Source organism: Scaptodrosophila lebanonensis, unplaced genomic scaffold, assembly GCF_003285725.1.
Source record: "Scaptodrosophila lebanonensis strain 11010-0011.00,11010-0021.00 unplaced genomic scaffold, SlebRS2 tig00000131-arrow-arrow-pilon, whole genome shotgun sequence".
Taxonomy (NCBI): Eukaryota; Metazoa; Arthropoda; class Insecta; order Diptera; family Drosophilidae; genus Scaptodrosophila; species Scaptodrosophila lebanonensis.
In genome coordinates this window covers 709,540-849,446 of record NW_022060584.1, presented here as the reverse complement: position 1 = coordinate 849,446, position 139,907 = coordinate 709,540, and the positions used below count along the sequence as shown (strand labels likewise).

Here is a 139,907-nt window from a genome sequence, read left to right as displayed (position 1 = left end):
AAGCCAAAGGCATAAACAACGCGCACGAAACGCGAGCGCGACTTTAGTCGCGACACGTTCCTCAGTTACTTTGCTCATTGCCTGAACGGTAACTACAGTTATACGAACAAATATATATCTATATACATACAAGTATGTGTATTTGTGTGCCACTTAAGGCACAAATATTGCACAATCAGCGGATTATAATGAAAATAAAAAGGAAAATCCGCAGGGTAGCCATTTCGACGACGACAACAGCGCTGCCGACTTTTTCAATAATGAAACAAAGTTACTGTTTTTGTTTTTCACCAAAACAGCAACAAATTAAACGGCAGAGAGTCAGCCAGACAGACAGACAGACGGACACAACATATTGCGGGCAAAAAAAGTGCAACAATGGCAAATTGTTTAATGGAGCATGACGAAATGAGGAGGGCAGATTGTTTGACGCTCTGGAAAAAGGGTGCATAAAAATGCTTTATAACATTGGTAGGAACCAGACACAGTGACGGACGGTCTGCCAAAGTTAGAAGGGACGAAGTCTACGAAGCGAGCAGAAACTCGAACAAACAATTTATTGCAGAAGAAATGTTGTCAATCAGAATTCAAATACAATCTACACAGAATGGATAATGAAAAGATAGACATTAGATATGAACTTCAAAAACGCAATATTAAGATTTAGAAAGTAATCGGAATTTAAAAACAGAACTGATCCGAGGTTAGAAAACAGTTGAAAACAATTAGAAAACAGAGATTAAATCATAAAGAGTTTATAAAAGACCATATTGAAGTCTGCACAACTCAAAGTTAGGCTTACAAATAGAGAAGAAAATGTAAGAAACTGCTATTTTAGATATTATTTCAAAACTAGACTAGACTTGGATTAAGATGATTTTCTTTGTCTATAAAGCTTCTAATGTGATTAGTTGCCAGAAATAAATACCAACAAGTCCTTTTTTTATGGCTATCTGAAACGAGATCGCATTTATTTATAAAGCCAACCTTAAAAACCATATCGTTTTAGAAAGGCTATGAAACTCATTTCTAGAAACTTAGTTACAAACTTAATATAGTTATTGTATTATGGCATTTCGAAGGCTTTTTCATAGAGACTTGCAGAACTATTTTAGATCTATCTATAGAACAATAATTCTGTTTATTTTCTTAGATCTTTATTGTTCTATTTAATAAAACGAAATTTGAAATTTGTCTAAATCAGCCATAACAGTACTGGTTAGGTACATAGAAAAAGACTTTAATATTATCTTTAAAGGTAGATAGGTATTACAAAGATAGTGGATAGATAGAACAAACATTATCTAATCTTTTAGATTACTAATCAGACTACTTTGGTAAACCTTTTGCTAACTTCTCAACTGAATTATTAAAGTACTTTTGACATTCAGTTTCGCGGGAACTAATAAAATTGTAATTGAAAAATAAAAGGATATTAGATATTAGACAAATTATACTATTTTAGTAAACCTCTTGCTTGTTTCTAAATACGTCTTCCATTAACTGAAAAGCCATTTAATAATAAATTGCTTTAGTTTCAAGGAAGCTTTGATGACAATTAAAAACATTTAGATGTGTGATATTTTTAGATATATATGATATGATATATATATGATATGTGTGTATCTATTTATCTATATGTATCTCGTATTTTTTCATAAACTATAATAAGCATTCAATTCTTTCTCTAATCTTCAAGAAACCAAACCAAACCGCTTTGGTATACTATTGTTTGCATTTATTGCTCAACATTTATGGTCTTGTGGCTATTCTGAGGCGTTTTATTGAACACACAGTATGCCTATGCAACATGGTTAGAACCTACCCCTCGTTGTCCTTCTGAGGCACGCCACTGGAACCCACTGTGCCATCACTTTGGCAGACAGTAGCGCAAAATTACATGCTCCGAGGGTACAGAAACGAAAATCGCAGGTCCATTGTGCCATTGTCTCCAGTCTCGGGCATTCATGGGATGTGAAGTTGCTTTGTCAATTGAAAGTTGTTTCGATGCCGTCGAACAACTCAACAATGTACCCACACTGCACTCCACTCCAGCCCAGTCCACTCCACTCCACTCGACATGCTGGGGCTTCCTTCTGCCAAATTCTGCTGTCGTTCGATTAGCTGCCATTTAGATGCCTAATGTCTATGACAGTTCAATATATCATGGAAATCCCTCCATAGAGAGGCAGACAAATGCGCTAAATAATCAAATTAGAGTCGACTGTACGCAAAAATTCCCAGCATTCGGGTAGAATTCGTAGTGAGTCAGAATATCAGTTCCGAGTCAGTCACATGTGTGTGTCTGTGTGTCGGGCAGCTGTCTGTCTATCTGTCGGTCTCTCTACCTAAATGGAGGTGTTCCTCACCCTCATGTCGCAAGCCTCACCCTAGTCTGTGTGTTCTGTGTGCGAGTTTCTGTTTCTGGTGTTGCGTGCTGATCAATTAAATAAAAATTTTAGTGTCACTTTCCCAGGCCACCCTCCTCCACACTGGTGCGCGCTCTTCCTGTGCCGCCCTCAGGAGCCAGGCATCCTGTTGTGTCTTTTCTCCCTTTATATTCTCGCCTTTGTTTTACTTTTCGGCTGTTAAATATTTGTAATAAATTCTTATTAGAGTTGCGCTGAGCATACCAAATGCCACTCAGTTGGCAGCTTGCTAAGATTTATGCGTTGCGTGCACTTTTTGTACCCTCCAGAACATTGGAGTATTTCGGTTTTAGGAGCTATATGGATACAATTATAACTGCATTATTAATCCAGCAATTGAAGCTGTAGTGCGCTGCTTGTGCGTCTGTAAAGTCTAGAGTTAATTAACTCTTTATGTTAAATATAACCGAAAGCTATTAAAATATAGTAATATAGTAACATGTATTGCATTTTAATTCTTCTGCAAACAAGAAGTTGTTAGGGGAATATTAAAAAATAAAAATTAATAATATAATAATGTTTATATTACTTTTACGTAGTTTTAGTTATAAATGCTGCTACTCCTCTCACCAGCTCTTCATTGCTATAGATGCCTATATTATGGAGTCATCTTTTTCTTTATCATTTGTTTTCCTTCTCAGATCATAAAAGAATAAATTTAAAACTGTGTCCTAGTGACAGATATGTTTTTCAAATTCAAAAAGGGATTTAATTCCAAAATAACATCAATCAATAACCGGGGAAACAAAGCCTTGAAATCATGTCTCGATGTATCTAAAATTTGCATTGGATGTATAAATGGAACTATTTTCATGCAATTTTATAATGCTGGTTCTCCAGGATGACGTTTTATATTGCAATACATATAATATTAAATTAGTTTCAGGCCTCATCTGATACTTTTTCTATATTTAAGAATTCCATTCGATAATTTTTTAGGAATCATTAATTTGGCTCCAACGAAGATTTTTGCCAACGATCACAACGATTTTGTTGGATTTTTGCTTACAATTTTGTTATTTTTGATGTATCGATCCTATTTTATTTTATTTTTTATATTTTCGTCTGTTTAAAAGATTCTTTTCATAATTCAAATCACAAATAATTCAGAGCTATTCCATAATCAAGTATGCTTAACTTTCCAGCTTTTAAGTTTTCCTGAAGTTTTAAATAATTTACGTATATAGGAGTAGGTGGGCTTGAGTTACATTTTCAAGTGCAGACTGTCATTAAAACTTTGCTGCTGTTGTTGTTGCCTTGGAAGACATTTCAATTGAAAAACGAAGCCGCGCTCCTCGAAAATGGCAATTAATTATGAAGACAAGCTCATTAAAATCTAAAAAAAAAAACAATATTTATGCGCTGCACAGTTTTTCTTTGAACTGCAATTTCGTGGCTCCGCAGAGTGATGAAGATTGATTTTTGTAATATGTTTTGCTTTTCACTCTGCATAAATTTTCATGCGCCGCTAATCAAAATTTTCCATGCTCGGAGTGGCAATTGATGGAAAACACACCCATTTGAGTGTGTGTGTTTAAAATTAGTTTTTAATTTAAATTTTTGGCACAGAGGCGTCAGTTTCTCTTCGTTTGAAGTCTTTCAACAACTTTTTGCAATATTTTATTTGCACTTGTTTTTCCAAATGAAAAGCGACAGGCAAATGCTTTGAGAAAACTTCAGAACTAATTGAAAAGAAGTGCGGAGTATTTCAATTATTTTTGAAAAACCTGCAACTGCATTAGATTTGTTTGACAATTTCCGCTGAAGAAAATATATATGGGAAGTTGTGGCAATTTTTGCAAAAACACTTGGCCACGTTTTCCTGTGACTTTGCCGCTGCCAATTTCGTTTGGGCTTCAATTTCATGGGCTTGCCATTGATGGGTTTGAGTTCACAAAAATGCAGTCAGGCAGCAAGTCTGTCAACTGTATTTACACAATGTCTGCGGCTATTTGTTTACTGTAAAAGGAATTGTTGTTCATGTTGTTGTGGTTGTTGTTGTTATTGAGAGTGAGAAATAAAAACGTGTCAAATGGTTTAAGTGCCTCCACAACAACAACAACAACAACAACAACGACAGCAACAAAAACAACTGCAGCAGACGCCGCCAAATAGTCTGTCAGCTGCCACTGCCGCTGCCGCTCTGCTTTTACAACTTTGCCGTTGCAAGGCGTTCTGCATTTTCATTTCCATTTCCAACTCCACTTTGTTTGTGTTTTATGCAAATGTGCTAAGTAAATGTTTTGTCAGCCTAACACCCAGCAAACAACATACTCGTACATACCAATAATTACATACATACATTTGTATTACTACGCACATACATACACACAATCGAGTGCACTTAGAGAAATCAAGGCTCCTGCTACCTACCTACATTGCTATAGAAATCTAAAATTCTGCTTTTACTCGTGCGAATGGCAACATTTTTAAATCTGACGCTTTAAATTCTGACAACATACTCGTACATACCATTAATTACATACATACATTTGTATTATACACACATACATACACACAATCGAGAAATAAAGGCTCCTGCTACCCACCTACATTGCTATAGAAATCTAAAATTCTGCTTTTACTCGTGCGAATGGCAACATTTTTAAATCTGACGCTTTAAATTCTGACAACATACTCGTACATACCATTAATTACATACATACATTTGTATTATACACACATACATACACACAATCGAGAAATAAAGGCTCCTGCTACCCACCTACATTGCTATAGAAATCTAAAATTCTGCTTTTACTCGTGCGAATGGCAACATTTTTAAATCTGACGCTTTAAATTCTGACGCAATTCGACTGCTCTTAAAGAGAACATTCGCAAACCCTCTCTCTCTCTATCTCTCGTAAAATTTCCGTGAACCTACCTATAAATCTATAATTATTTAAATAATGTTAAGTTGCTAGTAATGAAATACCAAAATAATCCCATAATTTGCTTCGATCTCAATTCATTCTTTCGCTGAGTGTATGCTACGAGTATTTGCTTTCCCAACAAAAAAAATGCTGGCCCAGGTTCTAAGCGGCACGCCATGCACTTAATTAATAGGCAAATTTTATGAGACTGAATTGTTTTCGGGCAAAGAGACTTTGTGCCCCTGACGCCGTCCCGACCCCTCCCCGAACCAAAGACCCGCATTTAGTGTTCGCTACTGTGCGCGGGGCTAATGACCCGTGAATATCGACAAATCCCAGGCGCATGGCCGGCATGCTTAAAGGTTTCCATTCGTTTATTGGGTTTTCCCAACAACAGCCAAGCCAAGCTGCTGGCCAGCCAGCTACCTGTTGTAGCAAAGGGTTGGCCGGCGCTGGTGGGCCTAAGCCCTGGGAAAACGGTGAAATGGGAAACTTAGCTGCCTAGCATCTTGAACTGTGTTTAATTAGCGGAAAAGCGGCGACAAGGCGGCGTTTTGTCAGTAATAAGTGGACAAGGGCCTCAACAAAAGGCCGAAAGGAAATGACAATTAACAGTTGGTTGAGCAGCCAAAGCAGTAAGTATTGGGTAGTAGGTGTCACAAAATGTACTCAAGAAGGAAAAGATCAGGAAAGAGGACAAAAGAAAGCCTTGCAAGTAGCAGAGGAAAGGAGAGCAAGTATCAGAGTACATTTTATAAGGACAACTGACGGTGCTTGAGTAAATTATATATTTATAAAATGTGAGACATAAAGACGAAGAAATAATTGTTATTAGATAAAAGGGAAGTCAAAAGAAAAAGCAGAATTACAAAGAGTAGAAGTTTCTACAAATAAATTTTTTATGGTATACTGAGAAAATGTCTCTATAATTATGTTATAGATATACATTTTTACTCAGGCCTTCGAAGAATTTCTTCCTTTTCCAGAGAATACAGAATAGTAGCTACAAAATAGTAGTGAAATGGCAGAAGAATAGCTGAAGGTGAAAGGTCATTTTAAAAAGCATGAAATGATTATCATTCACTATATAGTTGGAAAGAATATAGAATAGTGTCATAGAATCGAATTCGCAGCATCAGAATTAAATTATTCATAATTATTAAAATCCGTTTGCTCGAAAGGAAACCCTAACTAAAAAAAATTGAGAAGATAGAGCTGGTTCCTTACTTAAGAGTGCGAAAACCGATAATATATAACAGTATGTCGTAGAATCAAATGAGCAGCAATACAGTTAGCTAAAGGAAGGTTTCCCAGCCCATTGCTAAGTCAGCTTTAAGTGCTTCAGATACATAGTTTTCATGACTTACTCGTGTAATCGATTAATTATGAGAATATAATGTGGTTACAAAAACTAATGAGCACAGTAGCTCGCTTTCCGTGCTTATAGGAAGTATCTGCAATTATGCTCATATCATCATTATATCGGACCTTCTGCACACGCTAATTGCCACGACACTTTTCAAGGTTGTTGCCTCACCTTGTCGAATGCCTTACCCTTCATGTCGTCTAATTGGGTTGGTCCCTAGCTCGCCCTTTTCCTATCCCTATCCTTGTGCCTTGTGCCTCTATCAACATGTTGCAGTTGCTGTTGCAGCTGCCATTGTTGCCGCACGCGCAGCCACAGACTGCAGCCGTCGCACAGTAGTTCAGCATATAATAAACATTGGATGCAAATATGAAAATTATATTTATTAGATATCTTAATCGTAAACATTTGCTCAGAAAGCCATCAAATAAATGTAAGAAGTTTTTGTAAATTAAATATAAGAAGTTTTTATGAATTAAATGTAAGAAGTTTTTAGATATTGAAAGATTTGTAGAAATGTTGAGTTGAAAGTTATTTTGATAAATAAATTCCTATACTGTAATCAAAAAGTTTGGTTGGAGAAAAGTGTTGCTTGCACAAATTAGACAAGAAATAATAATTTTATTAATTTTAAAATTCATTTGATTGAAAAAATATTCCTTCTAAATATTTCTATATTGTAATTCATTGAACACTTTTGTCTGTTAAAACTCTTTGAAGCCTATTTGCAATTCCGAATTCGATCAAATTATGTGAAACCGGGGTTTTTTTGATAAGCTTTTCTTTGATCCAAGTTCTACATAGATTTTTGAAAACGGGCTAAAAATGCTTTCAAAAAACTCAATTTTTTCAGAAATATTTTTCCAAAAAAAAGCCATTACCCAAAATATTTAGACTATTTATCTAAATTTTAGGTTACGTTGATTGCAATTTTCTAAAAGCACGCAAGTTTTTTTTTGTTGATGAGTCAGTTTTGAAATCCAACAATTCGAATTGAATTTGGACAGACCTGGTAGAGTTTTTCCCGGGAAATATTGTTCCTAATGCACTGTGCATTGCCAGCGTCAATGTCGCCGTCGCACTTCATAAAATACCATTTTCGATTCCATTTTTCCTTATTGTTCCTCACTATATAAGTAGATTAAACAGCCAGCATTGGGTCGCACCTTTAAAAAAGGCAGAATCGAAAAAAACAGCCAAGCACTCAACGTTGGCAGCTGATTGCTGAGCAAAGCAGCTCTTACAATCATTTGCTGCTCTCGGAATCGCTGGCCTGTAACAAATCATTAATCAGCTGCAACTAATATTGTGGCATCATTGTTGTTACTTGCCGCAATTAAGGTGCACGGCGTTCGCTTATCAAAGGGAAGAGCGCGACGCCTCTTGCTATGTTGTTGTTGTTGTTGCTGTTGCTGCTGCTGCCGAGCAGGCATTGTCCTGCAACAGCAACATGGGCGCAGCTGCCTCTTCGCCGGCATTGTTGCTGCTGTCTGGCCATCGCATTTAATACTCTACTCGCATTGTAGTACACTTAAGCATTCTAATGACTGTTTTGTGCGCCTTTAAGCTGACGTCGCTTAGTTACTTGAAGTTGTTGCTGTTGCCGCTGCTGTTACTGCATGTTGCTGCTGATTGTTGCGCTCAGCTGCTGCTGCTGCTGCTGCTCATTTGCTTTGACAAGACAAGACAGACAGGCAGACAGACACACAGACAGTGAGACAGGCAGAGAAGCGAGCTGCTTGTCGCATCTTTCAACCCATTTAGATTGCTCGTCTTGTTACCCACACCAGTGGCTTCCCTCTTCTTGGAAAGCACTCCACTCATCGTCTAAGTCTTCTGCTTCTTATTCTTCTTCTTCCACATCACTCTTATCTCTACGCTGGGCGTGTTCCATTTATCTACGAGCCGCATGCCCCCTTAGTTCTGTGGAAGAAGTCGCGCCTCTAACTGGCAGCTCCGTTGCGTTTCAAAATTTAATTATCATTATGCCACATTTTGTGCTGCTGCTTCTTCCACTTGTTTAACACATGTACGCAGTTGTTGTTGTCGTTTTTGTTGTAATTATTGTTACTTTTGTTGCTGTCGTATCTATGATTAGTTTTTAAAATCATAGGCAGGCTGGAAAATTGAGCTGGTTGGGTCGCCAAGCTTTTGGGGGCAAGGGTTAAGGTTCCTAATGTCAGAGCTCTTTATTATTTTCCAGCTAATGCAATGGATAATGTTTAGAGCTCTAGAACTCTATTTGATTATTTAGAAAGTAACTTGATAGGTGAGACCGTTGTAGAACCTTTTAAATACTACATACAAGTAGTTCATGCATAACTTACTTCTATTACGTACAATCAAAGAAACTGTTGACAACACTTTCGCGTTTATTTTCCCATAGCCCTCCAAGTCCAGTTAATATGTTTCATGGGTTAATTTTGACTGTCAGCCCCGCATTCTGTGCACGAAACGTGTCATTCTTAAACAGCTGTTGGCTGAAGTGCATGTTTAACGAACATAAATAGAGACTCAACGCCTTGAACCCACAACACCATGATGATGATCATCATAATAAACGAATACGCCAAGCACTTACCAAAATGCATGGCCGCAAAACTTTTTCATTATTATTATTACCCATGTTGTTGTTGTTGTTGTTATTTTTCCTGGCGATGGGAAGCTGATAAAAAAAAATAGCGCCCTCCCAAAAAAAAGAGTATAAAAATGAAAATAAAAACGAAATGCAACGAAGTTGCGCGACCCAAAAACTCATCAACATAATCAACAAAAGCGACGGCGTTGTTGCATGCAACATGCACACGAGAAGACAGCAACAACAACAGCAGTCGAGTGATTGTTGCCTGACAGGCTGCAGCGGCGCCTTCAGCGGGTTGGGGGCACATATCATTGTTCTCTGCTCCTACAAGTATATGACCATTAAGTGGCAAGCCAGGCAGCTTCTGCTTTGATGAGCCAAATGAGTCTGAATATATACACTCAGAGAAAATGGTAGCAATTAACGAAAATATATAGTTTCCAATTCTGGGAAAATCTCCATTATGTAAATATGTGCCCGTTTTGTTAGCCCAACGAGCAGGCTGGCATTCTTCTTTATTTAAATTTATTTATTACACATTATTTAGATATTGACTTACAAAGCATTTTAATGACTGATCGGGGATTGACGATTATATGAATAGGATAAATAATACTCTTTTATGTAAATATAATCCGAGTATTCTTGGAAAGAAAGGAATTCAATGTGTGATCTTAAATACTAATTACAGATCTCGATTAAGATTTCCTAAAAGGATTTAAAATAGCTTTTTATATAATAATCGTTTTTAATTTCTGTTCAGTGTTTGAAGATTAAACAAGATTAATGACCGAAAGAAGAAGAACAGGAATTTCATGAAATAAATATGATCAAGAGAGGAAAAGAGACGAATTCAATAGGAATTCAATTAGGATACATATCCCTCGTACGATTTTGAATAGTTTAATCGTACTATATAGTAATCGTATTTGAAATCATTTGTAGTACTTAACGTTCATATAAAATAGGTTCTTAAGTAGAATACATTTCTTCAGAATGATGAATAGCTATTTATATACAAATCGTATTAAAGATAATACATTTCTAGAAGAAAAGCAAAAGAATTTGAATTGTTTAACATTTCTAAACATGTTATTTAGTTATTATTTCTGATGTTGAGAATCAATGATTTACGGAAAACTGCCTAAGTTCTCAACAATTAGACTATTAATTAAATGTAATTTTTGAATTTAATCCTAGATGGGTTTTTTTTTCGGGAGGAGTAGGGGAAATACTAGATGGTGACATCTTATAAAGTGTACCTACATATATACGTGTATATAACATAGGAACAATATATTTAAAAGTTCTGAAAATTTTGTTGCATTGGATGTAAGCATTCCATTGGTGTTTTATTGTCGAATGCTTTTCCTTCTGTGTATTTCTCTGATTGGGCCTTTGGATGGAGTTGAATCCGAGCAGTTTTAATTAATGTCCGCACACTGGCCTGGCAGGGGGTCTTAAGTGAGTTGCTCGATCCCCTCCCGATGCTTCCTGTGCTCATTGAACTCTTACTCTCAATATGCTGCACTCGTTTTTATTTTGTATTTTTGCTCGATTGAGGCACATGTGTATGCTTATCAGCCTGCCAACCAATAAATTTCCAATTGCATTCATTATCTTGAGCATTTCAACCTACGCAACGAATCGGCGTATCCCCCTCCCACACAGACGTTACTCTTCTAGGTAGACACACTATACTATAGAGTTCAAAACTCTGCTTCGGCATTGTGCCGTCCATTTGATAAATTGTTTGTTGACGTGATTTGTGTACAAACACACACACACGCACACATTCAGAGACATTTGAGAGACCTACAGAAGTAGAGCTCTGTATTGATTTGATTAGGTTTTTGCATTTGCTGTTGTTGTTGTTGCCGATTAGCATTTAAAACTGTGACAACAATTTGAGCGCTCAGCTATTTTCTGACTTTATATGCAAATTTATTTTGTCTTTAAATGAAAGCGTTGAGTCTGAGGCATGGCCAGACATGTATAAATTGTTATGCTTATAAATAAAAGCGAGTCTTTGATGCTTTCTAGGCGATAAATGCATCGGATGTGACAGATTGATTGAAACGGTTCGGGGCAGGGAGACTCTGCGATTGACTCAGTCGATATGAATCGGGTTTGTTGATCGATAGTACGTGCCTAAGCTATGGCGTGGAATCGGATCAAATTTATAAAATGTTGATCTAAAACATCATATAATTCATAGCTATGCTGTGTTCTGTTTTAACATGGAAGGGATATCAGTTGGAGAGAATAAATAATTATAATCGACTTAGAGCTGAAAAGTGTGAGCGTCAAAATACTTGTATAATGAGAAATAATAAGCAAATCCATCAATTAATAACTTTATATTTTTAATAAAAAATAGAACAATGGACCTATATATATAATTGATTTTACCGATTAATACAGACTAATAAAATAAACTGGAATACTCTCTTCCTTTTACTCTTCATAGCTCCATTGCTACTATGTTTCCCTCTCCAATTGAAGTTCACTTTCATCTTAAAGCTAATTGATATGTCCGTTGCTTAAGTAGCCATCCTTTTTAGTGCCGCTGCTCGTTCTCTGTGACCTTTCCTTCTATTAACTATTAAGTATTAAATAGGCGCAACTAGTGGATGCGTTTGTAAGCTTTAAGTAACATTTCCTACACTCGAGCTACTCGCATTCGCAAAGGCCCTTTTACATCGCTTACAACATCTTGCGGCAAGTCAGCGTCAGCGTCAGCGTCAGCTTTTAATTGAATGCATTAATGCTGCACATATGTACATGTAGTGTACGAGTATATGTATATATGAACACATATATTTATGTATTCAGATGCCAAGACTGACGCAGTAGAAAATAAAAGTCGCATTCAGTCCAAGCCATTCACTCACTGCACGCGAACAACGAGCGCTCTCGAGTTACAATCCACGGCTAATGTTGTTACACACAATACCATACATATGTACATATATAGTATGTATGTATGTATGTATATATTCTCATATATGGAAGCTCTAAACTTAAATTAGCTCAATTGTTTATAATTTTGTTTCGCTCGCTGCTGCTGCCTGACTTGGCTTGGCTCGGCTCGGCTCGGCTTGTCAAGTGCGTCAGTCGGTCAGGCACTTGAGGAAGTTGCCCCACTCTGCACGACGGGTTATTAAGAAAACTTGTCGGATCGCGTCATAAAAAAAGAGAAATAAATAAACAAAAAATTGAAGAAATAACCCACCCGCTAAAAATGTGCGCACAAAATTCACAGAAAAACGGCCTTTCGACTTAAAGCCAATTCTCAATGACTTCGCAGCTCGCGATGTCGCACAGCAGGTTATCTCGTGCCTAATTAATGCAGTTCGATAAATGCCGCTTTTTGAACCGAAATGGCTTGAGTGGTTAGCCTGCTCCACACCGAAACTATATACACTGCTCAATTTTATTAGACAAATATGAGCTGATAAGTGGCGCGGTTATGAAGGAAGCATAAATGTAAGACCCTCATAAAATGAGAGTTGTTTTCATGCTGATCGTACAAGGACGATCTCTCGTGATAAAGTATTTCAGGATTTGCTTGAATTTCTCTCAAAAAAAGCATACTTGTGTCCTCATATATCAGCGACTTCTTTCTTCAATAACTGTTCTATTTCCAAAAACTCATTCATCTTCATTAAACGGCGTCCAACAGCTTCTGTTTCTATTCCCACACACTCTTATTCATAGCTGCTGCAGCAAATAGAGCCTAGTTTAATTTCATTTTAAGAAACATGTATATTAGATAGCATTTCCCCAAAAAAAAATCAAATTTTTACCCACTTAGCGGTTGAATTTTGTTAGCTTGCGTCCACATTTCGACTCATTCTCCCTCCAATGCCCCATTCTGTTAAGTGATTAGCAAGCCGGCCAGAACATCCCATTTTATTGGCTAAATGTATATGCATACCCTACTCTTTAAAGAGTATACAAATACTACAAATCTTGTTCGGTTGCCTGCGGCCAAGCTTTGTTCAGCGGTTGCTGTCTTGGCTGTTTGCTTGGCGCGCCCTTTTAAAATTTTCTTTCGGCTTTTTATTCACTAGTTTTTTTCGTGGCTTTGGCTTGCCAGTTGCTTTTTTCAGCCTTTAGCCGCATATATAGCATATTTTTGCATAAATACATAAATTTATTAATTTTACGAGTGGCGCTGTCAACCAATTTTTTTTATGTTTTGTTGAAACGATAAGCCACAGCTGATAAGCCGCAGCCATTTTTAGTGGAAATAATAGATTGTTTACTTCTATAGCCACATGGGATTTGGCGCCGTCAACGAATTTAACGCAAATTTAAAATAAATACAAATAAATAATAAAAAGCGTTTTATGAAAATTTCATAGCTTAGTTTCGGCTCACAGTCAAAGGCACAGGCAAGTGGCTTTGAAGTGATGTCATATCAAAAATTGTTTCTACCGCACCTCGAAATTGTGGGTATTATTATTTTTTGCGCAGCTTCACGCCAACAATATTTGGCACTTCTTCAGCAGCCAACAACGCTACCATAAAGAAAGAAAAAGTGACGGCATGTATAGTAAATTGAAATAACAACTCGACCCAATTAAGCCTACAAGATGTCTCTAATGGTGCCTCAGAAAAAGCAGATTAAGAGACAAGCTGCGACAGGCAGTTAACAGACTCCGATTATACGAGTTGCCAAAAGCAGCCTTGAATTTTTACAGTGGCTCTAAAACTGACGCGTTGTAAACGTGTGATTTGTGATGGAAACGCAATTAAAAGTTGCTCCAAAAGCAGTTTTTCATTGAGAAAAATTGGCATCAATGAAAATTGTGGCTTTTAGAAACAACTTTTCTAATATTTCTCCAACTCCTCTTGCCCATTTCTTTTGTTAAAAATGTCGAGTTTGTGCGGAGGGCTCCATTAATAAATGGATTATTTTTGTTTAATTTACTTTTGATATATCAATGGGAAAAATATTACTTTTCCATAGTTATTTAGTATAGCCGATATTTAATACTAATTAATATCGATCAGGCACTTTAAATAAACAATAAATTGTCGTGTTTAAAAATATTTAAACTTGCAACTGTCCTATCTTATTCGGAAATCGTATATCATTAAGAAGGGGAAATAAATCTATGAGCTTAAAATTATGTTAATGGAATAATGTAGCTGGTTCGAAATAAATTTCAGTCTTATAAACATTTTATTTCATATTTAATATATGCAATTTTAAATAAATATTGCGCTTCAAGCAATAAATTGATTTGATTGACGTAGTTTCAGCTTTTAATTCAGTAAATATTTCACTTCAATGCCTTTTTTTTGGAACATAAAAATTATTTCAATATTTCTTAATATCTTCTTCATTCTTATAGCCTTTTAATCAGCATTAGTGTGTTTATACACATTTTTTTCTCAGTCCACCAGCCAATCAATTAATTAAGTGAATGCAGTGTTGTTTTGACAAGCATTCAAAAATATTTAGCTGCGGCTAAGCCTGTCTCTGCAACCTCCAATTCCTCCATTAAAGCTGCCCACTCGGGACGACATTGACAAAGTTGGTTAACGGCTCAGTGGCTGCCAAACTGCCACCCAAACACGTCAAATCATTTGCTATATTTTCAGCTATTTTGCGCATTTGTTTTGCAACCAGTTTTTGACAGTATACGGGCAGTATTCGAATTCAGATGGTGTGACACTGTAGTTGACAAAATTGTATTTCAACGGTTCTTAGGTTGGGATTAGTGCATGGCCGATGAGATGAGCTCCTGTGAACATCATTTGAGAATAACACAAAAAAAAAACAATAGTTGCTCAATCGCAAATGCTAGAAAACTGCCATAAAAATAACACCACATGCTCGCCTTGCCTTGACTGCTAATGTCGATGTGTCTTAATCACATAAGACACACATTTTTTGTTTAAATAATTCATTTAATTTCCGAATCGCATTAATCAAAAGCGCTCCCCTCAGTCTGTCTGTCTATCTGTCTAACTATCTGGCGCGTTGATGCTCGCTGAGTTGCTGTTGAGGCAGCCAGCAATTTTCGTTTCTTTGCAACATTTTTATTTGGTTTTTTCTAAATTATAGCAATTTCCTTTTAAAGATCTCCACTCCGCTGATAAGCCGCGCAGAGAGTGTCAGAGAGAGAGAGAGAGCTCGGACCCAGTCTAGACAGCAGGGCAGCTGCTGGTGGGCTGTGTGTGACAACAGGAAAAAGCAAAAACCTAGACAGGCGTCAGCGATAAGCGGCCAACTCAGACATACAGACAGACAGACAGTGGGGCAGTGGGAGCCAAGCGCCCATGGAAAGTGGCTGCCAAACTGTAACTCGTTAGCAGGCAATATTTTTAACGGCGAAAGCAACACGCCTGCGCAGGAAATGCAATTTCTATAGACAGCTTAGAAATTGAGTGGAGTGGGGTGGAGTGGATTGGAGTGGATTGGAGTGGAGTGAGTGTTGTTGCCAATTTTCACATTTCCATACAATGGAATGCCACTGGGCCGCCAGTCCGCCCATTTATAAGTTCAACTGCCTGCTTGGCATTTGGCAACAAAAGTTCAAGCTTTGCATAACAATGGAAAATTGAAATTGCAATCAAAGAAATACAAATAAACCCACCAAATGGCATGCAGTTGACGCGCATAAATTTCAATAAGCAATCAATACAAAAATAATACTTTAATAAACAATAAAAATACAAAACAATAATGGACACCCACCTACAGACCTACAGAGGTGCACAAAATGTCGCTTTCAAATATATTTATTTCCAACTCTTTTGGCTTATTGAACTCGGATTTGTGGGGCAGACTGCGAAATTACGTTTATTTGCCTTGAAACGGCCTGTGGGTGCACAATTATTGACAGGCCGTCTAATTTGCTTTGTGGGCAGCGAAGCAAGACAGTTTTTCAAATCCATATCTTTTTATTGCATTTAACACTTTAAGAGTTCTTTAAATCAGTCAGTGATTTATAAATGGGTTCGACTTTTCAAGTGGAACTTTTTATATGTCTGAGAGAGAGCTAGAATTATTATATTTAGAAGAAGAGTCTGAATTGAATTGAAGTTTTTTCATTGATCATATGCATAAGCTATTTACATTTATTTAAATGCATTGTGCATTATTCAATAAAAATTTTAATTTTTTGCCCTCCTGCCAACGCACTTGGCTCCACCATTGGAGTCTTACCTTGCTTTTCCTTTGTTTATTTTTCCAAAGCCTGCAATGCATTCTGTTCTGCTTAAGTGATTTGAAATTTTGTGTAGAATCCATATTAAAATATTAATCGCTACGAATTCTGCTTCATGTTGTAGAATTGCCAACGTATTTCTGTCTTCAACAAGTATTCAGAACCATTCCAATAACTATTCAGAGCCGTTTCAGGACCAGCATCAATAATAAACTATTCATAATGCCCTGCGAGAAGCAATGCTCGTACCAACAATGCCTCTTATCTGCCAATTCCTTCTAGAGCTGTTAGACTGCCATCGAAACTATTGCACGTATTTGCACAATGCAGCCAAAACTGCGGTGTATATAGCCCCCAGGGTTTGTTGCACGAACCGTACTGAAATGAAATGAACTGCGGCGGCTGCTGCTGTCGCTACGTGCGTGTGGCAGCTTAGCTGACTCATGCAACACACTGCGGCAAGGCATTCATGCTAGCACACTACTTGGCTATGTTTAGTTGTTTTTTTCTTTTCTTTAATTCGCAATAAGCCATAAATTTTGCTGCTTTCAACTTTTGTGGCGCATAGTGTAGCAAAAAATACGCACAATGGCTGCCAAACTGCCATTTTGTGAGTCAGAGCTTTATGGAATTGCGATTATTTGGTGACATTGTGGCTTTGACACTTGCAATTAATATTGATTGATAGCTCGATGGCGCAAGCTGCAGCGCGATTCTGACTTATTTGAACAGCCAACCATTGAAATGGAAGCTTAGAAAGAAGCTGAATTTGATTGTCGATCCTGATGGTTTCCCCTTGTGCTGTTTACTTGTAGACTCGAAAAAGGCATACATTAAGTAAAATTATATAATGTTAGCATTAGGTTGCTACCACTAACATGGTAACATGGTTGTTTCTAGCCATGTTGGGGCATTCAGCACAATTTCATTTGATATTCTTGGGAAACGATCTATATGTTTCCTAGGATTTGAGCTGAAGGAGATGGGAAATTGGAAATGTGGTTGGAAAGGAATAGGCATGCACCTAAAAATATTGGTTTTCCTTTTGCTTAAAACATTTAAAAGACTATAAATTCATAAAATGTTTATCTAAGAACTTATTTTAGCAGTATTTATTAATGGCTTGAAATGAAGATGTGAACGTGCTGTAAATCGTTAACAAATCTCTAAAAGCTATATATATGATGTGTTTTTTTCAAAAGCCTTCAGATTTTTCACCTCTTAGTGCAGTACTAGTAGGTATAGCTGTCTGGAATTGAAGATTTGATCCCTTGTTCAGTCACCTGTGTGATATTTCACACTTGAAGGTTTGAATGCTAAAACTCAAAACACTGCCGATGTCGAAGCAGGAAAGAGAACTTCTTCAGTTGCTCGCTTCAGTTTTATTTCAGCTTGCCAACTTTATGAGTTTTACTTTTTATCAGCTTTTTGACACTCGACTGCCACACCAAACACTCAAAACATATCTACATAAGCACATGCACGTATGTATATATATAGTATGTGTGTATGTCTATATATACGAGTAGAGCAGTAAAGCAGCACTTCATCTGCTGTCAATTGTGGTTGCACAGTCGTTGACACTTGCCTCGTTCTTGGGGTCCGAGCTTCGTTTCGTAGTCATTGGAGGAGCCAAATGAAAAAGTTTCTGGCTGCTGACTTGGCAAAGACGACGACTTGGGACTGTTAAATGACGTGCTGACTCTATTTTGCAACAACACCGCTTGACTCATGTTGTTCTACAACAACAACAACAACAACAACAGAGACTAGGAAATGCAATAAATAACAATTTTCTAATGTCATCATCAACGTGCGTTGCGGCTTTTATTTGCTTCTGCTGCGACGAAGTGTTCAACTGGGTGGGTTGGGGAGTACACTTTGTTAATAGGTATACTTTAGACATCGGATTGCTGCTACATGTGGTCATAGTTTCAGTTGTTGTTGTTGATGTTGTTGTTGTTGTTTTAACGCTTGTCACGACTATTGCGTGAATTGATCGTAATTGTTTTGATTGCAATTCATGGCGAACTCTACAGTGTTTAGTGCATAGTAGATGCTCCTCACTCTACATAGCCAGCGCATTTTAATTGCTGCTCCAGTGCTTCCACAACTGTAATTAGTCATGCAAATGTGAACACGTTTTGCATATGACTTGCTACCTCATTTACGATGTTATCAAAATTTGCCACTCATGTTGAAAAAAGCGTGATCGCTTCTCTGTTCTATCGGCAGCCATTGCCATCAATTGTTCACGATACTATATATCCAAAAGTATTTATAGAATACAATTTTGCAATTCTTCAACAATATGAGAGATTTGATTGGAAGACTTTTGTTTTCAAATCCGTAAAGCAATCAATTATTTTCATGCTTCATTAAATAGGCATATTTTTCGTTATAATAATAACAAACTTTTAATTTTTAATTTAAAAAATTACATTCTAAAGAAGACAAATATTTTATTATTAAACAAATTACCTATTTCCAATATTTTTTTAAATTTATGGGCATGAAGTAATTTTTTAAAAAGAAATGTGGTTTCTTTGCAAAAGATATTGAACAGAATCGCTTGCCATATTGAGGAGTTAATCCACTAATTTGAAAGCACGGTTTCATATCATGATTGCTAAAAATTTTTATTTATTCCGATCCGCCAATGTTTGGATCTATCTTTAGTTTAGAAGTAGGATTTTATATCATGACTGCCAAAGGTTATTCAATACTTTTTTTGTTATTCAATTCTATGCTTTGATGCCTGCGTGATATCATGGTTTCAAAATTTATTCAAATAGTTGTTGTCTGTACTGGTACTGGTACTAGTACTGATGTCTTAGACAAATTTCTATTTATTTTTTCATAGCTTATCTAAGAAATAAATATCAACTAGAAATGCGATAACAATAGATATATTCTGTTATTTCTAAATTTTGCTCATAACGTAGGTTCTTTGGGCCTTCTAAAATGTTCCACTTCCCACCGATTATTTATATTTTAAAAGTAAATCGTGTTTAACTTGAGTTCAACTATCACCTAATGGCGTCACTTAACAACATATTTTGACTAAACTTGTCTGGGTTTCTTTAAAAGCTTACATCTGTTTTTCGTTGTTTGTTATGTTAGTTCTCTGTCGAATAGGAATATATACGATATATATACAAACTTATAATCAGCTGACAGACACACGACTTATTGTTTTCTTCACGGTCTACAAAACGGGGTCTCAAACACGCACAGTCTACAATAAACGCTGCATTTACGTGAGGTGCTTGATAAATATTCGTGTTTAGACTAGAAATTACGGTTTTTATAAAGCATTCCATTGGAAATATATTTGGCATAAAATATTAAATTTGTCAATGCAATCTTTTGAATACGTTTACAAAAATAGCGCAGCTTAGTTACTAATTTATTTCTTTAAAAATAATAAGAAATTTTTTTGTAAATATTACTCTGAATGTACATTTTTGAAACTTATGCATCCGTTATGCCTTTCCGCTATCCATTTAAAGATCTATAGTTCTTCTGTTCCAAAGTTTGGCTCTACAGCCCTTAAAGGGATTCTTCAATCGAGTTTTTTTAACTTATAGATTTAGTTTTAAGATTCGAGCTCTCAAACAGCCCCCCTACTGTTGACAATTTGAGGAGCCAGCAATGTCAGAGTCTCTAAAGAGTGTTAAATTCGGCAGGTCGTACACTTCACCTACCCGTATACTCGTACATCACACGTGCTCGACTTGACATTGAAATAAAGCAACAATGAGAAATACGCAAGCTAATCCATTAGAGTGCGCCATTGTAATGCTACATCGAGGTTTCATTTACGGCCGCTGACACCGTCAATCAAAGCCTACGGCCAAACAAACCAAATCATAGTCATAGACACAGATATGGATTCATGTGAAATGAGCGCTAATTATGCGTTAATGAGTCGATTTTATTTGAAAGACTGAGTGAGACTGACAGACTGCGTAACTGACTTTAAAATGCGGACAGACAGACAGACAGACATCGACCGGAGGAGGTCTTTGAACGCAAACGGCACCACAACTTTAATTTAGCTTCAATTAAAAATGATTGATGCAGATTTAGTTCGTAAAGCATAATCAAAGAAATGAGCCAAGTAACTGGACCCTCGACCACCCGTCGTTCATTTATAAATGATATAATTCCCTCCACAACTCCAATGCAGCAACAATTAATCAACGTTTAAAGTAAACTATAATAATACCAATAACAAAGAGAAAGAGCATGAAAGAAGGCATCATGAAAACTTTTTGAAAAATGAAGCCTCTCCAAAAGTGAGTGAAAGAAAAAAAAAACACCAGTTCTTGAACCTAAGTGCGCGAACAACAAATGTCTGCGAGCACCAGCAGTCGTCCGCCAGTGGCGCCCACAACGCCCATCTACGATGGCTATGCCACGATACGAGCTCGAGGACTCACGCGCTCCCGTTCCATACGCGCCGCCGAAGCCACCGAAGCAGCGGCATCCGCTCAGCCCCACGAGCTGCTGCGCCCGCCACATGCGGAGCGCAAACGAACGCTCTCCCTTATGAGCAACTACAGCCAAAGCTCGACGGGTTCGGGATCCGGGTCGTTGTCTGGCAATGGCAAGCACAGACAACGGCGAGTGAGCGGTCACAGTGGGAATGAGGAGATCTATGCTCGAGCCAAGCCCGTGCGCACCCCCACCATAGGTCTGGAGCTGGAGCCCATCTATGCCAGCACTGCGGCCAACTTCCGCCCGCTGTCGGATGCCTCCAGCTCCTCCGGAGGCGGCAGCATGCCCTGCGACTATCAGAGCGTGAAGAAGAACTCACGCTTCTCGCTGGACTCCCTGCAGAGCAGTGCGACGCCCAAAACGCCCGACTATAATACGGCCGGCGAAGAGGAGCCCATCTTTCTGTATACCGCTCCGGACAGCCCTAAACGGCGCTTGGACAGCGGTCTGCGCAGCTCCTACGACAGCTCGGAGCGCGGCTGCTACTCACCGGTGCCCAAGCCAGCGCTCTCTTTTGATATGCAGGAACAGTCGCCGGCCAAGACCCGACGCACCCCGGTGCGGCACAGCTCCGTCAGCTCCACGGGCAGCTGCGCGCAATATCAGCGCGCACAGTCGCTGGGCGAGGGCCGAGAGGGTCGTCGTCCACTCACGCTCTTGGGGCTGAACTCCAGCTATCAGCGCAGCGAGAGTGAGAGTCCCACCTATGCCGGCAGAGTGCCACTGTCGCCCAGCTTGCCACCACCGGCGCCGGTGCGTCGCGAGAGTCTCTATGCCAAGCCAAAGATGTGCGGCTCCTCACCCACACGACCACCGCAGCCGCGGCTCAATCTCTACGAGCTGCCTGTGGTGCAACCGCAGCCGCAACGCAGCAGCAGCGCCGAAATCTTGGAACGCTCCTATACAAGCCAAAGTCTGGCCACCATCGACCAAGATGAAATACTCGTAGTGCCCAGTGCCATGCCCATGTTGCCCGCCTCCGTGGATCGTCGCTATCACACCCTCGGCCACATGCGGGTGAAAAGCTTGGGAGCTGGCCTGCATCGCAGTCTCGATGTGCCAATGGGTTCGTTGCTGGACATGCCGCACAACGGCTACTACATGCAGTCCACCTGGCATCCAAATAATCGGTCTGCTGGCAACATATATGCCTCGGCCGAGGCGGCCGTCTCCGATCTGAATCGCATGGCCCCCGAATACATGGATCCCCTGGACTTCAAGATCGGCTGTCAGACAACGCTGAGGAGTAAGCCACTCATACCCTGGTACGAGTTGGCCATACGCCGAGACTTTAAGCGGCAGTCGTGTCCACCCATGAGCGGAGGACTGTGCCTGGCGCAGCAGCATCAACTGGACACCAGTCCAATGGAGGAACAGGTAAAGATCAGTCTTTCTATAAGTCCTGCTATATGTGGCATGCGTTTGTCATGTTCGCATTCGCATTCGCATTCCTTGACAATTAAGGCTCTCCATCTCTGCCTCCCGTCTGCTTATCTGTGGCATCATTACAAATGCAAACTGAAGCCACACACCATGTCGCATAAGGAAAGCTATGCCAGAGGCCAGCTACCAGTTGCCAATGGCCAGTTCTATGTTGCCAAATGGCCACTGCACTATGGGTTGCATTAGATATACTATTGCTTTAAAATAACTCAAATACTCATTTGTCAGATTAGCTCCTAGAAGTCGAATTAAAAAGTCTTAAAAATAAGTATTTATGTTTAATAATAGTATGTCAGGACGCGCAAATCATTTGCACACAAATTTGTCGAACTTTACAAACATGTCATAAATACAATATGTGCTACATACTTGTATATTCTAGATAAAACCAATAAGAATTATACATACAAGTATATCAAAATATGTTTTTATGGGAATTAGTTTTTAAAGAGGGAAGATGAGAATTCTGTGCAAACTATTTGCATGTCTGACCGCAGCCCAAGATAGAAACAAATCAACCTTTTTAGATTTTGTATCCCTCCGATAACCACAGATCTAATTCTGTATTATACCATTCTGTAGAAAGCGGTTGACTGAAATCCATCCATTGTGAGAAAACTCAATCAGGATCGTAAAACATTACTATAATGTTAGGTTATTTAGGCTTACGAGATGTTAGTTCAATATCAATATATCTTTATAAAAAGATGTTATATTGCTTTTCTTATCTTGTACCAATATTCTTTGAAAAGTAAGACGAATGCTTAGTTTTAGATTTATTTTGCAACCAAAATTATATCTATTGGGTAGTAATTTATAGAAAGCGGAACCGAATCCAATTCATTTAATTTAAAATTGATGTTAGCAGAAAGTTTGTTATTTCGAAGAAAAATGAGGGAACAATATAGCAATTAATTTATTTTAAAACAATTTAATAAGACTTTTTAAAGTAAATTCCTGAACTTAACAAATCTTTTTGAGTATTAAACAATTTGTTCCCAATTACTGTGGAACTAAAATACCAGCAAGCCAGTAAACTAGAGAGAAATAGGGGGGAGAAATTCAAGCTTAAGATAAACTCTTGGAAGACCTATTCTTTCAATTATAAAAACTTCGTATAATACTCTACTTAGGCTTAGTAAGCTGTGCTCTGTTCAGGCCCATGGTGCATGGTGGTTCGCTTTGTTGCAACTGTCAGACGCCGTTATATGGCGTACATGACAGGCCCACTGATTGATTTAATAAAACTTGCATGAGCTGTGTCTCAGTCTAGTCCGGTCCGTCCTCTCGTCCACTCCATCCATACGACTCCATTTGTCCGACTCGGTTTGCTTGCCTTTAGGCCAACTCACCGGCATATTAAATAAATGAACAAAAGTCTTGGAGCAGCAGACAAAGGCCGCATACATACATATATTAAATTCACGGCGGATGCGGATGTACATACAAGTATATATAGTATGTATATACATACATATGTACTCGAATGTGCGATTACAGTTCGAGTTGCACATTTTGTTGTTTGTTGTTGTCTGTTGTCGTTAATCCCATCCCACGAGCATTGCAAGAATTGGCGCCCAACTCCTTCGCTACCTCAACCTCAATAACAACTGTAACAGAGCCAACAACTTTGCCTGTTCATGTCCAAAACCGATGACCTGATTCAACCAACTACGAGCAGTAATTGAAATATCACTCGGCTTGGGAAAACAACTTTAAATTTGTTGAAGCAACAGCTGTAGACCTGGCTCGAGTAAGCCCTTCTCCGCGCTTCTCATGACGCCTATGTAGGGCAGTAGGTAAACGGCATTATACAAGTATACGTGTATAGCAGTATTTTCCCAGCTAATGTTAGTCAACTCTAGTTTAGCTGTATTTTTATTTAATCGGTAGACTGTTATTTATGTGTTACCGATAGTAAATAAAATAAAATTATAAATAAAATAATGAAACTAAGTTTATAAATATGCTGTTTTACAACGAATATCATAAATAATAATAATACCATAAAAGTCGAAACATAATAAATAATTTTTAAGTAAACTAAATATCTAAAGTATTAGAAATATTAATTCCTAATCTCATATTACTTTTGACTTACAAGGCATATTTTAAATCTTAAAGCATTAGATATGATAAGTTTGTTGAGAAGATATCGCTAAAGAACTAACAAAACGTAGAAAAAGTAATGGAATTTATTTAGGATATTTCTTCTAACTGATTAATATCGATGGTATGTTAATAAATATTCACTGATTCACTGATTGGAAGCGTTTTAAACGATAAATCGGTCAAATATATACAGTTCGTTAAAGTAATAGTACGAATATATAAATAAATAGGCAGCAAACTTTTAGGACATAGCGTTATACAAAATACAAGAAATTATCGATGAATAATTTATCGCTATCGATAGCATATTAATGAAATGTAAGTGAGTACTGGACGGAAAGCATTTAAATTCTAATTGTAAGCAACATTTTAGAAAATCATGCTAAGAACTTATCAAATTGCTGATTACTTGCGAGAGACTAACAAATTTAACTAATTTTAAATTAGATCTTCAACAAATAAAAGCATGTTTGTAGCATAAAATATTTCGTATGTTTCACAGTGCCTGTCGATAATATATCTTCACATACTTGATATGCTTCTGTTAAACATAATGGCATATCGCTTACACACACTCGCACACAAGGCTGTCACTCAGGCATTTTTTGCGACAACGTCGAACATAAGCAGCCCATTAAAGCCCCATGTAGCACGACCCCAACCACACAGCAACAACAACAACAACAACCACTGGCAACACCGTCGCCAATTGCGGGTCCAATCAATGTCAACTTTCAAAACAAATAAAGTTGCCATTAATGCCGTTTGCTGCTTGTCGTTGTCGTCGTTTTTTGTTTTTCGCGCACTCCACGCGTTTTGTTTTGTTTTTTTTATTCATTTGGCGCGATTTTCAAGCAGTTTTTAGGCTTAGCCATCGCTGTGGCAGCATTTAAGGCGTTTTTCATGTTTATTTATGACTGGCCAGCTGTCGGCAGCTGTGCCAAGTAATTTGAGACGCGCTCGCTCCAGAAGAAAAGTGAAATTCGTGTGAACGACAAACACGACACAGTTTGACAAGCATTGTGTGCAGTCAGCGAGTTGAAAAGGTTACATTCGTGTCAAATATTTCGAGGAGTCAAGTGTGGGGCAATTAATTGTTTTAAATTGATTCCATTTGACGCGCACATTGTTCCAACGATTTACATATTTGGCAATTAACAACAAGCTCGCTGATGATGATACGATGATGATGATGATGATGATCAACAGCAACAACAACAACAACAACAGCAAACCCTATTGCTATAATTTGAGTTTTTGATGGGACAATTTGATTGATGGGCTTTTGATTTTGTTGATGTCTCTATGAGCGGCACACATGCGCTATTAATTTGGCGAACGGTTCGAAAAGTTCAATTGGAAGGCAAATGGCCAACTATAGGAGCAAGAATTTTAGATAGCAAACCTGAATCGAGCTCTAATTTGTAGAGCAGAATTAGCACTAAGGCCTTTCCTAAATTATTTTGAGAAAAACTGCAATACTCCAGGACTGTGGAGAGCAGAAGCTTTTCCTCGGCGTACTTCTAGAAACTCGCCCCATCTCAGTATCTTCCTCATCTTTTGCCTAAATTTCGACATTAGCTTTAGGTGTGACCGCTGTTTCCAGACCCTGGTGGTCGTGTATACGATACCAGAGCCTTATTTATTTATTTTATCAATTTATTCTATCGTTACAAATACAAGATTACTTTTAAGTTATTGCGCTAGGCACTACATATGTATTTCTAATTGAATTCAACTTAATTTAATTTAGTTACAAAATTTAGTTTTTTTTTAGGTTGAACTTGTCAATTATTAATTTTATTTATTTTTATTTCTATTACCTAGCGTGTAAGTGTTTGAGGCAAATACAGTTACCATTGCCTAATCAGCACCCTCGATCAGTGTTCGACTCCTTGATTTTTGCCATCCTGTTTGGTAATTTTCTACTTCTATGAGCCAGAAAATTTCATTAGAGATGAACAGGGGGAAAAAACTAACTCAATTATGCCAAACATAGTCAACCGGCAAGCGCGCTTTTCCTTGCAAAAAAGCATTATTTTCTCAGCTAACTGAGCTAATCGTTTAAATTTATTTCTTCCAAAAAGGCAGTCCATGGTTTCCTTTTACAAATAAACGTCAATTGGCAATTCAAACGCTTATGGCTATTTAGTTTAGCTCTTTCTAAAGCAAACTGCTCAGAAACTACTTTTTAGTAGCTTTGAGCTTTTCATGGCTGCTTATAAATAATCTTATTAAATACAATAATTAAATTGTGAATAAAAAGTAATTACTACAAATTAATCAAAAACTTTTTACTTGAACATTTTGGCTTTCCCACCAACTCGTAACATTTGGGGGGAAACTATCGAGCTTGCCACAGCAGCTGACGCATTTGCTTGTGCGGCTTCTGTGGCAGCTGCAAGGGCAAACGAAGCTGTTGCATGTGCTCTACATAGCAGCTGTACCTGAATATGCACATGCCGTGTACCGATGTACATACATATGCAGTATATATACAAGTAGTATACGAGTACAAGCTTTTTTTGTATAATTAATAAATCTTGCAGCTCGTCTTGGCCTGACAAAATGCGAACAAATTGGCAAACGGCTTAAATAACTCGTTAGCTTTATCTTTGGCATCTCTGGTTGCTTATTAATTAAAAGTATATATTTTTATATTTTTTACTGCATGATAAACGAGCCAGCGAGCTGGCGAGCTGCGTGACAAGCAGCTGACAGTCAGGCACTCAGTCCGTCAGTTGGTCAATCTAGTTTGTTTGAGTTGCAATATTTTTGTAGCTCATGGATAGATAAAATAATTGCAAGATATGCTCGCACTCGTATTCGTAAGTAGAGACGAAATGCGGCCTACTCTGATGCCAACTGACAGACTGACAGACTGACTGGCTGACTGAATGACTGACTGCATATTTGATTGAACTTCAGGCACTCTCTATGCCCACTTTGGCGGCATGTTTTTTGTCAAAAGCTACATGACAGCAACACCTGATCTATGCGAACACAAGACTATAGCTTTTCGTTGATTATTTTTTGGTGGCTCAACATGATTTTCACATATTTCTGAAGGCATGGGTAGCAGCTGCATTTGAAGTTTGCGCCATGGGGCGCTGCATTTTACATGAGTCGCGGTAATTGCTGTCTTTTAATTTATGACAAATGCAATTTGTAATTAATTTATGTTTTCATTTGCTCGATCACATGCGACAGCACGTGTGCCCCGGCGGCTTACAGTTTGGGAGGCAGTGTGTGAGAGCCACCTGTGCCGCAGCAGACCGAAGAACCAGTTTCAACTTCAACTTCAGTTTCAGTTCTGTTTCTTTTTTCGGCAACACACGGCAATACATTCTAATGAGAGAGGCAGACTCAATTACATGCTTGCTAACAAAAGCGGGAAGGGTTGCCTAGACAGAGAAAAAACTTGTTTTCCTTGCCATAACAGATATAACGCAGCAGTCCAAAGTCTGTACTTGTCGGATAATAAAGACAAAGTTGCTCACGAACATGACGATGGCGATGGCGATGACGATGACTATAATGTTGATGAAGTTGCCGAAGGTGTGCGCACAAGGACCAAATTGATGTCTGTTTGTCGGACTCCCCTAGGAAATCAGCGCAAGCAAACAGACTGAAGACAGAAAACCAAACGAAACCAAACCAAAACCAAAATAAACAACAATGGACAGACAAACAAACCGAGAGTGAAGCAGCAGAAGACTAGAGACTGAGTGCATTTTATTTGATAAAGCAAGCAGGCTGCCTTCCAGATGGACAGACAGACAGACAGACACACAAACAGTAGTAGGGTATGGAAAAGTGGCCAAGAAAGAAGACGTTGAGACGCTGATTTGAATTTTAAAGTAGAAATTATCGACAAGTGGAACTGGTGGCCGCTTTTTCTGCAGCCGCCTTTGTTTCGGTTGCATGAGTTTTATTTTTAAGAAGCAAGACAACGCATTGTTTTTGTTGCTGTTGCTGCTTCTGCTGCTGCTGCTCTGCGTCTTGTGGCTTCCGGTCTTGAAAAAACCAATAAAAAATAAATAATAAAGTGCACTCGCATGGACATTGATCATGTCGATGAGTTAAAGAGGCGCTGTAACTGCCGCATTAAACCTGATCATTCAAAGAGGGGTGCAACAAAAGAAAACAATATGGTTACGAAAATGTATCTGCTAGCATCTGTAAATAGGCAATGTACCAGATACAGCAACTTTAAACTACACTTTTTACCTATTTGATTTATACTTTTACTTGGGCTGTAATTTAAAAAAACTTAAAACTCTTTAACAAACCTTAACCTGATGATATGTGAAACAGATTTTGACAATGTAGAACATTTTGTATTCTGTTATTTGTCAATAAATAAACAACTTTTCAATGGAAAAGTCCTCAGAGTATACTAAATTGCTCCGTTTGGAAGCCAATAAATCAATATTTTCAGTAAAACTTAATTATTTGAAGCTCAATTCTGAGGTCTTCCTACAACTCTGCTTATTTAAAGGAAAAACAGCTTTTTTATTTGAAGAAGTTTTTGTTTCTATTCAGTATTTTGGGTGGAAACGTTGAGGTCTTATATTCAAATGAAAAACCAATAAATAAAATTAAATGAAATAGCTGGTTTTCTTAATAGAAAACATTTTTTATTTGATTCGGAAATGATTTAGGAAAATCACATTAAAATAAATATTGACCTTAAATTGCATAAGAAATGTGTAATTGGGAATTTTTATTGACTTTTGCTGGCTCGAAGTTTTGTTAAGAAAACAAACACTTCTTGCTTATTTATACGATTTATTTCGACTACAATTCCATGACATTCACAGCGGAAGTTGTGTAATAAATTCGCTTCGTATATAAACCAAAATATATCCAACATACCATTGTTTCAATATAGCGACCGCCAGAAAAAGAAATATAACATAGAAATAGGAATATAAAAGTACATTAAATAGATGTTAAAGATTAAAATCCTAATCAAAGTAGCAGTTTATATCTGAAAACTTTCAAAAGCTAGAAATCAACATTTAGAAATTATATGAAATATTTTACAATATGTAAGAATAACAATGCTCCTAACAATCTAACTATACTTTTTCACTTTCATGTGACCAAAAATTATAAACTAAATTAATGCTTTTGGCAAAAATGAATAACTCAGTTTTCCCGACAGAAGTGTAAAGTTTTTGCTTGTAATGTTCACACAACTAATGCAAGACATTTTTTTTGAAAGTCATTTTTAAATCAATTTTTCGAGCTTTTATACAAACCTAAGCCAATGTCAGAACAGCAACAAAGTATTTCCTGTAACTCTCACTCACCTTATGAAGAAAATTGTTTTTAAGAGTCATTTCTGAGTTATTGTTTCAAGTTATGACCAACAAACAAATGATTTGCATAAAGTTTGGAACATTTTACATAAAAATGCTATAAAAATAACTTTACAAAGACAATGCAAATTCTTGTTTGTACTTGTTTTCTCGCAGGAAAAACTTCCTTGAGGCTTACTTTTCAAAGCAAATGTTTGTCAAACCTAGCCCCTGTTTAATAGTACGATATGTAGTGAACATAATTGCAAAACTATTGTAAGCTAAGATCTAAAGCTCAGCTATGAAACTATTTTGTATGCATTGCCAGTCCTCTAACATGCCAACCAATCAGCTAAGCACAATTTTCAATTATAATTCTGCGACCGCATATCAAAAATATAAAAGCAACTAAACTAACATTGCGATCTCGATTTCTTTCTCTTTGCAGGTAAGACCATTTGCACATAAAACCTATACCATGGGGTAGCGTAAGTTATTTTTTGTTCAAGTCATGCCTCTAATGGCAAATTTATCTAAGCAACAAATTTTTAAAATGCCTCTCGCCACTTGTGGCCAGCAGCACGCCCCACAAAAGTGGCAGAGAGAGGGGGGAGAGAGAGAGGGAACGAATCATAAAACTGCACTTCAATTGTTCAAATAAAACAGCCGCCTGCCACAACTACTTCTACTTCTTCCTCTTCTTGTTTTCTTCGGCTGTATCTTCGAGCAACTCCTGGTACTGGTACTGGCACTGGCACTGGCAGTGGACATGCGGCAGCGGCGCATGCGCAAAAGATCAAAGGCAGCTCCAACCATGCCGGTTTGTGGCATTGTGTGTGTCCACCAGCAACCAGCATGGCTCTGGTGCCGTTTCTCTCACTTCTCAAACTGCACATCGTCCTCCTGCACTCCATCCATCCTGCCATCATTCTGCCATCTCCTCCTCCTCCAATCTTGTGCTCAACTGTCCACGATTTTAATGATGATTTGCTATTTCTGCGCATGTCGGCGCGTTGGCTTTACCCCGAACTGTTCCGATCGGCCAGCCTGGGTTCTGTGCAGCCGTTGGTGGTCGGTTGGTGGCGGCTTTTCACGATGTTGTTTGGCTTCGGCTTTCGATACAAACATTTGTGTCATAAGCAATCAAAACGGATTAGAGTGTTAATCAGTTTATTATGTGTCGGAACTTTTTTATGGCGAGCCGGAGCCAAGGATAGGAATTGCGTTATAAAGAAGAACGCGCGGCAATTATGAATTGGCAGAAGTGGGCGCGACCAATCGATAATATAGGTAGACGGGCGGAAATCGTATAACTAACGAAGAATAACAGAATAATTAAGAAATCAAATATAACGAACAATATGCAAAGAAAGAGGGCAGTACCAAATTATTGCGTTTTTTATATAAATAAAAGGGGATTCTTTTACCTCTGCTCTCAGCTTATTAATATCTTTAAGCTTCTAAAACGAGAATAATTAAGGTAACAAATTAACTAACAATATGTAAAGAAATAAGACAGCATTGGACTTTTAAAAGCGGTGATAGAAATATTACTTATACCACCAATTACGAGAAAATGCAACAAACAATCATTTTGTGTAAATATTCAAAAAGGTAATCATCAATTCTGTTCAACAAATAATGAAAACACCAATGAAAAAGATAGTTAGAGCTTTTCTTTAGATGTTTCCAAACAACATTTCTTCTTAATATGAACAGTTATATTTAACTTGCGAACTCTATACGCTATACCTCAAAAGTCCTGCAGATTTTGATGGTTTTTTGAATAAAAACTAAATAATAATCATAGAATTTCTGAGAGTTTTCAATGAAGAAAGCTCTAATCGGAGTAAACTCAACGTGTAGAGCACCCCAAATATTTTCAATGGAATTAAGAAGCACCGAGTTAGTTGGCCCATATCTAATTTCAATTATTAAAGAAACAAATAGTCTGCATCTCTGCGTTTCTATATAATCAAGAAATTCTGTAAACACTTGCTTATACACGTTGTTGTTGTACAAAATGCTGTTCCAAAAACTACATCTATCTTTACTACATAATTTAAGAATATTAATCTAAGAAGATGAAAGTTCTTTGACATGTTTCAAGCTCTATTGCAAAAGCTGACCTTCAAAACTTCATTAAGGAATATCAATATCTATATATTTAGATTTCAATAAAGATAGCTTTGGCGTCACCTCTAGTTGTTGATTAGGTCTGCATTATTAGTCACAGAAGCCATTTATCTTTAACGCTACAGCATTTCATTATTCCCCAGAACTGCTTATATCTCTATAACCTTTCGCAACTGTTCACATCTCTCTGTTCATCTCCGAATTTTATGGTCAGACAACATTTTCAAGTGAATTAAAATCTCATGCCAACCACTTGGTGACCCCTCATCAATCAACCATTAGTGCTGGTAGCCACCTACACGCACACACACACACACACACACCGTTCCTGTAAAACTTTCACTGACCAGCCAAAGTTGCCAGTCAAGGTCACTGAATATATATACGAGTCTGCATCCTTTTCAGCAGCAATCAAGGGGAAGGCAACAATAACATCAATCAACATTTCAAATGCAAATGGCAAGCCGTGTAACTGTTGACTTTTTAATGTTGCGCCCATGCCCACGCAAGTGTTTCTGCCTCTGCATAATAAATCATGCATGATGACAATGGCAACACTGTCCGCTCCCACTGTGTTACATTTACATTTACAGTTGCAGTTGCAGCTGCAGTTACAGTTACAGTTTCGATGCGGCAGCCAATGTCAAGTGCTGTTGTTGTAGTTGTTTTGTTGCAAACAGTCGCCCACTTGACATAAATCGTTTGGGTAAAGGTCAAAGGGCACACGCCTACACATGTTCCTGACACATTTGCATATGGACAGGCAACACGAACTGACAAGCGGACCAGCCACAGACACAGCCGCATTCACAATTGCAACGACGAAGAAAACGGCCACATATGGTCGCCCGATGTTGCGACAAATATTCAAGTGATGCGCACACATTTGTGGCATGTCGAAGATTTATGCATTTGTGGAATATGGAGAGCAAATTTCATGCATTTACAGCCGTCATGTATACTCTATGTGTCTAAATATGTAAAAATGAAAGTCTGCCATTTGTCGCTTACCCAAATGGGGGTAAAACTTTGACATGCAGCATTTTGTCCATGTTCGATTGAACAACGGAAAATTGTGAATACCTCTTGGTAGTGTAATAACAAATTAAAATTTTAGGTGAAAGTATTTATTTGATTATTAAGGGTTTCTATTTTCTATCAGCTCATCTCTTCATATTACATTGTCGTATTCTTATTCAAATCGGAGGTCTTGTTGTTGTTAAGTGTGTTTTGTGGCAGCAATTTTTAAGCTAAACACCAAAATAACAATTTACTTTGGGTTGCTAATAATTAATTACAATGGCTAAAAGTATGGTTTCGGGAAATTCAACCAATAAATGAGGTAAAATGGAACTCAAATTTTAGAAAAGATTGCGAGGCAAATCGCTTATGATGTTATAAACATCCTTTAGAGAGCATATCTGACGATAGGAGAGATGCTTTTGCTCTTCTTTCCTTGCCCATACAACCCCACATGAAAATGCTAGCTACTGTAAATCAGCGATGTTTATATGAAGGTGTTTTCTGCAAAATATTAGAAAGTAACATAACGACATGAGCCAGAGCATCTAAGTAGAAAGAGAAAACTGAATATGTGTCGCAAAGCACGTAGCGTATTTGCTAGTAGGTTATACAATCGAACGACCTACTTTAAATGCAGTAACTAAAACCCTAATCGAAGGCTACGTATCAGCTTGTTATCATTATAGGCAGGCGATAACATATTATCACTGCAGTGGACAGCACAAGGCTGTTATTAATTCGGCACACACTACAGAGCTAAAGTGTGTGGACAAAAGCAAACATTGTGCGCGTCCAAAAACAGAAAACTAAATGTGTATAAGTCAGGCAATCGATATACTTTATCAAACATCTAGTTGGTTTAATAACAGCATATATAGTATGTGTAAGCTAATTCTCTGGTTTACCAGAACTTTAAAACACACACTGCAAAAAGTTACTAACAATTTAGTAAATCCCCTGCGTTCAACTACTTTCACCAGCTAGTGTTGCTGACGTAGCAATAGCCAATTTTCGAAGCAAATTGTTGCCAATTCACGCTCACGCAAAAACTATATAGCTGAACTGAACAGCCCACGCCATTGAACTTGAACTTTGCAACGTCAGCAACTCGAGCACCTCTAGAGCTTCAGAGGCAGTCCGAGAGAGCGTAACTGCAAATTGCCAACTATAAATTTTACAAAGCAAGCAAAACCAAAAATAAAAAAATTGTTGCAGACGGTAGCCAACGAAGTGGCAACTGCAACAACAACAGCAACAGCCACCAACAACTGACAGCCAAGAGGCATGCCCTTCTCCCCCTCCACTCCAGCGTCGACAACATTGACAGTCAAATTAAAGTTGGCAATTTGTGTTGTTATGCCATTTAGCATATGGCCCTCCAACCACAACTACAACGACTCTGCTCTGTTTTATTTCCATTTTTTTTTTATCATACCTACTACTTCTTTGCTCATTTGCTGCAATACCCTATACCCAAAAAAAGTGGGAAAAACAAACTGAAACTGCTGGCTGCATGGCGCGTTGCTCGGTGCGTTTGGATTGCCAGCTGAGGCGAAACAGTTCACGCTTCGTTGCCAATGCGCTGTGCGCGCTAATGAAGTGCAACAACAACAACATTAGCACCACTAGCAGCAGCAACATTAGCAACAACAACAACTGTTGCAAGTGCAGTCCACGGTACTAGCTACATTCCCCAACTAAGGGACTAGTGATGACAATCGAAGTGGTGAATGCATCGAACCATCGACAAATAGAACCATTGATGCTTAAGTCAACCCCTTTAGGGTTTGAGTCAATAATATCAGATGCTGGAATCAACATCTAAAGGTCTTAATCAATAGACAAGAACTGCAAAATTAAGACGAACTGAATAAATAAATAATAAATAAAACGAAACATCGAGTAATGCAATCGATGATTGAGTTAGTCCTTAAGGAGCTGTCTATACTTCTAGTCCTTACTGTGGACTGTGAATCATTCAAGGCCTGTCATAAATCTTTACTATTTGACGAAACGAGCGAATAGCACAAGAGTCTTATTTTGAAGTCCTCACAAGCACATTAAAAATATGTCAAAAAGCTTTTCATGGCTGATCCATACAATGCAATTCATTGGAACGTATTGGTCCTTTAAATTCTTAAAATAAACTTATGGCAGATTAAAACTTAATACTAGGATTTGTTTCTTTTTATGTATTTTGATTTTTTAGTTTTATAATTAATTATTCATTAATAAGTGCTTAAAATATATTATTCTGAAGTCCTTTTTCTTTTCTTTTCTAAGGAAATTATACAACAAGCTATAAGCCACTAGACACACATTGAATTCATTTTCATTTTGTGCATCATTTTTTGGCATTCCAAATTAGTTCACTACGTTAAGGAGGCGCTTACATTTGTGACTTCTTATAACAGAAGTGCGCGGATCTACAAAATACTGTATATATAATTTTTTTAAACTCTTTGTTAACTAATGGCGAAACTATTTCCTTTGAAAATCTCTGCTTTTAGTAGACATCTCTAGCTTTGGCTAAGCCACATTTACAGTTTGGCATGCAGCTTAAAGTTTGGCATTCGCACAACATTCACACAACTGTGCGAAAGATGTTGCTGTTGCGCTTTTGTTGATGCTAATCTTGTTGTTGCTGTCGGTGTAACAGCTAGTGCGGTTGCTGGTCGTGCGCTGTTGGTGTTTGTTCATTGCATCATTGTTGTTGTTGTTGTTGTTGTTGACGCTGATGTTGCTGTGACTCATGCTGTCTGTCTTGTCCTTGCTGTTGTTGTTGCCGCTTCGGTAAATGTTGCTGGTGCCCGAAGTCGTCGTTGTTGTTGCTGTTGTTGTTGTTGTTGTTAGCAATTTGTTGCTACTCACCATGTACCTATTACAAGTAGTTGTTGTTGTTGCAGCTTGTCATTTATATTCGCGCTTCCCTTTCTTCGTTTGAGTGTTTTTTTGTTGTTTGCTTTTTGCTTGATTTTTGCCAGCATTTATTTTGTTTGCCTTTAAAGTTTGGGTGCCAATTTTCTTTCATTCACGAGCGGAGTTTTTCACCCTCCTTACTTATTTTTAATGCCAGCGTCGACTGTCAATTGAAGTTGTTGTTTTATGTGTTTCTTTCCTCTTGCTTTGTTGTACTTGGAGTTATCGCAGTCATTAAGTTGCTCCACAGCATGCTAGCTGCGATGACTCATCCGACGGACTTGAGAATTACAGTTTTTTCTGTCAGTTGATGGTTTTATCTTAAAAAACTATTGCCCTTTTAGATTATGGGGGAACAGCATTGTGAAAGATTTGTTATATCAGACTACAAGACTATATTCAATAAAAAAAAAGTTAAAAGTTAAGACCTTTTCCTATTCATATATCGCAACTTCGCCTTATGTCTTTGAAGTTATGGCCAGTGGTCTCAACCAGGTATTAGTTTGTTGCTCAAAAGTTGCTACTTTTTATGGCTCCTTGTCAAAACTCTTATCTGATGCATGTTTATTGTTTGGCCATAAAGTTGATTTCTACGTTTTCGGCATTTTAATGCAATATACTCGTATACTCGAATATATTTCTGTATTCACAACACTTAGATTGTTGTTTTGATACCAAATTTGATGTATTTCTTTCACCATCAAAACAAAGTTTGATTTTAGTAATAATTGATGAATGTTTGTAGCAGCAGAATAGTTTTGAAAATTGTTGAATATTGAATTCTTTGTGATTACAAATGCCATGCCATGCATAAAAAATGTCCTTTAACATATTAAAGAATTGAAGATTAAATTTAATAGTTGAAGATTATGTTGCATATTGAAATTATTTGAGGTACTATTTTGTTTGTTATTTAAGTTTAATCATAGTATTGAAATAATTTGAATATCGGGGAACAATTTCATACAGCTGTCTTGATATAATTTGTAAAACAAAGTAAAATTTATTAAAAAGGCTCTAGCGTAGAAAAGGTGTGTACAGAGTATCCAAGTGTTGGACTGGCATGATATCATACTCATTTCTTATGTAAGCCTTAATTGGGTGTGTTTAGAACCTATTTCTACTCTCCATTAAACTTTGAACTATATTTAAGTTTCGTGAAAAAATAACAAAATTAAACCTAACATTTTTTTTTTCTTAAATATCATTCATTTGCGAAAACAACACTCATATGAATTATCATATAATAATAATCTTTCATTTTAAATTATACATATATTTAGAATTATTTAATTTTTCTTCCTCAACAACAGCTGTAGAGAAACTTTTCTTCAACGTATTTGTTATGTAAATAAGCTTTTTGTGTTTACTTTTCTCTTTTGATAAAAACTGATGCATATCTTTGGAATATTGTGAAATATTTGTGAAACTTTCCCTAGAAGTCGAGTTTTTACTAACGTGCCAACTTACTATTAAATACCTTTTCTGTTCCTTCAATTATCATTTAAATTTTGAAATGGTTCGCATCATATTAAAGTTCTTACTTCTCTACAAGCCCCAGAGGAGCAACAACAGCCAGACTAATTAAATAATATTTTGTGCACTTTGCGTGAACGTGCCAACGGCACACCTCCTAACATCCTTTCACACTCACTGCCACACACATTTGGTGGCAAATTAAAAAGCCACGTATTGTTTGCTATCGTTGTTGTTGTTGTTGTTGGTGCCACCACCCATGGAGCCATGGAGCCATAACCCTTTGCCGACCTTTCGCCCAGCTCTGCCGCACCATTTGTGCGTCGACTCACGTAAGCCGCTGAGCATAAAATTGATTACGGTGCGTATGAGTAACGTGACAAAAGGCGCCCCCACAGATAAGCCAACAACTGCATGACATTAAAGATAAGATTTTCCATAATACGCCGACCCCACCATACAAGGCACTTCAAATTAACAGCATTTGTTCGTTTACAAGCAGCAATTTAGCCAACAATTAAACAAACCCTATATGGCTAGCAGGTACCATTAAAGCCACTATAATAGAGGCAAAAAGTAAACCACTTCAGAAAAAAATCACAGCTAGTAATTAAACTAGCTGACCTTGAACTTTGTGACCGACCAGAAAAGCTTGAGACAGCAAAAAACCAAAAAGAACAAATTACGAGTAATATTTACCCGTATACTATATATATACCACTATACCTAATACTCGTATATACAAAAAAAAAACAACTCTCGCTTCACTGATTTCCATTTAACAAGTGCGCGGCGCGGCAGTCTTGAAAAGCGTGCCATTTAGCGAAGACTTTGCATAATTTTGCATAAAATTAAATTGCGAAACGTGCTAGATTCTTATCGTTGTAGCAAGCAGCTCACTTTGTTTATAAACAATCAAATGCATAAACAAATTACAGAGAAGCCAGGCGGCTTCCAAGTACGTTCTATGATGGCTGCCTGTTTTGCTGACTTGGCTTCTTGTTAATATTGTCTCTAATAGTTGTAACTAACACCGCTATCGACGATGATATCATTGCTAAAGCGAGTGCCCCCGCATGCCAATGCTAATGCCGTTTAATTAAACGCTGCCTTAATTATTGAGTAAAAAATAAGTACATCGCTAAGCTTTTAGTTTTCAAAGCGAAGCAGCTTCTGAGAAAAAAAGCCGAAGGCGTTTTAAGAAAAATAGATAACATATTTTAAATAAACTCCAAAACTTAATTGAATCCAAATATTACAGAAAATAGTAACCGAAATGATTTAAAATTGTTTTAAAGAACGTTAGAAGCGATAAAAAACATTCACTTTTGAATCAGACAAGACAAAACAAATAATTTAACTTAAATTTAGAAAATATTACGCTTCATGTGTGTCTCCTGATTGCAATACACATTGAAATAATTAAATATTATAATTGACTTTTGAATTGGACTTACATTGTAACATTGTAACTTTTGGATCTTTTTTTAAATAGGTATTTGAGTTATGGTTACAAGAGAAAGCTAAAAAGAACCTTACGATATACCGAGCTAGGAGGAGTGATAGTAGCTTATCCTGATCCTAGATAGAGGTCTTTGAATGCAACATTCCTTTTATTTTGTTCAAAGTACCATTTATTTAAAATAGAGCTTGGGGATATAGAAAGAAATCCAGTTAAGATATTTTGACACTAGACTTAAACTTAAAACCACACTTGCAAGTTTAGCAAAGAATATGAATAATTCAAGTAATGTTTTATCGCTTTTCCAAACACAATGCAACTTTGCAGCCTCTAAGTAATTAGATCTGAAATGCTTAAAATAAACCCGATTGCTAGGCGCTGGCATAGTTTCTTTGACATGTTGCTGCCAATTAGTTGCATACTCCATAATAGGTATTTATGAATTCATGATTAACTGCATTTTTAATTGAGTTTTTATTGCATTACTTCCAACTGATTGCAGCATAGTTCATGGTCGAGTCTTGCTTCTGTCTGCCTCGTTCCATCACGTTCGCTGGCAATTTGTAATTACAACTTCCGCGCTTTGTCATTGCCGTTCGCTCTAACAGCGCTCATTAAGTTAATTCAGTTGGTCTTGCCCGTTTACACGCTTCTAAATGCTTTATGGCAGCATATTTCGCCCTCACCACCCACTCATCGCACACAGACTTCACTGGCCGGACCAGAAAAACAAAAAGCTAAAAGCGAAAAGCTAAAAAAAAACAAACGCCGGTCACGTCGCACTGTAAAAATATCTTACAGCGGCTTCCCAGAAACTTGTAAAAAGCGACCGAATAGTTCGACTGGCCAAGTCAGAAGGGACGCCGCAGACCCACAGCTCTAACGCTTGTTTATGGCACAGGTGTCTGGCTTTGGGGGTCTCTGAGAGTCAACTTTTTGTATTTAACGCTGAGCGTGCAAAACTTTTCGAAGCCGGGCTTAGTAGCCAGGCCGGGCCAGACCAGACCAGAACAGGCCAGGCCAGGCCAGGGCAGAACAGGCGACCCAGGCCCATGACTCACTTGTTGTTATTGTTGTTAACGACGAGGCAACTGCCAAATGCAGCCAACCAGCCGTGCATATTAAACAGAAGAAGTCAACAGGCGCAGTTTTTAAATGCACAACACGCAGGGCCACTATAGTACACGAGGGAGACAGGAGAGAGACGGAGAGAGAGAGAGAGAGAGAGAGAGAGTAGATAGAGCTGGTCAGTGAGAGGGCAGAGCGGGACGAGGTCTAAGCTGTTGTCTGACAACAATAATGATAAATCGTGGCATCGTCTTAGCCAAGAAACTAAGTGCACTCCCATTGCCTTAGTCAGTGATTTAGTCACACAAATGAAGAAGAATTGAAAGCAGTTGACAAAGAAAAAGAAATATACGAAATGAAAGGTAAAGGGATTGAAAAAGAAGGAGAAACATACGAAAAAGGTTTATAAACCGAAAAAACATTTCTATACGCACACATTAATGTGTATTTCTTTCCCCTCTAAGCCCAGTTCTTCACGAGCTACACATTTCGTTTGGCAGAGCTTGACTGATTTAAACTTTTTCTCAACCTACTGACTGTTAGGGAATAATACAAATAGTTTAAAAAGAGGAAAACAATACGACTTTTTTGAAGCTTGAAAGACCGGTTGGAATCTCTTAGGATTCACAATTATATCTGTATTTCAAAGGTCAATCATTGATTATTTAACGATACTGTTTATCTGAGGTCCTTAGTTCCTTCAGATCTTAGGCTGTATTGTTTACTAATTTGAAAAGTGATTGAGTTTAAAAGCGCATCGATATTCTGTATGTATCCAGAGTCTTGAGTTCTATAACTTACAATTTATGATAAAACTGTACTGCTGATGTGCTTAACTGTATTCGGCCTCTAAATAGGATGATTTATACCGCAAAAGTGTGCTTTCTTAATGGGTGATCAAGCTCTTCTGGTGTGTCTTAGCCGTCATTACAATAGTAGAAAGAAATGCCACAAGTATCAGCAACAGTGAACAGGTTGAGGTAAAGTCCCAGATATGGCACCCACTATCATGGATTATTATTATCAGCTTGGCTCCCCCTGATCCCTTCTACCCCATGTTGGGCTGAAGTGTTTCCCCTAGAGCCAACGCCTACACAAAAGAATGTACAAACGTTATGTGGCTTGGCTTTACCTTCACGAGCAAATGTCTTCTTTCTACGTAACATAAGAAAACGCCTTACTAATTCGTTATTTCCTTTTCCATTTGCAGGCACATGTGGTGTCCGCTTTCGAGCAATCGCTGTCGAATATGACGAATCGCCTACAACAACTGACAGCCACAGCGGAACGCAAGGATGGCGAGCTGACGGACATGCGACAGACCATCGAGCTGTTGCGCAAGCAATCCATACAAGCAGGTCTAACCACAGCCCACATGCAGAGCATGGGTGTTCAGACTCAGGGTCAGAGTCAAAACGAGCTGCTCAACAGTGCCAATGCGAATGCTGGAGGACTTGGGGCCTGTGGTGGGGGTGCTGGATCAGCGAAACCACCGCAGATGCCACTCAACGGTCGTCAGCCTGGCAGCAATGGCTTGGGGAATGGCGTGGGTATGCAACGCCAGCACAGCACCGACTCCATGTGCTCCCTCAACTCGATCAGCTCGAGCTGTTCGGCCCAGGACAAGAACAAGGCGAAGAAGAAGGGCTGGCTGCGCAGCTCCTTCACCAAAGCCTTCTCACGCAATGCCAAAATATCGAAGACTAGTCGCCATGTGGGCCATCATCATCACCATCATCAGCAGGCCGAGCATGGCTCCACGAAGACCTTGCACAACGGTCATGGTGAGCATTTGGGGCTGGCCTCTTTGGCCACACAGCCGGCACCACCCAACAGTGGCGCCAACACGGGTGGCTCGGCCAGCAAGCAAAGCAGTCCGGCCAAGACACTGATGCTCATAGACAATGCCAAACCCATCGATGCCATCGAGCATGAGGAGCAGCAGGTAGAGGAGTTGAAGAAACAGTTGCGCGAGAAGGATCTGGTACTCACAGACATACGCCTCGAAGCGCTCAGCTCCGCCTCCCAGCTGGAGACTCTCAAGGAGATGATGAACAAGATGAAAGCCGAAATGATGTCGCTGAAGCAAAATAACGAGCGTCTGCAGAAACTTGTGACCAGTCGCTCGCTGGCCGGCTCCGAAGCCAGTCTGGGTCAGCCCATTAGTCCGAATGGATCCATAAGTGGCGGCGATGCCTCGCGTCGTTACTCGTTGGCTGATGGCAATGCTCGGCCACCCATGGAGCTGCCATCGCGTCTCAATGAAGAGGTCGAGGAGGAGAATATACCGCCGGCACCAGCGCCAGAGCCACCACCATCCGGAGCCCCACTCAGCCCCAGCACGCACATAGATTTGACGCCACCGCCACCAGCCTTGGAATCCACAACCATGAGCAGTCCAACGCACATCCCAAACACCCATGAGGAGCTGCCCGATGTGTCGGATGGCAAGAAAATTGCCATTGCCTGCTATCTGGGACAGCCGGAGTCCTTCGTCAAGTATTGCGAGGAAATGCTGGAGGTAGACGACTTCTATGCCAACAGCGCCATTATTGCCAGCCATGAGGCGGCCGGTCAGCAGGAGGCCGAGCGCAAAAGCTACCCCACAGCCACTTGCAATGAGTATGTCATTGCCTGCACCTACATTTCCGGCAAGACCACCTGGCAGAATCTGGACTATATAGTGCGCAAGACGTTCAAGGATTATCTGGCGCGCATCGATCCGGGTACCAACTTGGGACTCAACACAGACTCCATTACCTCGTACCACTTGGGCGAGGCTAAACGCGGTCCAGAGATGGGCTTTCCCGAGCTGCTGCCCTGCGGCTATATTGTTGGCAATGTGCGGACTCTCTACATCTGCCTGCAGGGTGTAGGCAGTCTGGCCTTTGACAGCCTCATACCACGCAGCATTGTGCACCGTTACATTAGTCTGCTAACCGAGCATCGACGACTTATCTTGTGCGGTCCCAGCGGCACGGGCAAATCGTATCTGGCACGCCGACTGGCTGAGTTCTTGGTGGCACGCGCAGGGCGCGGTAACCCATCGGAGGCCATCGCCACGTTCAAGTAAGTGATAGCAACTAGGCAGAGAAGTCGAACGGTCGAAGAAAAAAGGTGGCCGGGAAGAAGCATAGAAGATGGAGCTGTCTTCATAAACATATTTGAAACCACTCGGGAACAAAACGACTTCTTCAAATAGCCTGACGATTCTTGATTATTAACCAAGAACGTTAGAAATAAGTAAAGAGCCTATTGAGACTGCCTTAGGAGGGAAAGAAGAAGAAGAGCAGGAGAAGTTAGCCTATAATTTGTTTCATTAGACTTAGACAAACACAGCATATCAATATATAGTACAAGACTGACCTTATATGACAACCTTTGACTAAAGACCTAAACAGGCCCTGTTATTCAAAATGGAGCTTTTCGTTGGTCTACAATTGATTTGATGAAACATTTCTGGTTGAACTTTTCAACTCGCTCAGTGTTAAGTTGGGTTCCATTTAAGTTTTCTAAAGCTTAGAGAGCAGGATGATATAAATCGAGTTAAATAGCTAAGCTATTAAAGCAAACATTACTGAGCAGCTAACCTTTGTTCATTGACCTAAGTAGACCCCTCTTTAATTCTTTATTGAAAACCTAAAAAAAGCATAAATTTGTTCGAATTAAAGGTTATTAGGGTATTATATTTCTCAGAAAGCTTTGCCATAATTTCTCAACTCTCAAATAATTAATTACACTTTTTTAACCCAACAGCGTGGATCATAAATCCTCGAAGGACTTGCGTCAGTATCTGGGCCATATTGCCGAGCAGGCGGCCATAGCCAATGGCGTCTCGGAGCTGCCATCTGTGATCATTTTGGACAATTTGCATCATGCCTCGGCGCTAGGCGATGTCTTCTCCTGTCTGCTCAGCGCCGGACCGGCTGCCAAGCTGCCCTGTATTATTGGCACCATGTCGCAGGCCACTTGCAACACCACCAATCTTCAACTGCATCACAATTTCCGATGGGTAAGTGCCTCAAACGTAGTTTCCTTCTCTGGCTTGACTAATCTGCTCAATTGGACTTCACAGGTGCTGACTGCGAATCACATGGAACCGGTAAAGGGCTTCCTCGGTCGCTTCTTGCGTCGGCGTCTCTTCCAACTGGAACTGCAAACCGGACATCCCCAGCCCGAGCTCTCGGCCGTGTTGGCTTGGCTGCCTTCGGTTTGGCAGCACATCAACCGCTTCTTGGAGGTGCACAGCTCGAGCGATGTGACTATTGGGCCGCGTCTATTCCTGTCGTGTCCCTTGGATTTGAAGGACTCGCAGGTGTGGTTCACCGACATCTGGAACTATCATCTGTCGCCCTACCTAGTCGAGGCGGTGCGCGAGGGAGTGCAGCTCTATGGACGTCGTGGCGGCGCCTGGAACGATCCCTCTGCCTTCATACGCAACTCGTATCCCTGGCCCTATGGACCGGACTCGGTGCCACCTTTGCGTCAAATAAATGCCGAGGATGTGGGCCTTGAAGGCGTCGCCTTAAGCAATGGCGAGCAACAGGATCCTCTGGTAGGTGGCACCCATTTTCAGATCTATGGATATATGTACCTCTAATGACCATTCTCTGTGCTTTGCTTGCAGCTAAACATGTTGATGCGCCTGCAGGAGGCTGCCAACTATTCGGAAACGCAGGATCAGGAATCGGACTGCGCCAGCTTGGACTCCAATGTGACGCCCGATAGCTCGGCTGGCGCCGAGTAGAGTCCCAAGAGTCCCAACTCACTGACTTCGTACATGCCAAATTTTTACAGTTACACTGAGCGTTACGGGGCTGCCAACTTGCTGCCCACATCACTCTCCCAGCTCCTCACAATCTAACCGCACAAATAAAATTTCTTGCACTACTTTCCAGTCAAAAAGCAGTTCTAAGAGGTTTTCATTTGCCCCAAAAACACTATCCAATAAAAAACTGCAAATGTAGCGTCGTAAATTGCACTTTTTAGCGCACTTGTTAAAAATGCAAATTGTCAACCACGTCCTCAGTCACAAGAACCACAAAATTTGCACAGCTTTGGCAACCGGTGGCGCTCAAAAAGAAAAACCTATCCAAATACATACATATATGAAGGAAAACAAAAATGTAACATCAAATGTTAACACATTGCTAAAAAGAAAAAACCATTTTGTATATAGAAAAGCCACTTTCTCCCCTACATTAAGTAAAACCTCGATGGCGGTATCTACTTTTTATACCCAACCAGATGCAGAAAATTATCTAAACTGAATGCAGGTAGTTGTAAGATTTTGCTACTACAAATTTACATGAATGTACATTTAAAGGATAAAGCTTTCACCCTTTAGTTTAATTATTTGCATAATTCAAAATATTGTTACAAACATATACACATAAATAATTATCTATTATATACATGCTATATACATACATTAAATACAATTTGCATATTTATAAAAAACACTATTTAAACAACTTATGCCATACAGCGCTTATAATACAAAAATATTGCAACAAATACGTAATTCCGAAGGGATCCCAGCAAAACGAATATTCAAACATAGCTAAATGAACAATTCACTACACAGATCCTAACCCAAATCGCATTTGCAGCAACAGCAACAAAAGCAACAAAAACTAACACTAAACTATATGGATAATGCAATTTATGTGTCGTCTATTTTAAATGTGTAAATTTATGAAATGAAATCAAAATAAAATATTTCAAAATCAACAAAAACCGCATTCTACAATATTTCAAGGGAAACTATACAGTGAAAACTCTCTTGGCCGGACACTCACGGTCGGTCAATTTTTACCCGCCCAAGGGAAGTGTCCGCTTAAGGGAATACTTAAATACTTTGTACACCGATCGAATGTTTTAGAAAAAGTGTCAGGATATAAAGCCAATTTCTACTAAATGGATGCCTAAATGATGACACATATAGTATGTTAGGAGACATGATATATTTTAGTTTTAAGACGGTACTGTACAATTTCTATAGAGGGTAGAACAATGAGAAGGTTGTTTATATATGTATTTCCTTCGCCTGTTCATAAATTTATATCGAAACGGAAATATGTGTGGAAATAACAAATAATGACCAGCTACTACGTACTATAGATACGTACTTAAAGATAGTTTTAAATGATCTTATAATTTTATATCAATTAATTACAAGAACAACGAATATGTCTAAGTGAGATCGTCAAATTCCGTACATTATTTCCTCCAACATAATTTATAATAAAATATAGGTATTAACTGGTCCCATGATGTTATTTGGAAAAGTCGGTCATACAATTAAAAATAACTAGACCAGACAACAAAGACGCTTCTATATATAATTTCAAATGTCAACAATATATTTGTTTGGTCCACTACATCCATAATCACGATTATCGGCAATTTGCTTATGCAGCAGCAGCATATATACACAAGTAAGTACATAAGTGCATCACTACACGAATTTAGAAGTTACAGTTTTGAGTGCAGCTAGCCCGTGTATTCCAGAGAACTTCAACATTTAATTTTATTAAATTATACGAAAAATAGCGAAAATAATTTTAAATACTTATGATTAATTATATTATATATAATAAGTCAACATAATTTATTACTTATTTATTTTTGTTCATTTACTTTTATTTACTATTTAAAATATTTAAGTAAACTATTTCATTTTTAACCCAAGCAAAGCAATGGAAATTAGTACCCATTATTTATTTATTTTTATGTCACGTTTTAAAAATAACAATTTATTTTTGGCCATTGAAATCATAAAGAATAGCAATTAAATATTTTTAGTAAATTCATTTAAATCTACGTGCATCGACAGTGGCAGTTGAAACTAAACAATTCAAACGTTCTGCGATGTGCTCCATGCGATGTTAACTTGCCATCCCTGGGCGCAACTATCGTACATCGATATGGTTTTCTTTCGCAAGTGGCAACACCGGCCCTACACCCATGTGGCAGCGTTCCACAGTCGGCCATTATTTGCAACGAGTAGAAGTGGGTAAATGAGCAAAAGTGCTTAGAATCTAAATAATTTAATAATTTTCCACAAGTAATTCATAAATAAAGTTAATTAGAGAATATCTCGACGTGACATAAATCGCCTTCAGTCCAAGCAGCCGCCTGCGCATTTAAATAAATATTCGTAGATTGCGGACCCGAGTGTTTTTGATTACACAACAAGAATTGGCGTATTGGCAATGAAAAACTGCAGAATTATACGAAAGCAAACAAATGAAGGCTGTTTAATATGCCAGAGAGCCATAATTATAGTTTGATAAAGTCAGCCACTAGCCATTTATTGATTAATTGCCGCACGTATTGCGAACCAAGTGTTACATAACCTCGCCTACTGCGTCACACCTGCAGCCCCCGCTTGCTCCTACTTGTATTAAATAATGCTAATGATATCTTTTAATGCATTTGCAGCATTGTAACCATGGCTCTCAGACTAATCAACCACGCTCTGCGCCGCCAGTTGGCTGCTCAGCTGCCACGCAACGCCCAAGTCGGCAGCGTCGCTTCCGTCCACACATTGGACAAGATTGGCAAACGCGAGGTCGTTGGCTATGGCTGGAACGGCACCGCCTCCTATGCCGATCGCGTGGACTATCCCCTGCCCCCCATACGCTTCCGTGAGCCCAACAATGAGATCAATGCGCTGCGCGTCAAGGAGCAGGGCGACTGGAAGAAGCTGAGCCCACAGGAAATTAAGGCCCTCTACCGTGCCAGCTTCTGCCAAACCATTGCCGAAGTGCAGGCCGGCACCGGCGAGTGGAAAATGCATTTGGGCATTGGTCTGCTCTTCACAAGCGCCGCCATCTGGATTGCCATTCTGATGAACCTGTTCGGTGAGCCCTAACTGTCGGATTAAATTATTTATAATTCTAAACTCTGGGTCTTCCTTCAGTCTACGATGAGTTGCCCGTCACCTTCGACGAGGAGCACCAGAAGGCTCAGCTGAAGCGCATGCTTGACCTGGAAGTCAACCCAATTACCGGCTTGTCCTCCAAATGGGACTACGAGAACAACAAGTGGAAGAACTAAAGCGCACCCAGCAGCCCAGCAACAAATTCCAAGCTTGATGTTGTAGTTTTGTGTCTTACAGCCAGTCAGTAATTAAGTGAACAGTTAGCAGAAGTCTATGTTTAAGTCGCTCCTATGTTTCTTCAAGTCTAATACAATAGAGGCAGATATAAACAACAACATTAAACCTCATGGAATCTATATAATTTCATCAGCGAAAAGGTATACGAGTATATTCGTAGATATTGCGCAAACATTTCTATTAGAGCTGTGCTGGTTCGTAAATAGCTGAACAAGTTGCACAAACTTTTCGAAAAGACGAAAAACGAAACAAGTTTACAAAGTCAACTCGCTTTTTTGGGGAAATTAAAAACTGTACCCCTGATCTATTAGAGCCCAGGGTGTATCTTCCGTGAAGTTCGTCTAAAGTTTAACATTCGCGAAATGTGAACAGATTTATGAACAAAAATACTGAAGTTTTCTGCACCTCCGAATCTTAAAACGACAAAAAGATTTTTAGTATTCGTTTTCTCAGAAAGTAGACGAATTCCCTAGAAAGAAACATTCATCAATTGTGTTTACTTAAATATTAGATAACATGCTGCTGATACCTTCTACAAATTTGCACACTTATTAAAAAATAGCATGAAGTGGCATCATGATAGTAAAGGCGTTTTTAAACTAATTTCTATACAAATCAGAAATAATTGTATAATGCAACGCCAGCTCTGCTGACTTTTCCAAACAGATGGAAATAGCAGCAGCAATCGCACTCTATTGGTAGTGGGGATCGAATGATAGTTAATAAATAAATATAACAATAATGTAGTAGAAAATGTCATAAAGCAGGAAGCCAGGAAGAAAGAAAGATAATATACCAGTATGTTGTAGAATTTTTTATACGTGTTCCTAAGATATCTCCGGAAATTTTACCTCACCATACAGCTAACAAAGTTACCGACACTATAACTAAATCTTTGGTGTGCCATTTATAAGATGTATTTATACCTTTTATTTAAGCAACTGAACTATTTCATGCCTCAAATTAATTGGTTTCTGTATTTTGGAAATTTGATACGGCTATGAGATTTATGTTCTGATCGGCTACGACTGTGAGATTGACGACGGTGAGAGCTAGGGCTATGAGATCTACGCTGGTGTTGGCTACGTCTGTAAGGTTGACGGCGGTGAGGCCTAGAGTCATGAGATTTACGTATATGTCGGCTACGTCGATTGTCTTCAGCTTCGGCATTACTACTGTCTTTAGCTTCAGCATTATTACTGTCCTCACCTTCCTCATCCTTATCATCTTTTTCATCATCGTTTTCAGCAGACTCTTCTGTATGCTTCTCATGATACTGATCTTTTTCACCCGATGAATTCTCGTTTCTAGAATCTTTTTCAGCCTCTTCTTTAGTCCCTTTTTCAGTCTCTTCTGGCTTATCGGATTCTGAGTTCTCCGTCATATTGTAGCTGTGAGGGGAGAAAGTATTCAACTATTTGTGACTAGCCCCTCTTTACCACTTACTGATTGTACCAATCGTAGCCATTATATTTGGGACGGTGCATATTGTGGGGCCGCTGATGCTTTGGGCGATCGTTTGGCGAATGTTGTCTCAGGTCCCGAGTGTTATCCGACGCTTCTACTTCTAGGCAGAGGGCAAGACCTAAGAAAACCCAAAACAGGCCAAAACACTGCTGGGAAGAGTTAAGATTTTTGTAAATGTTTACTTCAAGCCGATTATACGAACCGCTCGCCTGACAGCCATTTCTGAAATACGACGAAAACCACTTTCTATAAACTATACATAATGGCAGTATTGTTACGCCGACTTACTACAGTATTTATTAGTTATATGGTTCCACTACACACTGTTGGTGACATTTCTTGCGAAACTTCTATTGAAGATCAAAATATGCAATAATATGTCTCTATTATTAATTTTGTTAACGGGAATGTATAATGTAAAGTACTATAGTATATAACCTTTTACGAATTAGTTGGAATTGTGGGTAATTAAACAATTTTGATAATAGGCCTTCAAAGGCAGTCGAGAGAATTAAGCCCATAGTATAGATTGGTGAATGGTCATAACTATTTAGGTGTGTTCATATTTTCTTAAAATGCATACTTTTTACAGAATGGGATTACATTTTGACTAAAAATATACACAATTCTTAAGACAGTATGTGTTTAAGTTTACAAATTGGTGCTTGTTCGCAAAATCCCATGGAATTCGAAGCAGAGCTATTTTGATTATACTCGTATAATCGATTCAAAATTACTTCAAAACCATAAGAAGGATAGGCCATGAAGATTTTATTGGTCTTGTAAGCCATTGGAATATAAACAGTATCGTAGGTGTTACGCCAATAATATGAAGGTAAAAAGAAGAAAGAACGCTACAGTCGAGCAAGCCGACAGTGAAATACTCTGTACCCACTCCAACAAATAAGAAAATACAAATTTGAATATTTAAAAAATTATTTTATGTTTGTTTAATATCCCAGATGAAAAGTTATTATTCTAAACTTCTTTCTTCTTTATATAAAGCTAGCACAAAAATAAAGGAAGAGAGAGAGAGTAGAATACAGAATAGAGTAGAGAGTAAACTACGAGTATAATATAAAGTAGAATACAAAATAGAATACAAAATAAAATAGACAGTAAAATACAGAATAGAATACAGAATTTAATACAGAATAGAATACATAATAAAATAGAGAGTAGAATACTATTCTATTTGTATTATACAGAATAGAATAGAGAGTATAATACTATTCTATTAGTATACTATTCTATTTGTATTCTACTCTATATTCTATTCTGTACTCTACTCTCTTTTCTATTCTGTATTATATTCTGTATTTTACTCTGTATTCTATTCTGTATTATATCCTGTAATCTATTCTCTATTCTATTATGTATTATATTCTGTAATCTACTCTCTACTCTAATCTGTTTTCTACTCGCTATTATATATATTTTCTATTCTATTCTGTATTCTATTCTATTCTCGTTCCTATTCTGTATTATCTTCTGTATTTTACTCTGTGTTCTCTTCTGTATTATCCTCTGGATTCTTTTCTCTATAGATTGGATTGGATAGTTTGGGTATACAAATCTATATATATAAACAGTTGGTGTTGCTGTCCTGCTGCTTCTGTTAACTGTCCTGTCGCGGCCACGAGGCTGCTTGGACGGAAAATATTGACGACGCCTCGTCTGTTCTTCAATGGCGTGCAACCGGGCGTATGATTGATATCAGTGCAATACAACCATTTGCTTAGCATTGGCGCCTTCTTTTGAGTGCATCTAATGGCCTTTAAATTGTGACAAATGTGCTGCCATTTGTATCAGGCTCAGCGAGCTGCTTGATTTAATTTCAGAATTAAAAAGAACTGTATTTATCCTTTAAACTGTCACCATATATTTTATGCAGTTTTTTTAGTTTCAAATAAAGCAACTTAAAATATAGCAACGTTTTTCCTTATTATTGATTTGCTGCAGGAAGCAGGATCTGATCTTTATCCTTCAAATTCAGGCAAACATAAATCAGCAGCAAGTCCTAAAAAGTCTCCTTTTTTATTTGCATTCATTTAGATACAAATTGCAGCGCTGCAACTTATTTATTTATTTAATAAATAATTCGCTTGGAACTCCGTTTGAACTCTTGCCAAATTGGTTTGAGCCCCAGCTGCTAAAAGGTGTGAAGATCGGCTAACATTAAGAAAAGTGTAGCATCTTTTAGGCGGCCGAATTTAATTTTAAATTTTTACAAAAAATTCATCTTGCTGCTGGTTTATGTTCGCCTGGTACTTCAGATTTTGGCTTTTAGCATTTGCAGGCGATTTTATAAATTTTAAGAAAGCCGCAGCTGCTCTCGGTCTTACTTTGCAAACTGGCTTCTTTGCTATGTACTAGGCGAACATAATGCAGCGGGAAGATGATTTTCAAAAAATTAAAAATAAATGTAAGCCAGGCTTCAAACCATTTAGCAGCCGGACTTCAAGCCAATTTGCCAAATTGGTTTGAGCCCCAGCTGCCAAAAGGTGTGAAGATCGGCTAACATTAAGGAAAGTGTTGCATCTTTTAGGCGGCCGAATTTAATTTTAAATTTTTAGAAAAATTGCATCTTTCTGCTGGCTTATGTTCGCCTGGTACTTCAGATTTTGGCTTTTAGCAAATGCAAGCGTTTTGGCCATCGGCCAAGCTGCATTTTTTTTTATTTATTAGTCAGCTTCCTACAAGCACCTTCTTCACCGCCCTTACCCATCAAACAAATAAAAGCTCCATTTAAATATATTTGAAGTCATTTTTATTTTCTTTTAAACAAATTTAATAAATTAATAATTATATAATTATTATTTATGTAAATTAGATACTTACATAAACCAAATTACCGATAGGAAATAAAATATATACGAAAAAGGACATCTATCATTATTATTATTATAAATTGTATTATTATTATAACACATTTAATTTCTTCGTTTGGCTCCTCGTTGCTTAAACATTTGTTTGCCATTTTCATTTGCTCATTTGGCAAGCTGTTGGAACTTCAAAAATGACATCCATAATTATTATTATTATAAATATTATTATTATAACTAATTTTATTAATAATATAATATTTTTCATTCTCATTTTTCTCATTTGGAGAGCTCCCGGAACATCAAAAAGGACATTCATTGTCATGAATACATATGCATATAAATAAATACATACATTTACATTTTATTATTATTATAATTAATTCTAATAGGATTATAATATAAGCAATTTCTTCGTTTTGCTCCTCGTGGCTTAAACATTTGTTTGCCATTCTAATCAAGCCAACATCTGCTCAGAAGATTGATTCTGCCGTTGGCTAATCGCAGAATTGTCCTTAGTGTTGTGTTTTTCCAAGAACAGTGATTGTCGGGGGACGAAATTTCATCTGCCCCATTTCATACTCTTTTGAGTGTAACATAAAATTTGAAATAAATAATTAAATATACATACGAGAAGAACGCTACAGTTGAGCAAGCCCGACCCTGTACCCACTCCCACAAATAAGAAAAACTAATTTTGTATTATTTAATAACTAATTTAAAAAATTTAATTAATTTTTTTACATAATACAGAAATAAGTCACATCAGATAAAATTAACAATCTTGATCTGGTGAATCTGGATAACAAGTTTGGTTATTCTAGCTCTTGTTATATATAATATGAGTTAGAAACTTAACAACTTAACTTTTGGTATAAACACAAAGCTCTACTATGTGTATAGAGAGAAGATCAATGCTTTCATCAATAAAAACCTTGACGGATTCCCTTAACCCCCAACACATTCTAGTACTCTTTGGATTACAATGCTATTTATTAACACTGTTATCAAGAAATAATATGAAACCGATTATGTATGATGTTCTCTCAAGTAGAGGTTCTGCCTTCTCTGTTTTGCCTTTCTTTGCGGAGATGATGCGCCTTCACGCGTTCGTTCCAATGCGCCCATCGAGGCTCGTGCTTGATGTTGTGAAAGCCGTCGTGAGCAGCAACGTGGCGAGGTTCCTTGAGCCGTGCCAACAGCATGGTGGGTAGCATACAAATAATTAGCTATAAATACTATATATTGTGTATATATACTAGTATATATGTGGCCGAACAGTCTTACCAAATCAACCACCAGCTGCATGGCTTTACATTCAACTACACAGCTACAAGCAAATGAATTGGCCATGGCTGCGAGGGTCTGAAATTAAAGCAACAACTAGAGTAGCTGAAAGACGTGACGAATCGATCTGGACTTGTCTGTCCGTATGAACATCAACATTTTTTACATCGTAATAGGTAGGGACGCCAAACTTGGTATATATATTAGTTTTATTGATGTGCAGACAAAGTTTATGACCAACTACTTATAGCGCTATTATTTTGTATAGCTGTCATGAGTTCGATCAGAGGAATAATTGCACTTAGTAGCACTTTTGTGTTTATAAAGAAATCTTGAAAAACTTTGTATTTATTAGCTTTTTTTAAACTTCTAGCAAAATGAATGCACTGTATCCTACAGATAGGGCAAAAATTACTTTAGGTATCAACAACTTTTCCCTTCATTACGATATCGCAATAAAACTCGACTTACTCTATCATATAGCTGCTATAGGAACGATTGAAACAATGAGAAGGACTGTTTTATTGACCCTCAATCGTGTCTGCATCATGATTGAACCCATCGTTCCAATGCGCCCAGAGCTTCTCGTTCTTGACGTTGTGGAAGCCGTCGTGGGCCTTAACGTGTCGGGAGCCGGGCATATGTCGCTTAGGCCTCTCAAATGGATGGCCGCCGTTTTCAGTTACCAGCTCCTCCAGCTCTTCCATGTCATATGGCGTGCTTGGCGGCTCTGTCGTCTCACTCTCCGCATCACTTCCTATGGTGGTTTCCGCAGGCTCGCTTGCAGAGTCGAGTCCTTCAACAGTTGTCATTTGTTCGGTCGCTCCTGGCTTGATAGTTTCGTTTCCATTCGCATTAGCTTCAGTTGCATTCGGGTCCTTTGTTTCACCTGCACTCGGCTCAGTGGCACTACCTGGTTCTCCAGAGGCGGCGGCCGCCGTAGTCTCGGCGTCTCCAGCGGCGGGCGCTGGACTCTCAGCATCGGCGGCGGCAGCCGCTGTAGTCCCAGCGTCGGCGTCAGCGGCGGCGGGGGCGGGGGCTGTACTGTCTGCGTCGGCGGCGCCGGCGGCGGGCGCTGGAGTCTCTGAGTCCGCGGGGGCAGGCGCTGGGCCCTCAGGTGGGTCTTGTGCCGAAACTGTTTTCAGCAGCACCAGTGGCAGTAAAATGTGTATTAGCTGCAATTATGAGAGCAGTCCTTGAGGATGCCATTGCTGTCAAATGCCTTCCCTGTGCTTGGCACTTTATTTTTGAGCTCACACTTACCAGTCTGCGAAGCTTCATCACAATCTTGTGTGGAAAAACACCATCGTTGGAGAAATGCCCCTTTTATAGCCATCGCTGGACATGCTCTACGAACAAAATCGATTTGGGCAGCCATTAAGTTTTATTACCATTGCATGGGCTATGGTGCTGGCAACAGGTTTGCCGCACGTTCTTGGTCCAATTTAATGTCAATGTCAATGCTGGTAGAAATTCCCAGATGCTGTGCATTACGCACACTGCCCCAATACATTATCTTCAAGCGGGGTTTTCGTCGCAACAATGAGCTGTTCGCGTCGTATAGTATACTTGTATATGTGTATAAGCATGTGATTTGATTTGTAGAAATAATCTTTAATTGGCGGTTTGCTGATTTACATATTCTGGACGCTGCTCGCTTTGTACGAATACTCGTAGTATATGACGGCTATAAAAGCGCTTGCTTGCTCATTAGCCGGCAATCAGTTTGCTTTGAAAGGTTGAAGAGAGTTGAAGCTACAATGTTTATGAAACTTGTATTACTTAGCCAGGTGAGAATGGTGGCTTCTGGGGACTTTCTAGGCCTTGACTCAATTGTCTTTCTCCTACAGTTGTTGGCGCTCAGCTTGGCAGGTGATGCCTCCGTCTACAGCGAAGAACACACATTGGATGACTCGGATATGTGGAATCCGCATTCTACAGAGAAGACTACAGTGCTGCCGGAAATAGCTGTTGTGGAGCAGGGGACGGCCAAGAACCCCACTGACGATTTGGATTCAGCGGATGATGGACTGGCACTAACAAATAATGTCAAGATTGCGGAGGAAACTACTATGCCAGAGCCAACAACAACAACAACATCAACAACAACTACCACAACAACAACTACAACTACAGAGAAGCCACCGCAGAAGCACGAGCCGCATCCACACCCACACCCCCATCCCTACCCACACCTTCACACGCCGTTTACATATCCGTATCCCCACTTACTGAACCAGCCATATCCAAAGCCCACGCCGGAAGTGCCGGAGTCGAAATCTGGCGATTCTACGCCCACGTCTGCTCAGCCTGGTTACCCACCTTACCCATCGGTGAATCCTCACTTCTCTCCATACCCGCAGCCACCAAACTATTTCCTTCACCACCATCATCGTAGTCCGTATTTCGGGCGCGGCTTTGGACCTGGTCTGGGCTTTGCTCCTCACTTCCCTGGCCCCCATTCCCATGAAGATGAGGACGAAGCTGACAGCAAGCCGTCGGACAAAAGTGATGAAGAAAGCAAACCCAAGATGCCGGAACTCGATAGCTTTCCCAAAATTAGCTACGGTTATCCCCCAGTCGCTATAGTGCCCCATCGGCCTTTCTTGCCCAGTTATCCCAGTCCACCGCGTGCTTATGGTTCACCCTACGGCTATGGACGTTAATAAGTCATCTAATTGTAGTCTTGAAAAATAAAATCAAATATATTTAATATGTACACCTACATGCATCTAGTACTTTATTGATTTGCAAGTCGTGAGCGCGGCTTTCCCACCATTCCATATAATCAATCGCAATTGATAACCCCGGGCGTCAATGCACTTGGAACACATCGTATTTCCCGTCAAACGTGTTAAAATGCGATGCGCTTGGCTTTAATTACAGCTACCAGGCCGCACAAGCTCACAGAACGCTGAAAACCGCTGTCTAGTTTAGAACTAATACTCTGCCGAAACCTCAAAGATGACGCCGTGCTGGACTCAAACTATTGCTTTACTGAGCGCGCTGCTGTTGGCCAAAGGGGCGGTGAGTCGAGAAAGGTCTCAACTTTAAACTAATCATAATTAATTGCATTTCACTGTACACAGTGCGGTGGCAGAACATCTGTGTTTCCTAACACCAGCAAGGTGAGTCCAAACGCAGTTATATTCAACCCCGAAACCCTTCAACTACCCATGTATATCTGCAGCATCTACGGGTCGCACGCGATACACGGAACATACCAATCGATAAGTTCCAGTCGATAAATGCTACGATGCAGGCCGTTGACGAAGACCCGCTGGTAAGTAGGATTAGTATTACGTAGATGCCATGAAGCTTGGTTTTTTGCATACAAATATTTGAAGCGTATGAAGTCACTTGAAAAGATTATCTGAAATTGAACAGAGGTCCTTTGGCCACTTGGCCACTGCGGAAGTACAGTGAACTCAACCGTGGACGTCGTTGTCTTCAGGAAGAATATTGTGAAGGTCGTTCAAAAACGGAAGCAATAGATGCTGCGTATAAGTTGATAATGGAAGATTGTCATGTGAGATACTGTGAGGTAGAGGCATCTTCGGAAATTTCTGAACTAAGGATTGGGCTGTGTTGGAGACTGCTTAGGCTCTTTGTTGTAGAAGTATTTTCTGGCAAATGATGTCCTGCTTCTTTGCAAAAACTGGTCCTGTCGTGTATTTATGATTTAAAGAACCTGAATTATGTACAACAATTGGTATGCCGGAAGTTGTTGGAGAATTGATGAATACAAGCCGCCAAAGACGTACTATTCTTCAACACAAAAATGATCGAACTTCCATCAATTTCAGCACTTCGAAGGGTGAATAGCAGGGTCGCCCGCCTAACTAGACGCCAAGATACTTCGTTTTATACCCTGTAGCAGAAGGGCTAAAAGGGCTTATTAGTGTTTGTGCAACCGAGAGAGAAGGAAGCATCTCCGATCAGATAAAGTTTACATATTCTTAATCAGCATGACAAGAGAATTTCCTGAATACAGCCCATAATTTGCTTCTACTATGGGCGCATATACAATGTAACTCAGTTCCAGAAGTTTGTCTAGGTACAGGGTATTTCACTGTCGGGCTTGCGGGACTGTTGCGTTATCTCTTGTTGTTCTCGTTAACTCTCGTTGTTCTCTCTTACTAAACCAAGTTCATCAGCTTGATGTATAACCCTCTCTCTTGACAGGATGCGACAGCAGCAGGTGGCACTGACGAGGAATTCGCTGTGGTAATATTTTAAAGAGCTATAATATTTAAAAGCAACACCTAAAGCTACGTCTATTTTGTAGGCCTCAACAGCGGAGGCGCGTCGTATTGGCGGTCCCTCCGATGAAAGCTCATCAGCCAGTCAAAGTTTTTTTAAAGAGACCAAATATAGTGGAAATAACAACGAAAATCGTCAGAATATTCCTGATAGTGATCCCAGATTCAATCAACCTTTTGGTTATCAGCCTGGTCTGCGCCCCGTACCCAGGCCATATCCCATCCCCAGCTCAATGCAACCACCCTATACAGGTTTTCGTCCAAACTTTGGACCCAGCACTATTCATACGGTTTGTAATACTACACTATGGTAGAGCTAAGCCAGCAAGCTAATATACTGGGTGTGTTTTCAGGGATTCCGCAACTCACCCATTCCCTTCCCGGTGCCTGGTTCAATGTCACACTCATCGAGGGGATTTCCCATTAGCAGTGGACCAAATGATGACGATATGGTAAGTAAAATAACAATCTAAGAGTGTCTTCAACTACCTATAATTGTAGAAGAATGTGAGCCAAGGCATAGGTTTGTCATATTCTACAATATTTGGGTAATGTGTGGACTTAGGGAAAGTATTTTACTTAGAAAGGAAGTATTTCCTTGCCACAAATGTTATTTATGAGATGTGATAATCACCAGATGAGCTGATATTGTACCCATAGCTAAACGGCTTTAGGACTGACTGAGAACTAGTTGAATTATTTATTATTAACAGGAGAGAGCTGCGATAAGTGTTTAGTTGTTTAGTTGGACTCTGCCAAATACTTGTATCATAGGCAATATTTGGGAAAACAACCAAAATATTTCCTTGGCTATACTTGTAATACACGATTCATACTCGACTCTTAATTGCTTAGAACAAAACAAAACCATGGTGAGCATGGAATACGGATATTCCCTTTAGTGACTTTTAGAAGCTCAGACACTATAGAGTTCTTCAAAAATATTTGAATATGATATAGAAATTAAAGATGATGATTATACAACTTATAACAGCTTTATCTTTCACGTTTCAGCATAAAAGACAACTTTACATATCCAAGTTGAAATTAGTTAAGATAGATAGATATTCCTTACGGCACTAACATTCTTGATAAATATTGTTTACTAAAGTCTTCAAAATTTTGATATAATTTCATATATTTTAGTAAATGCTCCCTCATTTAAAATAATTACACACAGGGAAGACTACGGTCTCTCAACAGCAACTCTAATATTTCAATATTTTTTCAGATTCCTCTAATGTCACGCGGCATGAACACCTTTCCCTATCCAGTTGGAAGCTCATTTGTGTCTAGACAGTCCTCGATGCCCACACCTTTCGGCTTCGATGGTGACTCTTCGGGTGGGTCATCGGGCAACTTCTTTCGCTCACAATCCTACAGCATTACGTCTGATGGCATGGGAGCCCCGCGCGTGGAGCACAATGTTTTTGATTCCCGTGACGGGTTTGGCATGCAATCGCGTAATTTTTAAACTAATATGTATTTACTTTAATGCTAGGTTGAAATCAATACTCGAATAAAGAAACCAATTAAACAAATATATATCTCGTCCATCAATTCGTAAAGAAGTGTGGGATCGCGATATTTTAAAAGACATTTGAACTTAAATTAACAATATTCTTATTGAAAAGTATCAAGCCATTTGAATTTAGTTCAATTGACGTCAATAGTCGAAAAATTCAACAAAATCTAGGAACAGTTCCATCTTCTCGTCAATATCGTGTTCATTTCGAAAAGAGGCCAGCCATTGGACCATCTTGGAGTCCTTTTGGCGCTCCCACTTGGACAAGCTATTGATATATAGCTGGACATGCTCTTCGATTCTACTTAAGGCGCCCGATATGCGCTCCATTAGGTATCCCTCGAAGTTATGAAAGCCATGCTGGTTGAGCAGCTCGGCCAGAGGCTCGCTGACCTCATCTGAGTCGAAGTCCAACATTTCCTCGAACTGATCGAGCAATTCTTCCAGCTCATCATATTCGTTGGTTCTCTTCGTGGCTGATATGAAATTGGCAAAGGCCTCGAGTTCTGGACTCTGCATTCCTGGATAAAAAGCCCGAGCATCGTCGATAATACCCTGCAGCAGCAGCGCGCCCTCCAACAAGGTGTCATTTAGCAGGGTGGAGAACTCCTTGTGGGTGTAGAGCAATAGTTTCTCGCGAGGTGTGGTTAAGATCTCGCTGAAATCGACGCTGGGCAGAAAAGGAGCCGCATACTACAACGAAAGGATTATCAAGCAACTCTTAACTGTTCTATACCCTTACCGCTGGAGATATCGCCCCGATGCTACAGAAAGTTATCAGAAATAGTACGACATGCATGTTGAGAGTTGAACACTTTATTGTTGACTGTTCAGCGACCCTGTGCTGCGCACTTCCTATAAATGGAAGGACGGCAAGCACGCAAGTGTCTTCGCAGCTTCCCAAATAGCAAATTATTCCGAGTTGCGTCACACGCGAGATACTCTATAGCCAGCGGAATAAGCAATTGCGGTCTCTAGACGACGCAGGAAACAAAAAGATGTGATGTCTATAAGAAAGCGCTCGTATTTATTTCGCCTATATAGGGAATTACGTATTTGAAACATTCTGGCTTCAGAATAAAAATAATTTTTCTCAAAACGCAAAAAAAGTAGTTTTCAAAACTGTTTACAGAAAAAATAAAACAGTAAAACAGTTTAACATTTTAACAATTTTAAACATTTGAATTTGTTTATAAAAAATCTTTTTGACTTTTTCGACATATATATGTTTTATTTTTAAGTTTTGCGGTGAAGGGCTCAGCTGTCTTCTACACAATATAGAAATATGAGTATTAGAACCAGCATATATATAGTATACTATAGTACCCGAATCCATCGGCTTACAGAGCAAACAGAAAATTAAAAAGCATTTTTAAATAAAATAATATGGACAAATAACAAAAAGGCCTGGTTTATAATAATCTCAGAATCAGAGCCTTCAGTCAATCTGTTTAGAAATTGTTTTACAGCTTAGAAAATAGTTCAAAGAAAATTGAAAGAAAAAAGGAAGAGATTCAGAAATAAATCAAACCGAAATCTGTAAAAGGTATTATAAGAAAAAGCCTGATGGAAGAAAGAACTATTAAAATATTTAGTAGAATACAAGTTCTCCAGACTTGTGGAAACTTCTTTCTAATATCAAACAATTGTGCAAAAGGGAATAAAAGGAAATATATATGTATAATACTTATATTGTATGAAATATATAAGCGAACGTTATCCCTAAAACTAAAAGCTTGCTTTCGAATAACTCTTTTTACTTAAAAAATCTATATATGTGTATATGTATTAACTTTGCCTTACCTTTTTCAACATTTCTGATCTGAAAAAAATTACTTACAAATATATTATATCATCTGAATATATTTAAATACTATATACATATATGATGGACGGATTAAAGATAACGAAATGGGAAAAGACAATTCTATTATAGTCTAATTGTTGGCTCGATCGTGATTGACTGGCTATTCTGTAATATATTTTATAACCTATGTGCACATATAGATTATAAGATTTTGAGCATAACTCTGTTTCACATATATATTCTGATTACTTAGCTCAGGATTTTCATTATATAATCCTAACATACATGTATTACAATTTCACACTCCTATTAGTAATATTATATGTATATATTTCTTAGCATAGAACAACTTTTTAGCAATTGCATTTGAAAGATTTCAAAGAGCGCAAAGTCTTCATGCAGCTCTAAGAAGCCCTTGTCTGGTGTAGAGTAAGCATCTGAGCATGCAACTGGGCAGTACCCAGTATTTGTTGTCTGACATGCCAATCAGTAGAACGTGGGAGCCAGAGAACTGTAATCAATAGCCAAGCACCGTTTGTCGCGATAAGAACATTCATTAGGAATGATGAGGCGTTACCTAGTATTCAGTGTTCTGCTGCTTCTCCGGGTAGGTTATCTTATGAAAACTAACGACCCACTTGATAGTTCCAGTTCTTAGTTTCCAGCAGCCGAAGGGGACAGCTTGCGGGCGCTCCGGAAACTTTTGCAACAGCACGATGAAGAGGCAGAACTAAAGGAGCGTTTCAGAGCGGACATGGATTCTTGGACCGAACAATTTCACCAATCTACCTCGAGCTTTATGCATTTTGTAGAGAATTGTCGGCAACCGGGTAGCCAGTGTAGTCCGGGAAAGGTGCAGCGCCAGATACGTTTACTGCGACGCTTCTACTCGGCACTGCGCATGCAACTCGAGACTCTGGAACGACAGTACGAGGGCCGTTTGAGGGATACGGAAGTGTTGCTGCCAGCTCTCTTGGCAGCCAGACAGGCGCTGCAGCAATACTATGAAACCCTGAGAGTAGTTAATGCGCAAACCTATAAGCTGGTGGCGCAGTGATAGCCCGGAAACTTGGGAATATAATACAAGCATGCATCTAGAATAGATGCTCTATAAAAATCTGTGCCTAAGACCACAACGTAGTTTCTTGTGTCAACTAGATCCCATTGAGTACGTAGAGCATGCAATAAACCTAGGCATATAAATCAATCATTATCTTGGTGCGACCATGTAAATAAGGCAGTTGGAAAACTTTATAGCGCACTAAGGCGCCTGTCTTTACCGCAGAATTTTCTTCCTGTAAAACTAAAGCTCCTTATTGCCAAGACATGCCTGACACCCTTGCTATTTTATCTGATTGAAATTTTCGGAAGCTGCGATGCTGTGAGCCAAAACATATTAAAAGTAGCCTTTAATAGCGTAGCACGGTATATTTTAAACATTCAAAGAAGAGATTCAATAACGACGTACGCCAACAAAATATACAATCTGGCCGTTGACTCATGGATTAAAGTTAGAACCCTAATCTTCTTGCATCAAATTATTACACGTAAGGAGCCGAATTATCTATACGAACGAATAACATACTTGTAGTTTGTAAATCTTTAAATCTTATTTAAATTGGCAAGCTCGGAAAAGCAATTCGTTATTTACTTACCGCATCAACCAAACACAATTAGGAGCGAAACGCACTTCAGGGTTAAGATTCAAGCACACTTGCAAAACATTAACTAAATTAACGTTACCAAAAATTTAAATATTAAACACACACTTATTTGAGTAGGCAAAGTATAAATTAATCAAAAAAAAAGCTAATAAATATATATAATTATAAAGAATAATAAAAATGTTTAATGTTAAAACTAAAGTTAATAATATGAAAATAACCTAATAATAAGCTTGATATAATTAAAATTGTAATGACTACCGTAAAGTAACCTGAACTTGTAACGCCTTGTAATCCTTATCCTAGGATAATAAAATAGATCTAGAACAGCAATCTTCAATTGAAAAATACTTTGTAAGTTGCTTCTATATTAAAATAGTTAACTATGAACTGCAATCTTTTGTTTATGGTAGCTGAGATAGGAATACTTTTTGTCTCAGCTATCGCTATATTACTTGCTTCGAATAGGGAGCATTGCTAGCATAATATATCAGGGACCATAAGTGCCGCACTGCCATTTAATTGCCCACAACATGACCAACAGAACGCGCATAGAGCGACATGGCGAAACCCATCCGAAATTCTAAGCGATGCGAAAATGGGAACACAATCTCCTCTGGCACTACAAAGCGCGCAAAATCGAAGAGAGCGAATTCAAGAGTGGGAAATCACGTATATTCGGATTATGCTGACACTTATAAACAACCAAAGCTCAGGCTTCCAAAGCTGCAGCAGATCAACGATCAGCAAGACTCGCTTTTGAGAAAGTTTCTTTCAAAAAACAACTTTTCCCCCGAACAAATTTCTGAATAACCGAAAATGTGAAATGTGTTTTCTTCATAAGGAAATTTTTTCTTAAGTTTTAAAATAATTTCCGTAATGGCTGTCTCCCTTTTTGCGTTGATCTATCTTGGACAGAGTCAGTCATAAATTAAAATTCCACTAAACTCAGGGGGTTTAAATAGATTCTGAAAGTTTAATAAACTATTACGATATCGAGATCCTTGTGGACTTTAGACAAGCTTAACAGTTTCTTAGACGAATTGTAAAAAATGAATTAGAATAAAATTGTAGACTTTTAAACAGAAATAACAAGGGTCCAAAAAATTCATCAATGCACGTGAGCGATAAGTTAAGTGACCTGAGATACCGTTTCTAATAAATGCGAATTAATAGTCAGTGGCTAAACAGGATGGAGAGAGTGCTGAATAAGTTGTTGAGTAAAATGGAAATGATAAAAAGATTTATGCGTTCCTTTAAGGGATTCCTCTGAGTACAATTGTTAATCAAATAATTTGACAGTAACTTTCGCACAAATCGGGTCATTTAAATGAGTTTTATTTTAAAACGTAGTATATTGTATTGAACGGGATTTTAGTTGAATTTGAATAGCACTTGGAAAACAGTGGGGTCTATTGTGTTAAGCACTTCGGTTGCTCCAAATTGTTAAAGTATCATAATATCGCGATACTGTTGTACAACAGTAAGAGAGAGAGAGAGATCCTAGTTTATAAGTTCGAAAGTTTACTACACACACTCTTGAGTATTCTCATTAAGTAAATTGGCAGTATAGTCCATTAGCTGCAGTTCCGGCACTTGTTTCCGCAGGTATTCAGGGAATTCAATAAACGATTCGAGAATCCTCTTCGCTCCTTCGTCTGTGTCTGGGGCAGTTGGATTTTGCCAGCTCGTCAGTTTAGCCAACAATTCGGGATTACTCTGTTTGGTGCGCTCTAAGTAATGTCCAAGCAGTCTGTTAACTTTCTTGAAGAACTTTCGTATAGCCGATTTCTCAGATGGCCATATCAGAGTTACTATTCTGTCTGGCTTCGAATTTTCACCAAACTGATCGTTATGCATGACATAGAATATAAAGTACGCTTTAGCGTAGTAATATTTATCGCACGTCACGGTGTCTAGGTTCTCAAAATATTGCCTATCCACGGTGTTATTGTCCGTCGACTGCTGCAGTAGTTCCCAATAGCGCCCGACACTGGTGTGGAGGACATGATTGTAGTGCCGCTGGATGGCTTGCACCGTAGCCTGGGATTCCGACAAAGCTGGACGTACGGTTGTATCCCCCGTTTGTTCAGCATTCTAGATTGGAATAACATCGAGTCACTTGACAGATTGTCTAATGTTTGAGCTGAACTTACAATCGCTGCAAATAAGCAGCCACTGATAAGCAGAAGAAGCCGCAGAGAAGCGCTCGCTCTGGACATGATTGGACCGTCTCCGTGCGCTGCTCGACAGATACTGACGTGGACACCCACCTAGCGACCCATTGATAAGCCGATTACACATTCGTTTAGTTCGACAGTTGAGCTTTTTATTAAGCGTTTCAGCAAAGTTTTAAATGAAAAAGTTCGAATTTCAAATTTGGAAAATGAGCAAATGTTTTCAATTAATACGAATATTAAGTATGTTCTTCACAATTAATTAGACTAACTAGAAAAGATCGTAACATACATACAATATATAAGCACTTAATTCTAATTTATACAGACGATCGTAAGGACATCGTAAATAATTTAATATACATATTAAATGAATGTTGAAATTCTTCTTACAATTCATACTTAATTATTACTATTAAATGTTAAATGTTTATAAATTTATGTTTGAATTGCAAAAAAAGAGACAAAACAGAAAACTTATCTTTCAGATCTTGCTGTTGATCTAAAATTTACAGTTTATTTTTTGCCAGAAGACGGAGAGCGCAGAACACTTACACACACACACACTAATAGATCCAAAAACGGTATGATGCCGATCTCTCGACAAGTTGGCTGTGCTGCCACTCACCCACGCTCTCACACGTCGAACAATCACAACTGCAACCAGTGTTACCCAATCGAGGGTAACATTTATAGCCACCTGCCGAATGTTTATAGCTCCCTTTCATGCATACTTAGTATAACAGTTTCCTAACTTGCCTACATTTGTGAATCGAGGCAGTTGTATGCAGCTGTATGAACAAGCGTAAGGGAGGGTGGTTGAGCGCCACAACTTGTCGCAAAGAAGCAAGAGAGCGCCGTTAGATCACACGGAAGGAGCAAGAGAGCGCGTGAGGATGAGCTTCTCTTGAATATTTGAAAGATGAAAAAGTAAGCATGGAAGATCTTATAATAAATAATTGGCAAAAGGAGACGATTTATTGGTTCCGGTTTGTGCCAAATAAGGAAATTTTAATTCGCAGCAAATTGTAAAGAATTGTAGTTTTGTGGCAAATCTATTATAAAATAGAAGTACAGCTTTTTGAATTATTAGTTTTGTCGATAATATGGTTTGCTATTTTAAATACAATTTTTAAATATGTGTTTCCTGTGATGGAATTTTAATAATCTTTTTTTGAATATTTTAATATTACAATGCTTGATTATAATTGCCTGTTTTCAAATAATTGCCATATATGTATTGTGAACAATCTTAGTGCCTTAGAAAAATAATTCCAAATTCTAGACATCATTAAAAGATAATCTTAATCTTAATGTTCAGAATAACACGCTTTATACATTTAATTTTATAGTACATTTCGTCTATTTGTTTTGTACTGTTTTTATTTACAACTTAATTGAATTGCGAAATTGACGCAGTTCTGTTTATAATATTTATTCACATATATTCTTCACATCATTAATACTTGTATAGTATGTATAGCCACAGAAATATATTTTTTTACGTATTTGATTTCTCAAAATAGATTTTAGCATAGAGATATATTTTATTGGCAAACATATGTATATCCACACATATATGCGATATCAACAGTGAAAAGTTGTTTCTTAGGTACTTTTGGTTATTGAAACACGGTGTTATATACTAGTATGTACTTCAGTATATATATATTTGAATTGAGAATATTGAATATTCAGTGTTTAGTACTTGGTAGGTATATCGATTTATGCATAACTTGCTGCTCCAGCATTGTACTTTGAGTTTTAATTGTAAGTAGTTAGTTGGAATATTGAGAAGCATCTATGGGTTAATTAGTTGCAGGTCCTTATCTGGTAATGTGCTATTTTAACGCTTATTGCTAAACACATATCGCATTTAACTAATTCAACTAATTGTTTTGTTCAAGGTACACATGACGTTCGACTTCGATTGGGCGGCAATGGGAGCCGCCCTCAAAGTTTATAACAATTTCAAAAATAATTTGCATAAATCAACAAAAATAAATACAAGTATCGTATTTAGCTTATGTCCTTAAGCTACACAACTAACATTACTAACATTATTATGTATTAAACATTAATTTGCAATTACACTCACTTATTTCCATTCTATTTATAAAAGATTAGCAGCAACAATAGGTAAGAAAATATATATATATAAATATATATATGTTTACTCAAAGCGATTAGATTACTGTACTATATGTATGGTATTTATTTGCAATAACAGACACGCACACATACGCATTTATAAATTCAATTATCTAGAAGACAGTCCATGGAGTAGAGCTTATAATTAGTTCAATAATCATATGATGAAGAATGCATGTATAAAACTAATAGTAAATAAAATCTAATTAAAGAAAAGAGAACACACGTAGGCTCACTGAAAAGTAAGCGGGTTTCTCATAGAAATTAAAACGATTAGTTTTTTTACTTATATGTTCATATTTACCTTCTTTAATTGTTTAAAAAAAGGTATTGAATAGACTACTTCAAGATCAACAGGTTACAGTTTCAAAAATGAAAAAAAAAACTGCTTTTTTGAAGAATACCTAACGCCTATAATTACAAAATATTTGTGAATTTAAGAAAGCTGAAAATATCTGAATATCTTAAAAATTATATCACAAGCTGTAGGCATCGTAAAGAGTATTATTTCCAGCAGATAAAATTATAAACTCATCAGTAACATTCATGGGTTTCCGAAAATTTGGCTACACATTATTCAGACTATCATAAATAAAGATAAAGAAAGGAGAGAATTCTTTAGTTGAGTAAGTCTGACAGCGAAATACCCTACACCCCAAACAAACTTCCGGCGCAAAAATATGTGAGCCTCTAGTTTAAGCAAAAATAAGAAGTCTGGCTTATGGAGCTTCCGAAATGTGGACATTTCGAAATTCTGTAGCGTGGAAGAGTGGTAATAAAAAAATAAAATAAACTCGTGTTGTCTGGATATTAGGAGAGAGAATTTGGGGAATGTGGGCTCAGGCGTTTCCTAGTTTCAGAATATTTAAATTGCCTGTTAAAGTATCTCTTTTCACAAAACTAATGTACAATTTTTATACCACAGGGAAGGAAGAGAAAAAATAATTATAACTTTTGGTAATTTTTAAAAATGAACTCTGCTATGTTTCCATAAGCGAATTCATTCCAATTTTGTAGAATTCAAATGAGTAAAAACTATTGATTTATTCGATTTAAAAAATATTGAGGTTTGCAATAATTATTAATTTAAATAATGAAAATCATTTTCTCAGATTTAGGAAGCAACAATCCAAGAATATTGTGTGTTGGACTAGTATTTGTCAACTGGCCAATTCCTCTGTTGATTGTTGAATATCGAACTAGGAACGCTAATAAAAGTTATAATAATCATAATAAGGGCAATGATTTCTGTATGCGAATTCGATCAAATATGTGGATTCGAAATGAGTAAACCTAAAAATCTTCTGATTTATTATATTAAATAACTTGATTGAGGATTGAGTATTCGTCTTCCGATCATTTCTGAAACCGAATAGCTCAGTACTTTATTAAATAGTGAAACATTTACTAATTCCTAATCCACACAATTCAATTGAATTCGGAAAACGGAACAGGGTTGTATTTGTTTTTACAGCTACATAAGATTTTAGAGTTAAATTATGATTTCATCTTATGTAGTTTCAAAAAATTATTATGAAAAAATGTATTTTTTTACTTCTGTAGCAGAACTTGATTAAATGTACAACGGTTTTGCTTTTTATACATAGTTTTGACTGATTCGGCGAAAAGTCAAACATATTTTCCGAATAATTATAATAATATTAGAAATATTACTATTTTACAATTAACGTTATTCCCACATTCGCTATGCCTATTTCACCAAATATCAGATACTAGTACCTTATATAAAGACTTACCATACTATCCATATACTATTTGAAATTTTTTCCAATTTGCCAATATTTACTTGCTAGCCCCAAATACTAATTCATTTATCCTTCTAACTTACGATTTGTGATCCATTGTTGAAATTTCTCATACAACAAATGTGATGATGATATGATGAGAGACGGAGAGAAAATAATAAAAACATGCACAAAATGTTGTAAATTTGTTAATATTTATTCATTATTTGAAATAATATTGGATATAAAATTAAAATGCAGTTCATGACGAGCACTGAGCTCGCAGCTAAAACATAAGTCTATAAGTAAACTAAATTAAATGCCAAGTTCTCTTTAATATTATAACCGAGCGTATCAAAATCGCTAAGGAAACAAATGTTACAAAAGTCCAGTGTGAGACAGAGACCGTAAGTGATTAATAATAGAGAGAGATAAGTATACATATATAAAGAAAGAGAGCGAGCATGTTGAGAGAAACTTTTAACCAGTGTTGTGCGGATTTCCGCCAATTTACAAACTAGCTCTATTTATTCTTATTCAAATTCAAATTACAATGCTTATTTAAGATCAATGTAGAACAATAAAAGGAATTATAGTATGTGTATCTAGATAATAAATCTGGATGACCAAACTATAGTATTGTGCCCGAAATAAAATTGATTTTGTACAAAAGTCGAACTCAAAAGTGATGTTTTAAACCACTTTTAAATCTCAAGATGTTTGATAATCTCTTGATAAAATTGTGATGGCTTTATGGACAATTTAGATCAACTGTGAATGATATAGAGAATGCTTGATAACGAATACTAAAGAGGGAGCTATTGGATTACTAATTTCAGACTAACCCTTGCGAAATTGGCTAACCGATTTAGAGAGCTAGTTTGCAGCGCATCCACACAACTTTACTTTTTATCACAATTGCGTATGAAAAATTTCTTTAATTGCTAGAAGCTACCACGGCCAGTGGTGCCGCTGCTTCCGCTGTTATTTCCGGAGCCACCACTGCTACCACTCTGGCCACTTGTGCCGAAAACTGCCGAAGGTACGAGTATGCGGGGAAGCGTGAGCGAACGCTTAGGTCTCTCATGTCCATGTGGCTGTTCCAGCTCCTCCGGCATGCTGGCTGCCACCTTGGGGGGTGTGGGCTCACACGGCAGCGTCGCCACACTGGCGGTGGAGCCACAGAATTGCGGCATGGGTCACGCGTACGATTGTGCCGTTTGTGGCATCATGTTGGCCGCATAGCAGGCAGGGGCGCCATTGCCCGCATCCATAGTACCAGCCGCCCCACTGCCACGCTCCACCAGGTTCTTGAGCCTGCCGCGCAACTCCTCCAGACTTTTGGACTTGGCCTTGTTGATGCGCTTGTACTTGACGTCCTTGGGCTTTGTCACCGAGCGATGGTTGGACATGACTCGGTTGTAGTTCGTCACCTGAGACTTGCCGTTGTGTGGCTCCGGGTCCGGTGATGATGCCGGTGCCACTGTCGGTGACATGGGCTGTAGTTGTGGCACCTTAACGCTGAGCGTGGTGCAGGGCGAATCGTGGCTGGGGGAGCGCTTTAGGCCGCCCAGCTGGCGGCGTGGCGTGCACACCTCTTTGGCTTTCTCAATTGATGTTATTGTTGCTGCTGTGGTTGCATCACCACTACCACCACCACCACCATCGATTTGACCCTCAGTGGAACTCGAACTAAGCGCCTTATCGGAACGATTTTTGAACTTGTCACGCTTTTCGGCCACATCCGATGTGGGTTCAGGATCCTCCTCCACCGAATACACGGTCTCCAAAATGTCCGGACGACGCAGAAAGCAATTATTCCGCCTAGCCGCGCCATACTTATTCAGGTTGGTCTCAATCGCATCGGATATGGAGCGCACTATTGTGATGCCATCGCTGCCCAAGCCCCCACAGCCACCGCTATTCTTGCGCCGGGAGCCCAAAGTCATGTTCGTGTCCGAGTCAATGTCCTCCAGCACCACCGCCGAATCGGAGTCATTCAGAGAGTCCAACTCATTTGCATAGCTAGCCTCAATGCTCTCCAGGCCGTGGTCCACGAGTCGTGTCGAGAGCGTATCGATGATCTTCTGCTGCCGCTGAATCGTCAGCTCACGGTGGTTGAGCAGACTGGAGATTTGCTTCTGTTTGCGCTTCAGACGCGATTCAAGGAGCAGCAACTGCGAGGTTAAGGAATTCATCTGATCCGTTTTCTCCTTTTGATAGCGATAGTGCTGCTGAACCTGGACGAGAGAGCGAAAGAATTACAATTACAAAGAATTACAATAAACGCAAAGCAACTCCCCAATAGCCCCCTGTTCTGATTGGAATTCCAACCGTTCTTGATAAATGATCTCTCCTACTATCCCTATATAACCAAAAACGACTATATGAAACAAGAGAAAACTATACATAAGCAAAAGGGAATACGTGGAGAGTTAACGGTTAATACATTTATCATTGTTGCTTTTGCCTTCGTATATATAATTAACACAATCTGGCAACAACACACTGCGACAACGCCACAGTGGCCAGATAGATATTTGGTAGAACTAAATGTGTATTCTCCACATAAGTATTATTAAATTCTGCGCCTAACGAGAGGTACCTTATAAGAGTATGTTAGGCTTTCGGGAAGTGGAACATATCTGTTACAGAACACATCGCACTAAGCTACCCATTTCCTATTTCGGTATAGGGTATAATAAATGATGCCGGGAGAAAATTCTTGATATTAGAAAATCTTTTCTGAACAATGGAAAACGCACTTCATTGGTATTTTCTGTTCAGTGCACCAATAAGTTTTTAAAAATAAACCCTTTTTGCCCTTTTCATCCAAAAAATAAAAATTAAATGAAACCCATTCGTACCGCTTCCAAAAATAGTAATTCTAAGCACAGAGTATGTATTCAAAATAGAAATGGGCTTACACTTTCAAGAAACGTTTTATCTAAGAAATGTAAGATGTAGACCTATTCTAAATTTAATTTCGCCAAATGAAACATAAACTTTATTAATTAATTTACTATATTTTACAATTTATAACAATTTCTATGCTACTAAACCAGAAATGTTCTTCTTAGATGGACTAAATCACATTCCGACTCAAAGCAACGTTTTTGTTAAATTCGAGCAATTTTTCGACTATATCTTAGGTAATTAGGACTTTCCTCTGGCCAACCTGTTCGTCTTCATTCAAGTATTAAACATCATTCTTGAAACCCGTTTACAACTCGTGGACTCTGCCACGTTTATATCGCATTATTACTATAAGGTGTTTTACACAATTGGAATGTTTCTTTAATTTTTTCCTGAATTTAAGAGGAAACTCAATATTTGTTCTGAATTCGATAGTCATTTTTGTATCGATAGCACATCACACAATGTTTTTTTGTGTGCGATAACTCCGCTTGTATCTGCCCGATTGTCGTGAAATTTGAACCATGCCGATCCTACCGATAGTACATAGAATGGCATAACCAACTTAGCTGATCCATCAATATGTGGTCCTGTTTACTTTGGAATGTAACTTGTACGTCATTAACTGAAAAGGGCCAGTTTGCAATTATTAATAATTTTCCCCAAACAATTTCAATCGAGAATGCATTTCTTTTTAATATATAAACCCATTCCCACCCCTTTTGAAACCCATTCAAAACGGTCGTTTTAATTTAAAAGTCGTTTAAAAGACTCTCAAGCGAATTGTTTCCATCAGATGGGGCCTATCCGGCTGCCCACTCACCTGCATTGCGTATGCTTTGCGCCACTTCATGATGTGCTCCGTTTGGAAGCGGACCTTTGAGCGCAGCTCCTCAATAATGGCGCGTGCCGTATGTAAGTCCTTGGGATCCTGATTCATCATGTTCAGACGCAAATTACTCGTATGGCTGGACACGGGCACCGGAGGTGGCCATTGAAATTCTAGGGGCGGCTGAACATGCACATCCGTCGGCAATGAGCCACGTGGCTGGGCCGCTGTTTTTGTTGTCTTGGGTGTTGAGGGCACGGTGCCGGCTCCACTCGATGTGCATGTAGCTGCTGCTGCTGCTGCTGCTACTGTTGTTGTTGATGCTGTAGTTACTGTTGCAGCAGCAGCTGCTGCCGCCATTGGTGCGGGCTGCGTAGGTTGCTTCTGAATGCTGCACGCCATGCTGCTGAAGGTTTTGGCAAATTGCGTGGCACGGCCGGCATACATTTGGTCTGCCGAGCGACGGTTTGTTGGAGGGCTTTGGCGTGGGCGTGGAAGGTTGACTGCAGCTTGATTGATGTGTCCTGCTGAGGCTGCACTGCTGACTGACTACGTGCTCTTCAGTGCTCGCTGCGGCTGCCGAAATGAACGCTGAAACGAAAAATACAGCATGTTTTATTAATAACAAATATTTACTCAGCACCGGGTCGCAGTCGACAAATTACCATCCCGCCACACACACACACACACACCCAAAAAATGCAAAACATGCATGTCCTTCCACACGATGTGTACTTATTTGGGGCAATGCCAGCTGCAGCGAAACCCGCACAGACAACACGTGCGGTTTGTTGCATGACCCTCTATGGTCAGATGTAAAATGTTAGCCGCAAACAGGCCACATTTTATGTTCAACTGACATGTCCCCTCAGCCCTTAAAGCACTGTTCTTCTTCATTTCGAATAGAGTTCATTCATTTGAAAAAATTTGCTTTCAACTTAAATTGCTTGCTGTTAATAATAAGATTATGCTGAAAGGCTGATTACGAACTATGGGAAATAGTATAAATGCTCTTTATTTTTTCATAAAATTTCTAAAAGGTTTTGATAAAAATAAAAAAAATTGTTGAAAACAGCTGTTTTCCCAAGTTAAGTGATATTATTTTGATGACTCCGATGTTAATTTTTATAAATTAATTTTAATTTTCAATATTTCAATTATTTAGTAATTTACTCGGAAAAAAACAATTGTAATTTAATAATTTTAATCAGTAATCAAACAATTTTTAAATAAATATTATTTTTTAAATGTTAGAGAAGAACTCAGAGGAAACTTTGAAGAATTGCTTTTTTTATAGGTACATATGTAGTCCTGGAATTCTTTTAATTTTCTCCTCCCACTCTCCATGTCTCAAAATTCATCTTGTTAGGCTACTTTTAAAGGAAGTTATAGCCATAAATGTAATCTCTGCCCAAGCTCTGCCAGGTGGTGTTGTTGTTTTTGCTGCTTTGGCTCAACGTTGTACTAAACAAATCCGCAAATCCGATGTATATGTGCCGACATACACCCTTTCCGTGAGTTCAAATCCCAAAGAAGGTAAAATCAATCAACAGAAATGATTTTATTACAATTTTGATTTCTTGCCTGAACTTGTTAATTTTTTAAAATTCATATAATTCATCTACACATATGTATGTATGTACAATCGACTTTTGCTTTTCCACTTGCTTGCAATATTCGCATTGCAACTGAATAACATTTTGTGTTGAAGAGCAGCAGAGCATAGAAATTTTGAGCAGTGTATGTCGCCTCTATATAGTCGTATACTTAGTGTATTTTCGAATGAGGCTTTTTTTTATTAAACTAAAATAGATTGTTTTACGACATTTGTTTTCTACAAGTATGTACCTTTTTTTAATTTCAATTACACGTTCTTGCTTGTTAATTTGCAGCTCTTTACACAGAAAGGAATTTTCGTCCCACCCCTTACTAATCGCTCTCACTTCACTCATAGTTGGGAAATTTATTATGCCCTGGGCTCAACTTTGAGTACATTTGATTAATTATGCTATTTGAAAAGCGTGTACAGTGCTGCATTAAGTTTTGTGTACATTTTAAGAAGAGCTTACATACATTACGTATACGCCCTATAAGCATGCTGAAGCTGCCATGCAAATTACAATTACAATTACAACACAAATTACATTATGCAAGCAAAATATTTAAAAAAAAATTGCTAATGAAATTCATTTTGTTCGCATTAAAATCACATTAAAATGCCATTCGACGCCCGTTCCGGCTCCATCGCCCTGTAACGCAATCATGATTATAATTATTAATTTATGTGCATTTTGATTTAATTAGTTTTAGGTTTGCTGATCTGCAAATATACGTAACGGGTATCAAGGATAGTTACACTTTTTGACAGGCAGGCAGACAGGCAGTTGGAGAGATAAGAGCACAACTCATTATGATTTTTATGGCCCATTTTCGGCAGCTGATGCAATTTGGCCAGACTGCTACTTGATGGGCTTTAAGCTGATTAGCCGGACTGTGTCTGTAGGTTTGTCTGACAGCCTGAAGCATAGCATAGACCCTAATCTAATTAGGTCTATGAAGGGACTTGTCAGCCATATTGATTTCAATATCATTGCTGCCCCATTCTGATGCAAAGCGGCAATAGGGGTTCATTGAACTTGAACTTAATTCTTTAGAAATGTCTTTCAGCACTTTAAGACCCTCAGATTGGTTTTTATATGGCTTAAAAGTACATTGATCGCGTAACTAACTCCTGAAGTTCATGTTTTAAGCAACTCTTACAGTTTTACAATCGCACTACAGTTTTAGAGTATTTGCTAAGTCTCATAAAACACTTTGACAGCTCAATTCCTTCAAGTTAATTAATGCGAGGCATTAACTGCTATTAGACGGCAATCAACAGCGATGGCCAGTCGGGAAGAGAGAGTCTAGGCTATAAATTGAAAGATCAAATGCCCATAAAAGCCCACAGCCCTACCGTCCTACCGTCCTACAGCCACAAAGCCAATGCCATTAACAGCTAATAAGCACGTGAGCAGCATTTTCTCAAGCCCATCAAGACAGTTGAGAACAATTTGTGCCCAAAACGAAATGCTGCCCAGTCTGTCCAGACAGGTAGACAGGCGAGAGTAAACATTTCCCAGCACAGAACCACAACCAGAGCCAGTTCCAGTCCCACTCCCAGTCCCAAGCTCAAGCTCAAGCGCAAGCCCAAGCCCAAGCCCAGTCAGGCAATTGTCATAATTAAAAATGATGAATGAGTTGCGAATTATGTCAGCAGTTGCCCAGCGTTGGCTACCCCGCCCTGTGGCCTGGCCCCTCGTCCCTGCTCTTGGTTCCATTCCTTCTGTGATGGACAGCATATTTTCATTTGTTGCGCAAACAATGCCACATAAGTGCGGCATGTGCGGCACATGCAACAAAGTATACATAATGCCAGCATATCGGGCCTTTAGTTTTGCAGTCTTTAGGCCCGGTCGAGCCAGCTTCTGGCCTGACATTCACATATTTGTTAATTGTTTTAAATTGCATGTTCTCTCTAGCAGAAGGTAAAACGCATTCCTCTCACAACTTGCCACTCTCCCTTCCTCTCTCACCCCCTTTCTCTGCCTCTCCCTTCCTCTCTCTCTCACTCTCTTGCCATATTCGCTGCTTGACTTGCCTGCAATGTGGAAACGGAAGTTCTTTAACTGCAGCTCTTCCTCTCTGAAAGCCATGCGGCTTACTTAGACAACCATTCTTCCACCTTCCACCTTCCCCCCTCCCACCCCCTCCATTCCTTCCTGTGTGCGCCTCTGTCCAGACTGTGCAGACTGTGTGCCGAGCCGTCTTCGCTTGCTGATGAATTGCACAAATTAAAGCTGAAAGTTATTCTAAATGAAAATGCTAAAAATGTTGTTGATTGTTCATTCTTCTTGTTATACTATGTTAGTTGTTGCACTCATGATTATTGTTGTTGTTGTTGTTGTTGTTGCTCTTGCTGACTTCGTTGTCTTGCTTGAGCTGCCTTGGCATTTTGTTGTATGTTGTGTGCAAGAATTTCCGTTTCTGTGCCTGCCTCTTCAATTACTTGTCATTGTTGGCAGCAAAGCAGAAGTACAGATAATTCCAATTGTCTTGGATTAGTGGGAGACTGGGAGACCGCATTTGAACATTTTCAAGTGGCGGCAACCGTTTTAGAAGCTCATTAAAAACAAGCATTGAGTTGGAAATTCTAATTATATATTTAACTGCAAACGAGTTTTATTTATTTCAAATAAATTGAAACGCTAGAGAATACAAAAAGTTGCATTGGAACAACTACAAGTATATAGCCAAATGAGTTCATCCAGATGAGTTTATTCAAACTTTTGAAAGTTTACAAATGCGGCATGAAAGTTCATTTCTTAAATAGTCAAATGTAAAAGCCCTGGCGTCTTACTAGTGCATATTTTATTCCAAAGATATATAATGTTAAAGAAAAGTAGTCGTTGGAGATAAGTTTAAAAAAATAATTGTTTCGCGGTTCCAACAAGCATGTTATTGGACACAAACTTTTACTTATTTTTTATTATTATTATTACTGATTATTTTTTGGAATATTGTAGGAACCCAATTTTGAACTAAATGTGAAAACATTTCTATGTAAATTTGGCGCCGTGCTCAGACAGGCAAATAATTACCAATTGCACCATTTAGAAAAGAGAAAATTATTTGCACACAGACTTGTACATGTTGTGGGAAATGTTAGAGTTGTAGGAAAGTAGTTTTGATTCAAACTAATAGCATGTCTGCCTAACTAATGTATTATTTGTAACAACACTTTGAGGAAATTTAAACTTAATTCAAAAGTTGTGTTACTGGCGCAGAAAAGTAGTTTCGTGTAGAAAAGTTATCAATCCAAACATGTTTTTGTTGCAATATACAAGTACATATATATTTTTATTTATTTTATAAATACGCGTATATTAATTTCATAATTTGTTATTTGAATTTATTTGTGTTGAACGAAATTGCTGTAATTGTTTTCTCGTTTGTTTATAATAGTTTACTCAAATTGTTTACATTAAAGGACAAAGGACATACAAAAAGGAATTTTGGGTTGGTTTAAATTGTTTTTCTTTGCAATAGAGCTACGTATAATTGTTCTGATTTAAAAGGATATCTAAATCAATTTTGTGTATCATTTTAATGGTTTTTCCTTGGAAAAGAGCTACTTATAATTGTTCTTATTGAAATGTATAGGAAAATCAATTTTGTGCTTAATATCCATGGTTTTTCCTCGGAAAAGAGCTACTTATAATTGTTCTGATTTAAATGCGTTTTACGAAAACTCCCACACAATTAGCAGGAATTGCCTGCGACATTGATTCGGCTTTGTTGAATTCTGAGAAATAGTGAGTGAAAGGGGCCAGTTTAATTTCCAATGTAAGACCTTGTACTATAATTAACACAACTTATTGGAATGGAATTCTGAAAATTGTTCTGCACATGAGATCGTCAAATTGTAACTGAAACTGCGATAACGAGAGCGGCTGTTGTCCGCTTAATCACACTTAATACCTCCGCATTAATTAAAGAGTCGCGTGCCGAACCCAACTGAACCGTACAAACGGGCAAGCATGCACATATAGTACATACTTATGTATGGTTGTCTATCTGTAGGTCCTTGGCAGGATGTCAATGTTAATTGCCTTAAGCTGCTGTGCAGATGATAGTCGGTAAGTAGTTGTGCAATGGAGTCGCAGTCGTTGACGATAAGTGGGCTGCTTGGCCTATCAACTTAGCATTAAGAGACGCTGCTACAGTTTTGAAGGCATTCAGCTTTCAATGTGTTTCTGTGGCGGCTGCTTGCTGCTTTTGATGGCATTTTAATTAAAATTTAATAATAATGCAAGCTCGGCTAGCACTTTCTGTGTCCATTTTAATTAAATTATGCACATTTCCTAATGATATAATTTAACACCTTCCTGCCATGGCTGTTGCAACAAGAACAATATAGAACCAATTATGCACTCAAGTCGGGCGCCATTGAAGCGTATTAACCAAAAGAGGCCACTTCGACTGAAGGTTTCAGTTGGCTGCGACCACTCAATGCGAATAAATTGTTTAAATTATTGCTGCGTGTATGCGCGTTTAACATTGGTGGGTTAATACTAAATATAAAAAGGGTGCTTTAAGAACACTTTGTAAATTGTGCAATGTTAAATGATGAGGTGGAATGCAGCATGCTTGAATATTTAAATTACAGTGCATTGCAAGTATTGTAATTAATTGTGTAATTACTGAAACACTGAACTGCATTTACTGTTTGTATTCCAACTGTCTTTTTAGTTCAAATGCATTGTGTTAATTATTTCGAGCTGTTTTGGGGGAAAATATTACTTTGATCGTTTCAGAAATAGTATTTTGAAGCAACAGCAAAAGGAAAAGGGATAACATAATAAGATATAATATAATAAGATCTAAGATGACAAGAAATGAGATTTTTTTAAAGTGGAACAATTGCTCTGATATTTGTTAAAGGATAAAATGAATTACCGTAATAAATAATAAGACAATCAATATTCGATTTAATAATTGGTTATACGATGTTGAGCAATACAAGATTAATTAATGTAAGAGCTTTTGCCTAATTAGAATGATAGGGATCCCAAATGATTGGTTATTGTTCGATGTTAGGCATTCTGAATGAGGTTGATTGAGAGTTCGGTTATTTGCTATTTTCCGGAAGTTTTTTGGTGAAGCTCTAAGTGTTTGATGATGATTCTAGTAAATTTGTATGTTCCGGCCTTTTGAAATTCTGTCAGTTTACTTCTAAAAGTATATCAAAATAAGCTTCAAGTTCTTCCAGGAGAATAAAGAAGGATGCCAAGCGTATTCATTTCAAAAGGTCTTTCACAATTCTTTTGAAAAGTTAAATTTTTCGAACAACATTTAGCAACATGCTGGCTTGAAAGATAACAAGCCATTTCTTATTGTTATTCCCCAATTAGGGGGGTTAACTCAGTAACTTTTATTTAAAATACTTAGCTGTATTAATTTACTTCAAATGTTTGCCCCAGTCCCATTGTTGCTTTCCAAAAGGGGCTCCTCAAACTTGTGACTCCCTTGTTGTAATAAAATAAAGGCAGTTCCTTTTTTTGTCAAACAGTGCACGCATAACTTTGTTGGCCCTCTGATTAAATTCCACCAACTTCTCGAAATAACGCTGACGCCATAGCTAACCAATTGAGGGGGGAGAGGAGCACAATAAGGAGCCAGGACTTAGGAGGAGCCATGAGCGCGGAACGAAATCAAGTTCAGCTACTCACGCATAATTTGAACGGCAAACAAACAAAGAAGTCAAGCCAAACAAATGCAGAACCATTTACTCATATGCATGCGGGGCCGCCATAAAAACTGAGATGAAATATTTCTGCCAGACTTACTAAATTATTCAAAACTTCGATAGCTCGAGGGAGCTATGGCGCTGGTAGGGCGGCTCACAAAGGAGGGAGCATATGCTTCACGGCATTGAAAGTAAAATCTGTGGCGCACTCACAAATAATAACAGATTCAGACTAAGAAACAGAGATGGGTGCGTGAAGCGATAACCAATATGAAAGTTACCACCTTTTACATGGAGCCGTGACTGACATTATTCGTTCAATCAGTATCGGATAACAAAAGACATTTAAAAATACAAAACAATTAATCATTGAGGCGGAACTCAAGCTTTTGCTCACAATCAAAAACTTCTGGATTTGTGGAAAACTGATTTTGCAGCATACCTATTAAAAATTATTATTGAAAATTAAGAATAAAGTTATTATTGTGAACCATTAAATTAAATCTAGGAGGAATATTTAATAACTGGTATTTTTAGGCCCTGAAATAGATTAACAAAATATCGAAGAAATTGAAACTCAACTCCTAATTAAGAAAAAGTGGCTTGCCTGCTGAAAAATTAAGGCACTATATTAAATAAATAATTATAAATAAAGATCGGACACACACTAATCGAATGCCCCAAATTAGCAAACAATATTTCCCCAAAAATAACACGAATCGTCTCAAACCCAATAGTTGACAACAAAAACCTAACCATAGACTTCCTTCAAAAATAATAATATTGGAAAGCTAGAAACGGACCGCTTCCACAAAAATCAAAAATTTAATTATATTTAAAAAATAAAGCGAAATTAATTAAATTAATATAAGTATGGGTAATGCATAATTAAAATAGTAAACAGAATATATTATAGCTACTCGTTAAAGAAATGCATATACATAATCCAAATACTGTCACAAAACTTATACCAATATCTTAATATCCATGAAACAAGTTCTCCGTTAGCTCTTAGTTTTATAAAAAAAATTAGAAAACAATTCTTGAAAAGTCTTATTTCACTAATCTCAACTGCCTCGTTTTATTGTGTCGGCTGTGTTTTGCTTATTAATCAGTTAGACACAACTATATACATATATTGCATTTAGTGCTCATATTTTTGAAGGGGTGCTATTTGAAATTTGATTTAAATAAATAATATGCTGGTTCAGCGTAAAAATATAATCTGTTTGCTATTTCTTTGTTGCCAACCCCCATCACTATCGGCAATGAGATATGGGGGACAAGCCCGCGCCACTTTCGCTTTCTGCGCCATCCAACTGCTTATTGAAATGCCAACAATGGCAACAGGCTGTCAGGATAACACTTCTTCCTGCCGCATTATCATCTGGCATGGCGCAGGTTATTGAAACTTTGTACATGGCAGGAAGTTCAAAGTACTCGCACTTTTGCCCACAAAGTATGTTTTGTATGTGTTATTGATTGGCTAAATATTTAATGCACTTGCTATTGTTGTTGGCTGGCAGGAATACTTGTATAGGCAACCGCTGGAGGCGGCCGCGTTTCCGGTAAATTTGCGTGTCAAATGGCTTATTACAGTCACGTTCGGCCCATAAAAGTTAACAACGTGCCCAGATCGTGCTCCGGTCGAGACCCGGCGGGAATTGGACACTCTCTCTCTCTCACCTGGGCCGCCATTTCGCCCAATAATAGACCACCTCGAACAGCTTTGTACGCACCTCCGCCTACTAAATTCTCCAGCCTGGCAAACAGAATGCAAACGCAATGAGACAGCCCGACAAATGGTGTGGAATTTTACGGCCCCCTCCCCTTCCCACTCCAACGGGTGCGAGTGAGCGAGGTGAAGGGCCCGTGGCGTTACATTTCAGGCAGTGTTCGAGGAGCTGAAGTGTGGGGGCCAACAAAAGGGCCATGAAGCATGCCTATGTGAGATGATAAGAGTTTTCACAGCGGCTTCAACGCAAATGCAAAGAGCATATGCAATTACAAAGCGAATGAATTTTCAAGGAATGCGAATGCAAATGAGCCACAAAAAAAGTTAGAAATGTTTATGGCGCCCTTGCTACTAGATTTACAAAAGAAACAAATATGATAGCAGGTTATTGTAGATTAAAATAAATGCTTCGTAATATTTATCAAAACTGATGAGATGACAATAGAACAGATTTTATATTTATGGCCAATAAATAAATATAAAATATAAATATTTATTTAAATTTTTATTTATGAAGTAGATATAGAGACATGAACGTGGAAAGCAAAAGGTAGGAATTGCTTCTGAACAGATTCAATGCTGTCAAGCACAGTACATAGAACTTAAGTAATATAAGGATCATAAAATTCCTTGGACCAACCTAAACTTTTGACCCTATTCACAGTAGTAGAGATAGCATGATTAAAGCTCAATTTAGAATCAAAAGTACCCCAGGGTTTTCAACTGCGATTAACGCTGCAATGTCATATTTTCAATCGTAAACTCAATAAAAAAATTCATCGTACAAATAAATATTTTCTTATTCAATGCATTGTTATAATAATACGTATTTAAATAAAATAATAAATATAAGCTGCGTTAATTTAATTAAAAACATACGCAAATACTCATTAAACATGAATAATATTCAAAGCAAAATATAAAGTTTAGTTATTGAAGCTTGCACACTTCATATATATTACAAACACACTGTAGTGAAAAATCGAAGGTAGAAATATTTGAATGTGTGTATAATTATTTAAATGTATGGGGTATAGTTCGATGAAACGTCGTGACAGAACAACAAGAAGAAGAAAAACTAGTTTCATTTAATACCAAGTTAAATATTTTAATTATTTTGATTGTTTGCTAAGTAAATAAACAAATAGTTGGACTGAATTAACGTTAATACACAATATATTCTCTGACTCGATTTAGCTGATTAAAGCTATACTAGCAATAGTGATAAGCATCATTTATACAAGTAGTGAAGAAAAATAAAATTATAAATATAGCAAAATATTAAATACTACTACTAGATCATAAATACTACGAACCATGAATATTTAGAGAGGGTAGAGGGCTTAAAAGTTATAAAACCAATACATTTTCTTACTGAGCTGTTCGAAAAAACTGATAAAATGTGGGAATATTTGGCTTTTGGACTGCTATAGTAGGAACCACAATAAAACCACAAAGGAAAATCATTATTGTGTTTGGTTTATGATTGCAATCCGTGGAATTTCTGTTATTTACAACAATTTGAGGTTGAAACAAGTTCTTATTAGTTTAGCCTAAGCATGAAAGACATTTCCAAAAGGAAGGAAAAAACTTTTTTATCACCCCTACGTCGGCAATGGTTGTCAGCTAACTATTATATATTATTGCCAATCCAGGCACTCTACTCTTAAAGCTCTAAACCATCTCATGCATTCCAACGACTATTTACGTACAGTTTTAAAGCCACTGCAGCAGCAAAGCACAGCAAAGCACAGCAAAGCAGGCGCATTAATAGCATTACAGACAGCTAAGCTACTAAATTTTAAAACTCACATGGGACCACACGAGAAGCAACACGTCAAGGATCAGAGCATTGGGGGGCTGGGGAAAGGGAAGCGTGACGTTAAACAACATTAACATTGTCCTTTAATACGTTGATGGTCAAGGCAGGCAACGCGCGAGTGACCAGCCAGCTTGCCAACTTACAAGGTCCCAGGACATAGTCGCGGTGCTGGGCCGCAGAGCGCATGTTTGTGTAATTGCTTCGAGTGCGAGTGTGTCCGTAGCTCGGTGTATCGGTGTATCGGTGTGCCTGTGTGTGTGTGTGTGTGTGTGTGTATGTGTTGACAGTTATTTACTCGTACTTGCGCTGCTGTTGGTGCCACTAGCCGCGTTTGTTTGCTCACTAGCTTCAACTTTACGAGCAAGTAAAAACTGTGTAAAAATCACGTTTAACCCATAATTCCCGCGCAGCAGGGGGGCACGTGTGGAGGACGTGTGTGTGTGTGTGTGTGCTGCGCCTAAAAGCAGACAGCACAACAAATGTGCACACATATCAACATAATTAATTAGCACTACATTCTCAACTTGAGGCAACAAGTAAGTCGTTAAGACAACACAGTTTTGTGAGCATTGCCCTTCGTTGCGGTTGGAGTCTTCGCTAATCTATGTCTATGTGCGCCTGCCAGACGCTGCCTGCTTTAATCTTAATGCATGCACAGCGCCAGGGGTGCACGAGAGGGGGTGAAACCTATTTTGGAACATGAATGGAATACTACAATCAAGCGGAGCGGAGTCAAGAACTATGCGAGTGAGTGGGGAGAGTTCATCCGGAAATAATACGAGCTTTTTCTTTATCGGCTTTAGAAAAGCCAGTGTACAGAATTTTGTTCTTTAAGCTTTTGTACTTTCCGGGATACTTGGGTTAGTATAATCATATGTTTTACGTTTTTTCAAACGATTAAGAATTATACAAAGTATTTTACAAAGAGTAAAAAACCTTTTTAAAATCAATCTTCCTACGCACTACATATTCTGAACCCAATTTCATATTGAATCTGTACAGTATTAAGGCAGAAGAAACTATCACGAACTACGTTTTACAGGAATATTTTTGAAAAACATAAGTTAGATTGAAATAACGACAATATATTACATGAATATTTCTTCTAATTTATCTTATACACCTACAGTGTTAAAAAAAAGTTTAAAATTGTATAAAATCACGGGTAATTCCGTAATATTAGCAATAAGTGGAAGAAATGAACATATCCATAAGTTCATAGACAGAAATACTTATATTGCATTGAAAGTTATTAAACCGTTACCCTATTAAAGGGACGTGAAATGTATTCAGTCTATAGTCAAGATATAAATGTAACTATCAGGCAAAAAAAAATTCTAACAAATACAACCCCCATTTGAAAAAAGATGTGCACTCCCCTGACTAACGCCCATGAAATTTGCAAATGGCGCCCATTCCAAGGTCGCATGGTGAACAAGAAACTGCAGCCATTAAAGTGTAACTTTCTGGCTCTGGCATAAGAGATGGCTGGTTAGGATAGCTAGACAGACAGGACAAGGCGTGAGAGATGAACCTTCTTTTCATCCTGCAAATCTGTCAAAGCGAAACCCGAACATTTCTGCCCTGCATGACTGCCATAAATACTTGCCTGGCATCAGGTATGTGGATTTTAGTTCGACGCACATCCTTCGATCAAAGTTACTTTGAATTTACACATTATCAGACTCGAAGTGCTTGAATGGAAAGAGAACGCAGCCTGTTCCGGTTAATTGGCAGCTCAGAACAAAAGCCGAGAAACATTTTTGCCGTTTTGTTGGCCAACGGTGTGTGTGGGCTTTGAAAATAGCACGGGCGTAAAATTATGAGATATGCGAGTCATATTCCATGATGCTAAGTAGGAAAATAGCAAGGGGATTTGAAGCTGCAGAGAATGGCAAACTTTGAGTTACAGAATATCTGTTGTTCGCTTTTATTCAGACCATCATCGAAATTTTGTGGATAAGACATGGCTTTAAAACTTTAAGGTATAAAATTGAAACCATTGGACTCAAGTATCTTTTATTTATATATATACACGCATATACAAAGCTGATATAGCATATAATGGAATACAAGACGATGTCTAAATGAAATATAAATTTATTATGTATTATTATATATAAAAATATATTCTGAACAGATATTGTCTGAGTTTCGTTGACATTAAATAGTCATTCATAAATGGGAAATAATTAAAAGTACTTTGTTCAAAATTTCAAAAATTTTATAGTTGTAAATGAATTGTTAAAAAGTGATATAGTAATTTCTCTTTTAAAGATTGAAAACTATTTTGCAATAAAATATATTTAACCTTTTCTCGCAATGTATCGTTCCTTTTAAAATAAACTTTTGCACACATATTAAATAAATTTCTAATCATTTTTCATTTTTCATGTTCTGAGTTATTCATAGTGATGTACTCCACATCAAATTTATAAATTGTCTTAATTCTTAGCAGATGCCAAAACAAATCATTTTAAAAATGTTATCATTTGAAAATAAAAATTACGTAGTTTTGATTTGGCAACAAATTCTTGTGTTGTATAAAAAATCATCAAAATTCAAAAACGTCCCCCTAGTCTATCAAAATCTTTGCGTATTTCGACTAGATACCCTTTACCAACATTTTATTTTCTATGAATTATAGTTTTACATAAATGTACACTATAGCTCGCTTACATCTTTAATAGCACAGCAAAAAATGAACTTTTCTGTAAAAGTACAAAGAACACCCAATATTCATTAACTTCGTAGAAGTATGTTTAAAAGAGTGGTTGAATAACCACCTAAATTAGACCTGCTGTCAGAATTTTTACTCGATATTTATTTAAAAATGTTGTATATCGTTTTCCAATTTATCTGTACCCTAATTCGCCACACAATTTCACACATAATGGTCGTAAAATGGTCTAGTCATTTGCTTTAAATGCCGCCCACGCACTCACTTCCAGGCACATATGCCCATGCTCCTATATACATACTTAGTGGCTCAACAAGCAGCTTGTTGAGCTAAGCGGCAGGAAAGAACAATAACAATCGGATAATTCTGATTCCCTGCCAAAACTCTGTGCGTGTGTACGTGAGAAAGGCATTAAACCAAACCAACATCCCCAAACACGGGTGTGTGTTTTTACACCCTTCTAGTATTCACAACGCCGAAACGGCTGCTTCTCGCATTGACAGCTGACAGCTGTTGGCTTGCGGCCCTGTTTCTGGAGTTGAAGGGCTCCCCTACTGTAAAAGTATGCTCGTCTGCTTGCATTAACTGAAACGTTTCACCTGCTGGCACTTTGAGCCTGCCAGCGACAAGACTCGTAGCTACAAAACATCGCCTTCAAATTCTAGCATGTTGCGGCATTACGTGCCCAGCACACCAATTTTTGTTTTCGCAACAAAGCTGTGCCTACAAGTATACGGTAAAAATTCGATTTCAGTTTTATGTTTCATTTAGCTAATATGCTGGAATTTTTCAAGAAGTTATTTTAAAATATTCAAACATATTCGATGAAAAGCGATGACTGAAAGCTGTGATGACTGAATGCATACAAAAAAAAAAAAGCTTCTTCAGCTGTTGCTTATTTCTTTGGCAATATCAACAAATGTTCTGATATCAATCGTGAGCTATTTAAACTGAAAACCGAAAAAGAAAGAGCATTATATTGTCATGAAGATTAAGAATTTTTTAATTTTGATGACAATATGTTGGTAATTTAATCAACAAACTGGACTTTCTTAGGCTTTTAATTTTTTTTATAAATGCTTAAAAAAAGTGTATTTTTATAAATTAATTAAAATTGAATCGCGAGCAATTAATTTAAACGAATACTTGTACTGTCAAAAATATATTGCACACAGAGCGCTATAACTTGTGTGCGCCCCAAAGTAGGCAATACAATTGTGAAGCTGCCACTGGAAAATGCCACAAGTGTCATTCGCATGCAAAATTCTTTAATTTGTTGAAACGCCATGCCTGAAAAACTGGGTCATTGTGTAGGAGTTGGAGGGGGAGAGGGAGGGGGAGGGGGCCATTCATGTCTTGCCACACATTGTTGCCTGAAAAATGGCATTTGCCTTGACGCTGTGCTTGTTCGGCGCGACTCGCCGATACTGTCACCACATTTTAATCGAATAAATTGCCAGCAGGCCGTATAAAAGAATAAAAGTCTACAGAACACATCGCATGCATTGTTAACTCGCTTGACTTATGCGGGTAAGTGAAAGCAAACGACATTTATAAAGTAATTAAATATTAATTGATTGAATCAGGCCGAGTTATTAGTAAGCAAAACACTGGGCATCTGGCCTAGCAATTAAGTTTACATTGCATAATTCATTTGCTATCAGTGTGCATACACTTAGTATAATGAACTGACTAACAGGCAAGTCTGTGTATTGAACAGTGGACAGGTGAGTTGCTTGCACTGCGAGAAATAGTTGTGAACAGCAAGGACGGAAATTGCTACATAGGCACTCTTTGTAGAAAAATATCAACCAGTTAATTAACTCAAATCTGACATAACAGGCCATTTCTATCTTCAATCACGTTATCACCAGACTACTTAACTATATAGAGGCCCTGAAATAGTGCTAAAAGATTACAAAATATTTATAATCTAATCGCATTTGTGGTAGTCAATGACTCATGTATGAAATGAATGAATCGTTTAGTTATCCTTGCAAATTGACTAGCATATGAAATGAGCAGCTTCAGGTACTCTATGATCTGAAAGCACACATATTTTTTTATTCCGTTTCAAGCAAAAGTGTTTTAAAAATTTACAATTTGCCAGCGGACTCACTCCCTGTTGGTGAACCAGCTTAGAAAAAAAAGAAATTGCACGTTTATTTCTGATGCTTTTTGTTTTATTTAAAATGTGAAACTGCAAATTCATTCCACTCCCTAACCAAAGAAGAGTTACAAAAAAGCTAAAAATGTTCAGCAATCACTTAAAAGTAATAAATGAAGAGCATAAATATAAAAAACATTTTCAAAATATATTTATACTTTTTCACAAACCAAACACATTTGGAGACCCTTTCTTCCATTGTCAAATAGAGTATCGAAAAATGTTATGCTTCAGTAGCCAAAAAACGCTTTTCGCAATCGTCTGCAACAGTTCGTCTCCTATACTTCGAGATCGTTGTGTTGTAAAAGTGTTAATTTAAATATTTACAATACCCATTGGAAAGGTATAAAAACAATTTTGTAAATGGAGCCAAACGTTTTTATTACCCAAATGCTTCATAACAATAACACGTATTATCCCCCATTGGGGTATATTGTAACAGCGACTAAATAAGTAGTTAAGTCGAAATCTCGAAGCTGCAGAGTTATGGTGGGTGGACAGATGTAATCATTAAGAGCCTTTGTGTATGCATGTTTTATCCTGCGTCCATAACAATACAATTACGACTGTTGCCGATCAGAATAAAGGTATACGTGAGCGCACTGCCAACTGGACTGCCGCACAGTCAGGAACGTCTGAGTACTATAGTATATGTATGTCATGCGGCGAATGAGCCACATCTGTGCATAGATAGCGACAGCTGTCCATTATGGCTGTCCCAGGACATACACACATGCATACACACATTTCAAAAGTCAATCAATGTAATGTCAAAGCTACGTGGTTAAGCACCGGCCTTCCTACCAGCGAGCGAGCTCTGCACCAACAAAGCGAATGAAAGTTAATGGCTGCTCACTAGTATATATACTTGTATGTCTGCAAGACAATGTCGCTGTGTGGATGGGTGTAGCCATATCCTGGCACAGCTTGACAGCACAATATATATTGCACCTGCTGGTCAAACGGCAGGGCTAACAGCTCCCTTGCTGCATTTTGCTTTGCCTTTGGTCCACACCCACGCACAATTCACTTTAAAACGTCTGCAATTTCAGGCTAAATGGCAACAAATTTTAACGTCTAAAAGCTGCTCGTGATATATGGCCTTTGCATTCTTTTCCCCCTTTTTTGAGTCTCTCGAGTATATCGGGCTGCTCCCTGCCAGCAACAACAAAACAGCAAGGCAAGTGTACTGGAAAAAATCAGCGTTGGAAGAAGTAAGAGCAAATGTCGGCTAACAAGTTAATGCAGAACTTTTCGATTTGATTGCATTTGTTGTAGTTACAAATTTGAATTTGTGGCTTGCGAAAGCGAGTTGGAAGCGAAGGCTTATAAGGCAATGAATGGTAGATTTAAAGTTGGTAACTGTTGAAAAGACAAGAAAGCCCGGTAGGAGAATAGTCGCAGACTTCTTAGTCAGGGCAACAAGCTAGCTACATTTTTTTTACTCATTTATTTACCCTGTTCACGTAGCTTAAAAAGGGTATTGTAGGCTTGTGCAGAGGAAGCATCTCCGACCCCACAAAGTACTATATACTTATATTCTTATTTTTTTATCTACACGTGTCTGTCCGGAAACGGCTGGGGGCACATTGACCAAAGCTGGTATGTAAACTCTATTAGTCCCTAGGCAGCACAGGCTTATTTAATTTTTTTATTTCAGCCCACTCCTCCACTAAAGAATTTTACCAATACTGCCGATATTTCCAAAGTTACGAATAGAACACACCTCTATTTAAATGTATTTAAAGATAAATAATGTTTAGTTTATTACATGGAAATCATTGTTGTTCGTGACAAACCTTTGAGCACACATTTATTAAATATGTTTGAAAATGTTCTTTTTTATTGCAAGTGATGAATAATTTTTTAATTGAAAAACTCATAATAATATTACATATTTTTCTACAGTTTGTAGCCTTATTTTATAAACATATTAAATAAATAAAATACACAGTTTCCCGATGAAGCCATAGTTCTTTTGAGCTTTATATTGACCTCCAACTTCTCAAGCATTCAAGAGACTCACACCCAGAATTAATCTCCGTCATAATATTCAAATTACAAAAATAATTTACCAATCACAGTTTCAAACCATCACCTCTTGGAATTAATAATATATACACACACGAATGTACATATACGAATAAAATATTTATTCTAACTGATAATTGTTTTCTTCCTTTAAGTTGGCCCACAACGCCTAACAACAATTATGAATAAATGTTCTTCAATAAAATAAATACAACTCTCTGCATAAATTTATTAAAAGATGCCAGATTTGTAAATGGTTTGGACGGTCATTAATTTCTGTCGATTATAAACTTATCAAACTAAGGGAATTGTACTACGAAAATTGTATTCTGTTTATTGATGAAAACGCTTTAGTTGGCATGAAATCGAAAGAGAACTTAATTGGGTCGAAATATGCAATCTTTAATGAAATATAGTCTGTAATTTTTTTTTGACTAGTAAACAAACTTTTCATTGCCCTAGAGAAAGAATTGATTTTATTTCTTCCATTTTGAAAAATGGTTTGCTTGTTTTGACTGTTGAACAAAAAAATAAAGCAAACAAGAAACAAAAATAAAATTGTCAAAACAGACTGCGACTACCTATACCTATTATATAAATAGAGCAAGTGTTTTAGAATAAAATAAATGATTCTGTAGGAGGTTTGGTTTATGATATTAACACCACCTATTAATAGACTCGGTTTAAGATGTGCAACAAACACATATCCCTTAACTGGTATTTAAATCTAAGACAATCTGGTTTCGCTCCATCGTTTGAGGGAATTTTCCTGCAATTGAAATGTTCTCTGCCGCAAAAAGGTTTTTTTGAAGTTCGTAAGCTTCTTAGAACTCATTTTAGATTTACACAAAAGTAAAAGTTTGCGGCTGGCATTGTCTTGTCTGAGAGCTTGATGTCATTAGTCTGTGAAGCACAATTTCGTTACCGCAAAGCTAATTTCTTTGCACACCTCAATGACTTGCAACAAATGTGGCAGCTCCAAGAACGAGTGGTCTCGGTGTTGACCACTTCCGCTGTAAATCAATTGTAGCATAAACAATACGTGGCGTATGCGTGATACGTGTGTGATGGGCTAGATGGGAAACTTTTGCTACGCTTTCAGCTGATTAAGTACAAATTGCAGACCTTCAGATAAACAACTGAGTGGTGAAAACAACGCAATTTTCTCTCTCTCTTCTTCGTTTTGGTTGGTGTTTTTGTTGTTGTAGATGTTGTGGCACAATTTTTGCGCTTTTGTTGCGGTCAAGTAACTCAGAATTTTTGAACAAAACAAGTGCAAAGTAATGAAGGCAAAAGCGTAAACTTGATGCCCGCACTTTGGCGAAGAGGAGCTCATTTGTAAGCCGATTAGGAGAGTGGGACAGAGCGAGAGGGGAAGAGGGAGAAATGGCGAAAGAAAACCGCAAAATGTGATAACAATTTCAAGTTAATACTGCCATTTTAGCGTTGAAAGCGAAGCAAGAAGAAATAAAAGAATCAGCCAAGTGGGGGGAAGAAAGGCGCCACATTTTGATGAACACACGATGAGGGGGAGGGAGGGGGGGCATGTTAAGTGAGTAGCATGAGTGGGGAGCCTGTTGCTGACCATGTGGGACATGAACAGCCAGAAGCCGCCGCAACGCAATTTGCTGTCTACTCTGCGGTTATTCAGGCAGCCAGGCAGCCAGCCAACCGACCAGCTTATTGAGTTGGCTTCAGCGAATTGGCAATTTAAGGCGCATATCCCAGAAGCCTTCAAGTATGCACTTCCCCTTAATGAAAAGTCAACTGAATCAGTGCCAATAAATCAATCAGTTTTAAAGGTTGAAGCCTTGCTCGCCTAATTGATTGATTGATCGAATGCATGATTGATGAGAACAGGCGCAACATGCTTCAATTAGCTGCTGCCTTCGAGCGGGTTGCACATCAAAGCACTTCACAAATAAAAATCAAATCAAATCCGCAACCCCATAAGCCGCAACACAACCGGACCGGACCGGACCAGACGGGACGGGATGGATTTGTTGTTTTGCTCGTGTTTGGTTTGCGTTTTAACGGTATTTGGATTTTAATGAGCTCGCGTTTAAATTGTTTCGCGTTTTATTTATTTATACGTATACGTATACTCGTAACTCGTAGCGGTGCGAACGCTCAGTTAAATTGTGTGACTTCATTATTTATTTTCGGTTTTGCATTGCACATTGGGTTGACCTTGAATGTTAAATGTGCTTCAGCCATATAGCTATGGCCATAGCTACAGCTATGACTGGCACAGATAATGTGGCGTCATCTGCCCAATTAGGTCGGTTATTTATATATTCTCTGTTCACGCTCAGTGCTTCTGCACTCTCAAATCGACTATATTTTGCATACAATATAGTGTACCATTCGATTTCGGAACTCTGCCAAGTTTTGCTCTTTTGACAGCATATTTAAGATAAACCCTCTTTTGTGCAAATCCAGCGAACTTCTATCAGTGAAGTTACTTGGCCAGCAGTTTTTCACGTTTAAATGTATTTCTCTTAAAGTAAAATGAGGAGTTATATGAATATCAACCTCAATATCCATTGCTCTTTGAGCCTAAATTTGTTGTATGTACTACTTGTATGTAGGATGTGAGAAATAAAGCATTAGCAGTACCTATCCCAGTATTCATTCAGTTTGCAAGCAAATCCAATCAATCTGCATTTATAAGGGGCTACAAATAGAATGTATTTTTTAACTTATTGACAGAGAGGTGTGTAGTGCAGTAAATGTAAATATAAATCAGATAACTAAGCATTAATCAAAGCAGAAGAGCTTGATTCTAACATTTCTATATGAAATATTTCAAAAAGGGAAAGTCTAATATCGAATATTTAAAGCCCTTCTTCTTAAAGAGGAGGTAAAGGAGATGCCCTAGAAACAGTTTGGTTTAAAGGAGCTGCTTCCTCCTTCCTTATTTTTCGATAAGCTATTCTGCCAATATGAGATAATGGGGGCCAGAATATACTGTAAAGACGACTTAAAGCCAGTGCTAGACATATACACTTCAATGGGGGGAGCATATAAGAAAGTTTTTGACACATCCTGCAGCAATTCTATCCACTTGCTTACTGCTATCCCTACTAGTTTGTCTGGATATCAAGTTTGTATTCAGATTCCCAGATTCCCCACTCTTGAGGGTCAACTTGTAAAAGAGCTAAAAAATTTAGGCGGCATTTGGGGCGAAATCTATTCGTTGAGGGTGTATAAAAGTCTGCTGTTAACTCTTTAACTGCAGACCGAGGTCCTTAAAAGAATTGTGAGTAGACACTTCCACTCCAGCGAGTGACTGCCTGAATATTTGAATATATTTCGAACAAAATTCAGATTCAGATGGGACAGTATAAAACACTGATGAATTAACTGTGTTAACAACATCGTTTTAGTGTAAACGATCCTAAAATACATGAAATAGGTTGCCTAAACTGATTATTGATGGCACTATACCTAGCTTATAAGCTCCAAATTCTGTTACACTATCTGTAAAAACAAATTAGGTTTCTGCCTGTTATAAACATTGCGCGCTTAAACTTTCTGATATGCCCGTTTGTCCTTCAAGTTAAGGGTATAAAAGTAGTTGACTACTTAAATTCGATTCATGTAGGACAACTGCTCCCTTAAATACGAGAGAAAGTTATCTGAAATAGCTGAATATTAACTGTTTGTGGTTTTTTCCAATAAGTGTGCATTTCATCCATTTAATATGCAACTCTTCTCTACACTTTTTAGTTTTTCTTTTCGTGTGAAAGGATTACAGAAGTTACTTTAAAATTCAACAAACGTGTATTGCTGCACACTTTTCTCCCCTTTTCCTTGCTCTGCCCTTCCCACTGGAAGAAGCAAACCATTCAGGCTTTGCATAATTAAGCGTTCAATCCAAGTGCACTTTATATCCTAGTTGTAGTGCGCCATATTTTCAATTACAGTCTGGTTTTCCCTGCTGTGTGACCTTCGAACTGTGGCCAAAAAAGTACGAATTATGCATGTGCTAGCAAAAATGTCAACTCTGCCAGAAATGAAACAGGCGCCAGAAATAATCAAAATGCTAAGCTTAGCGACTGCCAGCAGATGAAATCTGAAATTAACACGAATACGTATATACAAGTATGTGTATATGTATGTATATACACACAAAACACAATCATAGTTGCCACTACCTGTGTGACCTTCGAAATAGCTTACACGCACACACTTACACAGCTTCCTCTGCACAAACACACAGACAGACATAAACAAGCTAGGAAAATGAAATGTAAAAACTTTTCCCTTGCGTGTGGGCTTGACAGTGAAGTCGGCGACTATGGAAAAGTTGGCTGGCAAAAAAAATAGAATCAGCCAAAATCATGATCCAGATAAAAAGCTATAAAAAATAGTAAAAGACGCAGCCCCAACAACAACGACGACAACAGACAGCTAAAAGCAACACGGAAACAAATAAAAATCAACAAGATTAAATATGCAGGCGTGTCGCTGTCGGCGTTCTCTCTAGTATGTCTCGTTACCTCTCCACTTGCATTTGCCTAGCTTTTTATTTATATTTCTCTCTGCCTTTGCCCGGGGCTCGTGCAGCTTAGAACCGGACTCTGAGCACCGCTCGCCTTAGCTCCAAATCCTTGCCTGTGCAGTTGCTCTCGCATTGTGGTGCAACATCTGTTACATTTTCACAGAGTTGTGAGTCTCAGTGGTGTTCAGTGGTGTCACGTGGCCTTGTTTTGATTCAGTACCATTATCTGAACCATCAAGTGAACTAGCTATATGGATTTTGATAATTTGTGGATCTGCATGCTAAGAGTAAACTTGAAAATACTTGAATAATCTAATTGCGTTTTCTTTTCAAGTTGAACTATTTACTTCAAAATGGTTGAACTAGTTCATTATTTAATTTTAATTGGTTTTAAAATATAATATTATTTGTACATACCTAAATTAGTCTCAATACATAACTAATACATACTTTACAATTTTATGTGAACAATTTCGTTTTCTTTTCAAATTAAACTATTTATCATAAATAGGTTGAACTAGTTCATTTCTCAAGTTTATTGGTTTTAGAATATTAGAATATTTGTACATATATAAATTAGCCTCAATATATAACTTATACATTACAATTTTATGCGAACAATTTCGTTTTCTTTTCAAATTGAACTATTTACTTTAAAATTGTTGAACTAGTTCATTATTTAATTTTAATTGGTTACAGAATATAATAATATTTGGACATTTATACATGCATATGTAAATGAACCTCAATATACAACTAATACATTACATTCTTTCTATTTCTAGCTGGCTTAGCCTATTTTTATTAGAGCGAACTAGTTCTCTACCAGCAAATGGTTCACTACATTTACTATAGTTAGCCAAGCGTAACCGTTTTAATGTTTTCACATCCATATTTTCCGTTGCGTTGACTTGCGAGCATGTGTCCTTCGGCTGGGACTGCCTATCTCCAGGCCCCGAAAGCTCAACAAGTATGCCCTCAGGTGCTTCCCCTACTACCTGCCCCTCTACCATCTACAAGACTACAAGCTTTATGCGCGTCGCTGTCACATTTAAAATTTATTTCGCACGATTCTCGGCTACATTTGCGGAAATGGGCCACGTTCTGCCTGGCCAGGCATCAAATGAGTTGGCGCGAACGCCGCCATTTTATCTCTGCGCCATTTTGCGTTACGTTTTTTCAAAGAACAAGCCTCTAACTAGCTCGTTTGCCGTTGCCATTTAGTGGGCAGGGTGGGGGAGGCCGACGCAAGTACAACGCATTAAATATTTAAACTGTCCGCGTTGCTGCCATTTGAAGAAAGTCCTTGGGCCTGAACATGAACAAGCCAGCTCGAGCTCAATTAAGACCATGTGCCGCAAAAATTAGACCAACCATTGCAAATGGTCCTACATAAGTACGTTATATTAGATATGTAAATCGTTAAATCTATATATAGATTAAAGTCTAAAGTGGACATTAACAATTTATCAGCCATTCGAACACGTGTTTCAAATTTTATTCGCCTTTTATTGGGCACTGAGTTTCGAGCTTTCACGTTCCCTGGCCGCATTCAATCAGATAGAGAGAGCAGAATTTGCACAATTCACATTTGTTTTATTGAGTAAAGTGGTTAAATATATTATGTGTACGAAATGGAAGAGTAAACAAAGCTTGCTGCAGTGGTGACAGCATTTAAATTTAAAGCCCAAGGCGCTAATAATATAGCAGCTAAGATAAACACTATATGAATTGTAATTTGTAATTGTATTTCTACTTTGTGAATAAATTCCAAAGCATTATTATAATTCGAAATACTTGTATTATTTGTCGAACAAAGATTTAAGTCAACTAGATATTAGCAATTGGTATTCAAGTATTAACACATGGAGTAAAATGAATAGGTTTATTTTAATTCATTTTAGTTAGTTACTAATTTTCAATTAATTATTAATTCCTAGTATTATAAAATATTTAAGCAAATATTATATTATAAACCAAAGCAAAGCACAAATATAAATGAAAGACTTCCTAAATAACATTTCTCAAATTATTTAATATTCTATATATAATATTACAACTGAATTTCTTTTAATAGAAACCCTTGACTGGAACTTGGGGTTAAGTCCATTAATATTAACAATTTATATTAATAATAGATTTTGCTCTACATTTTTTAAAGAGTAACGAAAAACGGCTGGTCTCCTGTTACGATATATTGTGGAAGGCATTGATCGAGTCGTGTTGCTCTATTTGAATTGACACATTTTTGTGCATAAATTCAATTTAAGCCAGCAGCCTCGTGTGCAGCTCATGGCGAAATTGAAATGGAATTGCTGGCTGGTCGACTGGTTGGCATTGCAAGCAACTTGCATAATTCATTCACTGCCGCAACATGTATGTGATTCTGTATGTGTGTGTGTGTTGCCCTCTAAACGAGTTAAACGTCGTTTGTTAACACATTTAGCATGTGTCGGTGCAACACAATAAAACGAAGAGGAACTTAAGCCAAATGCGACCCACGTTCAAAGCTCTTCGCATAACTGGATTACGCATACGCACTGTTGCACTCGACATGCACACACATGTCGTATGAGTGATAACTGCTAGTACGAGTGTGCCACGTCCCGAGCATCAAACAGCTCTTGGGGGAAAATTGCATTTAACAAAAGTTGCTCGTGCTGTGCATATGGCAGCGATAAATTGAAATTTTTAAGGGTACAACTATTTAATTAGGTAAGTATTTGGCTGGAAAAACTGAACAACTTGCCACGAGCTGGCAAAAGTTTGCATTGGATGAGTGTGCGCGCGAATCGTAATTGAATGCTGGGTGATGAGTGAGCTTCAGTTAAGGTTGCAGGGATATCATCATCAAAAGCAGAAAGTTTTTGACTGACGAGAGACGAGAGTGTTTCTTGATTTTAAAAGAGCACTTGCTTGTGCGCCTTTTCCTCTTACTATAGAAATTGCTTTTAAAAAGATAATAACATTGCAATTAAAGCACTTAAGCGGACCAGCTATACTATATACATATACATGAATAACATTACAGATAATACAGAAGATTATGGCGCACGCACAAAAAATACAGAGAACCAACGAACTTAATTTACACAGAGGCAATACAATGAAAAAAAAGTTATAAACATAAAATGACAGCAAAATAAATAATATAGAGAAAAGAGAATTAACCATAACAAAAAACGGTCATGCAGTCTACCAAAAAAATTAATGCACCTGAATGTACAAGACTCTTTTTATACCCTGTACCCAAAGGGTACAAGGGTATATTAGTTTTGTGCGAGTGCACATGGAACACACAGAAGGAGGCTTGGTAGACCCCACAAAGTATATATATTCTTGATCAGCATGACAAGCCGAGTCGATATAGCCATGTCCGTCTGTCCGTCTGTCCGTCTGTCCGTCTGTCTGTCTGTCTGTCTGTCTGTATGAACGCAAGGATCTCCGAAAGTATAAGAGCTAGAATAACCAAACTTGGTATACAGATTCTCCTGAGACCGAGAAAGGACGAGTTTGTTCATTTTTTCTGATCCACCCCCCCACTCCCCCCCTATTAACGATTTTCTATAACTCCCGTAATTCTTGGAATTTTGAACTGAAATTTGGTAGACACATCCAGTTAGTAATTGTATATCCGTATACCAAGTTTCATTATGATAGAATGATTGGAAAGAAAGTTATAGCCATATAACCAGGCCCAATGCACACATACATACATATGTACAGTACACAAACACGCATAAGGCACGATTCTGATGTAAATGTAAATGTATCTATGCATGCATGGAATATTTAGTTAATTAATTAAATTAATTTAGTTAATTAATTAAATTAAATTAAATTAATTAATTAAATTAAATTAATTAATTAATTTAATTAATTAATTAATTTAATTAAATTAATTTAATTACTTTTTTGTGGGGTGGTACAGGGTATTTAAGAGTTGAGCCTGCTCGACTTTAGCATTCCTTTCTTGTTTGTTTATGTTTAGTTGTGTTAATATTTTGAATAAGTAAAAGCTATCGAAACTTATAGAAGAACAGAGTTAAGCCAATAATATTGCTACAGATCAATATTACATATAAATGGTTCTATTGATTACAGTTTTCAGTTAAGCAACTGATTGAACCTAAGAACTGGATGTCAAATAAGCAACATAGAGCTAATAATAATGCTATAATTACCCAACCTGCTTCAAAGAAACTACAAATTAATGGTGCCTTATTGTGTCGAATATTCTACATTGCATCAGCAAAATCAATCAATCAATCAGTAGTGAGGCAAGCACGCTATTTCACACGGCTCGGAAAAAATTGAATTTGGGATTAGAGACGTTGGCCGATGACTTGCTATATAATATATGTAATATAATATATACTTGTATAGTATATGTTACTGTTCATGCTAAAGTCGTTTTTAAGGACAGCCCAGAGAATAAGAAGTGGAAGCAACTACTATCAGTCATTCAAAAAATATGGAAATTAACTCCCAGAGAAGTTGCTGTAATCAGAAAATAATATTGCCGTAACACTATATTCGAGACATGCTTGTTAAAATAGACAAGTTTGCGTGCAAAATATTTGCCTGCCTGCGTGCTTGTTAGACTTATAGAGCTTACAATTAATCTAATCGATTTTAAAAAGTTGACATTAAATACTTAACCCTCATATATATTTATTTTATTCAGCTCTTTCTTTTTTACTTAGTTTTTTTGATGCTCTAAAGGTCTAAATTTAAGAGAAACATTTCAATCAGAAAATCGAACCTTTCTAGAAAACAAATATAAACAAACTTAACGCACCTATTTTTTTTCTTGCAGGCAGTCCCTTTTTTTTCATGTAAATTTTAGGTTCGTGCTTTAAAGTATCGCTGACAATTATGTCTGCTTGCCATATTTTGTAAAAATTAGCAATAATTACGTTCGTTTCTAGCTGAGTTAAGTTTTCTTCAATTGTGGGAACATAGAAAAAGTTTTAAAAGTCGATATGCACTGAAAATGGAAGCCAACCGATGCCAATAAAACCTAACCTGCTTGAATTGAACAACAATCAGTCTCCGCTTTTGAAAAGTTCTAGTCGAATATTGTTTAAGAGTTCACAGGAGGATTTCATTGCCTGAATGTTGCCTATATTTAAGGATTTAAGTCTTTTCAAATAAAGAATAGTGTCAGTAGATTATGTTTTTATAACAGTCTGCCACTCTTCCCCATGCAGTGCAAGTTAATACATTTCTTTGGAATCCAATCGATTTGTAACAATACAATGCCCTTAGGAATATGGCGAACTGATATTTTACAAATACAAATACACATCCATTCGGTAACAGATTCCTGGTTCCAGGAATTCTGCGTTATGTACTTTGCGCAATTATTGCATTTCGTAACTAACGGTTCTGTTGTAAATATGTATAATCTGCAATCAATATGGGTTGTTGCCCAATGCAGTTGTACAAAGGAAAACGGCTCTGTATAAAAAGGACAATCTGATACTGATTTGCAATGAGCGCATAAGCCTGTGATGTAACTTGCGAACTGGCAGGGTATTCATTACCAATTTGCAAATATCCTCAAATACACGCATCCTGGAGCCTGCAGCAATCGCAAAACTGATTACGCTTTGTGCAACGAGCAGAGAACTTGGCCATTGTTTGCACTTCATTTGTCCTCGGGCCCTGCAATGCGATGCCAGGTTGTTTGTTGTGCTTGCAAAGCAACAGAACACGCACAATGGACAAAGCGATAGGCAACTAGTGCCAACTACATAAATTAATTAAGTGCCTGGATAGGGGATGAGGGATGGAAAATGGGAAATGGAAAATGGAAAGAGACACTGAAGAGGCAAAGTTAATAATCCTGAAAGCATTCACAGACAGCAACACACACAGACACACACACACACACATAGGTAAGCCATAGTCGCCGTGCCAGTGGCTGTAAAACTGTAATAAATATGTGAAAGGAAGCTTAGCGGTTGGCGTCGGCTGCGGCTGCGGCTGCGGCTGCGACGGCATTACCTGTGCGTGCGGCTTGCGTTTAAGCTGCGGTCACGCGCAATTTACTGTTGCGATAAACACGCATTAATTTCAATATTCACCGCGATAACTTTTAAGCTCGGGGTCGCCACATGATTACATTTCAATATCAATCATACGCCTCGTTGGCCAAAGGCAAAAAGCGTTCGCACTCAACGCTCTTGCAGTTGACAGCGCAATTTGCCGCTGCACATTAATCAACACACACTTTCCGCCCACAAATTGGCCTCAGCAGCCACTGCGAGAACGCGCAAATCGCTGAGAGGTATACCGTATATACGCACAATACATAAATAAATATATACAAGTATTTATACATACTTACATATTCAATTTTGCTTCAGTTACGCTTACGCCTTAAAGCTGAACAATGCGCCTGTAAGTATAATAAGAAACAATTTACGTGAATTTCATGTTAATAAGTAATAACAACAACAATTTAATTGAACCAACAAAACACGAGTATATACATATATTTGCTTAAATATATTAAGGCTCGCTTATAAAGCACAGTTCATGTCAAACGCCCGCACATTGTAATCGAAAGGCGGGGCTGGGAAAAAATTAAACACATTTTTGTGCAGCCTGTAAGCATTTTTATTAAAATCTACGGCCACAAACAACGAGCATGTTGCTTCCCATGCTGTGTTAATAAAACAAAAATAAATAAATAAGCGAGTAAAGGAGCGAAAGGGAAAGTACAATAAAAAGAATGAATATGTGCCACGCCATTGCATTCAAACAAAAGGCTCAGCATAATTTGCATGACAGGATTTGCAGACGTCGAGCGCACCAAACGCCACCGGCAGACGCATGCACGACTGCTCAGGGGGGTGTGGGGGGTGTAGGGGCGGGTGCTTGGGTGGCGCTGACAGGCAAAACAACTGTCACAACAATGCCCAGCAACCAAAGCAGAGCAGAGCGAAGCGAGCGAGCGAGAGAGCAGGAAAGAGAGGGAACGGCAGCAGAAAAGCCCCAACTCCCGCCCACAGTGTGACCAAAACAAATGTTTCCAAAAATCCAAGCAACACTCCTTCACTTTCCTTAACAGCGTCTCTTTGTAACTGTCACTGTTTGAAGTTCAACGTTCTACAAAACAATAAATGTCTTGCAACAAAAAGTGCATTATTAGAAGTCACAGTTTTTTAAAACTGAACTGGGAATGTTGAGACTGTTGCAAATACCTTTCCATTTAAAATGTTGATATTGTATTTTAAACGGATACTTGTCTATATTTCAGTTTTATCAATGAGACATATATATAAACATCTTTATAAAAATTAATTTTCTATTGGATTATAACAGATTAATTAAATTTTTTCTTGGAAAATTACATGCCGTTTTATACGATGATAGAGCTGCGAGTTGTGATTGGACTGGCTTTTAAATATTCCCACAAGGAATCCAATTATTCATATATTTCTTTTAATAAAATAACAAATTGATTACAAATAACATATAAAAGTCACGATCTGAACAATAAAAAATAATTAAGTAAAAAATTCAGTTTGAAATATATTTGAATATAATTTTGAACTTCACCTCGAATTTTATTATATTTATTGTTTTCTGTTTAAATTAGTTTATGATTTCAATGCAGTACAAAATATATTTCTCTTACTTTTTCTGATTAAAAGCTTCACGGACTATTTAATGATTCGATTTATACATGCTTACCTGTAAATAGGAAATGAGATACTTAAAATAAAGAATAAAAATTAAAAATATAAAAGACATAAACCTTAGCCCAGCTACGGGCTCCTGTTCTTTGTGCAAAGGACTGGAAAAGCCCAGCGCCCAATGTGTTACCAAACGGGTGTCCGCATAATCTTGGAGCAGCTATTAGGAAATAAAATGTATAAAGTAATAGGTATATCCTTAACAAAATCGATATGACACTGATAATTAATAATAATTAGTTTCTATGCCACAATTTAAAAATGCGTGGGAAGCCAACTAGATGTCGACCAATGAAGCCAAATAATTGTCATCTTTAAATAAAAATTATATTGCTTGTAGATCTTGTAGCTCGATTTAAAAAAACAACAATTAGAAGAAAGTAATCCAGCTTAAATAATTATTAACGGAAATTGATAAATATTTCCCTTTAAGAGAAGCTTTCGGAAGTTCACATATATTTTCGACTTCAAACGTTTTAATAGATAGAAATAGAAAATCGTAAATGCGAGTAAAGTTTCGCTTCCAATTTGACAAATTTATATTTTGTAAATGCAAATAGTTATTAATTTTATTAATTAATATTAGAATATATTTTTATTATTAACTTCTTTCGGGAATGAAACTTAAATTAGTTAACATTAAAAGGGTCGAGAAATAATATGGATTGGAGAGTTGGCAGGTCTGTAAAGTTGTTTTCTTTTTTTTTTTACAAAAACATTTAGCAAGTTATTACTTAAAACGTTATTCTGTGTGTATTTGGGAAATATAATTAAATAATTAACTAAATGTAAGCCCACATTTAGTTAAAGCCTAATTGTTTAAATTTGAACAAAGCTTAATAATTTTATTTTTGTGTTTCTAACTACGAATGTTTCGAATGTGCGAGCTTGCAACAATTATTTATTTTTAAAGTGTCCGCGAAGCTATAAATATTGTTTTATAAATCGATCTCAGACTCCATCTAAAGTACATAATTGATTCACTGTGATAGCACAGTGTGCTGTATAAACATACATAAGTACGAGTAAGTATATCGTTCGTGTTCTGGATCCAGACTCTGGTTAGCAGCCTGGCAATCTCAATCTCCATGCAGCTCATCCTTTCCTCTTTCCTTGGGTTGTTTTTGCCACATGTCCTGCGACAATTTTGTGATTTATTGCGCCCTGCTCTTTCTTGTTGTTATTATTGTTGCCAGTCTGCATTGCTAAAAGGTGTGTCTGTATCTATGTGTGTGTATGTGTGTGTGTGTGTGTGTGTGTGTGTGTGTGTGTGTGTGTGTGTGTGTGTGTGTGTGTGTCCTGGCCAAACTAATTTATGTGCGGCCGCACGTACGCAACATGTTGGTGAATGTGTGGAGAGAGCCTGTGTCCCAAATATAAAGACGATTTGCTCGACTGTCGTCCTTTCGTTTGTAAATATCTGAGCTTGTGTGTGTGTGACTGTGTCTCTCTCTGTGTGTGTGTGCTTGTGTTTGTATTTTGGCAAGTTTATTTGTTTGCCATTCTGGCAAAGCTGGAGAGCTTTCTATGAAATTTTTGGCATCGACTTACACAAATAGATGCTTTTTGAGGCAAGTGCTTGTGAAAGGCGTCCAAGTAGTAGAAATTCAATCCAATTCATTTAAGCTAGCTCTTATTGTAATAAAGATGCATCAAGTGCGATTAAGAGCTTTACACTTGAACTAAATAGAATTGTTGTCATATACTGATTTCTGTCAACAGGAGGATAATGCACAAGTAGATTGAATCAATTGCATAATCACCGATCATGCATTTTAATATCATTCTTGCGTTGTAATCCATAAGGTATGAATGCTTTTGCAATCAAATCTTGATAATTCTAAAATCCTTTTATCATAATGCAACCGATGCGTAGGATTCTCCCCTATATTTTATTAGCAATTTCAGCGACATTTTTGTCTGACTGAACATTCTTTCAACTGATTACCATTTAAATTTGAATAGCAATTGAAGACTACTTACAGTCAACTTCCCAATTTCTCTCTCATATTTGGAATTTATTGGTTTTCTTTTATATATAGAATAATTTAAAAAATACTACAATTTTATTTTTTTGTGTCCCAAATTTGAAATTGAAACTAAGTTGCAACTCAATTGGGTGAACTATGGGGTATTACATACAAACGATAGAGCGCACTTACCCCTCTGGAGAATTTTCCAAAAAGAAACTTGTTTCGAAATAATACAATAAATACAATAAGACAATAAACAATGAGTTTTATGGAGCAACCCGAACCATGACTCCAGAGGCCTTCAACTCCTCTCCCAATAGGATATCGTAACATAGCATCCATTTGTGGAATATTCCCAAACCCTTCTGAGCATTCATTTTTCGCAAATACATGCATATCTACTACACTATACTACATAAGTTCTGGCCTTTAGAACTCGACTCGGCTATATTTAGCTACGTTGTGTTTCCCACACCTTTATTCCGATTACACTTGTGCATTACGTTAGACAGCTTCCTTATTACAACACAGCTGCGTGGCAACAACAGATTTTGTAACTGCTACCATTCTCGCCCGTCCGAGTGTTTGTTATTCAATGCGCTCAGCTTTACGGCTAACAAATTGCACAACATTTTTGCGCTTTTAGTGCTTAGCCATTGTCAACTCTATGGTGGCGTGGTGGTATGGGGGAAGACTCGCAAGTAAGAGCAGGCAAAAGCAATTTAGTTTTCAACTTGTCTTCTTCGAGGGTTCGGCACTTCGCAAAAGTTTTATGGGTTTCATGGTTGTTGTTGTTGTTACAAAAGCCAAAGTTATTATTACACAGCAGGCCAAGTGCAAAAGCAATCAGCATGCAAATGCAACTGGAATGTGTGAGGGGGATTTAGAGGGGAGGGAGGGGGACTTGGAGTACAATAAATATTGAGCACAATAAGCCATTGGGAGGCGTTGGTGGTCAGCGAAAGAGCGTATCAAAAAAGTATGCAACAATGCATTTTCCAATTTGATTCTGCAACTGTTCGACTGCTACAGTGAGAGAGATATAGAGAGACTAGATTTAAGACACTGCAAGTATTTTTATAACAGTTCTGGCTCTGCTGCTGCTTCTCATCCAGCCCCATTGCGAGACAAAAGAGATGCCGGCAAGGACAATGCGGCCCTGCAGGCATTGAGTGAGGGTTGCCTGCCATGAATGCCAAACGACTGCACGACTGCCATTGAATGATGCATTGAAAGAGGCATTGAGGCGGCTTGCTGGCTTGCTGGCTGGCTTTGCTTTGGCTCGGTTGGACGCCTGAATGGCAAGGTCATTGCTGGCACACACATCGACAAAGCAGAAGCAAATGAAAAACGCAACCAGCAAATGAAAAACGACAAGGCAGTTGGCTAAGCGTGAAAGTTATTGAAATATGAGCATCATCATCACAGCAATAATAATATGTGGCATAAACAACAGAAATGGTATACTTGTAGTTATAGCCACAATAATAGCGCAAAAACAAAGGCACGCTTCAAAACCCGCCGTCTGCAACATGGCGTATGCGCAACGAAACGCAAAAATGTTTCCTAATTTGTGCACAAATTGAAAGCAAACAAGGTCCCCGAAGTGCGGTAGCTCCCCAAAGCCACAGGTAGCAAGTAAGACAAACGCACATACATTTTGGATGGGCGGAAAAAGGGGCGTGGCTGTATGTGTGTGTATCACCTTCGCTTAGGAAGTTGGCCCACAAACCTTGCCTAAGTGCTTCAGAGACATGAAAACGTAAAATTAGCTGTAGGCAGTAAAGGGAAGGGTTGTCAAGAGAAGAACTGGCGTGATCTTCGTCTGCACCAAAACTATATACCCTTCACATTGGCTTGCAACAAAAACTTCGCTTCCCCACGGTCAGGGCTGTGAACTACATGAACTATACTGTCAATCGTTTGAAGCCACTATTCACTATCGAAACCACGACCAAGTTCATTACCTCAAAACAATAAGCCCGTCAAGAGAGCCAATAAATATCCCAATCACAACAAAACCGATAACATGCAATCATCTACAGAATATTCAGACAGGGACACACAAAACTTACACAAAATTGTAAAAATACCCAAACTACCTAACGAGCTAACTAGCTGTTATTTGAAAAGTTTTCTAAAATACAATCGACGTGGACAAGAATTAGACTTGGACTTAATTGAATTTAACTCGAAAATATTTTCATTTATTGCGAACATGGTCAATTAAAAAGCTATTTAGAATTCTTACTATGATCATAATATAATAGTCAACGTTTTCTCTAAGTATAAATGCAATTATAAGACATATTCATTCACAACTTGAATACTTTTTATAATACAAGTACAAGCGTTCACTAACGCTTAGGAACAAATACAGACAATTTGAACAGCCGTAGAACTTTGCTGCTTTTCTTGTTTTCAAAACTCTGCTGAAAGCCCTCTCCAAGACTGCCGATAGCTTTCATAGGCCCTTGGTACCTTATGACTCCAACGACTTCTAAGCTTACCCGTACAATTTTTATTTAAACACAAACTTATTATTTTGTGCCTTAGAAAAGCACCCAAAAATCGTTATTACAAATGTTTTTGTGCAAACGACAGCAGCTTCCAAATAATTAAGTTGCTGCTCATAGCCCATTTAACTTATACGTGAGTCGTTAAGACAGAGAGTCAAAGCGTAATTTGCAGTAAAATGGGGCAATGAAAACGGAATCAAGATGTAATATAAAAACATATTAGCATATGTTTAAAGAATTTTTGAAAAGTTTTAAAGTCATTATCTCCAAAACCACTTTACTTGCTAATTATGTGTTTCCTACTTTAACACTGTGACTATAGTCCAACTAATCTCTATAGTAATGAAAATTTAAGTACAGCACGTAGGCCGCCTACAAAGCCTTGTCAAAATCAGCTTCATACCATAATCTCTGCGAGCTTAATGCTGGTAATAGATACCTTTTTTCGTGTCACTCTACCTTCATCAGCAACGACTTCACACACACACACACACACACACACACTCGCATACTCAGAAACCAAACATGTACATTAACAACCTGGCTAACAAGTTTACTTTTAACTGCCTAGCTAAGGGCCCAAAATGCTGGATAGGAATTCCGGCGTAGCAATCAGGCTGACAAGCATTTTAACCTTCTACTGCCTCTGCTACTGCTTTTCATTTCCTTATTTATTCAACAAGTTCCTGTGTCATGCTAAACTATGAAGACACGCACAGCCACACACACACACACACACTCACACTCAGATACACAGTCACGCCAAGGATATTACGCAGGCATGGACATGAATATGGACGCGGATACGGATATGGACTTTCTAGGCCTTGCGGCAATTTTATGCGCTTATAATCACATTTTTTACCCACTCACCCACATACATAATTACACATATTTACACAGAAAGAGAATAAAATAAAACAAAAGAACAAGACATTAACAACTTTTAAAGAAAAACGTTCGTTTTTAAAAGATTCTGAGAATCATTGTTACATAATATAAATATATATTGGGAGTTAAATAAAAAAAAAACAGTCTCTGTTTTACAGATAGAACTTTTTTTTACACTTAATCGTATTTGTTTAATGTTGGATGGAATCTATCATATTGAGAAAGTCTTCTGATAAAAAATTGAAGTCTACAAAGATGCGGGTATGTGTTGATTAAAAATCATTCTTATAACAGCGAATGTTTCGCCTTTGACCTTGATTTTGATTTTAGGAAATATATCTCTGAAGCGTGGAGTTCGTTTCTCAGCCAATTCAAGATGATTTTTTATAAAGTAGGTTGAGTTGAACGTTTTTATATTTTCATAGTCATTCATATAACTGACTGACTAATTGTATACACTGTAAAAAACACTCATCTTAATTCAAGGAAAATAAATCTATTGTGGTTGAAGAAAAGTACATTTGCTCAGATATTTAATTCAACACTAGGCGTAAATGGTGATCATGCTTAGCAGCGAATATCGACTGGGTTTTTGAAGAATATGTCGACTTTGATGAGCTCCTTATTGTTGAAAAGAAGGAAGGTAACTTTCAAAGGGAAGATAACAACCTTAAGATGAGCCTTTTAGAAGTTCGCTTATTTAATTTGCTTTCATCAAAAAATACAATTATAAGTAAATTTCGACAAGCTGAACAAGCTGTAAGAAATTAGGCGCAAGATAGTTATGAACTTTACAAATAACTGTTAAATTTTAAACACAAACATATCTATTTGTGAGCTCAGCTTCGAACAAGTATTGCAATTTTTCTCAGTGTACATACATACGAGTATATACTGGGCAGGCATGCGACATCGATTTGTTTGGCATTTGTTGCATGCTTGAAGGACACGCAAGCCTGACTTTTGCCTTCAATGCCTTGTGTTGCCTTTTATTTTAGTGGCATTTATTCGGTCACATATTTCTGGAGGGCCCGGGCAGGTGGGAGGTGTGGGCTGGGTGGCTCACATTTCTTTCAGTTGGTAAGCGTGTGTTTATTTGCCTGCCCGCCTGGCAGCCCTGAGTGGTTTCTTTGTGGCTTAGAGGTACTTTCGTCGTCGTTGGCGACACGTTATCAGAGCGCAGCAGCCACCACAGAGTCAGAGACAGAGCCACACTTACAGCCTTGACTACCGCCTGTAATTGTAGCAAGGGTTTTATGTCTTAGCGTGTTGGCATCTGTGTCTAAGTGTGTATGTGTGCGTGTGTGTGTGTGTGTTTATGACGCACACATTTAATATTTATTAAATTTTGCGCGTTTGCTGCCTCTCGCCAACCATGTTTTTCATGTTGCCAAAAAATGTAGTCATGTACACGCAATTTTTACATACACAGTGAAAACACTGTATACAAAATTAGTTCTTCGTTGTCTGTTCTATATTTCTAAGTTTTCCTTTTAAATTACTCGTGCCAAGCCATTTAGTGAGCTAAACCAAAAAGTGTTTAAAAGTACCGATGTTTCTCATTACAAGTATAAAATATTAAACTATACCTGTCAATTATAAGTAATAAGTCCTTTAACGCTTTCGGGATTACTGAAACAAATTAAATTTACCAACGCTAATTTAAATACGTACTAACCCTGCTTTTTTATGCAACACGGCCACGCGAGCAGCCTAGAAAATGTCTGCAAAAAAAGCCGATGTAGACATCCAATTAGTCGCCAGAACAACTAAATGAGGGAATATAACTATGAAAACTAGTCTGGCTCAGGAATGGACAATACTCGTATATTCCAAAATAATTGTTTACCAGGATAAAAACATGATTTTGAAAATATGAGTGTGCAGAAACACATTTTCGAACCTTTTCTTAAATATACTTGTATTTCTCATTGAGACAATCTATCCTCTTATGTTAGCAATTTATTTCGATTTGTTTACTCTTTTCGATTCACTAAAATGTTATTTAAAAGTCAAACATTTTAGATACAAGTGGGTAGATAGGGGTATACTTGTATGTAAGCAGTGCTATTTTTCTTAGCCTTTGTTTTTATTAGAATTGTATTTTTAGTTATACGCATTTTTGGAACAATAGGAAATGGTTAACGACAGAAAAATACTCAAGATTTGTTGAAGACAATCAAAAACTCGCCAGAGATCTGCTAAAAGAAACTTGTAAAATATTGTTAATTCCATAAACGTCGGCTTAGTTTCTACTGTATTGCCAAAATATTTCAGTTCCAAAGCTCAGCTTATAATCGAATAGTTTTAGCACTTTATTTACACATTCTTGAATGCGCAATACGAAACTCGAAATAATTAAAAGCAAACTAGCGGCAAACAACAAACAGCCAACAACAACAACAACAAAAGCGGCGACCACAGGCCGCTTTAACAACTATTATTAAGCAAATTTGTGAGCGTGTTATTGGTAAATTTGTTAAAAAAACAATAAAAACAAAGAGGCATTGTTAGAGCGCCGTTCCAGGCATGACGCCAAAAAATTTGTTTTCGCAGATTTGATTAAAAAGCGTTCGAAAAAAAACACAAAAAACTGCACACTAACGTTCAGAATCCATGTGAAATTGTATGGAAAAAAGCATGAATGAATATTACACGGAGGTGTGTGTGTATATATTTGTGTGTGTGTGTGTGTGTGTGTGTGAATGAGGTAAGTTGAGGCAATTGCCAAAATGATGAAATGACGACCCAAGAGGTTCTCAGACAGATCAAGTCGCACGCTGACTTTTGTTTTGTGGTGGAAGTCTTGACTGGAGCTGTGGCTGGACTGGGGGCTGGGGCTGGGACTGGGGCTGGCAGCTTCGAAGAGACAGCTTTGTGAAGAGGCTGCGGCTCCAAGTGATGCTGTTGCGGTTACTTTTGTTGTTGTTTTGTTGCTATTGCCACCATTTTGGCAGTTCGTTCAACTCGCAATTGTTGTTGGTGCTGGGCTTGTGGAAACTGGGCTGAGGATAGCGGCAGATAACGTTTTGTGTTTCAATGCTGCCTAATTCTTTTATTCATTGTTTTCGGTTGTTTACATAACTCTGTTCGAAAAAGACTTAGAGTCGATATAATACAATCCAGTACGAACTATTCTTGACTTGTGAGTGGTTTTTATGTGAAAATATTTCCATGTTAGCAAATAGTTAGTGTTACAATAGTTTAGTTTTCTTTATTTCGTTATAATTAATACAAGTTACCACATAGTTGGTGTTTAAATAGATTTTAGAATGCGAATGATTATGAATGGGAACTTGCTCAGAAATCTAAATTTTATATGAGCTTAAAACATTCTCTACAATTAAATACTAAAAATAATATTTTTGATGAAAGATGATTTATTTTCAAGACTCATCTTTTGTAACATACTGTTTAATAAACTATTAAATAAATGTAAGTAGGTGAGAGTATTTTGTGTAAAATGGTACATTACTTTCTCAAAAGAGAATCTGTCTAGTTGCAATGAAAAACCATATATACTTAACTGATGTTAGGCTAAGTTTTGTAGATTTTAAAGCATACAAGAGATACGTTTGTTTGGTCAGTTTGGAGGCTTTACATTACTTTCTCAAAAGAGAGTCTGTCCAGTTGCCATGAAAAACCAAATATACTTAACTGATGTTAAGCTAAGTTTTGTACATTTTAAAGCATACAAGAGATACGTTTGTATGACCAGATAGTCTCATCAAATTTATTATATGTATTAATTGTTATAACAATAATTTGCACAAATTTATCAACGATTATAATGCTGCTTTTGTAATAAATTAGACTTGAATAATTTTTTATAACTCTTTTTTTTAATAAGTCTTAATTCTTCGCTTTGTGGACTTGAGCTCATGCAATTAGAGCTCTTTGTATATGGCCTATATTTTGTATATTTTTTCTCTTTTTTTGGAGAGGGCGGAAAAATTATATTTTATGTCAGCATATTACACATCGATATGCCAATCAGAAGTGGCTCGCATTTTAGAGTTTCCCGACGTCATAAACTGAATTTTGATGTTATTCCTGGGTTTGCTGGCTTGTGCCTATATACAAGCAAATAATTTGTTGTTCTGGGACTGGGAGGAGAGGTTAAGGTTGCAGATGAACTTTTTATCAACTTTATTTTATTATTAAGAAAAATATTCGTATTCGAAAGAAATAAATGAGATATCATGGTAATATTTAAGGCATAGGGTACCCAATAGCTAAGTACAATCCTAGCCAAGCTGCTATCGTTCTACAATATGTGTCAGAAGACAAGCCCACAAAATTTAGCATCGTCTCGTAAAATTCAAAAAAGTCAACCGACCAGAACGAGAACAAGTGCAACAGGCAGCCGGCAATGGACGACAACAACAACAGCAACAACAGCAACAACAACAACAACAGCAGGGAAACAACAAACAGTCAACAGTCAGCTGCTGGATGGTTGAGTGGCAGCCAAGACAGCAACCCACAAAACTCGTTGCATTCACAAACAGCACACACACACACACTCACAATACAACTGCCTCTCAGCTGGCTTCTTCTTCTTCTTCTTCTTCTTTTTGTTGTTGTTGTTGCTGTAGTTGTAGTTGTTGTCGTCATCTTTCTCCTGCACACTCGTTTTTAACTGACTTGGCTGCCGCCTCGTTTGCGTTTGTTGCGCAACAAGTTGGCGCGTTTTTTAAGGCCAAGACCAAAAAGTCAAGCAACAACAACAACAGCAACAACTTGTAAGCAGAAGCAACGGTTGTTGTGCTTGTTGTTGTTGCTGTTTCTGTTGACTTAACTTCTAATGCATTCAACGGAAATGGGGCTACTAGTGGCAACAAAGTCGTCGCCAACAACAACAACGGAAGCGTCGCTGCTTATATGGAGCAGCCGACGAGCCAACAACTCAGCCAACCAGCCAGCCAGTCAGCCAGCCAGACAGCCAAGTCAAAAGTGCAATGGGATTACTAGTATATAGGGGCGGTAGCTGCCTGGGCTTACGTCTGCCAATGCCTTCATGACGCATGACTTGAGTAATGGCAGCCAGAATGGGTCGCTTTGTCTAGCAGAAAGCATGTGTGTGTGAGTGTGTGTGTGTGTGTGATTCTGAGCCGAGGTTAAGCGGCTTTGACGTGTACGCAAAATATTGAGGAAAAAAGGTTCTTAGGCATGCCGTTATGAGCTCCATTGCAAAGGTCTTATTGGATTAATAGCCTGTTTGCGGCATTTGAAGAAGCCGCTACAAGCAAGCACTTGAGTTCAAGGAGAAGACATAATACTTTTTAGTGTATATTATCAGTGCAGCGACACTTTTGGTAGGTAGTGTATGCTCACTATAGTCTAGCTGATGTATTTTAAGTGAGAGAAAAGACTTTATTTTGAATATGAGAAGCTATTTCGTAACCTGTTCAATGAAAGCTTAAGAAAGTCCTGCGGCCTAAAAGTAGTAATAAAGCTGTAATTAGAATTTCTATCAAAGTCTTAACGAAAAAAAGCGTTAAGAGCCGAACCACCACCATTACTGATTCCTGATCCTGAACTTTTTTTTAAAGTTTGCCAACTTTTAAATATGTATTTCTAATGGCAGCTTTATAAAATAGTGACTCAATATATTTAGTTTATAACAAAATTTGTCTGCGAATGGAAAATACAAGTCTACATGACTAATTTAAAGTTCTCAGCCATAACGATGTGAAAGATTTCTCTCCTATATACATATGTATGCTGTATGTATATATGTATATACATAGAGCATATAAAAAGGCCCCCTTGTGTCTAATACATACAAGTACATACATGCGGCATTATTCTTAACAAAATATTTATCCTTCGAATGCAGTAATATAATATAAAAGTATTATAATTTTATAAATACATGAAAGTGCTAAATACTTAAAAATATATGTGAAAAGAGTTCATATTTCACAATACATTAATGATGGAAACCAAAGCTTCCAAAGCTGAAATCGATGCTGAATTGTCCCCTCCGCCCAAGGGTTTTAAAAAAAGAAGTGTAGGGCTTGCATGTTCTCTTGCAGAGGCTTTTTATTTTATGTTGAAAGTATTTATTTTCTCTTAAACTATATACCACAATAATTGAAGAAATCCTTGTTAACTAAGAATTGCATATATGTAAAGATCCCATCCAGAATTTGTAAGATAATATTCATAGCATACTCTCTGGTGTATGAAACATAGCCATTGGGGTTGTAATGATCGGCACTTTGGTATTGCTCCTGTATTTCCATTGCCAAAAGCTGTGATAAATAAAGTTATTGTACTGAGTTGTCAAATTGTTCAATTTGAAATAGCACTTGTATTTTACGCACCATGTGCCGGAATTCCTTATAAAGCCTAATACGAGATCTGGTTTGAAGCATTATGTAAAGAATATTTATATTAAACAGTTGATTGTGTAGCTTTCTTTTCAGAGCCATGCGTTCGTCTCTCATACAACATATCACTAAAAACTTTACTGAAGTTGAGGCTATATTTTTTAAATACTCGGTATTTAAAATAAAGAATTTTTCTCCAAGTGTTAAATTATGATCAAATAGTATGCATTGAAAGAAAGCTGATCCATTCATAATTGTTTGAGGCAACATAAGATGCAGCAGCAGCGATAATGGCTTCCATAGCTCACAGAGGTGTTGATTAGTTCTTCCAATGGCCTCATTCAATTGAAAATATAGCATGAGTTTCGCATGATTCCGACGTCTGATGCGTTCCCATTTATTTCCATTCAATATGAATAGTTCCAGGATATCGACGAATTTTTTGTGCCAGCAAATCAATAATACTTCAGAAATTACGAATCCCAAGTAGAAATATTCCAGCAAGATCGTGTATACGTAAGCAATGTAACAATGACTATCCAAACTATATTCCCTATAGATGCTGCCCCCAGAAAGGTATATATTCAGCACTAAAGCTAACAAAAATGCAATGTTGCAGCTATATTTTAGATCGAAGTTTTCCGAAAATACCTCATGTACGCGAAGAAACCCATTCAAAACTGTCACAAACAGTTCCTGATAACATTTTGTGACAATCAATTGGAATATTTTTAGAACACTGTAGAGCTGACATACAATACTCAATAGAGCAAAAAAATGTTGTGGATATAATTCGAATTTAAGCCTATTATATGTAAGCAAATACATGAAAAGAGAAACTGACAAAAGAGTAAGAATAAATAGTGACCTTTTACAATAGAATGGTAAACTTTTGATAAAACTCTGTTCGTAAACCGTTTCGAAACGGTTTCTTGCGTCACAATATTCGATATCAAAAATAAAAAACAAACGTCCAAATCTATACAGAGTCAAAACAAGGAGTTTAGTGAGCCGAGAGCGAACGTCCTCTATTTGTTGTTCCTCAGCCAACATTTTGCGAAGCACTAAATGCGAGTTTTCTAAATAATTAGTACTTATGAAGTACATAGTATATAGGTAATTGAGTTGTCCTATCACATTCATCAATGGGAGAACTAATAAAATAAGTAGATTGGAATAATATTTGCAATCAATTGTTTTCGGGGTATCCTAATTTATGAAATTAAAGCCCACTCGTAGTTTTAGATTAATTATTCGAATCGAGTCCATTTCGAATACATTACTATTTTCTTCAATCACCAACACCATAAAAATGTGGGATAGAAATTGAAAATAAAGCAAAGGCTTTTTTACTGATATATTGTTTCATATTTTGTGAAGCTATAAATTTAGTTTTATGATAAGATTATAATGTTTCCGTTGCTTATAAATGTTTCTATTGCTATCTATAAATTTTTTGGCTCACTGAACTAGTTTGTGAACTAGTTTCAATTAAAAAGCTGTAATAGTAATAGTCTTGACTGCCTTAAAAACTAAGTGTATATGAAATGGTAAAATCAGGTATCTATTAATGTCCATGTTGTTATTAAACTGAGTTTCATTCTTTATTCGAAACAATCTTTGTTTCTATATACTTTCTGTTATTGAAAAACTATAGCTAATACTGATTATCAAGATACGATAAGGTAAAAGAAGAAGAACCATTTGCAGCGCATTTTCAAGTTCATGTCAACGCCAACATTTCACTCCAGGTCCCCTTTTTTGGGCCACTTTTTAAGTCAAAGGGTCAAAATGCAAAAAAACAAAATCTGCCTTCACCCCTACTGTGGCATGTGGCTAGCTGCTCTTTTTTCTTTGTTTTGACCCTTTTGTTTCGGCCCTAAACAGCAACAGTTAAGTGGCTGCACAGTGAGGCCAAGTGCGTGTGTATTGCATGCAAAGCGGCTTATGGCTTGGGCTTACACACATTTCGCTGTTATACCCTATGCAAAAAGGGTATTCCCGAGTGTATTAGATGGTGTGACAGAGAGCAACACTTTTGAACCAAAGGCGCATAGTTGGCATGTGGACTTTTCTTATCCGTATGCGTAAAGATTATCTTACAATATAAGGACTTATTATTTTACATACCTATCATAGGAGCAATCGGTGGGAAAACTAACTATTTCATGTAATATTATGTCATGTTAAAATTTTTTCCCATTTGTTTTTTTTTTATAAAATCTCAAAATATTTTGAAGTAACATCAAAATCGGCTCACTTCATAAAACTGGCGTAAGAACAATCGCTCCAAAAATAACTTGTATCTTATTTAAATATTTCAACTCGTTTGTTTTTTATAAAGCATTGAATATTCTTAAGTATTCTGTCCAGTTTGCAGCTCTATATCATATACTTGGTTGTAAGAGTAATAATGGTTGCAAAAATCACTCCAAGTAACCAAATTAAAAATGTATAACGATTTTTATTTTAAATCAGAAAAACTACTATATACCATAGGAATAATCGGTGCAAGAAAACTGCTTACTATAAAACCATGTTTGTTTATTTTAACATCATAAGCCAGTCTAGTTTTCTTTGCCTAGGGGCTGACTATATTCTGAAGTAACACCAATATGGGTTGGAGACTAGAAGTAGGTATAATCGAGTCGGTTTTGAATTCGATTCTTTTCCGTGCTGCCTTTGTCGCCCAACATGTCAACGAATTTGTTTGCTGATTAGAGTGGCCACGTTCAGATTGGGGTGGCCAGTGGTGTTTGGCCAATGAATGAGGCGAAGAAAGGAAAAATCGGCCGCACTTTTGTTTGCGTTTGCACAACTTTTGAGCGGCGACACGACATGTTGCATAATCGAGTCGCAGTCCAGAGCAGAGCAGAGCAAAGCCACAATAATACACCCACAAAGGCTGCATGCAGCTGCCAGGCAGCTGGCAACCGGTTTCTGTATTTCATCTCGCGCCAAACAAAAATATTGTGGTTCGCAGACACTCGCAGACAATATCGAGAAACGAAGAAAAATACACGCCAGCAAGCAATGCGAGAGCGGCAAACAAAAGTAATAAGAGTTACACAAATTAAAGTCACAGCCCGAATGCGAAAACTTCAATGGTGCATAATGCAGCTCAGAGGGGGCATGGTCGGGGGTCGGGGGCTGGGGACTGGTCCGGGGTCTGGCTATCCCGCTACGCACGCATTTTGCAACTTAACCCACTGCCCTCGGTGCTGGGCCGTGCGACTGCCGGACCGACCGACCGACCGACCGACCGACCGACCGACTGACTGGCGCAATAATTATGCCATTTTTTGTTGCTGTTGTTGTGCCGTTGCTTTTTTGCGGCACGTTACATTTAACTTGGCTTTGGTTTTTGCCTCCATTGGCTGCCGCAACCAAACTCGTTTCGTTGCAAGTTTTTGCAACTTTGCCACAGCGTGTGGCATGATCTAGAGGCAGCCAAATGCGTGCGGCCACAATCAGCCAGATGCTGCGACTGCGGCCCTCGAGGCCTTCACGTTCTGAGAGTTCTGTGGTTTTTTATCTTTTAATTTGCTCAGCTCTGTGTGGTGCGGCGTTTTTTTTTTTGCAATTTGTTTTTCTAGGGCTGCGGCCTCAACTTTTGCAACTTTCACAATTTCCACTCACTAAGAGCGTTCTCTGATTTATGTGGGGTGTGTGTTTATTTTTTACAACTGCAATATAACTTGCACAACTTACTAATGTATAAACAATGTTTGTGGTTTATTCGAACACTTTAGTTGGCAGAAGGGACATATAAAACAACTGAGAAAAGCTGGTCTGCAAGTGGCACGAGAAAATGGGAAAGTCAAGCAATATAGTGAGTCCGAACATATTCAGTTTGATTGATTCTTTGACCTCAACAGTCAACAGTCAACTTCCATAGAAATATGTCAACCCAGTTCAAACAAGAACTGTCAAGTCAGCTTCATGTGTCAATGAGGGACAAAACAAAGAGCAGGAATTGTCACTGCAGCTTCTTGTAGCCAGGAGCAATGAACAGGCATCTTTGACTGGTGAAAGGTTTTTGAATATATATTCTTTGTATATACAAAGACTCCGCGACAGCTATTTAAAAAAATACATCTAAATGAGAATTGCACAAATGAAAGTAGACAGTGGGACTGTGCGCTTGAAGAGCCTCAATTGATCAGAAATTTAAAGAAATTAATAAATTTGTTAAAAGTTTCAAAATAGCTCATGTCACCTTAACAGAGGCAGATAAATCATTCTATAACAATGTGGACTTACAGAACCCAAAATAGTGATAAGCAAATAAAACAAAATTTATAAAAATCGGTCTCTCCCAGTAATATCATCTTTTAAGGTTAAATATTTAGTCAATAAAAAAGTGACCAAAAGCTCAAATAAAACTAGACTGACATTACTTTGCATTGTATTTACAAAAGTCGACCTGGCCTTTGGGAAAAGGCACTACAGACTGCGAACTTAAGGAGCCTCTAAATATCATAAATGGTGATTTGTCATGTCATCATAGCGTTTTCTTTTTAGATCGAGCTTTTAGTGATCAGTTTTAGAGAAAACGGGCAATGCTTTATATATTAAGAACTAATGTGCTTAAAATGGCTTTAAATATTAAAGAAATAAAATTATATGCGACATCTAACTAAAGTAATGCCGCGGTGCCAAAATTTTTTAATAGAAGCTGACATTCGTGCTATCCTTTGGCAATCAAATCAACAGAAGATTCTTACGACGAGTCATTCGAAGTGGAAATGCACTATTCAGTACTGGATATATATTCCAGATACTACTTACATTGATACATGGAGCTCATCATAAAGAATTCAAGGAAGTGAAAACAAGATTGATGAAACAAAAAAATTAAATAGTAAATGCATGAACTTAAATTTTAAAATTTCTACATTTTCTTAATAGAAAACTTTTATTTGCCTTTTCATAAGCTTTAAGAACTTACCAAATCAAAATGCCATCGTAATTAAGCAAAAGACCAAATTCAAGTATTCATACAATGGAAAATTGGAAACTATTTTTTCTGGCACCTCTGGGGCATATCTACTTTTTATTGGAATATTATTGTACAATATTTCGATATTTTTATTGTTTCAAATAATAAAGCTTGCTGTCATTTCCAAATTCGAACAAATTTGTCGATATTCTAGTGGATGTCAACGAATTTGAACGAAATCAAAACTCGATTCAAATATCACTATTTAATATTTTAGCAAGTACAAATGGTATACAATTGAATGTAGCGCTAGATCTACAAGATCAATAAGAAACAAGAAATTTATAAACATTTCCTTTCCTTCAATTACGGCCTACATTAATACCCTGGAGTTTAATTTAGCATTTCTTCGTGAAACTGATGAGAAGTTGTTAACTAGATTACTAAGTTAAGCAACTATGATATAAAAATGAGAAATGAACATATTTGTTCAAGTTCAGAAGCTCCGAGAGTGGTATTCCATGTAAACGCTAAGAATAAAAAAAATACAGCAAAACAAAAATCTTAATCTCTAAAAGCAGCGTTGTTAGTTAGTTGTTTTGAAATGGAGCCATTGTTGCTGGAAGTCTGAAAGACCTCACTGAAATTTATGAACGCCGAGAGCGGCCTTCAAAATGTGATATAGTCATTAATCTTTGGGCTCAATTATTCTGTCACGGCGTCAATTGGATGTCAAAGCCCACACAGCCTGCCCTCGCTACTCCCATTAATTCACTCACATCGAGTATTGGGCGCTGTAATACTTGAGTTTTGATTGCCTCATCAGGGCGGCAAATTAAAGACAACTTTATTCGACTACTTGGCTTGTTAATTACAATGGCAATACAATACAAAGAAGCCAAAAGTTTATGAGTAGAAAAACAAAAGTTTTTCTTTTTTTTATGCCACTAGTTATAATTAAGTTTTTACGTCGGCAACGCTTTCCAACTCCAACTCGACTCGACTCGACTATATACCGAACTCTATACCCACACTCCGAGAGTATTGTGTACTTGTATTATCGCCCACCCAGAGCCATACGAGCGACAATTGTCATGTGCGGACACGTGTTTGCTTGTGTTGTTGCTTGTGTTTTTGTTTGCGTTTCCGCTTATTAAGCTGCCAAGTAATAAAAGTAATAAAAATCATAACATACTCGTGCAGGCAACAAGCAACAGTCCAAGACAACTTTCAACACTTTCCTAAGCACGCAACAAAAACACAAACAAACAGCTGTCAGAGAAACAAATTTCTGTGCAACTCATTAAAGCACGCAAGTCACATAAAAAGTTCGTTTCATTCATTCACTCGTTTGTGCATTGTTTGTTATTATTTTGTTGCTTGGCTTTCATTAAAATTAATAAACCATAATGGCACAAAATAATACCAAAACAGTGTTTATATGTACAACGAAGTGCTGATTGTTTGCCAACATAAAAGTCTCGGCCCAAACACATTTGGTGGGTGGCTGCAGTTGCCAAACTCGTCTGCTTTGTCAACTGCCATTTAAGCCGCTTACCCACAATTAGGCATAGCCCCCCCCCCCACCCCTGCTCCGACCCCCCACCACCACACTCACATCACAAATATGGGCAACTGCGTTGCCAACAATTGCGAGCCATCTTTTATGCCCGATGTTGCAATTGCAATTAGCAAATTATTGATAATGGGTTTCTTCAGTATGTGTGCGAAGGTTTTTCGCCATTTCCATCCATCATACAAATATGCAAGCTTTACGTAAGTTTCCCGCTGCCCACCCCTCCCCCAAGCTTTTATTTTACTGCTGCATATACGTACTGTGGAATGCGGTACAGATTTTGTTGTTAAAACAATATGAAAACTACAAAGCGTATTGAATGCGACTAACAGTAAGTAGTTGTAAGAAGAAAATCTGTATTAGGCTGTTGAAGGTGTTCATAATATTACTGTATGTACAGTTAATCATTCAATTGTCAAAGTCGGAAAGCTGTCTTCCACCATTTTCTTTATCTATGCCGTCCATTGGGAATGCTGTAAAATGAATTTCTGTGACCTAAAAGCGCAAAATCTTCGATGGTAGTATATTATGAGAGAACTTCTTTAACTAATTTCTTAATACAAGAGATGAAAATAAAATGTATCTCTTACAAAAATAAATATAAATAAATATTTAAAAAAATATTGAATTAGGAAAAATGAATGCCTAGAAAATAAATATTGCCATCTAGTTTTTTTAATAATTTTAATGTTAAATAAGTAACAAAAATTGCTGTGTTAGGCAGAGGAATTGCCTTATTTTATAATTTTAATGTTAATTAAGTAACAAAAAGTGTTGTGTTATAAAATAAAATACACTTCTTAGCTAATCGAATTGCATGCAAAGGTGCCATCCACAAATCCATTCTTATGTTGGAAACTTAATAATATTGCTATTAAATTACGATCAGAAATAAAACATAAGAAGGTTGTAATAAATGAAACGATAGACAAATCTAAGAGTAGGGTTATAATCATTAGTTATAAGAACTTGACAAAAACATTAATACAGCTTCTTCTTTTCACATCAAACCGATAAGCAAAATTTTACCATACACTTGTAATGCTTATTGTAAGGCGCCCTGGAGAGGGACGACCACAGGTTTAAATGTAAGTAAGGCCAATAATGGCATTTGTAATATAAATTGGTAAGCTTTTTTAAGTTGATAAATCTTTGCCCTACTTTCCTCTGCGATGCCCATTTTTAAATAAATAACTAGACTCTCTGACCGGCACTATTGTATTTTAAATTTGTCCCACTCCTACCCCAGAACACTCCCAGCAAGTAATATAAAATTACATTTAAACCATTTGTACTCAACAATGGACTTTTTGCACAATATGGCGATCTCGTACCCCATGGTGCTGCGGCCTATTTGTTGGTTGTGGGTCGTGGCGTGGGTTGGGGGCATATGCGTGGGTGCCTTGGTGTTGCTGCCGCTCAAGTGTCGCGCTTATTTTCAACGGCTTGCCGGTTGCTTCACAGACGCGTAGTTCCGTTTCTCGTCGTCATCGTCATCGTCGTTGTCGTCGTCGTTGTCGTCGTCGTCGTCATGAACATCATCGTTGGAAACGCTGTTGTCATTGTCGCTGCGTTTTTCACTCTGCATTCGTTTCACCAAAATGGGTTTGTGAACTTTGCCGTGTAATTTGTGTGCATTTGCGCTCATTAAAGACGCTTTTAAATGCATGTGTATTTCAACATTTCAACATTTCGATAAAGCATATTGCATTTTAAAAACAACTTGGCAGAAATTTGTTCAAAAAAGTGTTGTTCAGGCATTCAAAGTAAGCTGTCATGCTTATTTAGGTTGTTTAAACAACACCTATTAGTGACTTAATATTTCAACATTGGTGTGGTGTTGATGAGCATTTTTAAGGAATTTGCAAGAAACTTTGTCATGGAAAATGTAACCTTTGTGAAGTGAAACATGATTATTTCAATTTTATTTAACGCTTGGCGTCACTTTCTGATCGCTGCTCAATATAAATAATCTATTAACTATCTGTCACTACATACTTAAGTAGTTGCTGATAATACAAAACATTGTAAGAGCATTTCCATAAAGTTATATTTTTTGACGAAGAGAAGCTTAGCTTGGACTGACCTGACTTCTGGTAAAAATACTATACTGTGGCGACATATGGAAATGGAGAATCGATAAATATTTAGCATCTTATTCAATTAAATTATGAGTCGATTAACAGCTAGTTAATTTGTTGTTAAGCGGGCTTTCTATCATAGTTGTCATATATTAGTAAAACACAATATACATATACTTATTAGTATTTAACAGAAATAGACTGTTAGAAGTAAATATTCTAACTGATATTTGTCACATTCCGGTATCAACTTTTAATAATAATATCAATTTAAATACTCCGCACAGTTCAATGTGCCAATAAATTCAAAATAAAAATACTTCTACTTGTACATAAAGCACAAAGTACGTAAAAATACAATGAAATGCTTGCTTAATTGATATTTAAATATTTGTATTTTATCAAATTAAATTTTCATCGACTCTTAGCATCACAATCGACTGCCGGCATTGCTTTTTAATTTTGAAATTATTTTAAAATATAGGAGAAGCAGTAACTTCCCATGTGCCAGAGCCATGTTCATTCTTCGGATTTTGTGCACTCGTTTCCGTTGCTTTTCCTGCTAGGAGCTTTCCAGATTTATTTATGCAGCAACAACACGTCATAAGAGTTTGACACACTTGGACACTTTAATGGATTTTATAGCAGCATTGAACGAAATTTGGTCTGAAATCTGCCAGTATTTCTTATTAAATTGATTCTCTCACCCACCTCAAGCCGAACTTTGTGCGCTTTCTTCATTTCCGCTCTGCACTTTAGGGTGGCTGTGCTGCCACTTGACTGCCGCCTTGGCCACTCTACTGGCTTGTCATGTGGCTGTCAAACGGAATTCCTGCTGTATTTTTTTGTTGAATATTCAGCCCGCCCTCCACCGCCTCTCATAAATTCTAATTACACACTTGCACAAAAAAGGAAGGGTGTCAGTAGTGACAGGAAAAGCTGGGACAAGGGTCTGCCACCGGACACAAGATAGCGTGGCGTGAAAATTAAATTAATTACGAAAATACTTGTGAGTAGGGGGCTCGAGCAGATATTTCATAATATTCATAATGCCAGAAGGGGTTGTGCAGCTAATTAGATCTTAATGCCATCTGGCAGCGGCACAAAAGTGCAATGTTACGTAATATACTTCTAGTTGGCCAATGGGGAGCGCGCTGCCTACTTGGAACTTGGCCAGGTTACCTTTTATGGCTAACAGCCGGTGCTGTTGCTATTAACATAATTTTTCTATATTATTTCATATGATGGTTATTATGATTATTATTATTATCATTATTTGTGCCTTGTTTAGCTCAGCGACGTGCGCGCGTCAGTTTTTGACGTCAACATCGTCGTCGGCGTCGTCGTTGTGGTCGTTGGCATGACCTCGCGTACCGCCAGCGCCGTTGGCCAAAACCGGCTCCGGCTCCGGCTTTTGGCCATGCGCTAGAAACGTTGCCAAAACTAAGCTGTCCAGCGCGCTTTGTTGTGGTTGCTGCCACTTTTTTTGTTGGCCGGTGTTCTCTTCTTTTATATATTCTTTTTTTTTTGGTTCTAATTAAATAACATGAAACAGGGTGTTAACGATGGGGGATACATGATACTTCTTTTGTGGCGAAACGTGATATCATTATGGGGAAATGTTTCGAAACAATGTAAAGCATGTTCTCAGAGCCAACTGATATTTGTCATAAAAGACAGTCTTTTGTGTTAACCCGAAGCGAGCTCTGGCACTTAACTGCCGAGCTTGAACGGTAGGTGGTAGTTTAGAGCGATAGGTTTTTAATGGTTTTAGAATCTGAATAGAAATGCCTTCATTAAGACTTCTTTCTTCTCATTTTATGGCCGCTGGCCAAAATTTACTCCAATTATAAAACAGATTGTAAGCAAGTTTAACAGCAGGAAGCCAGAAACTTGTTACGGTCAATTATATTTCGATACTCTAGGCCTTAAACTCATTTCAAAAGCTATGCCAAAAGCAGCTTTTTTCGTCTGCATTTCAAGCGAAACTAATACAATAGAAATTATATAAGAAAATTGTTAATTTCCTCAGTTCATTAACATAATATTCCAATTTGTATATCTCATTCATAGTACAATAAATAATAGCAATTGCTTACTGAACATTGCTTCTAGATTGCAAAATATTTGCACAGCTTTATAACTATCGTGTTTTCATTGATCTCAAAATGGTATTTTTAAAAGGAAATCTCAAAGTTATGAGCCTCTATGTCATCAAAATATAATCATTTCAATGTTATACATAGAATTGATATGTATTGGCCCTTTTCCTTGGCTTAAGTAGCTATGTGTAAAGACCCTTTACATCATCCTTTTTTAATATAAAGTTCCCTTTCGTTTTAGTTCCAGACAATTATTTCATCCTCAGGCTTCTCAGGAAGCCTCGTTACACCTTTTACCAAACATTGTAGGTTGTAGGTGAATGAATAAATGCAGACAAGTCTGGAATAATAACTGACTGACGAAGATATCTTAAGAGACTTTCCGGCTGGTTGATGCTAGACTCATGTGGAACCGGACCATCTGCGAATATAGGGATCCTGTATTCTTCCTTCTTTCCTTCGGGCTTCTGATGCGCAACCATGCATAGATACGGACCCAGCAGCGCTGAAAGAACTCAGAGAAAGCCAGTTCAGGCTTGCTCGGAATTGAGAGATCTCTGCTGTGGTGGGGCTACTAAGTGCCTGACTGGAGCTACTGAGATGGGGGAGAGGAGAAAAGCCTTATAGCGCCTCCTTTGGCACTGTCTAAATCACAAATCCCAAGTTCTCTTGCAGACAAAACAAAACTGTAGTTCGTAAAAGTGGCATCGGGTGGCTAAAAGCGCAATAATAAAACTAAAGCGGATTAATTGGCATCACAATTGATCTTAGTAGTCATGAGTGTAAGGCGTAAGTAAAGCTCCGGCCATATCTACCTGACCTAATCTAACCTAAGACCTGATGCTGTCTGAACCTGAACTGAATCTTGCAAAAACGATGTCCTTTCATTAATCATCGACGACAGATTGTTTTATTAAAAGTCTTTTAAGTATCATGCTTTTTGTATGGCTGATATATTGATGGCATCCTACAATTGCATTTTGTAAAATAATGCTGTGCTGTGTTGGTCATCGAATTTGTTGTTTTAACTTAACTGAAAGGCATACAATTCACGTTTTAGATATTGCATTTTCAGTCTAGATTTTGAAAACTAGTTAAATAAACACATTTCGTACCTTTCCCTTAAATTGTCATTCATTTTTCGCATCAATATTCATTAGGCTATGCAGCAAATAGTTTATATGCCTGCAGCCTCTTATGAATTTCCATAAATAAATCGCTTAATTTAATAGTAACAATCAACATAAAGTGAATATAGTATATATATATATAAAAAAATGCACCTTTGACTTTACTTAAACCTTTATATGGTAAAATATTTATAGATAAATTGTATTTTTATGAACGAGTACGCTGGAGATGCCATTAAATCAGCATATTCAAGCAGCTGTTTATCCGATATTTTATTGCCACCATTAACACGAATTTTCAACGCATTTCCGCTCCCTGCACGTGTCAATGAAAATAATTTCAATTTATTATGCGCCGAAATCTCCCCGAGCACCAGCATACTATATAGTATGTTACGTATACGCCACGTTAGCCCTGCCAGCTACCAAGCGTAATATAAATATATGTACGTGTATGTGTAAACATGCCACGTCCGTCATGCCACGGCTCGAGCGCCGCCCCCTGCTGCGCGGCGATTCATATCTTCTGTGCTAATTTGCAGCTGAATAGCGCCTCTAATGCCGCGCCACGAGCAACAATGCAACAATGCAACGTTGCGGGGCTCGTGGTGCACCATGACGTGACGTGACAGTAATTAACATAATAATCTATTTTGTGGCTATCCAAAGAAAGTCTCAGTCGCCCGAGAAGCCCCGACTGCGTCGCCTGTTGCGCTTTGAGCGATGGGCTGGGTCTGGCCTGCATTTCGGGTTAACTAGCTGGGCGTTTGCGGGTTAAGCTGCCGGCAGGCAACGTCACGACTGCCATTGTACGTGCCTCCAGAGTGGCGTTTAGCTTAATGGCATATTGAATGTGAAGCTGCAGTGAAATCCGAGCAATAGCCAACCAACTTACAGCCAACTTATTTGCAGCGCTGTGTGCAACAATTTTCCATTTTCTGACAGCTTCGTTTAATATTTTGATGTTTTGTTGGCTTTAACACTTGACCCTCAAGCTCTGCCAAGTACAAACAATTACCGACCCCAAGCTCGGATCTGGCCAAACGCAGCATGCGTGTCAAATGTTTTTCAATTTTATTTTTTAATGACCGCCATTCTGGACGTCGCAGTCGTGGATGCCCACCAATACCGCTGCCCTTGCACAGTCAGGCAGATTACAATTCTGCGATCCCAAACATAAGGGCTCTCCTATCCCACAATGGCAGTTAACTTTAATCTGATGTCGACTTCATTTGATTTAATCCAAATGTTCTCCACAAACGTAAAACTTTGTGTGTACATTTTAAATGAATGAATGAATTCCTTCGTGTTTGGAAGCTGTAGTAACTTCAATTCAGAACTCAATTTTGTTCGCTTTATTGGACTCAAGCATTGAAAAACAACTACTAGACTTGAAATTCCTACACATCACACTTATATTTAATTTCAAAAATTGAATTACTTAGTTAAAGCGAAGTTTGTTCTAAAAAAGAGTGAAGAATTTCCAAGACAGATTAAAATTTTAAGATCAATGCGGATTAAATCTCGTCTAAAAATAGCATAGGTACTATATGTTTTATAGTATCGGTGGAATTGTTGTTATGAAAATGGTATTTTTATTTTGTTTAGATCATCAAATGGGTGGCAAATATGTTTAAATAGTGTTCAACGTTAAAAAACTAACGGAATTTCACAATGATGTTACTTTGATTTTAGTCTGCAACATTGGGGGGAAAGAAAGGGCTGATCAATTTTGTAGTAGCAATTGAACCCAAACTACAACAGTTGGAGAGGTGGAATTAAAGCACAATACAATTAGTTAGTTCCAGTTCAGCTTAGTTTTGAAACCACTGTGCTTGGCCCTCAGTCAGCAAATGGGCGACAATGGCGCCCAACGGCGCATGACCAGCAACAGAAAAAGCCTCGCCATGTTCATAGTGTGTTTTATGTGAATTTAAACTGCCATTAAATAAAGCAGACAATGTCGTGCCTGGGCCCCAAAAAGTGCACCAAGTGCAACGTTAAATGTGTGAGCAGAGAAATTGAAAAAATTAAATTTGTGGCTTTAAATTAATTTCCACAAATTCAAAATTTAACGTGCACATTTTTTGGCGCAAGCTTTTACAACTTTATTATGGCAAGCCAATGAAACAAAAATATATAGTATAGACAATATTTTAAAAGTCAATTTGCATTTGGCAGCTGAAGGCAAAACACTGAAACATAAAATAAACAACAATGACAAGAAAAATGCGCCAGAGTCTGTGGCGGCACAGTCTTTTGACTCATGAGATGGTGATGGTTGAGGCTGCGATAATGGGGCTTCCTGTCTTTTGGTCTTCGTTGTCGTTGTCGTCGTCGTCGTCGGCTAGGGTCGTAAACAATTTGGTGGCTTCAGTAGCCACAGCCACAGCCACTGCCACTGCCACAGCCGCAGCCACAGTGGCGACAGAGGCGGAATTGATGACGCGAACGATGTTCGCCTCAAGTGTGGGAAAAATTGTGTGCTGATGGAGCTGATGGGGCTGTGGGGCTGTGGAGCTGTGGGTGCGTGCCTGGGCTGTGGGAAAACTCGCGAGTGTGCTGGCGTTTGGCATATTAGAAATTTAATTAAAATGGTGACCTTGTTGCGTTGTTGCTCTTTGTATCACTTCCGCCTCTCAAATTGGCCAAATTAATAAAAAAGCACGGATGAGTGTGAAAAGCGTGGCATGGCAAAGTGTTGACCGAAACTTGGGCGTTAATTGCTGCAACAAGACGTCCCACAAAAAAGTTTCGGCACGGCCTGCGAGCAATTACAAAAAGCCCACAAAAGGTAGCAAAAGCTGCATGCAAAGGCGAAACGTTTTACAAACTGGAGCAGATTCTTGTGCTGCTTTATCGCAAAAGTTGCGGAGAGAAAAACTTTGTTGGCCAGACTTAAAGGCCATAAACGACATGACCATAACTACAAAAAAAAAGAAACATTCTGCAGCAAGTGCCCAAAATTCCTGGGCGTAGTGCGAAAGCTGTGCTGGCTTTCAACAGCAGCTGTCAGGCAACGAGGAGTACGGCAGCTGTCGATCTGCATAATCATATCGTAGAGGCGGCAGAGTACAGTTACTTACGGCCAGAGGCTGCCAGGAATTGGTGGGATAACGACGGTGGCCATTACTGCCTACTGGAAGGCTTTGCAATACCCTAGGAGCCAAGGAAGGTGACTAATCTATGGGGCACGGGCAGTAAGCAGTTGATGAGGCAACAACAAGAAAGAAGGTTTCAATTAGCAATTGAAGCTGTCTTTTTTTTTGTTGAATTAATTTAGTTAGTTCTTTTTTCTATATTTTGGAACTATAACTTCAATTGTCTAGTAAACTTTTCTACTAAAATTGAAAATAAATACAAATAGAAGAGTTCAAGTGGCAAATGTCTTAAAAATAGCAAATTCAAATATACATTTCAATCTAAATATAAATATTTTTAAAATAAATTGTAGGAGCCACATTCGAAATAAATATAAAGAAATGTAATTAAATCCCTACCATGCAAACGTTTTTAATTTACCGGCATAGACTCTGTCCAATTCATGGAAGACTTCATTTATGATGAAGGCCTCGTTCGTTACTTATTTGCTCAACAGAATTTGAAAAAACCCTATTTTTGAAAATAGGAGATAAGAGAGCTTGGATTTGAGTTGGCTGGAAAATTGAATTTTTATTAGATAAAGGAATGAGCGAGACATGAAAATTTGCTATACTATATCGTTCATGGGGCTATGACAGTTTTTTTTATATTCAAATCAATCCAAGTCTGAGTATTGTAGATTTATTTAGTCGAATCTGGCGAGTTCAAGGCTTGATTTCACATTTTATTTGGGAGAAACTGTTGGATTTCAAGCTTTGCATTTTTTTAATATACTCGTCTCGTGTGAGGAAGTTTTGATTCGTTTGCTGGCACATCTACAGCCATATATATAAACATATATATATAAGAATTAAATTCCGAAACGCAGTTCCACAATTGCAGTTAAAACCTTTTTCCTAAAGAGATGTATGTTGCTTACCAATTGGTTAAATCTATGTTTTGAATATTGGAAGAGTACCGAGTTCGCGACTTTCGAATGCAAATAGTCGTACGTATGTATATTTCTCTTGTTTTGTAGCTGCAGGGCTAAGCCTTTGCTGCTTAAAGTAGAACCTGAGAAAATGATAGCAAGGCATTGTTGGTTGACTGCCTGACGGACTGGCTGACTGGTGTGCAGATTGAGTGTGTGAGTGACTGACTGACTGACTGCTGCACTGAGTGTTAGACAATGAGACGCACAAGCTGGCAGGCAAAGCGGCTGACACAAAAAGGCAGCAGACAGAGAGACAGCGACAAAGTTATTCGGATTTGTTGAGGCAGACAGTCGGGGCTGATTGACTTGCTGACTTAGTTGCCAGCCAGAAAAGACGCTCAATGATTGTTGCCTCACTGACTGACTGACTGACTGACTGACTGACTGACTGACTGAGCGCAGACGTGAGTGCAGGCATAATTGAATGATTGAGTGCATTCAGTCGCCAGTTAATGAACATATGCAACTGTCTTCATATGCAAAACTCTCTGCTTTCCGTTAGTCGTTAGTCTAGTTGAGCCGTCACTGCGTTTGTCTCTCCATCTGGCCGTCCGTCCCTCAGTCAAGCAGTCAGTCCATCAAGTTAGCAAACTAGCAATTTGCCAGCAATTTTCGCACATTTGGCCAACTGCAGCTGAAACCAGAAAAAGAAAAATAACTTAGAAAACGCTTAGTTGCTTTCACATTTGCCACAACAACAACAACAAAATCCATCGCACAAGCACCAACAACAAACAGTGTTAGCATACGACTGTGCTCTGCAATTACGTCGGTTTATGAAACGTGCGCCTAATTAACTGGGCGTTCTCTACTTACTTTCGGGCTGCCACTCCAATTAATTTTAATTAAAACTCTGCGCCACGATGTCCAAAAAATAAAATAACTGTCAGTTCAAGTCAAAAAGAAGGAGTGTGTGTGTATATCTTTTGTAATACCCTATAACCCAAGGGTGAATGGCATGCTAAAACATTTGTAGTCCTACCCTATCTGAGATAAAGGAGGCGTGTCATAAGAAAAGAACCGATTGTCCATTTATTCATGGGTCCGTTCATTCGTCCGATTGTCTGTCGGAATGAACATCTATATACTCTAAATAATAACAACTAAGGCCTCCAAACTGGGCATTTACTTGTAGTTTATTAAAATTTGATATTACCCCAATACAATTGTTTTTAAATAAATTGAACATATTCTTCATTATTTATTTTATTAATTTATTTTCATTTTATTCAATTATTTATTTAATTATGCATTTATTTTTAATTCAACACAAATATTTATTTCAATATTTATTGAATTGTGTTTTAAAATTTTTATTTTATTTATTTGTCTAACTAATCATTACATTTTTAAAATAATCCATTTGATTAAATTTTTCATTTATTATTTATTCAAACATTTTAAATATTAAATGTTTGTTTATTTATTCATTATATTATTTTCACCTTTAATTATATATTTAAATATTTCAATAAAATATTTAATTTATAATTTATCAGAACATTTTGAATATTAAATGTTTGTTTATTTATTCATTCAATTATTTCTTTCTATCATCAATTATTTAAATATATATAATAACAAAATATAATAAATATTTGAACACCATTTAAATATTTTATATTTTATTTATTTATATATTTATGATTTCAAATATTTAATAAATTAATTAAGTTAATTAATAATTGAATTATTATTACTATCACCATATTGTTATTCATTATATAATCATTTTTAATATATACTAAACTATTTTCCTATTATTATAAATATAGAAAAGCCTTAAAACTAGTTTTAAGTTGTGTAGACTAAGGCCTCAAAGTTACTGATTAAACCTCAATGCGGAATTCTTTTAAACATTCCATTTTATTTTGTGGTCTGTTAGACTGCGCTGCAGGGTATGCAAGAGTCGGATCGTGTATCTATACTATTCGGCGGCTTATTGTCCCGCTCTTATCATTTATAACAATAAAGAGGCAGCAACAACAAAAAATAAGGTAGGAAAGCTGTGCCTTTTTATTGCATTTTTATGGCTGCTTAGATGTGTTTTTGGGTTCACTGCCTTTTGTTTCATTTTTGGGCCGAGCACCAAGGAAGCAAGAACCACTGACTCATGTTGCTGTTGTTGTTGTGGCTTCATGTCTGCAATTAATCACAAAAACTGTTCGCAAGGTGCAAAAGTTGCGCAAAACAAAACCGCAGCAAGTTGCCGCAGAATGACGCTATCGTGGGTTTTATTGTTGTTGTTATTATTCCTATAACACGTATGGCAATACGCACTTCCGTTTCCGTCATATCTGTCTGCGATTCTGTATATACATACGTATGTGTGTGTGCGTCTGCAGACAACGCCTTTTGTAATTTATTTTTTTGTTATTTGTTTGCTCAGCAGCGTGCAAACAAATAAAAAGATCCAAAATCAAAACTTTTTATTGCCCTCTCTTTGTGTCTGTCTGCTGAGTGTGTATGTGTATATGTATGTTTGTGTGTGTGGTGGGCGTGTCGTTCTTCTTTTTTTTTTTGTTGTACTATACATTTATTTTTTACACGCGCACAATTTTTGTGATTTATGAGGCGCAAAACCAACAACAAAACACTTCGTCGGACCCACAAAGGCGACATAAATGCAGACAAGTTGGCGAGACGTGTTGGACACAGCAGCGCAGGCAGCTGGGGACGAGCGAGGCTTGAAACTAGAGTGGTGGAGCATCGGAAAACGAGGATAAATAGAAGCCCCGGAAATTCTACAACGTGAAGCATAAACTCACCCGCTCATAGCAATTATAATACTGTCTTTATAAGCAAAAATTGCATACAATATTTTTTATGATTTTCGTATTCTTATTGTTTTATTTTCCTAGCTTTTACAAAGAGTAGAGCGTTTTTTGCCTTTAAACACAGAACCTCTATTAGACCTTAGATTAATTTCAAATTGATAATTCTGATAACATCGTGGATTCCATTCATTTTTTCGCACATTGTTTTTAGTAATGGCAGCAACATTTATTCAACATTCATTAAAACCTAAACTATATCATTAGTTCAACTGTAGAAGTAGGCTTTTGACAAAAATTTGCAAGCCAGTTTGTTTGTGACTCATACTCATCGAATAATGACTTCATGATTTATACGCCTTTTAAGGTTTTATTGTTTCCTCCATTAACAAAAGAATATATTCTATTTTACGAACCTGGGCTCCGTTAAAAGTTCTCGAAAGAGAGGAGACTTCCTTTGCTATATACATAAAATTGGGAGTATTATAAGCTTCTGTCGGCAGAATATTAACCTAAATGTTTTCAATTTGGTGATTAAAGGAATTATTTCTAGCAGCATGACCATTGCATAGTTAGGCTTATTTTATTCAAATATATTTATGTGTATTGAAAATTTGGACAGATGGAAACTTTCAGTGGAAAATATCATAGAAAAAAATCATTGTTAATTGTTTGGGCTTTATAATATAGTCAGCTATATAAACAGTCAGCTGTTTATAAAATATCAGTTGAAAACAAAATCAAAAATATCAAATCAAGTTAACTTTTATTTTTAATACTAATAAAAGAAATTCAATAATATTTTATTGATTCCAGTTTTTAAGGGGTATAAAAGGTAGGATAAGTTCGAATCTATGAAACAAACAGAAGCTTCCTGGAAGTTCTCCCAATATATGTATATAGGAGTACATTTATGATCAGGATGACAAGACTAGTCGATAAAGCGATGTCCGTCTGTATGAACGACAAGAACTCAGTAAAAATAAGAACTAGAGTAACCAAACTTGGTATCCACCTTTCCTTAAGCAATAGGCAGAAAAAGTTAATGTTTTTTTTTCTGATGCACCCTCCATTTTCCCGATCTTGGTGATTTTAAATAATGCCCGCCCGATCTCAGCTTTCCATTATTATTCTATTTACATAAATTTAACTAAGAATTCATCCTAAATTATAGGGTGATGTTCATAGCAAGAGCAACGAAAGCCTTTAGTCTGGGTGTTAATATATGTATTGGTCTGTGCGAGTAGTTTATTTGGAGGGGAACTTTTGAAGAAGGTACATTGATTTCATATGAATTGACAGTGATTGGTAACCTGTTCTAACCATAGAATACTAGAGTACTAGCATTATAGTATGGAGAGAGCGGTGAGGATGAATCGTTGAATAGGTCGAAGTGCAAGTTTTGTTTTTCGAGATGAATTTGTTGTTTTGTAATAGTACGTGCGTTGTGGATTATAAAATTGGTCGACCAGGCGAACTGACGCGAACGCGACGCCAATCTTCCTATGAGTAAGATCAGTTACATCATTTGTCTGGTTTTAAGTTCCACATAATCATTTCAGAGTTTGCATTTAGTAAATATTTTAATTATATTCAGCACAACTTATACACCTTCCACTAATGTACCAAAAAAAAGTAATGTTTCGAACTGTTATACAGGGTTATTTGTCTTCAAAACTGTCAGCTCCAATATGTTGATACTTGACCCCAGTCTCAAAGGGGTCCCAAGTGGAGCAATTCAATTGAATAATCTCTTGAAATAAAATGCAACAACTTGACGATGACTCCTCGGGCGACGCATGCCACACTGCTGGCCACTCGAGCCGCCAACTTCAATAAACCTCAACACTTAATTAATAAAGACATACCACGTAATTGTTGATTTTGTTGTTGTTGGGCATTTTTTAGCTTTTGCATAATTAAAGGCACGCTTTCAACGCGCTGTCAACTGCAATCATCGACCGTCTGTCTGGCCGGCCATCAGTGCGGGCCAACACTTGTTTTTCTTTCTTTTCCATTTCTTGCTTCTTTTTTATCAATTTATTGTACGCATTGATTTTATGTTCCATTTTTATAACTTGATACGACATAAATCCGGGCATTTCTTGCTACTGTTGCTGCTTTCATGGTTGCTTTTTATTGCTGCTGCTGTTGTTTGGCGTCAATTCGGCCCCTGGGGTTCGGATACGGGCTCAGTCCGGCCATTTATAGCCGAAGCGCGTGTTATGTTTTCACACATAAACAACTGTAATTATTATATTGAACATTAGCCGACCTATTTGTCTGTCATTAGGGGGGCATTATGCTAATCAGAGGCTCGGTCGGCCAGGTGTTGAGCCGACGACACACAAAGTCTACAAGCAAAGCAAGCAAAGCAAAGTTCCTGCGGTTGATTTAGCTCTGCTTCAAGTGACATGCAATTATTTATACATTACCCAGAGTTCAAATATTTGCAGACAGACAATGTGACAACTTGAGAGCTAAGAGCTAAGACAAATAACAACTTTTTCGTGCATTGCGTATACGCCGCGTATTTTGCCAGGCTTGAGAGAGGGATGGATATCTGTGCGTAAAAGTTTTATGTGCTGGCACTCACTCGTATAGGCACAGTCTTTGGTAAAAAGTTAATCAATGTGCGCTAAAGAAGAATGGGTAAGTTTTTCACGTAACTATTGATCCTGACCTTAAGTTGTAAGGTCAGGAAACAACAAACTTTGTAGACTAAACAGGGACTATTCTTTTTAGATAAAAAATAAACATTTCTTTCTATTGAAAATAGTTAAACTTTTTAAGTGGAATCTTTCAAGAAAAGTAACTTATTCATATCTCATTGCCTTTAAAATTATAATTAATAGAAACATTGGTAAAGGTAAAATAATTTAAGTACGATAAGCGGCTTAGTCGGCCTAATTTCATTTGATTTTTTTATCTTAAGTAGAATCGTATATGTTTTACTTTTATTTCAGAAAATAAACATCAAACCCTAGTTTTTTTCTCAAAGTGTAAATTAATAACTTCTCTGTTTATTATCTGTTCTACAACATTTCATTATTATATCAATCTAAAAATGGATATTGAATATAATGAGAAAGTTACAGTGGGAGCCACTGTATGCATGTTGTCTGAAGTAAACTTTACAGAGTCTAATAACAGCTGATTGATAGATTAAAACTAAAATCAATCAACTAAAACCAATAATAGTTTTGAACTAAAATATAGAGCCTACAGTAGAGTTTCCTTAACACTATATTTGTCTTTTTGCTACAGTAAACTTATTTGATATATTCTTTTTAAAGCCTGTCTAATACGACCCAATCTTTTTAGCTGATAATTAAATAAAAGAATCGCTTTATTGATAAGCTATCCATTGTAATTCAATTTATAAGACCTGGTAAAGTAAGGTCAACAGACAAAGGTCTTTGAAATTTAACATACGTGGATATATACATACGAGTACATATTTTCATTCTATTTATGAAAGAGTCAGAAATTGTTTGCAAATTGTTCTTTTAAAGGGCGGCCTTCAATTTGCACACTTGAAACCCTTATACGATTTCAAACTCTGTTTTCATCTCCTATATTTCCAAAGTTCATCGCGTTGTACAAAAATTTTTTACCAACATTCGCACTGATGCTAGAAGTTGCGAGCGTTTGCTCTCTAAGTTCCTATGCGGCCACGTATTAGCTAGCCGGGAAACAATGCCAGTTTCCTTTTGTCGGCATTGGCTTGCATTTGGCGAAGCGAGTCCCGTGCTTTCAACACGCACGTTCATATCCGTCCGACGCCAGTCACGCAGCAAGGCAACAATCTATCAAAGGATCCGCATTTGTGCGTGCCTTCAATAAGCAACGCCCTAATGTATGCTATACTCTGCGAGTAAGTCCTACAAACACACTCACACGCAGGCAACCAGTGCTCGTCACAGAGTCAATCAACGGAGGCAGAGGTAGGACAAAGTGAAAGCTGTCAGCAGACACTGGTTGTGCAGGTAGCAGCTGCTGATAAGCGGGCATACCACTCATCCATCCACCTGTTCCATCAGCCATTTGCTGTATTTCCCTCCCACACGCACGCACTTACACTCTGCGCTTTGTATACCCTGTATCCGAAACATGAAAGTGTATGCAAAGAAGTTTGAAAAGTGTGTAACAGGTAGTAGGGGCCTGGCAGACTACAACTACGCAGATGCAAAATCAGCATTACGAAATGACACGAAATTAGCACGAAATTCGTTTGACTTTCCGTTTGTCTGACTGTCTGTCTGTATGACCATCGATCGCTTCTAAGCTATAATAGCTAGGGAGACCAAACTCTTCATGTACGCTTGTCTTACTTAAATGTAGACTTAATTTATTACAAATCATTTATGATGTGTTTTTTATAGCTGCCATAGGAACTATCGTTAAGACAACAATTTTGAAGTATTTATTCTATTTATTCTGGTATTAGAACCAAATATTATCATTTCCTATTCTGAAAGCTTTATTTAAATCGTATGACTATATAATTTTTTAACGAAACTCGGTATTCTTGGGTTTTTTATAAGTGCAAAAGGAACAATCTGTACAAAGTCACTCTTAGTTGAACCAGTTGCTTAATTATTCCGATATGACAGTTCTATTAAGAACAATAAATATAACTTTATAAAATTTCATAATTACAAGGTATACAAGAGTCGCATATTCGCAATATTCGTACTTTTGCGCTGTCTGTGTGCGTTTCCTTTTATGTCTGATCGCATTTCTGGGCATAATTTCGCTTCACTTGTTGCTGATAAGCATTTCAACATGTTAAAAGCAAGGCCGAAGGCCTCGCCAAATTCAAATATATGGCCTACCTACAGGCGTGAAATTTATGGAATTTGCTTAGCGCTTTCAAATTTGAGCAAACATTTAAATGGCGCCATAAAATCACTTAAGTGTATTTTCTGCTACATGCGCGTCCCATATTTACGGGCTCGTATACGCAATGCCAGGCACGCACACACATTTCCACAAGTCCTGCAATGCCCGTAACCCTAAGCCAAACATCCAATGCACATTTTCCATGCAGCACATGTCGAGGAAACAAAACCAAAGGAAAAACCACAGCAAACAAATGTACATACATATGTACACTCGTTGTGTGTGTAGGCCTTTTTCCAGTGGAAAAAAGAGGCCAGCAAACACAGCTCGTGTTTGCCATAATGGCGCAACAAATCCTGCGAGAATATCCTGCCGCACATTTTGCAATTTCTATGTGCGTTCCTTCGTTCATTCAGCCGCTCTGCGGAAGAGGCATCTACTTGTATGACAAAACGGAGGCTAACAGAAAGCCATACTCGTATTAAATTCGTTATAAATTAAGATTGATACAAGCTACACCCTGGGGATCACACGAGCTGTGGTCTGAGAACCCCACATCGCCATGATGTGGGTTCTCTGCCCAGAAGCTTAAGGGCACAACTATGTACACACTTACAAGTATATCCATTTCATCATTTGCCAACTTACCCCTTGTTCAATGCTGCCAGAAACGTTAACTGCAAAGAGTTAGAGAGAAGAGAGGGGGAAAACTTAGTAACTAAATCAAACATAGAGTGATATATACTTTTTAAAAGTTTTAAGTAAATTCGTTCTGATTATCGTTTAAAATGTCAAAAAAAGACAGACAAATACTCGTAAATAACTTGTAAGCTCTTACGATAACAATTAGTTTATAGATTTGATATAAAATTTTATAAAAAATTACGTTTGAGCAAAATAAATCAATATTTTTAGTTTATATATTCATAAATGTCGGTTACACCGATTCATACTTGGGCTTATTGAGAACATTAAAAAGAAGTCCTTTGTCAATTCTTGATATCTCGATTTATTTAAGTAATATAATTTCAACCCCCATAATTTAATATTCATGCAATTACTAACAATAAAGCGACATCACCAATACGATTAGATAAAGCAGTTAATATACCAGCATTATAAGATTTAATATTTTGAAAATAAATTACTAAACAAACCAAAGCTTTTATTAAAATGGAATTTAAAAGGCATCCACAAAACGGCAACAATTCATAAAGCTGAACCGAACAAATAGGACCAAAATCGACTAACACAATACTTATTTGTCTTAAAATCAAAAAACTGTAAATGAATTTTAAATTAAATTTAAAGAGTAAACGCTTAATAATTGAAAATAAAGTTAATTTAACAGATAAATAACTAATATTCAAGACGCAAGAATATCATCAAGATTGGGATGTTGTTGGGAACGCTACATTAATAAAATTAATTGATAAAACAAGATTTTAATATTAGTTCTACGTATTGTTACTTCTTTTTAATATTTTCTAAAAACTCTTTAATATTTGAATTTATATATTAATGCAGATGTTGAATAGGAAGGTTATTTATACTTCCACGTTGTATTACATACATACTTGTATAATCAATAAATTCCATTTAATATGTAAACATGAAATGATCTGAAACTGTACTGTGTTTTCAATTAAGGGAATATAAACGGAGTTTTCACAACTAAATATTTGATATATCAAATATTAATGGAAGCTGATTAACCAAAGATAAAATAAAAATTTCCAATATCTTTTGGATTTGGTTAAAGTAAACATTTTCTGATTTAAATCACTTAAGTATAGACTTTAATTTAATCAATCTTATCGTCAAAAATGTGATGTCAAAGTAGAAGGTAAAACTTACGAAGTCTTAAATGATAAGCCTATATTTAAAAGAAGTTTTTAATGTAACTTCAAGCATAGCAAGTAATAATTCTACAATTATAAGCCTAACCGTTTTACTTGTATATAAAATAAGATGAAAATAATTGATCTTAATGAAATAATTTCAAATATTGAATGTATAACATATAATACAAGCCAAAAACCTTACCAATGAGCATAT

The 139,907-nt window shown here is 37.6% G+C and overlaps 9 protein-coding genes and 2 long non-coding RNA genes across 11 annotated transcripts; 5 read left to right on the top strand and 6 right to left on the bottom strand.

The window, feature by feature from the left end:
- Positions 1-20,792: 20,792 nt before the first annotated feature.
- On the top strand, positions 20,793-45,578 carry LOC115628975 (protein sickie-like). Its single transcript, XM_030525253.1, has 7 exons — positions 20,793-21,031; positions 21,083-21,612; positions 21,658-22,316; positions 41,095-42,953; positions 43,641-43,896; positions 43,960-44,439; positions 44,512-45,578. The coding sequence occupies exons 1-7, from the start codon at positions 20,793-20,795 to the stop codon at positions 44,629-44,631; spliced, it is 4,143 nt and encodes a 1,380-aa protein (XP_030381113.1). The 3' UTR covers positions 44,632-45,578.
- A 1,220-nt stretch (positions 45,579-46,798) lies between these two features.
- Positions 46,799-48,119, top strand: LOC115628980. The gene is made up of 3 exons (XM_030525260.1): positions 46,799-46,902; positions 47,331-47,752; positions 47,812-48,119. Exons 1-3 carry the CDS (start codon positions 46,814-46,816, stop codon positions 47,946-47,948), a joined length of 648 nt encoding a protein of 215 aa, XP_030381120.1. The 5' UTR covers positions 46,799-46,813; the 3' UTR covers positions 47,949-48,119.
- Positions 48,120-48,915: 796 nt separating this feature from the next.
- Positions 48,916-49,698, bottom strand: LOC115628981. Its single transcript, XM_030525261.1, has 4 exons — positions 49,679-49,698; positions 49,456-49,622; positions 49,219-49,400; positions 48,916-49,121 (listed from the first exon to the last, which is right to left on the bottom strand). Exons 1-4 carry the CDS (start codon positions 49,694-49,696, stop codon positions 48,973-48,975), a joined length of 516 nt encoding a protein of 171 aa, XP_030381121.1. The 5' UTR covers positions 49,697-49,698; the 3' UTR covers positions 48,916-48,972.
- Positions 49,699-53,275: 3,577 nt separating this feature from the next.
- LOC115629043 lies at positions 53,276-53,642 on the bottom strand. Its single transcript, XR_003995861.1, has 2 exons — positions 53,589-53,642; positions 53,276-53,530 (listed from the first exon to the last, which is right to left on the bottom strand). It is a non-coding gene; the product is annotated as an uncharacterized LOC115629043 (long non-coding RNA).
- Positions 53,643-55,282: 1,640 nt separating this feature from the next.
- Positions 55,283-56,313, top strand: LOC115629027 (early nodulin-75-like). Its single transcript, XM_030525325.1, has 2 exons — positions 55,283-55,378; positions 55,439-56,313. Exons 1-2 carry the CDS (start codon positions 55,349-55,351, stop codon positions 56,252-56,254), a joined length of 846 nt encoding a protein of 281 aa, XP_030381185.1. The 5' UTR covers positions 55,283-55,348; the 3' UTR covers positions 56,255-56,313.
- Positions 56,314-56,493: 180 nt separating this feature from the next.
- LOC115629001 lies at positions 56,494-59,395 on the top strand. Its single transcript, XM_030525287.1, has 7 exons — positions 56,494-56,615; positions 56,678-56,716; positions 56,779-56,871; positions 57,774-57,815; positions 57,877-58,140; positions 58,204-58,302; positions 59,082-59,395. Exons 1-7 carry the CDS (start codon positions 56,553-56,555, stop codon positions 59,322-59,324), a joined length of 843 nt encoding a protein of 280 aa, XP_030381147.1. The 5' UTR covers positions 56,494-56,552; the 3' UTR covers positions 59,325-59,395.
- Positions 59,396-59,456: 61 nt separating this feature from the next.
- On the bottom strand, positions 59,457-60,183 carry LOC115629002. Its single transcript, XM_030525288.1, has 2 exons — positions 60,118-60,183; positions 59,457-60,068 (listed from the first exon to the last, which is right to left on the bottom strand). The coding sequence occupies exons 1-2, from the start codon at positions 60,172-60,174 to the stop codon at positions 59,517-59,519; spliced, it is 609 nt and encodes a 202-aa protein (XP_030381148.1). The 5' UTR covers positions 60,175-60,183; the 3' UTR covers positions 59,457-59,516.
- Positions 60,184-61,699: 1,516 nt separating this feature from the next.
- LOC115629007 lies at positions 61,700-62,389 on the top strand. Its single transcript, XM_030525294.1, has 2 exons — positions 61,700-61,789; positions 61,841-62,389. Exons 1-2 carry the CDS (start codon positions 61,745-61,747, stop codon positions 62,237-62,239), a joined length of 444 nt encoding a protein of 147 aa, XP_030381154.1. The 5' UTR covers positions 61,700-61,744; the 3' UTR covers positions 62,240-62,389.
- Positions 62,390-64,152: 1,763 nt separating this feature from the next.
- LOC115629005 lies at positions 64,153-65,095 on the bottom strand. Its single transcript, XM_030525293.1, has 2 exons — positions 65,003-65,095; positions 64,153-64,943 (listed from the first exon to the last, which is right to left on the bottom strand). Exons 1-2 carry the CDS (start codon positions 65,066-65,068, stop codon positions 64,374-64,376), a joined length of 636 nt encoding a protein of 211 aa, XP_030381153.1. The 5' UTR covers positions 65,069-65,095; the 3' UTR covers positions 64,153-64,373.
- Positions 65,096-70,118: 5,023 nt separating this feature from the next.
- On the bottom strand, positions 70,119-73,111 carry LOC115629066. Its single transcript, XM_030525381.1, has 3 exons — positions 72,659-73,111; positions 70,583-71,159; positions 70,119-70,549 (listed from the first exon to the last, which is right to left on the bottom strand). The coding sequence occupies exons 1-3, from the start codon at positions 73,109-73,111 to the stop codon at positions 70,119-70,121; spliced, it is 1,461 nt and encodes a 486-aa protein (XP_030381241.1).
- A 31-nt stretch (positions 73,112-73,142) lies between these two features.
- Positions 73,143-138,527, bottom strand: LOC115629048. Its single transcript, XR_003995864.1, has 3 exons — positions 138,498-138,527; positions 101,250-101,300; positions 73,143-73,255 (listed from the first exon to the last, which is right to left on the bottom strand). It is a non-coding gene; the product is annotated as an uncharacterized LOC115629048 (long non-coding RNA).
- Positions 138,528-139,907: the final 1,380 nt, after the last annotated feature.

What these genes read in the sequence shown, in the direction of transcription:
- LOC115628980 (XM_030525260.1), top strand. Translation starts at nt 46,814, where the DNA reads ATGGTTTTCTTTCGCAAGTGGCAACACCGGCCCTACACCCATGTGGCA. An exon ending in TTTGCAACGAGTAGAAGTGG is followed by an intron (nt 46,903 to 47,330) that starts GTAAATGAGCAA and finishes ATGCATTTGCAG; the next exon opens with CATTGTAACCATGGCTCTCA. An exon ending in CATTCTGATGAACCTGTTCG is followed by an intron (nt 47,753 to 47,811) that starts GTGAGCCCTAAC and finishes GTCTTCCTTCAG; the next exon opens with TCTACGATGAGTTGCCCGTC.
- LOC115629007 (XM_030525294.1), top strand. Translation starts at nt 61,745, where the DNA reads ATGATGAGGCGTTACCTAGTATTCAGTGTTCTGCTGCTTCTCCGG. An exon ending in GTGTTCTGCTGCTTCTCCGG is followed by an intron (nt 61,790 to 61,840) that starts GTAGGTTATCTT and finishes TCCAGTTCTTAG; the next exon opens with TTTCCAGCAGCCGAAGGGGA.
- LOC115629027 (XM_030525325.1), top strand. Translation starts at nt 55,349, where the DNA reads ATGTTTATGAAACTTGTATTACTTAGCCAG. An exon ending in AACTTGTATTACTTAGCCAG is followed by an intron (nt 55,379 to 55,438) that starts GTGAGAATGGTG and finishes TTTCTCCTACAG; the next exon opens with TTGTTGGCGCTCAGCTTGGC.
- LOC115629005 (XM_030525293.1), bottom strand. Translation starts at nt 65,068, where the DNA reads ATGTCCAGAGCGAGCGCTTCTCTGCGGCTTCTTCTGCTTATCAGTGGC. An exon ending in GCTGCTTATTTGCAGCGATT is followed by an intron (nt 64,944 to 65,002) that starts GTAAGTTCAGCT and finishes ATTCCAATCTAG; the next exon opens with AATGCTGAACAAACGGGGGA.
- LOC115628975 (XM_030525253.1), top strand. Translation starts at nt 20,793, where the DNA reads ATGTCTGCGAGCACCAGCAGTCGTCCGCCAGTGGCGCCCACAACGCCC. An exon ending in TCGACGGGTTCGGGATCCGG is followed by an intron (nt 21,032 to 21,082) that starts GTCGTTGTCTGG and finishes GAGCGGTCACAG; the next exon opens with TGGGAATGAGGAGATCTATG. An exon ending in GAGGCCATCGCCACGTTCAA is followed by an intron (nt 42,954 to 43,640) that starts GTAAGTGATAGC and finishes TTAACCCAACAG; the next exon opens with CGTGGATCATAAATCCTCGA.
- LOC115629002 (XM_030525288.1), bottom strand. Translation starts at nt 60,174, where the DNA reads ATGCATGTCGTACTATTTCTGATAACTTTCTGTAGCATCGGGGCGATA. An exon ending in TCGGGGCGATATCTCCAGCG is followed by an intron (nt 60,069 to 60,117) that starts GTAAGGGTATAG and finishes CTTTCGTTGTAG; the next exon opens with TATGCGGCTCCTTTTCTGCC.
- LOC115628981 (XM_030525261.1), bottom strand. An exon ending in GGCTACGATTGGTACAATCA is followed by an intron (nt 49,401 to 49,455) that starts GTAAGTGGTAAA and finishes CTCCCCTCACAG; the next exon opens with CTACAATATGACGGAGAACT. An exon ending in AGATGATAAGGATGAGGAAG is followed by an intron (nt 49,122 to 49,218) that starts GTGAGGACAGTA and finishes TCATGACTCTAG; the next exon opens with GCCTCACCGCCGTCAACCTT.
- LOC115629066 (XM_030525381.1), bottom strand. Translation starts at nt 73,111, where the DNA reads ATGTATGCCGGCCGTGCCACGCAATTTGCCAAAACCTTCAGCAGCATG. An exon ending in GCAAAGCATACGCAATGCAG is followed by an intron (nt 71,160 to 72,658) that starts GTGAGTGGGCAG and finishes TCTCTCGTCCAG; the next exon opens with GTTCAGCAGCACTATCGCTA. An exon ending in CACTGAGGGTCAAATCGATG is followed by an intron (nt 70,550 to 70,582) that starts GTGGTGGTGGTG and finishes ATGCAACCACAG; the next exon opens with CAGCAACAATAACATCAATT.
- LOC115629001 (XM_030525287.1), top strand. Translation starts at nt 56,553, where the DNA reads ATGACGCCGTGCTGGACTCAAACTATTGCTTTACTGAGCGCGCTGCTG. An exon ending in TGTTTCCTAACACCAGCAAG is followed by an intron (nt 56,717 to 56,778) that starts GTGAGTCCAAAC and finishes GTATATCTGCAG; the next exon opens with CATCTACGGGTCGCACGCGA. An exon ending in GACCAAATGATGACGATATG is followed by an intron (nt 58,303 to 59,081) that starts GTAAGTAAAATA and finishes ATATTTTTTCAG; the next exon opens with ATTCCTCTAATGTCACGCGG.